We start from the raw sequence: 139,005 nt of genomic DNA, 5'->3' as shown, positions 1-139,005 counted from the left end.
GGTAGGGAGGTACATGATAGTGATAATCCTTGAGACATGTAAAATCGAGTGTGAGATATTTGGATTTATTGTATAGTTAGCACAGTGATGTGGACTGTGATGAGCCTAGAATAAGATTAAGTCCATGAATCAGTCACCACAGGAGATATTTGGCTGGCTAAAAAGGTTTTCAAATTGCACATGAATTCCTTTCAGGGAGCATGTTTTCAAGTGATGCCTTCTTTAATAAGTAGAAGCATTTTCAAAAAGGCCATTATGTGGGATGCCTGGATGGCTCAGTGTGTTGGGTGTCTGCCTTCTGCTCCGGTCATGATCCCAAGGTCTTGGGATTGAGTCCTGGGTCTGGTTCCTTGCTCGGCGGGGAGCCTGCTTCTCCCTCTGCCTGCCACTCCCCCTACTTGTGCTCTCTTTTTCTCTCTCTCTGTGACAAAAAAGAGAGGAAAAAAAGGCCATTATGTTTTGGTAAATTATGAAGATGGAAAGGAGAAAAAAATGACATTTTTAAACAATGCTTCTGTGTTCATATGAGTATAAAAGATTAAGATTATTACCCTCATTTTATAGATGAAGGAACTTGCTCAGAAAAGCAAGCTAACCTCATAGCTTATGAGAGGCAGATCCAGGACTCAAACCTAAGTTTTCCTGGCTATAATCATTTTTCCCCAGTGTTTATTATAAACCTCAAATATGCTGCAAAGTTTAAAACAACTGTACACTAAGCACTCATACCACCCACCTCTTAGATTCTGCATTCTACTATATTGTTTTATCACACATCTTTCCACCTATCCATCCTTCCTCTCATTTTTTTAAAGATTTATTTATTAGAGTGGGGGAGGGGCAGAAGGAAAGGGAGAGAGGGAATCTCAGGCAAACTCCAACACTGAGCACAGAGCCCAACTTGGGCTCAATCTCATGACCTTGAGACTATGACCTGAGCCAAAATCAAGCTGGACGCTTAACCGACTGAGTCCCCCAGACACCCCCTTCCTCTCATTTTTTTAATGCATTTCAAAGTAAATTACAGACATCCATAATCTTTTTTAACAGCTTCATTGAGATGTAATTCATATACCATAGAATCCACCCATTCAGCATATACAGTCAGGGGTGCCTGGGTGGCTCAGTTGTTTGGGTGTCTGCCTTCGGCTTGGGTCATGATCCCAGGGTTCTGGGATCTAGCCCCATGTGGGGCTCCCTGCTTAGTGGGGAGTCTGCTTCTCCCTCTCCCTCTGCCCCTCTCCCTGCTTATGCTCTCTCTGTCTCTCTTTCTAAATAAATAAAATCTTAAAAACAACAACAAAATATACAAATCAGTGATTTTTAGTGTATTCACAGATAATTGCAGCCATCACCATAATCAGTTTTAGGGCATTTTCATTGCCTTCCAATCTTCCCATTTCACCCAGACCCTGACAACCATTAATCTTTGTCTCTATAGATTTGCTTATTTTGGACATTTCATATACATGGCATGGCATCATGTAGTTTGTGGTCCTTTCTGACTGGCATCTTTCACTTAGAATAATGTATTCAAGGTTCATCCATATTGTAGCATGTGTCATTACTTCATTTCTTTTTATTTCCAAATAATACTCCATTGTATGGTTACGCCACATTTTATCTATTCATCAGTTGATGGATGTTTACTTGTTTCCACTTTTTGGCCATTAAGAATAATGTTGTGAATGTTTGTGTACACCTTTTTGTGTGGGAAGAAGTTTTCATTTCTCTTCAGTGTATACCTGGAGTGGAATTTCTGGGTCATACAGTGATTCTCTATTTAACTTTTTGAGGAACTGCCAAACTGTTTTCCAAAGCTGATACACCATTTACATTCCCACCAGCTGTATGAGAGTTCAAATTTATCCACATCCTCCCCAAAGCTTGTTATTATCCTCTTTTTGATTCTAGGTATGTAGAGTTACTACATTCCTCCTCCCATTGACTCCACCTTGACATCAAGCTCCAAACAGTCATGTCACTGTAGTTCAGTCCAGCTCCCTGTGTGGCTATGTAATTTGGATCAACTATAGACTTGACTCAAATTTCTTACTTATAAAAGGGAGTTTAGCTCATCTGGGCTTCTTGAGTAGTTTCAAAGTGGCATCACAGTGTAGAGGTTAAGAACTTGGGTTTAGGGTGCCTGGGTGGCTCAGTTGGTTAAGCGACTGCCTTCGGCTCAGGTCATGATCCTGGAGTCCCAGGATCGAGCCCCACATCGGGCTCCCTGCTCAGCGGGGAGTCTGCTTCTCCCTCTGACCCTCTCCCCTCTCACGTGCTCGCTCGCTCTCTCTCATTCTCTCTCTCAAATAAATAAGATCTTTAAAAAAAAGAAGAACTTGGGTTTAAAGTCAGACAAACATGGATTCGAATCTTTACTCCCTACTTAATTTCTGTGTGCCCTTAGGCAAGTTACTTTACCTCTTTGAGCTTCAGTTTCCTTATCTGTAAAGTGAAGATAATACCTACTACCTTCTTGGAGTTTCAGAAATGAATTTGGATAGGGGCGCCTGAGTGGCGCAGTCAGCTGACTCTTGGTTTTGGCTTAGGTTCTGATCTCAGGGTCCTGGCATCGAGCTCCACATTCAGCACAGACCCTGCTTGAGTTTCTCTCTGCCTCTCCCCCCACCAAATAAATAAATAAATCTTTTAAAAAATTAATTTGGGGGCGCCTGGCTGACTCAGTCCTTGGGCGTCTGCCTTCAGCTCGGGTCGTGATCCCAGCATCCTGGGATCGAGTCCCACATCGGGCTCCCTGCTCGGCGGGGAGCCTGCTTCTCTCTCTCCCAGTCCCCCTGCTTGTGTTCCTGCTCTCGCTGTCTCTCTCTTTCTCTGTCAAATAAATAAATAAATCTTAAAAAAATAAATCTATTAAAAATTAATTTGGATATATAGTAGGCACTAAATAAATGGCAGCAGCTGCTGTTACTTTTTATTCTGTTCTGATGGTATGTGTGAGGCCATGTTTAATATCAAATAAGATTCTCCAACATTCCTGAAAGACTATACAATTATGGAACACATGCCAAAGATGTCACATGGGTCTGTTCTCATCAGCAGACTGATTGTCACCACTGCCATGCTCCCCTCCCTGCCACCCAGTATCAATCCTTAGCTTAGGAGGGTTATTTGCTGCTAGGTCCAGCCCTTCCCTTTAATCTCAAGGGACTGATTGATACTTTGGAACACTCCTTTTACAAAGTCTCTATCCCACCTCTTGGAAGGAGAGAGAATGATGAAATCATCAAACACTAAAAGCACCACAGAATAGTGAGCTAAATAAAACAGGATGAGCCTGAAAAGGCAGTATATCAACATATTCTTATGGCAGTTGGTGGACTTAAAATTTGATAGAAAATCAGTTCTAGAGATGGTGCCTGTTTCTGAGCATATGCCCTGGGCAGCAGCAGATGAAGTGAAAAGAAAGTCACAGAGAATATTGGCCCAAGTTACAGGTAAAGGGTGGAAGCACTTTCTGATCTGTTCCGTCACTTCAGTAACAGAATTTCAGTGTGAAAGAAAGCAATACAGATGCCTATCAAGGATAAAGGAAAACTCAGTAGGATTCAGTAATACAGTGAAAAGGGCCAGACTGTGCCTTTTAAATAAAAACCCTTGTTTCTTAGAATGGAGTGTAGGATATAATTATTTATTATGTAATTATCGAAGGGAGAATATCAGTGATGCTGCAGTATAAGAATTACCTTAACAGAAAACTTCTGTGTATTCCTTAAAAGGTTGTGTACTATATATGGGGTTAAAAACAAGGAAAGGGAGGGGCAACCTGGGTGGCTCAGTCGTTAGGCATCTGCCTTCGGCTTGGGTCATGGTCCCAGGGTCCTGGGATCGAGTCCCGTCCTGCTCGGTGGGAGGCCTGCTTCTCCCTCTCCCACTCCCTCTGCTTGTATTCCCTCTCGTTGTGTCTCTCTCTGTCAAATAAATAAAATCTTAAAAAAAAAAAAAAAAGGAAAGGGAGGGTAGTTTTAAATGTCATTTTTATTTTTTTAATACAAAGTCCTCTGAGGCTTCTATGCTAGTGTTGGGTGTGTGTTTGCCCCAGTAGTGTTCAGTAGCAGTATATTCTCCTGTTGGGCTGAGCCCTCTGACAGAGAGGCTTACATTTTATTCATCAAAAGCTAGAGATGAGTTTATTGTTCCCTTTCCAGTCTGTTTTAATGTATAGTTTTCAACTATCCTCCTACCTACTTAGTTCTTTGTTTGGTTCCTGGAATTCCCACACACAACCTACCCCAATCTATCCTCTTCTCTATATAACCCATATTCCTAAAACGCTGTGTTTATCATGTCACCCTCTCCCCATCAGCAATCTGCTTTGGGCCCGTTTACTATCTGTTCCAGAATCCCAACTCCCATACCTACCTTTTAAGGCCAGTTTTCCATTTTCTCTCCAACATAGATCTATCATTCCAGTTATCCTGTACATTTCTACCTCCTGTCCTTTACCCATGTTCTTTTTCTACCTAAAATCTCTGATCTTGTCCTTTAAACCTGTTTCAATCCTACTGGTCTTTAGGTGCCCAGCCCAGGTTCTACCTTTATGTAGATTAACCTTCTCATAGAAAGCCCTAAGTGCTAGAGATACAAGATGAATTAAATGACCTGCTTCCAGGGAACTTTATCTCCCTCCATTCTTCCTGTTTTTTCTCAGCTATAGCCACACTGGCCTACTTTGTGTCCCTCAAACCTGCCAAGCTAGTTCTCATCTTGAGAACTTTATACTTGCTATTCCTTCTGCTTTAAGAGACTCCTCCCCCCGCATCTTCATAAGCCCATTCATACCATCATTCAAGTTTCACTGTCATTGTTGCAGAGCACTGAACAGGGAAGAGTTCTCTGACTATTCCAGCTTAACCAGCCACCAGGCACTCTGTTATATATATACCCCTGTTGATCTTCTTCATTTTACTTATCCATACCTGCAGTTGTCTTGGTTTCTCTGCCTCCCCCCCCAACACACATACAACTTAGATGTAAACTACTGAGGGCAGGCATTCTGTGTTGCTTAACCACACAGTATTTCCAGTACTTTGAACATACCTGGTACACAGCAGGCTCTTAGTAAATATTTGTTGACTGAGATGTCCTAGACACTGTGCTTGGCCAAGGGGATGATGGGCTCTGAACCATGAACATCCAGGTGAGTGACCTCCAGTATCAGGATAAGCTACTGGTGACTGCTAGAAGGTCAGTTTCCATTTATGTGCTGTTTATCTTGTGATGAGACCTGCTTAATTGTATTCTTGTTTTTGCCTCTGCCCTTTGCTGCTCAGAACAAAGTAAGAACTGCCTCATTTATTATGAGTACACTCCAAGCTGACCAGGGCTGCTGGCATTGCTGCAAGTACTGTGTGATGAGAAGATTGTGGAAAAACCATGTTGCTGCTATGATATGGCCTTGTGACAAGCTTCCATTCCAGGGACTAAGATAGCTGTCCCCACTAGCATGCCCTGTTATCCCAGGCCACTGACTTAATTTCTTTGTGCTTTTGTTTTCTTCCTTTGCAGAATGGGTTTTGGGGATAGATGTGAATAATACCAAGAAAAATACAGAATGCATAAAATTCTAACTTTCCCCCCTCCCCGCCCTTAGATGTGAACGATTAGAAGAACAACTAAATGACCTAACGGAACTCCATCAGAATGAAATCTTAAACTTGAAGCAGGAATTGGCCAGCATGGAAGAGAAAATTGCGTATCAGTCCTATGAACGGGCCCGGGACATCCAGGTTAGCATGAAGGATTGGATTTGTAAAAGCAGAAGACTAACAAAAAGTAGAATGGTGGTCAGCAGGGGCTGGGGGTTGAACGGAACGAGGGGTTCTTTTTTAATGACTATAGAGTTTCAGTTTTACAAGATGAAAAGAGCTATGGAGTTAGATGGTGGCGATGGCTGCACAACATTATGAATGGATTTAATGCCAGTGAGCTGTACGCTTAAAAATGGTTAATTAAGGTGGTAGGTTTTATGTTATGTGTCTTTTACCACAATAAAAACGGAGAAGAAGAAAAAGGAATAAAATACTGATACATGCTATAACATAGATGAATCTGGAAAACATTATGCTCTGAAAAAAAAGCCAGTCACAAAAGGTCACATATTATATGATTCCATTTACATGAAATGTCCAGAACAGGCAAATCTATGGAGATAGAAAGATCAGCAGTTGTCAGGGGCTGCAGGAAGGGGAAATAGGGAGTAATAGCTAAGGCTTAGGGGATTTCTTTTTGGGGTGATGAAAGTGTTCTAGAACTTGATGGTAGTGATGGTTGTACAACATTATGAATTTACTAAATGCCACTGAATTGTACACTTTAAAATGGTTAAAATTTAATGTTGGGTATATTTTACCATAATATTGAAAAGTTTAGAAAAAAAGTTGGGGAAGGTAGAGTATCAAGAGAAGGTTATACCAACTGTAATATACCTAGTCTTCAAATGAGGTACATTTCTTGAAAGGCTGTACCATGTAGGGGTGGTATGCTTGCTTGGGTTCATAGGAAATGTTCTGGGGGTCACAGGTCTCGGTATATAGGAGACCACGTGCATAATTACAGCTGTTGGTTACCGCTTCAGGAGCTGCTCTCACAAGAGGGCCATCTTGTCTGTCTTCTGTAGCAAAGGAGGCATTTGTCCTCGTTGCCAAACCCAAACCTTTTACAGGCACATTGCCAGGCCATTTGTGAGAATAACACATGAGGCAGTTATGTTTAAGGCCCTCTAGTTTATGCTATGAGGAAATAGAATATGTAACTTTTTCTTACTCCAGTTGGGAGGTATTTCTAAGGGAACAGTTGCTGGTTTCACATAAAAGCATCTTGAAATAAGCTGGTCTTAGGGAAGGGAAGTAGTCCAGGAATCTTGTATTACAGCTTAAAGAATCAAGGGAATGTCTGGATCATTTGCCCAGCTACCATCTTCTCCAGACTCTGGAATTCTGTATGTTTTAGTTTTTTTCCCATGATCATTCTGGGCTGGGTAGTATTCACTGTCCATTCATTAGCTTGCTTCAATCTGAAGTTGCCTAGTTTTCATCTCAAATCACAGGAAACCAGGATGCATTGAAACCAAGACCAGAAAAACCTAAGGCTCCCACCACCACTGAACTTTGGAGGATATTCTGTCCTCTGAATGTTGAGGGTAAATTTCATATAAACCCATGGCTTGAAGGGAGTGTATCACTTACAGTGTTTGGTCTAGTGTTTGGGCATAGTGTCCTCCTTACAAAGATCAACCTTAAAAGGGGCGGTGGGGGGAGTGTACTCTTTTTACGAAGACAGATCAGAGAGCCCTTTACACTGTTGTCTGTGATTTACTTGACTTGGAAAACAATGGATAGTGCGTACAAGGATGTCCAGAGGATGTTCACCTCATCACTGTTACATTGGAAAAGTTGGAAATAACCTAAATCTCTCCAGCAGGGAACTAGCTGAATAAACTGTGACATATCTATCCATACTATAAAATGCTACATAGCAATTAAAAAGAATGAGGTAAATCTCTACACATTGACATGGAAAGGATCGATAGGACCTACTGTTGAGTGAAAAAAAATGAGTTATGAATTAGTTCCTATAGTATGATACTATTAAGATAGGAAGTCAAAAAATAATTCCATACATTTCCCTAGGCTTAAATATGCAGGCGTTTAAACATAGGTGAAAGAATGAGAACACGTGTCAGAGTGACAGTATTACTTCAAGGCTAAGACCTGGATTTAAGGAAAATATCAAGGGAGACAATGGATCCTATTTGAAATGTTGAGCAAGTATGTTTGTCCTGTGCAACTTTAATTAGTAATTTTTACATGGGGAAAAAAAATATCCCAGAGGTCTTCTCGTTAAAATGTTCAAGACCACATCCGAGTGTGGCTCCTGCTTCCTGTGAGCCATCGTGGGAGGAATGTGGTGGAGGGCAGTTTAGGTGAGTAATTGCTTGAATAAAGACTTAAACATTTGGCCTCTCTTATTCACGACTAGCATATTTAAAATCATTGGCATAGCTCAAGATGCATCCGGCTCGCCCAAAGTGCATGTCAGCTATTCAGAGTAGTGTGAGCAGAAGCTTAACTGTTCCCTGTTCTGGCCCACAGGAGGCCCTGGAGGCGTGCCAGACCCGCATCTCCAAGATGGAGCTGCAGCAGCAGCAGCAGCAGGTGGTACAGCTGGAAGGGCTGGAGAATGCCACTGCCCGGAACCTTCTGGGCAAACTCATCAACATCCTTCTGGCAGTCATGGCGGTCCTTTTGGTCTTTGTCTCCACGGTAGCCAACTGTGTGGTTCCTCTCATGAAGACTCGCAACAGGACGTTCAGCACTTTATTCCTTGTGGTTTTCATTGCCTTTCTCTGGAAGCACTGGGATGCCCTCTTCAGCTATGTGGAACGGTTCTTTTCCTCCCCCAGATGATGCTGGCACAAGAAGGCAGTGCTCCCCTACCCTCTGGCGAGTGCATGCAGCGAAGAATTAGACAGCAACTTACCTTCTCTGAAGTTTTCTACAACAACAAAAGAGTTGAGTGAATCTGTTTACATTTAGAATAATGTTTTTTTCTTCAAGAGACGCAATTGCAATAGTATTTTTTAGATTTTATCCAAGAAGTTTTTTGGGCAAAAATCTTGGATCATTTTTATGTAGCATGATTTTCCTTGGGATGCAAATCTTAAACAGTCCTTTAATATGAACCAACAATCTGGAGCACACTGAAGGGCATTCTAAATTGTGGCTTGAAGGACTGCACTAAAACCCACTAAAAAGATGCAAAAACCTGATTAGGGAAACCAGTTAAACCTAACACCCTGCCTCGTCTGGGCTCACCACCTCTCCCCCTCCCAGACTAACTTTACTGTGAAATCCTACCACATTCCATGTCTGAATTTTTGGATTCAGGGTGGATTGTCCTTGTCCGTGGAAGAACACATGGATCTCTCCCTGGCTTTCTCACCCAAGTTGGCCACTCATGCTAACCCTGGAAGTATGATCACTTTTGAACCTGGTCCCTTAACCTTTGCTAGGATACAAAAGTGAGAGCATCATGCCCCAAAGGATCACTGCAAAGCCCTACTACAGTATTTTGAAGTAGCCCTCTAAATACTTAATTTTAAGCAAAATCCCTTGGCCGCACTTTTAAGGTTTTTTTAAATATGTGTATAGTCACCAACTTAAAAAAACAAAAAATCCGAACAGCATACTTGAAGAATGTAATACTCAAACTCTCAGTGCTTCCTTATGGTTTCTAATAGGATTTTTTTATTATTGTTATTATTATTATTGGGTTTTTTTGGAAAGGGTTGGGAGGGTCTTTTATTTTTCCTTTGAAATAAAGAAGTGATGTTTTTAAATGAAGAAATGTGTGGATATTTAAGTGTGCTGCTCCCTCTTGTCTTGAAGCAGTTTGAGTAAAGGAAGACTTGCTATAAATGCTTCCTTCTGATGCCCTTGTTTTGAGATGCAGCGTAGACTTCCTCCTCTGGCTGCTGCTTTTTGGTGCCTGCCGCCCCCACCACACCACTTCATGGGCTTGGCTTGGTTGGAGAGGAGAGGGGTGTGCAGGGGGAGGAGGAGGCCGTTTCCACAAACCAGCATGATAGGACAGAGATTTTTTTGCCCCAAGAAAATGTTCACCCAGTGACTTTGGGCTGGGGTGGTCTTTAGGAAAAAATTGAGACTATATTATGAGAGTCATACATAATTCCTTGTGTTTCCTTAATTTATTTTTAACAACCCCTGATTACTGAAACCAAAGTGATGTGGAATCTTCTGTCTGCATTTTGGCCCCGGCATCCTTAATTTCAAAGCTTTATTCTGTCTGCCTGAGAGAATCAACTGAAGATGATTCTCCCTGAAGAACAGAAAAGGATCTGTCAGGTTAGAAGGACCCAAGTTTGGGGTGTAAAATGTTGTCCACTGCCTGTTCATCTAGACTAACTTACTAACATACCTATGCTCAGTGGACTTTTATAGACAGTTTAGAAAAAAATGACTGAGCCGCCTTCCCCATGCTATAACCAGTTCCACCAGGATGGAACTGGGCTTTTAGAGCCTATCTAGAAAGCTTGGTTAATCTTTTCATATTCATAGTATTGAATCACAAATGCTGTTCCTGCTTGGCCTCAGTTCTGTGCAACCAAGTGATGAGCAAGGGGCGTGTAACATGCCCTGAAAAGAGTAGCAAAGCATGCTTTGCCTATTCTTCCCATACCGGGAAATTCTTTTGGAACTAGATTAGCATTGCCTTCTCTGTCTGAGAGGATGGTTTACATGACAGCTCCAGCCTCCTGTGGCTTTGGCAGGCTGGCCTTCTCAGAGTCAGCATGTTGTTTCCATAATCATTTTGATATTTTAACTCAGGTACCCCAATCTTCACTCCATCCTCAGATGATTGTAGTACAACCTGTTAGCTCTGTTGACCTCTTAAAATTAGTGCCCAGAGCAGGGACCACGGGGATGATTTTTCTATTAAAAAATAATTGGAACCAATTCATGTTCAGGCCAAAAACAAATTATTCCCATGCCTATGTATTTTAAATGTTAACTTTGCCTAAAAATATTGCAGTGACTTCAGGCAGGAGTGCCAAAGGACACCATGACTTTGTCAAACTAGCATAGTTTCTCATAACCTTCTGCTCTAGCTTAATCACTCAGAGTAGGGAAGAGAGCCCCACAAAGTTACTAAAAAGAGGCCCTAGCCACCATCCTCCAGTTTTTCTAAGAACCTTTGAGTCCCCTAAACTGTGTAGAGGCTACTAAGTTTTGTGGGCGCTAGAATTCACCGTGATAGATGGATTGAAATTGTTCCCATTTGCCAGGGTCAATTTCTATCAAAGGAAGGTTTCTGCCTCTGGACAGCCCCCTGAGATCCCAGCCAAACAGGCCCGTGCTAACTGTCCACCATCCTCTCTCAAACTGTCTTAGGAAGGAGCTTCAAGCTAGGTTAGTTACAGTAATGGCTTTCTACGTGTCTTGTCCCTTGATTCTTCACCAGGCCCCAACAGTTGTCTGCATTTAATGCTATTTGTAACCATGCATCTGTTTTCATGCCTTCCCCCACTTCCCGCTCCCACACCTGTTGCCTTTGTGTTTCTTTGCATTGTGGCTGTTCCCGGATTCTGGTCTATTCAAAGCTCTTCTATAACCTCACTCTAATGGTTGTTTAACAATTGTTCTGTGAGTGGAAATTTCCCCTTGCTTTAATGCTTCTTCTCTTTTAAAGACTACGTGCATTCCCTTTGAAATGAAGCATTCCTGGATTACTTGTTAGTGCTGGTGCTTGAGGCTGGCTGTGGTAGCCTGGGTGACTCTGTTCATTGTAGAATAACATTTTACCATTTTTATGATTCAATTGAAGGGCACTTCTGTCTGCTCCAATTTCAGTTCCTTGGTATATACTCAGTGCATCCTAGCAAGGAAGGCTTTCTACTCCACTGGCTCCCTAAGAAGCAAAAGTAGGTTAAATTTTACACTTCATTGACTGGGGTCTTCTTTCTCCCTTGTACCCCTGCCACCCAACTGAGGTAAAAATCTGATACCAAGGAAAACACTGGGATCAAGCCTTCCTTGCTAGCCATGCCCTAATAACAAGCATATTTTTATGTGGTCTTCACTGCATTTGGTTTTGTTTCTGACTTCATATTCCTTTGAGGTACAGTCAGATGAAATACTGAATTCCAAGTAAGTTCCAGTGAGGGGCTGCCTTTCAGCTTTGGGAAATACGCATCCAAAACAAAACCAAATATTATAATCAACAAATTGACACAGGCAAAATTATGGTTCCCATCCCCAGATGAAACTGGGGATTTTGAATGTGGCTCTAAGAGTTAACATTTCTGTCTGTGTGTTGTGTATGCTAGGTGATACCCTCAGTAGGACTGACTACTAGATTGTAAGTGTGTTTTATCAAAGTGTGTCAGAATAAAAACTCACTTGCACGAATTGAAAAGTACAGAAATGACACTTGTGAACGTGTGAACGTTAACACTGTAGTTGATAGATCTTAAGCTGCTAACTGTTGAGAGAGAATTACATTTATGTTTTGTCTGGTTGCTGCATATTCTCAGCAGCACTTTTACTGTACATACAAATTGAAATAAAGACCTCAGCTATTAACGAGGTGGTTGGACTCGGGTTTATTTTGCTCTTTATTTTTGCATATTTATTCAGTTTCCATGACAAGTTTGTCAGTCTGAAAACTTTTAATTCATTTGTACATTAGAAACTCTGTGTGTGCATGCGCACGCACACATGGACGCAGTCAATATCTTGAAACCATAACTGATAGCTGGGTGACTGTCACTGTCTCCCAGGATTTTATACCCATCATTTCAGATTGTCACTTTGCCACAATTCCCTTCAACTGGTAGGTAAGACTGCCTTTTAGTTCTTTGGAGGGAGTTTTTTAGAGGTATCCCCCCCAGATTCATCTGATGACCCCAAATGGGTATAATAATCCCTGTCCATTCTTTTTTTATTATTGAAATATAGTTGACCCACAATGTTACATTAGTTTTAGGTATACAACATAAGTGATTTGACAAGTGTATACGTTATGCTGTGCTCACAAGTGTAGCTACCAACTGTCCATACAATACTGTTACAGTCCCTAATCCCCATCTGTTCTTATAAGGCTTTGTTAATAAATGTTATGATGGGTATATAAATACACTTTGTAAAACATTTGACATTTGAAGTTGTATATAAGTGTAAGGGGTTTTTATGTAGCCAAATCTCATCTATAGTTTTGTTATAGGGATAGTAATTTTTTTTAAAGTAATATCTGTGCCCAATATGGGGCTCAAACCCATGACCCTGAGATCAAGAGTCACCTGCTCTACTGACTGAGCCAGGCCTAGGGGTAGTAATTTTTAATATGGTTTCTCCCTGATGATCTCTGGGAAGCCTCTGGAAATGCAGAAGCTCTCATCTTGCCTTTCTTTGAGAGGATACCAAGAGGGACCTGATGACTTGGTTTTTCATAGCCGCAATTTGAATGTCGAGATATTTGGGCCCACACTTCTGGCTTACTAGCTCTACCTCCTACCCCATCTCTACTTAGAGAGATCAGTCCCATCTTGATCCTACCTAGTGGGTGTTGTGAAAATAGAGCCTCTGTGAAAGCCTTTTAAATTGCAGTGAGAATGCCTTAAATTTCTTGAAATGTGGACCAGGCTGCCATGTACTGATGTGCAGGTTGTACATTGCCCAACCCCATAGTAGGCTACAGTGTGAACAGTGTATCAAGTGTTGTGCAATGCATAATGGGTACAAAGAGCAGGCCTGATTATAATAATTATATAATGTATAATAATCTTAAAGCCTGCTTTATTTTCATTCATTAAGAACTTGGGAGAGTGGAAGGGTGGTAACAGATCTGAGAAGCTGTTGTGAAAACAGATTGGGGAGACAGGTGAGGGTATGGCCAACCAGAAAATGTATGTCTCATCTAAAGGATTCAAATGTATTACTTTTAAACACTATGGGCAAAGCTATATCTAGCCAGCTTGTGACCTCAAGTCTAGGTAGTGAAGAGTGGCTAACATCTATTGAGTACTTCTTGAATGCCAGGTATAATGCTTAGTACTTGGCATGCAGTTCTCACTTCTCCCCACAGTCTCACACAGGCAGTGTCCTCATTGTCTAGGTAAGGAAACAGCCCTGGGTTCAGTGGCTTGCCCAAAACTGTACCATTAGGAAATACTAAATGAACGTGTTGGAAAATAGGTCTATGCAACATAGATAACAAAAGATGAGTGTTTACAATGTGTGAGTATAAATTAATGTGAACCTAGAAGAAGACAGGTCAGTAGAGAAGTAGGCAAAGGTTATGAAGAAGTAGTTCACAGAAAAAGAAATGAATGGCCAATAAGCATTCAGAAGAAAATGTTCAGCCTCGTGCATAAATCAGTACGTTAAATGAAAAAAAAAAAACCCAGTTGTGGAATAGTATACTGTCTCCTGTTCATGCGAAAATATTATTGTATTCTATTATTGTATGTAAGCCTCTAGAAATGAAACTGCACATTGAGCTGTCCCCAGGTAGTCACTACAGGGTGTGGGGGCTTTCATGCTTGACTCCTGTAAAATACGAATCTCTCGAATGCAAAATGTATTTGTCTACTTTTTAAAGATATCAAAACTTTTTTTAAAAGAAAATGATAGGTCCATGTGGAGAAATGAAAAGAGTTGATAATGTTTCTAATACCAGATTATAATAGACCATTTTCTGCTTTAGAATTGTCCTAGAAGGAGCTCTAGGGTGCCTGGGTAGCTCAGTCGGTTAAGCAGCTGCCTTCGGCTCAGGTCATGATTGCAGGGTCCTGGGACCGAGCCCCGCATAGGGCTCCTTGTTCACCAAGGAGCCTGCTTCTCCCTCTGCCTGCCACTCCCCCTGTTCATGCTCTCTCTCGCTCTCTCTCTCGCTCTTTCTCTGACAATCTGAAAAAAAAAAAAAGATGACTTACTTCATGTCAGCAGTTACTGAGACTATTAAAAGGTATGGCAGGGGCACCTGGCTGGCTTGGTCGGTAGAGCATGTGACTCCTGATATCGGGGTTGTGATGAGCCCCACATTGGTCTTAGAGATTACTTAAAAAAAACAAAAACGGGTGCCTGAGTGGCTTGGTTAAACGTCTGCCATCAGCTCAGGTAATTATCTCAGGGTCCTGGGATTGAGCCGCATTACCGCATCAGGCTCCCAGTTCAGTAGGGAATCTGTTTCTTCCTCTCCCCTCTGCCCTTCCCCCCTGCTTTTGTGCACTCACTCTCTCTCTCTCTCTCTCTCTCTCGAATAAATAAAATACTTAAAAAAAAAATAAAACAAAAACCATACCTTTAAGAGATGGTTGTGAGGATTAAATGAAATAATTGTAAAGTGTCTTGCCCAGCACCTGACCTCAAGTAAGTGCTCCACAAATGGTCTCAATATTAGTAATTGACCCACGAATTCCTTGAGGACAGGGACCTGTCTCTCTGGATCTCTTCAGAATGTATCCTGTCTCCCATTCTCACCTGACGAGGGGCTCAGTAACCAGACTTTGGGTTGTCCCTGGCCAGCCTTGGCTCTGGAGTTGACTTGGGGAATGGAAAAATCAGTATGTCAAGCAAACGCAAAAAAGAAAACACAGCCATAGGGATCAAAAACTTGCAAATGGATGCACATACAGTTGGCTAATGATTTTACTGGTGACTTCTTAACCAGCACAGTGGCAGGGACATTGTCCTGTTCATGGAATGAACATGTCCTTAGTGTCAGGAATGATGCCTGACACTTAACGGGTGCTCATTAAAAAGTGGAATTTAAAAATCACTATCGAATCCCTATTCTGTGCCAGGCACAGTCCTACTTGTGTTACTTTCTGTTCCTTGCTCTGAAGAGGAGCTGGTATAATTTCCACGTTGCTGACAAAAACAGAAACTCAGATAAGTGTTTGGGTTTTTCCCTATGACCAGGTCATTTCATCAAAGGCAAAGTCAGAATTTGAACTCAGCTGAGTTTGCCTCTAGAGCCTATGCAGTTTCTACTATTCCATTTTGCTGGACAATAAATCAAGATTTGTGAATTTCAGGCTTTGTGTAACCCTGAGAAGGCAAATCACTTACTTTTTCTGGACCCCAGTGCCTTACTATAAAGTTACCTTAGTTCTTTTCCAGCAATAAAATGATATTCTTAACACTTACTGCCCAGCTCATGATCTCCTTAGGAGCATTGGCCCTAACCACTGAAAGGGTTAAATATTGAGACAGGATGAAGTGGAGATTTGCAGCTGAGATCTGGATATGACCATAATAGGATTGTGCATATGGGAGGAGGGGTGGGATCCGGAAGCCAGGGAAGGGGTTTAAAGCAAATGTAACAGGATGTCTGCATGGCGGTGGGCACATGGGCATTCTGTTCTCTTTATGTATGAAATATTTCCTGACCTAAGAGAAAAAATTAAATGTAAAGTATGGTGTTCACATGTATAGCACCTTAATGGGAGCATTAAAAGAATGATAATTGGGCCAATTCTCAGTGTGCTCTTCATGAGATCTGCAAGTTGTGTTCAGCTGGTCAGAATTCTTACAGAGCGCACATCAAGACATCTCTGATACTTCAAAAACCAATGCTCAAAAGAAAAAGTATCAGTTCTATCCCATTTAGTTTTTCATTTACTGTAATGATTAAAGGCTTGTACCTGTAATGGGTTATCTGAGAGAAGTAGTTGCAGGCAGCTTAAAATTTTCTCATGTCCTTTAAAAAATGTATTTTTAAAAAGGATTTATTCATTTAAGAGAGAGAGCAGGTGGGAAGGGGGAGAGGGAGAGAGAGTCTTAAGCAGCCTCTGTGCTGAGCATGGGGCTTGACACGGGGCTTGATCCCATGACCCTGAGACCACAACCTGAGCTGAAACCAAGAGTTGGATGCTTAACCAACTGTACCACCCAAGCACCCCTAAAAAAAAAAAAAAAAAAAAAAAGTATTTTTAACAGTTGATATTTCAAGCACAAAATGTAAGAATTTCAAACATCAAGTAAAGTTTTTGTCCATTTTAAATGCCCTAAAAAATAATGTAGTTAAATTTTTCTTCATTTGAAGACCCCTATGCTTCGCAAAATATTTATACATAAAATTTGAATTTATCAATGAACCCTTTTTCTCAGACAATTAAACTAAAGAATATGTGTAATTTGTGCATGTTAAAACTTGACCTCACAAGTGTTTTAACTCCCTGAAGTGTCGTTCTGCCTGTCCAGGGGGTCCTTGACAACCTCCTTTTGATAGAGACCCTGACTCACACTGCTTTAAGCACTGGAAACTTTTTTTTTCCCATCTTACTCATTTTCAGTAGGTATCTTCCAAAACATATGACACATTTCCTGCTGAAATTCATTAATAGCCAGGATCAGGTTTTTAGCCCAGAGGAGCGCACTTGGATTTTTTCTTTTCAAAGATCCTATTTATTTGTCAGAGAGAAAGAGTGAGCACAAGCAGGGGAAGTGGCAGGCAGAGGGAGAAGCAGGCTCCTCACTGAGCAAGGAGCCCGACGCGGGACTCAATCCCAGCACCCTGGGATCATGACCTGAGCCGAAGGCCGACGCTTAACTGTCTGAGCCACCCAAGTGTCCCCGCATTTGAATCATGATTAGTGTGACACTCTTGCCCCTGCACTAAAGCAACCCAGACTACCTTTCTTTTTTTTTAATAGCAGTAAATTTTTTTTTTAATTTATTGAGAGAGAACTCCCACAACCGTACAATTCACCCTTTCACAGTGTTCTGTTCAGTGGTTCTTAGTATATTCACAGAGCTGCTCATCCAGCATCACTAATTCCAGAACATTTTCATCACCTCCAGAAGGAACCCTGCAGCCCTCAGCTACCACCCTACTCTTCTCCCATTCTTCCCAGCACAGAGCAACCACTAACCTACTTGCTATCTGTAGCTTTGCCTACGCTGAACATTTCATACAAAGGGAATTCTGTAATGTATGGTCCTTTGAGATGCTTCTTTCACTTCAACTGTTTTCAAGTTTCATCCATATGGTAGCATGTTTCAGTACTTTATTCCTTTCATTGCTGAATAATATTGCATCATATGAATTTACCACATTCCTATTCATCATTGGACATTAGAGGTTTTTCTACTTTTTGGCTATTATGAGTAGTGCTGCTGTGAACATTCATGCCCAAGTTTTTTGTTGTTGTGGTTTTTTTTTTTAGATTTTATTTATTTATTTGACAGAGAGAGACAGCGAGAGCAGGAACACAAGCAGGGGGAGTGGGAGAGGGAGAAGCGGGCTCCCCGCTGATGCAGGACTCTTTATCCCAGGACCCTGGGATCATGACCCGAGCCGAAGGCAGACGCCTAACAACTGAGCCACCCAGGCGCCCAAGCCCAAGTTTTTGAACAAACATGTGTTTTCATTTCCCTTGGAGTGGAATTGCTGGGTCATATAGTAACTATGTTTAACCTTTTGAGAAACTATCAGCTTGTTTCCAAAGTGGCTGAATCATTTTACATTCCTACCAGCAAGCTCCACATGCTCGTCAGCACTTGTTATTATCTGACTTCTTAATTATACCCATCCTATGTCTGTAAAGTGGTATCTCATTGTGGTTTTGATTTGCATTTCCTTGATGACTATGTATTTCTATTCTAATGTGTCTTTTCATTAGCTTTCCTATCTATAGCCTCCCAACCCAGGCTGTGGTCATCACATTTCATTATTGCCCAAGTGCTTGCCTTACTTAAAAGGCTTTCATTTCCCCTCTAAAAACTGCTTTTCATCTTCCATGGGGTGGGATCCCATATATCCTGACTTAGAGTTATGTCCAAAATAAGACTTCATGGCTTCTGAATGGGGCCCCTCCAGTAAGTTAGATACGTGTTTGGACGTTGTGATTGCTGACATAGCAGCTTTGAGACTCCTTCTGCTTAAAACCAAGATTTTTATTCTTAAAAAGGAAAAAGAAGGAGAAAGGAAGAAAGGGAGAGAAAGGAAGAAAAGAAAGAAGGCAAGAAGGCAGCTCTGCCTCCCACTAGTTGTGTGACCTAGAACTTGGGGTGTCCCACCTCCTTGGGCCCTGCCTGGTGCCCCTTCACTCTTCGGCACCTTTGCATGAGCTTTTCCCTCTTCTTGCAATGACCCCACTACCACTACCACCACCACCTCACTCGTCTGCCTAGCAAGTTCTTATTCTTTTACTTAACTTTGCTAAAGAATTTTTCAAAGGTAGGCAAAAAACGAATAGTATAATGAACCCAAATCCACAGTTACCAATTTGTAGTCAGTCTTGCTTCATCTGCACTTGCCCTCCACTCCCCACTCCCCTCAAACTGGATCCATTTGAGGTAAATACCAGATAGCAGACAGTATTTGTCTGTTTTGATTTTTTTAAATTTCTGGTCAAATGCTTTTTTTTTATTATTAAAATGACATTCACATAATAAAATTAACCAAAATTTTAAAGTGAACAGTGACATTTAGCACACTTGCAATATTGTGGAACAACTGTCTATCTGGTCTTGAAAAGTTTCACCCCCCCAAAAAGAAACCCCATAGCCATTCAGCAGTTGCTCCCCCTTCCCCCTCCCCCGTCCCCTAATCATCATTTTGGATTCTGTCTCTGTGGATTTACCTATTCAGGATGTTTCATTTAAATGGAATCATCAAAGTGATAATTAAAGGATTGGGGGGGATGAAATGGAATTGTCCCATATGGGACATTTTTGTGTCTGGCTACTTTGACTTTGCATAATGTTTAAAAAGTTCATTCATGTTGTAGCACGTGGCATCACTTCATTCCTTTTTATGTCTGAATAATATTCTGTTGTATGAACAGACCACATTTTGTGGAGCAATTCATCAGTCAGTGGCCACTTGGGTTGTTTCCACCTTTCGGCTGTTCTGAATCAGCTGCTCTAAACGTGTGTACGTGGACTTGTTTGAGTACCTTTTCTCAGTTCTTTGGGGGTGTCAGCTGGGAGTGGAATTGCTGGGTCATATGGTAATTTAGCGTGTCATTTCTGAAGGCTTAAGCCACCACTCCTCTGTGAAGCCTGTCCTGACTTCCCCTCATACACTCAGATGTCCCTGCCTTTTGCTGCTGTCTGGGTTACAGCACCCACCTCCCTGATGGCGTTCATTGGTTTATGTGTGGTTTTACCATATTACATCCCTTCCTCTGGTGACTGAGTCTGCTTTCAGGAAACACTCTCCCCCATTCTCGCTCCCCCTGGTTAAAGTCGAACCAACCCCATATGACCCCTGGCTCAAGGGATGGACAAGTAATCTAATCAGGCCAGTGAGAGTCAGTCCTGAGGCTCTTGTGGGCTGCGCTGGGGAAGAAGGACTCGGCGCCTAGGTTTGCTATCTACAAGAGTCCTGTGTGCCCAGAGCTGTCCCAGCCTCAGCCTGCCCAAGCATGAACTCAAGAGGGAGGGAGGCAAAGCTAAGACATGGAGACAGGAGATAGGTTCCTCGTGAAACCATTCTGACTCCCGGACGCAGCCATGCTTAAAGCCATTTCATCTTCTGAAACTCACGATGGCATGAGCCACTAAATTTCCTTTACTGCTAAAATTCTTTGAGTTGGGTTTTGTTACTTACATCCAGGAGACACATGCAATGGTTGACCCCTAAGGAATTGTCTGCCAATACCCTTATGGAACCACACCTCTCCTAGCTTCAGCCATGCTGTCTGCATGAACGTGACCATTATTCTCAGTCTGGGACTGGCAGGCTTGGGACCCAAGAGAGGCTCAGTCCTAGTTTTTGGGTCATAGGAGCAGGTAAGTGTGAAGTTCATAAGGAAGAGCTGTTGGCAGGGAGACCCCGCGTCAACAAGGAGAGGGGAGACAACACACACCACAGCATCAAGGGCACTGGCCCCAGCTGCTCCCACACTTAGCACACTCTATCCTTGCCATGGATTAACATGTAAGATGTGCCAGCATAATTCAAACTAACCCCCCCCCGCTTTGGGCCTGATCTAACCATCTATTCATGTGTCTCCCATAAACTCCTTAAGACACAAACCACTTCTTATTCACTTCTGTGCCCTTAACACCAGCCCGGCACTCTGACAGGACACCTACATGGACACATAGCTGACTTTGTCCAGTGCTTATCCATTCTAGGAGCTAAGTTATTATGTGAATCATCTTTTTTAATCCTCCCAGTATTCCTATTAGATGCAGGTAGATAGAACCATGTGAAATTTCCAGTACTCAGTAACTGTGTTTGGCTCAACAAAACTCAGCAATTTCATGTGGCCCAATCAATATATATGGTATCTTGCTAATGAAGCCAGGGAGACTTGGGGTCTTGCCCAAGGTAAGCCAGGTAGAAAATGGTGGCACCGATGGGCGAGGTGAGGCCTTGATTTTTTAGATGGCATGAGTGAGTGAGAAGAAGAGAAAGCCACAAAACAGAGCCCCAGTCCCTGCCTGTCTGCCCTCTGCTCAGTGGGCAGCTGAGAGCAGAGGGGGCCAAGGGCCCCAAGGTTCAATGAACATACCAGGGTTGAGCAGAGTTGCTGCAGGTTCACCATGAGGCCCATCACACTACTTTCCACAGGGCTCAGCCCAGACTGGCCACAGCTGGGCGACAAGCACCTCTGTCACCCCTGGGAACCTGGCGTGTGTACCCAGAACAGCAGAGCACACTCGGGCATGGTTCATCCTGCAAAGACTGATGGTCAGCAGAGAGAACAGCAATGGGGCCTCTGGGGAGAAGTCTCTGTGAAGGCACCCAGTGTGGGCAGAGCAGGCAACCTGCCTTCTGCCCAAGTTTGACTCCCTATGACCTCAGGCAAATCGTTCCCCTCTCATTGCCTCTCTAACTCAGCTGGAAAATGGAGGTAATAATACACCAGTCTCATCAGGTTATGAGGGTTTCATGAATGAATCCATCCAAGTCCCTAGAAGAGAATCTGACACATAGTACAGACTCAATGAGTGTGAACTAGGGTTGCTATTATTTGGAAGCCCTGCTCGCATGTGCACCCTTTGCTCCAGCCGTGACAGAATGTTGCCACTTGCTGTCCCCTCCACACCTTTGCATGTGTTATTCTGCTTCTCCATCCTTCTGTCCACTTGGGAAATTTCTATTCTTCCTTCGAAGAGCACCTCTTCTCAGAAGACTTCCTTGACCAGCCCTTTTCCCCCTGCCACGTCCCCCCAGACAGACCAGCAAATTGGTCTGCACTTCCTTTTCTGAGTATCCATGCTAGGACCAGCTAGGCTGGGCCTTTGCAACAACTGCACAGTGAGTGTGGTTTTGAATTTGCACATCTGTCAGCCCCCCACCCCAGACTATGAGGGGAACACAGGGAGGGGCTGGGTTCCTCTCCTCAGGAACCCCACCACCCCTCAATGGGTAGGTGATGGCTGGGGCCCTGGGAGCCTGCGACACATATCCCATGAGGGCACTTTAGGATGCTCCCAGCTTTGGAAAGGGAGGTATCTAGTATGAAATGGTCAGTGATTGAACCAGAAATCTCCCAGTTATGGCACAAGTACCAGAGGAACTTGAGTCTGGAGGGAGGCCGGGATGCCATGGGTTCCCACACTTCAGACCCAGCTCCCTGGTGCCACCCATCAGAGAGCCACAAACTAAGTTACAGGTGGGCCCCCCAAAGGAATTGAGAAACCCCATGTTCCTTCCCACACAATTTTAAATTGACATCTACAATATTTCAAAGTTTAATCAGATGTAAAGAATGTACTTTTCAGGATATTTTAAATATTGACATTGTGTTTCATCACTATTGGTAATACTTCCAGTGAATCCAAAGAGCGTAGTGATTGGATACCCACCAACACCCACATAAAAAAGTACATGAATAAGCTCTTCTTTATTAATACAGTTTTACTTCATTGTTTATTTTATTTATTATTATCTTTTTTAAAGTAATTTCTACACTCAATGTAGGGCTCAAACTCACAACCCCAAGATCAAGAGTGGTGTGTTCTGACTGAGCCAGCCAGGCTTCCCTTACCTCATTATTTTTGAATATGTTGAGTATTAATGAATATTTTGAAACTTGAATTCAATTCCATAGTCCCCACAAAGTTTCAGCCTAGAGTAATATATTCTTATGCCTGGTCACATGCTCCTCCTTCTCTGTAGCAAAAACTATGGATGTAAAGTAAAGTTTCAAAAATTTAAAATTTTCCGTGACTATAAGTCACTTAAGTGTTTAAAAACTGTTATTCCAGAAAGTTCATTCAAACATTCATTACAAATGTTATTAGATGGAGAGGGTGGGGAAATGGAGGCATGTGCAAGAGAAAAAGGGAGCGAAGGAATAAATCCGAACAAAAGAGAAAACAAAAACAAGGGCGCCTGGGTGGCTCGGTTGGGTGACTGCCTTCGGCTCAGGTCATGCTCCTGGAGTCCCTGGATAGAGTCCCGCATCGGGCTTCCTGCTCGGCGGGAAGTCTGCTTCTCCCTCTGACCCTCCCCCGCCCCCATGCTCTCTTTCTCTTCTCTCTCTCTCAAATAAATAAATAAAAATCTCTAAAAACAAAAACAAATGTTATTAGAATGCAACTGATCAAAACAATATAAATATATTACAATATTGATACTTATTAAACAAAATGTTATTTGAATGCATTTTTAATGAGTTGATTAAATTTCCCTAGTTTTGTGTACCAGTGGTTAAATATTCCTTATATCTATGATGAGACAGTGTTCAGCTTCATCTCTTCCTAGTTCTCATTTTTAAAGATAGAAGCACTCAGAGGTCTTGTCACATAAATAGGCAACAGAAAAGAAAGGGATAGTATTGGAGCATTGTAACTCTAAAATTACTTTAACTTCCTTTTGAGTTTTACGCCAAATCCATAGTAATCCATCATCAAGAGGATTGGGCCCTGCAATTTTGTTGCAGGCAAAACATGGGAACTACTGGACTGGCAAAAAGGATTTCTCTCCCAATCTCTGGAACCATTTAGAGCCCTTTTTCTTCTCCAGACCCAGAGCAGGACTTCCAACTGGCCTTTTGTTGGCCTCAGGTTGGGGGCATTTGTTGCCTTTCTTTCCCAAAACAAGAAGCAACTTTTTCAAAAAGTCAATGCCCCATTTGAAGACTGTGGTGGGTGAGGATGAGGGACCCCTTGACCAAGGGCCTGGGGAAACGGGTGGGGCCAAGAAGGATGAAAGAAAGTTTCCATCTCAGGATGCAAGTGCATTCTTTGCCCCCTCCAGCCTCTTGCCCAGAACTTGGCACTGTCAGTGGAGAGGACCTCAGACCTGCCCGGGGTCATTCAGTTAAGAACGGTGATTACTTCAGCCCAGGAAAGCTTAGTGAATAAATTTCAATTAATTAGAATAAAAGCGAACAACTAAATGTGGTCCTGGAGTGAATCCTGGGGTGGGGGGGGGCTTGTTGGGGAAGGGGAGCATGCTATAAGAGACCTACTTGGGACAACTGGCAATATGTGAATAAGGTTTTGCAGGTTAAACAATAGTATTGCATCACGATCAAATCACCTGATCTTGAAAATTCTGCTGCGGTTGTGTAACGGAATGCCCTTGTTCTTTTTTTTTTTAGATTTTCTTTATTTGAGAGAGAGAATGAGATAGCATGAGAGGGGAGAGGGTCAGAGGGAGAAGCAGACTCCCTGCCGAGCAGGGAGCCCGATGTGGGACTCGATGTGGGACTCGATCCCAGGACTCCAGGATCATGACCTGAGCCGAAGGCAGTCGCTTAACCAACTGAGCCACCCAGGCGCCCCGGAATGGCCTTGTTCTTGGTTAAGTACTCACTGAAGGGTTTAGGGTTCAAGGGCGTCACGTCTGCAACTTGCTCTCCGGTGCTTGAAGGGGGTCTTGAATACGCATAGAGTAGGTAAGAATGCTAAAATTTGGTGAATCAGGGTTACAAAGGGGGTCCAAGTATTCTCTATACTATTCTCCACTTCTCTTAACTGCAACGATTTCAAAACAGACGCTGCAAGCCTGGTCTCTGTCGCCCCCTGGTGGTTGGCATGGGGAAGCGCACCCTTCGTGTCGGAAACCTTTAAACTCCCCGCCTTGGGCTGCGGGTGCCAACCTCCCAGGGTCCAGCCACCCGTTCCGCAACAGTCTCCCACCTAGGGTGTCCCCGGCAATGCCGGTTTGATTTCCCTGCTTGCTTAAATCCGTCTGTCTCTGTGAACAGCTACAGGCGTATTTCTGGTGCGAAATAATATGAAGTCACATTAATCTTGGTTTGAAAGAAGTCGGAATTTCAGAGCTTCCAACCCAGATCACATGCTTTCTACAACTTAGGAAACAGGCCCGGAGAGGGAAAGAGAGCGTGACTAGAACCAAAGTCTTCCTGCCTCCTTTTCTCAGCAAGCAGGGGGTCCAAGCCCCACCGTCCACTCAACTAGATTTCACCCTCAAAGCTGGCCACGCCCCTAAAGTCTGGGCTTCCAGGAGGCGCCGTCTGATCTCGCCTTCCACTCCCGAAGTGCCTGGGCCGGCTGGCCTCAAACCCACCCGGCACCTTCTCTCGCCTTACGGCCTTTGCACACACGGCGCTCCGCCCCAACTCCCCGAACTACAGGAGCCCTCCCGCACGAGTCTTCCCAGGTGTGCATTCATCCATTTGTCGTTGGCCTGTTGCCGGGCACCCCTCTTCCCCCACTGGAATGGGGATTCCTGTGGACAGGACCCTGTCCGTCTGGTTTCCCAGTGTGTCCAACCCCCTGGCACTGGGCGGGAACTTTGGCGAGGGCAGGAATGTTTGTCCCTGGTTCCTTTCCCCCCCCACCCCGGCCTTGCCCCCAGGTGACCGTCCGCGGGGGAGTGTCCCTTCCCGGAGCGTCTGTGGTTTCTGAGGAGCTCAAGGCCGGGAAGGGGTAAATGGGTGCAGGCGGGAGGGGGCGCCGCTAGTGGGGGCCCCGCCCTCTGGGGGGGGCAGCGTGCCGCAGGAACTGTGCACCGCGGGAGCCGCGGAGCGAGGGGCGCGGCGGGGCTCGGGACCACTGGCCTGGGTCCCCTCCCAGGCGAGGAGGGCCGGTGCGGGCTGGAGGAGTCCTCGGCGCGCCCCCCAGACACCCCTCCCCCAGCCCGCTTCCTGGCCGCGCCCACCGGCTCGACCCCGGCTCGCGCCGAGGGTCCCACCCCGGGGACAATGGCGGGGGCGGAGCTGGAGCGGACGTGCGGACAATGGACCCCCGCCCACCCTGGCCGGTCCGCGTCCGGCCTTTCTCGGCCTGGGAGGGCGAGCGGGACACGGAGGTGGCGCTGCTTCAAGGCCGCCACACACCCGGGCTCTGTTGGGCCACGAGCCAGAGCCCCCGAGAGCTCCCCCATACACACACCCCGGAACCCTCCCCTTTCCCCCCCGACACACACCCCGGGACCCTCCCCCCCCCCACACACACACCCCGGGACCCTCCCCTTTCCCCCCCGACACACACCCCGGGACCCTCCCCCCCCATACACACACCCCGGGACCCTCCCAGGGCGGCCGTCCCGGAGGCCCGGGGTCCGTCCCCCCACCCCCGACCCAACCCCGCCCCCAGCACTGCCCACCTGGAGGCCTGGGGAGGGCATTGGTGGTTTTCAACACCCCTCCCTTTTTTAAAATTAAGGTAAAATTTACATAGAGGGAAATGGACTGATCTCAAGTGTGAAGTTTGATGAATTTTACACGTGTATATATCCTGTAACCAACTCTCAGAACAGGATAGAACATTCTCAGCTTCCCAGAAAATTCTCGGGTGCCCCTTCCCAGTCCCTGACCCCAAACCCAGCCCCTGGTACTTTTTTTTTTTTTTTTTTTTTTGGTCTCCACAGCTTTGCTTTCTCTAAAATGTCCTATAATTGGAATCATACATTGTGGATACTTGAAACTGACTTTGAGATTCATCCCATGTTTTTGTGTCCATCAATAGGAGGGTTCTTTTTATTCCACTGTATGGCTGTATTTCCACTGGTTTATCTGTCGCTGGTTGTGGGCCATCTGGATTGCTTCCAGTTTAGGGCAACTATTAATAGAGCTGCTATAAACATTTGTGTACGGGTTTTTGTGTGGATGTGTGTTTTCATACTTCAACACCTAGGACTGCTAGCTTGCCTAAGTCTACAAGGACTTTTTAATAAACTACTATGTGGGTTTTTAGAGGGGCTGCCCCATTTCACACACAAACACACTTCAGCCCTGTGGGAGAGTCCCCATCGTTCCACATCCTTGTCATCTCTTGGTGTTGTCAGTTGTAAATTTCAGCCATTCTGGTGGGTGTGGAACTGTCTCAAGAGAGTGTTTATCAACTAAACAAATGAGCAAACACCTAGAGCACCCCTCACCTTTAGCAAGTGAAAGGAAGTTCTAATAGTTTCCCAGCCTTTCCCTGCCTTCCAAATAGCGTTTAGGGGCAGGCGTGGGTCCTGGGGCCAGAGTCAGCCCATATGCAGATCCTGGTGGACTGATCCCTGTCCCCATCAGTCCCTGAACTTCCTGTGCTTGAGTCCTTCCCAGGCTCCCAGCCCTTGGCGAAGGAGCTGGCCCTGAGCTCCCAGGTCAAAAGTGAGGGGGCTGGGGTTCAACCTGAGTCCTACCTGCTTGGCCATCCAGCCTCCCTTCCAGACAAAGAGCCTGTCTTAGTCCACTCAGGCTGCTATAACAGGATACCAGGGGCTGAGTGGCTTGTAAACAACAGACATTTATTTCTCACAGTTCTGGAGGCTGGGAAGTCCAAGAACAAGGCACCAGCAGATTTGGTGTCTGGTGGGAGAGGCTGCTTCCTGGCTCATCCGTGGCTGCTTTCTCAATGTGCCTTCACATGGCGGAAGGGACAAGGGAGTTTTCGGGTGCCTTTTTATAAGGGTACTAATCCTATTCATGAGTGCTCCACCTCCATGACCTAATCACCTCTCAAAGGCCCCATCTCCTACATAACACTGGGAGTTATGATTTGACATATGAATTTGCAGGGGACACATTCAGTCTATAGCCCAGCCTCTGGAAGAATCACTGATGGACAGATGGGGAGAGAGGCGAGTGAACGCAGGTGCTGGGTTTGGAAGCCAAGGGTGTGGGAGGCAGTAGCCGAGGCACCTGGCAGGTAGGTAGGCCTCATGGCTGGACCCCTGAGGGCCACCCCCTGAATCCACCCGGTATCCGGAGGCCCGGCTCTGCCTCTGAAGCTCCTCATGACCTGAGTTTTGGAAGATGGGGCAGTGTTGCTAGGAGAGGCCTGCTTGCCTTCAACAGATCTTTCTGGCACACCTACTGTGTGCGGGGCACCGTCTGGCCCAGGGTACACAAGCCCTGCTGTGGTGAGAGTCACAGTCTAGCAGGAAGGATGGATGACAACCCCAGTGAGCACTCTGGCTGGGGAGGGCCTCTTCGAAGGAGGCTTTTTGAGCAGGGACTCGAGTGATAAGAAGGGGGCAGCCCCAGGGAGGTCTGGAGGAAGGGCGTACGGGCAGAGGGAACAGCAAAGGCTAAGGCCTAGAGGTGGGAACATGCTTAGGGCACACAAGCACCAGTGAGCAGGCCAGTGTTGCTGGAGCAAAGGAGAGAGCAGAAGGGGCTGAAATTCATGAGGCCGAGGGGGTCAGCCGGTGTTTTAGTCCACTCCAGCTGCCCTAACAAAGTACCACGGCTTTAACCACAGACATTACTCTTCTCACAGTTCTGGAGGCCGGAAGTTCAAACACCAGGTGTCAGCACGTTTGGTTTCTTCGGCGGCCTCTCTCCTTGGCCTGCAGATGGACACCTTCTCACTGTGTCCTCACACGGTCTTTCCTGTGTGTTCCTGTCTGTATCCTAATCTCTTCTTCTAAGGACACTAGCCCTGTTCCATTAGGGCCCAACTCTGGTCCTACTCTGAGATATTGGGGGTTAGGACTTCAACATATGAATTTGGGGGGGCATAATTGAGTGCATAACACATGGCTTTTGCTCCCAGAGAAGTGGGGGCCTGGGTGAGCCATGTTGAGCCAGAACAGACAAGATCTGATTTGCATGTCAATAGGATCCCTCTGGTGCCAAGGGGGGGGTGGTGCGAAGACTAGACCCTAGGGGGGAAGGGGGACACCAGTGAGGAAGCTACTGCAGTGGTCCAGGCCGGGCGCTGGTGGCCGGGCTGGGTGGTAGGGCAGGTGGGACGCAGGGGTCAGACATTTGCTGTGTTTCGGAGGTGGAGCCCGCGGGTGTCTTGAAGGATAGATGGGCGGGGGTGGAAGAGGAGTGGAGGGGAACTGGGGTCGGGGCCTTGAGCCCCTGGTGGGGAAGGGGGAGACTCCAGGTCCTTCAGGCATGATTGCTTATCCACTATGTGCCTACTGTGTGCAGCTCAGCCCCCGTGGGTGAGGAAGGCAAAGCCTGGAGGCAAGAACCAGGCCACATGGCTTGCTGACTTGGCCCTTCTCCTCCTCTGGCCCTTCCTCCTTCCTCCTGGCAACACAGCCTGAGCCCCCACTTGGACAAACATCTTGCGGCCATTTCCGCCTCGCCTGCCCGGAGCCCCAGCCTGGCCTGAACAAACACTCGGGACCTGTGCTTCCGGCTTCAGCTCTGGGAAAAGCCCAACCAGGGGCTGTTGAGGTCAACCCTGGAGAGAAGTGGGAAGGAGGAGGCACCCAGCCCCTGCACGGGGGTCTGTCCGGCCTGCCCTGGGGGCCCCCCCCCTGCCTCTTCTGGAGCCACTAGAACAGTGCTTGGGTTGCAGGGTCCCCATCTGTCAAATGGGCCTAAGTACACCCACCTCAGAGGGCTCTAGGGGATGGGAAGCGCTGAGCCCAGCCCCGGGGAGGGTGGCGCTGCCCACAGGGCCATGAGAGGGTAAGGTTCTAGGGGATCCCCGGGGACCGTGGGGCGGGGGAGGGGTCAGATTTCACCTTCCCTCCTGTGGCCTCCCCATTCTTGTTCCCATTTTCTGAAATGCCACATGGTGTGCACCTCTAGGCCTGTTCCTGTCCTTTCAGAGCCTCCTGGAGTCCCTGTCCGAGACTGGGAACCAGGCTGGGGTTGGGGCCGGGGTGGACATTCTTGGCAACGTAAAATATATGACAATGGTTGGCTGTGAGAAGTGAGCTCCCCTTCCCCGGGAGCATGAGCAGAGGCAGCAGGATATGTGGGAGGCGGCCTTGCCACCGTTCCTCCTCAATTGCTTCCAGAGCGCCGTGGACTGTGGCACGAAGTGGACAAGCAAGCAGGTTCTGGGATCAGAAAGACCCAGGTGCAAAGGCCAGCTCTGCAGCATGACCAGTGCCTCAGTTTACTGAATGTGGAGGGGGGCTGCTTGGGGGCCGCTGTGGTCCACGCCCTGAGGGGCACACAGGGACTCCCCACTCCGCGGCCAAGGGGGACGGGGTCTCCTTTCTCCACCTCACGGGGTTGGGGGTGCTCGGGGAGGACCCACCATTCAACAACCCCTAGTTGAAAGCTTTGCCAGATAAGGTCTCCCCAGCTGGGGTTTGATTTTGGTTTTGTTTTTGTTTTTCAGGCAGGATCTGGAAGCGGAAACAATGGAACTAATGTGTTGGTTTTCTTTCTTTCTTTTTTTTTTTTTTCTTCCTTTGGAGCAGTTTCTCCTCATCTGAGAGCTGTGGGATTAGATTCCTACCTCGCCTTCCGGTCTTTGGAGGAGCCACCAGGAGAGGATGGGTGTGGGCGGAGGGGGTCAGAGAGGGGAGGGAGGGAGGAGGTTTGGCAGGGCAAGGAGTAGGGAAAGATGGGGCGTGCTTCCTCCTGCCTCTGGGTCTTGGCCCACTGTCCCTACCTCAATGCCCGTCCAGGTTGGTGGCCCCTATGTTTCCTTGAGATCAGACATCCTCCTCCAGGAAGCCCTCCCTGACCTCCCCAACCAGGGCTAAAGTGGTGTCAGCACCTTCTTGCTGTCATTAACCTAGTTCCCTCTTCCGCTGTAGGCTGCTCATATTGATTTACAGCCCCCTCCTCCACGGGAGACTCTTAGCTCAGCACAGGGCCTAAAGATGGCCCTCAGGGGACACAGGGAAAGGGGGGCCCAGTCCCTACCCTGTGGTCCTCACTGTCTGCTCTGGCATTTTGGTCTGGGAGGGGGAAGGCGGTAGGGGAGAAAGGAGAGGGAGAGTCAGACTCAGATGGGAGGGCCAGGGCCAGGGTGGGGGGCACAGGCACAGAGGGGATGTGGATGGGGACAGTGCGAGGGCTGGACTTTGGGTGTGGAAACTTCGTGCTGTGACTTTGGGCACTGAGCTCTCCTGGAGCCTCAGTTTCCTTCTCTGTAAAATGGGGATAACAGCACCACCTGGTGGAACTAACCTGACCGGTACCAGCCTAAGGCGGTGGGGGCGTGCTGCAGGTGCTTTAACCAGCTTGGCGAGGGCAGGAGCTGGGGTTGGTGCTCAGGTGGTGGGGTCTTTGGTGGGAGGATCTGGGGCCTGAAGGTGAAAGCAGAAAGCCCCAGACAGATAAATCACAGTGGACCACTCAGCTACTAGTGCTAAGAATAACGTGACCACCCCCTCCTGCCTTCTCCCAGCATCCTCCAAGAGAGGGGCAAGGGTCCTGCAAATAGAAGTGAATTACGGGCAGGGGGGGCACTCAAACCTGCTGTAAATCATGCCGGGATGGCAGCATTTACGAGCCTCTTCTCAGGCTCCTCACTTAACCTCTTGGCCTCTCCCCGGTCACGCAGGGGTAGCACTGGGTGGACACGAGGGGGTCCAGAGGGTTGGGGCTCCAGCTTGGGCTTCCTGTGTCTAAGAGCCACTGGTGGCCTTGAGGTCTGGTGAGGAGAGAAGGACTGGAATAGGGGGAGAGGAGGCAGAGGGAGGTAGCTCCTGGAAAAACACCTGCACCTTTCCGGCTGGATCATTGATGGGGGCTTGTCTGTGGACACTAACTCGCAGATGCTGGGCCCCAGCGCGGAGTATCCTGCCCCCCCGCCCTTGTGCATGCACATGGCGCTGTGATCAATGTCTGTCAGACGGCAGCCCACTCTTACACATCGCTCACCGTAGGCCTGGCCCGGCCCCGAGTTAATGCTCCACGACAACCAAGAGAAACTGAGGCACAGATAAGGGCGGTTACTTGCCAGGAAGTTGCAGAGCTGGGGTTCCACCAACGCTGCCTCTCAAAGGGGGTCCTGAGGACCCCCCAAGTGAGTGCAGCCCTGGAAGTTGTATGGGAGGGGAGGGTGTGGGGTGCACAACCCCAGACAGGTGACCATCGGCTCTGCACCTCTGTGTCCCCACTGCAGGATGGAGCTGAGTCTGTCCCTGTGGGTTGTGGGGAGGTGACAGCTCCTGGGCTGGGTTGGGGCCATCTGAGTGCCTCCCTTCACGGCACTCCCACCCCATCATCCTTCCCTTTGCAGGTGCAGCTGTGCTTTGGGCCTGTGATTCCCTGTAAAAATCCACCGGAATCCACATCCCCCTGCTCAGTGGCTTTTGCCCCACGTTTATATTCAACACAAATAAGATACATTCGTTGAGACTTAGAAAATTCAGACACGAAAATCTTCAACCCCCCCCTCCCCCCGCCCTGCCCCTAGCCAGGCACTGGATCCATCCTGCCTGACTCTGCCTCTCCTTGACCCCATGATCTAGGGGTGCACAGCCTCAGGATGCCCATTGGGAGCTCTACTGCTTGTCCAAACCCACGTCCTGGGGCTGGAGCCCAGGCTGTGGAAGCCCTCGGTTCCTTTTCCAGCAGGGGATGCCCAATTCTGCCCACGGGCACTGACAGGGAAGTGAGAATGCAGAGGCAGGGATGGGGGTGACACGGGTCCACTGAGGAAGTGAAAGTGTCCCTGAATCCTCCCATCTCTGACAAGACTGCCCACAGAGGGCCAGTGCCAGTGCCCTTGTCTGGAGCATCCCAGAGTGGTGCCCCCAGCCAAAACCATCCTTGGGGTCCCCGGCTATAACTCAGGGAGGAAGGGGCCCCCTGGCCCCCTGCCCAGGGAGCCCCAGCTCTGGAGGACCTTCCCAGCCTCACACCCCTGACTTTGACGCCGGCCTGGGCAGCCAAACCTCTTGAGTGAGGACCAGGAAATTGAGGCCAGGGGAAGGAGCACCTGACTGGCTCCATTTTTAGGCAGAGACAGAGCCAGGACTAGAACCCTGGTCTGCTCCAGCTTGGGCCTCAGACAGCTGCCCCAGAATTTCTTGATGGCTGCCTCCAGACCGGTTCTGGTGTCTCGAATTCCCTCTGCCCCCTGTATCTCCATGCAAATCTCCGTGGCCACACAGAGCTGGGTTCAAATCTCACGCTGATGTGGCCCTGGCAAGCCCCTGCTTCTATAAAATGGGGCCAGTGAGACCTTGTGCTCAGACAGGGAGTAAGTGCAAGAAGTTCACACCCACCCTGGAGGGACCCAGAATGGGTGTCAGTTGGGTTGGGGGGTTGGGACTCGTGGCCACTCCTGCCCCACTGGTCCACCCCAGGTGTGATGGGACAAAGGGCAGGGCAGCAGCTTCTGTGATGACCTCATCCACTTCCGCTGGGGCCCCACAGTGTTCTGCTGGGGAGAGGTCTTCCCTCCTATCCCCTTCCTCTGGGCTCCTTCCTGCTTCCCTAGGAGCGGCTGGCCCTTCCGTCCAGGCGCTCAGCAATCGCGCCCAAGGTACCCAGTATCCGGCAGGCCCTTCTCAGGCCCTGACTCACTTCCTGTTTCCCGGAGCTGGAAATCAGGCTCCCTCCCCAAGCAGCAGCTCCGAGTTCCCCACCAGCATGTGCCCCCACCCAGGCCTGGGCATCCGCCGCTCATCACCCACGTCTGGGTTCTGCTGGACGCGAAACCAGCCCAAAGGTGCTCCCGTCGCTCATTTAGGGATGTAGCAGCACCCACTTGGAGGGTCTGGCCATGGGGCAGCAGCAGGAGACAGGACAAATGAGGACATGCCCTTGAGACGTCTGCTAACGTTCATCAAATAATCCTGTCACTCGTGTGCCATGAGCTCTGCGCAGCGTCCGACCACCCTCAAGCTGAGTGGGGCGGCGGGAGGGGAACCAACCTGTGGCGGGACCAGCAGAAGCATGTGTGGGCTTGGAGTGAGGCCGGACGGCCACACAGAGACTGTGGACGAGGAAAAGGGCATGACGAGACTTTACCGCAAGAGCTTTCGCAGAATTTCAAGTTAGAGGAAAACAACACGAACAGATTTACAATTTGAAAACATCCCTCAGGCTGCTGTGTGGAGAAGTGATTTGGGGAGAGGAAGAGGAAGGAGTGGGAGGAGGCATCCAGGCAGGAGGAGGTGGGGCTTGGGTGGATGCGGTCGTCTTGCGGGTGGAGGAGACCCGAGCTGATGGAGGGTGATTAGCTGGTGACCTCTGGAGGTGTGGGAAGGGACAGAGCACCCAGCATCTCCTAGGCTCCCCCTTGTGTGCACGGCAGTGGGGGCCTGGGGCTGGGTCCGGCTCCAGGACTTTGGACGAGTCACTTAACTCTGCCATGCCTCATCTCCCCCTTCTGTAAAATGGGTAGAAGAAAGAATGAAAGTGCCTTCCTCTAAGGTGGTAAATACAATCATCCCTGTGATGCTCTTGGAGCAGTGTCTGCTCCCGGGGGAGCCTCAATAAACATTAGCTGCTTTTCTTCCAGAGCTGTTTTTCTACCTCAGGCCTTGTTGGTCTTGACCTTCTGCTGTGTGCCAGGGGCTGTGCAAGGGGTGACAGGACCCCCGTGAGTCCAGGAGGCACGGCCTCACCCCACTTCTGCAGATGGGGAAACAGAGGCTCAGAGAGAGAAGGGCTCTGACCACGGTCCCCCAGTTGAGAAGTGGTGAAGCAGGATGTGAACAGGGATCCCTCTGGCCCTACAGCCTCCCATGCTGTTCTGCTCGGGGACCCAAGTGGCCCTCCCCTGCCCATGGCCCTGAGCTGAGGGAATGGAGGTGAGGCTGGAACCATTGCCCTGTCAATTTTAACCCAGTCAAGTCACATCCTCACTGGAAATCCTTCATTTTAGACACTCAAACTCTCCCTAGGACCAAGCAAGTGGTATTGACCTTCCCTGGCAGGTGCGTGAGTGCAGGTGAGGACATCTGCAACAGGCCAGGGGGTGGGGGGAAGAGAGGGTCAAGGCTGCCCCAAGCTCTATGGAGTGGGCACTGGCCCAGGAACTGATAGAAGAGCATTTGTTCATTTCCTCTCTCATTCATTCACCCATTCATTCATTCTCTCATTCATTCATCCTTGTGAGCCTGCTTTAAGTCTAACATCCTGACAAGTGATGTATGCCCCCAGTAAGATCCCGCTCCTGAGACCCCCCCCAGTTGCTGGGGAACCGAGCAACAGGTACTGTCACTGGTGTGGGGGCTCTGACGGCAGAAGCACAGGTCCCCGCGGGAGTCCAGAGGAGGAGGTTAATGCAACCTGGGAGGTCTGGGAAGGCTGCCTGGAAGAAGCCAGAGCCAAGGCTTGGGGACACCCTGGAGATTTAGACAGGGCGACAGAGCAAGGGGGACTCAGGGGCTGCCGGGCCTTTGGGACTCAGATTCTGACTAAGGGTAAGAGACTCTGGGGGATGGGGAGAAGTATAGACAAAGGATGGTGGCTCATGCTGAGACACGCAGCTGTGGTCAGTGGAGGTTGCACTTGAGTAAGATGAGGAATGGCGTCACCCAAAAGTCCCTAAAGAACCAATTCCAAGTTCCTCAATAGAGGGGACTCTGGCTGGGCTGAGTAATTATTCACAGGCTGGGCTGCCCAAGGTTAAGGGCTGGACTGCCCAAGGCCAGAGGCAGGACCATCCAAGGCCAGAGGCTGGCCACCCATGGTCAGAAGCTAGACCATCCGAGGTCAGAGGCTGGCCAGCCAAGGTCAGCCTGAACTCTACAAAGCACAGACTGGGCTATTGAACGTTGGTCATATAACAATCATGGAGTTTTAGGAGGAAACCCTCCTCTGTCCCTGGGAGCGGCAGGACCAGGGCCTGAGAAGGTCGTGATGGCCTCCAAGGCCCTGAATCCCCACCGGGCGCCATAGATCCTGGTCCCACAGCGACTCCCAGGGACATCCCTCCACATCGGAAATCACACACAAAGGGACAAGTAGACCTTTGCTGTACATTCATCCCCCACATGTTCCTGAATCCCCATTTGTGTACATCCAACCCCAGTGTGCACCCCCGGCACGCAGGAGTGCACGCGCGCACACACACTCCCACCCCTGCTTATGTGCATGTCCCCTCACATCTGTGCACATGTCCCCATCTCCCCAACCACTGGGCATGCACACACAAACCAGGAACCCCCACACAGGGGCGCCTACAGGCTGGTGCGGACTGTGGGGAAGCTCATGAACAGGGCAGCCCCGTGGGGCCCCTGGTGCCTCTCTCCTGGTGGCAGGGAGCTGGGCCAGCGGGCTCGGGCCCCAGCCTCTCGGGCAGCTAGCTGTCTGTGACCCTTCCCCTACAGACCAGCAGCCTGGGGTGGTACGTGCCCAGCTCTGGGAGTGTGCAGACAGGGTAGAGTCTGTGTGCAGGCTGCAGGGCACTGACCGAGGAGTTCCCTGTGACCAAGAGGGGTCCCTCGGACTTACCCCCCCAAAATGAGCTGTGGATCACCCACTCACCAGCTCCTGACTCAGAAAGAGGCACCCCAGGGTGCGAAAGCCCAAGACCCAGGAACTCCCCGGCTGCAGCCTTCCTCTCCTCACCCCCCAACCCCAGCTACCCCAGGCCTAGCAAGCTCACCTCCTACCCAGCCCTCAGGCCATCTTTTCCTTCTCTGCCTCTGTCAGCCCCTGTTCAGGCCCCTGACATCACCTGGCTGGCCGTCTGCAGAAGCCCCATCCCTGGCCTCCCTCAGCCCATTCTGATCCTGCCCCTCTCCCTCTGAAAGGCATTCTTAAACCATCTATGGCTTCCCAGACTTGTGTCGTGGACAGAGGGCTCTCCTAGGGCTTGCCGGCCCTCCAGCCTCAGGTGGAGCCTCCTCCCCCCACCGCCCCGAACCTCTGCTCCAGCCACATGAGCCTGTGGCCTCCACTCTGTTCCTGCAGGCCTCAGGCTGCCGCTCACTTGTAGGTCTCTGCCCTGTCCCCTTGCTGGGAAGGCTCTCTCTTCACGTCCCTCACCCCTCAGCATCCTGCAGATCTCAGCTCTCAAGGGCCTCTGCCTCGGGGAAGCCCTCACTGACCGCCAAGGTGGGCTCATCTGTCTATGAGAAACTCTCCTAGAACCACCTGGTATCACTTCTCCTTAGGACAGGTGGCCCTTTGCGGTGACATAATTATTTGAGTTATTTGATTAAAGATCGGCTCCCCCATGAGGCTGAGCTGAGGATAGGGACCATGCCTGTGGTTCCCCATAACATCCCCAATTCCTGGTAGTAGTAGGTGCTTAGTCAGTAATTGCTGAAGGGAGGGAGAGAGGGAGGGAGAAAGGAAGGAAGGGCTCCGGTCCTGTGCTTTATTCCACCCAGGGCTTTGCCTGGGTGTGCAGGTGGAATGGAGGGGGCAGACCTGCCGTGGGAATCAGGTGTGAGGAGTCACTCTGAGGGCCAGCAGGTCTCCCAGGCCGGAGCGGGCAGAGCAGGATGGCCTGGTCTTGTGAAGGTGGATGGTCTGTGTGGCCACAGGGACAAAATAGGGGTCAGGAGGCAGCTTTGGCAGAGTCTGTCTGGCAATGCCCAGGGAGGGGGTCCTCCAGCAAAAAACAGGACTATTCTGTCTGCTTGGCAGATGTCCTAGGGTGGTGATACAGCCATCCGTCCATCCCAACGTAGTGACCATGTGTCTCACGCTGTAAGATCCAGGGCATCACTCAGTCCACTGGGGAAGAAGATGCCTTCATGCTGTGTGGTAACTGATTCGATAGGAGGAGCTTCTAATATTGCTTGAGGGCTTGTGGAATCTACTCAGAAGGGGCATTTAGAGTAGGCCTTGAGGGATGCCTAGGAGTTCATTAGGGAAGACTTTTCAGAAGAGGTGACCTTTGGGCCGGGTCTTGAGGGAAGCATAAAAGTTCACCAAGAAAACAAGACCGGAAACACATCTCCCCTGGACACTGGTTTCTCTTTACAGACTTGTGTAGGCCATGGGGCCAGTAAGACCTGGGCCCTGCTCATCCATACCAGCCTTTCCCATACACCCTGTGTTACTAAGAATAAGGACTCTGGGGCGCCTGGGTGGGTCAGTTGGTTCGGTGACTGCCTTCGGCTCAGGTCATGATCCCGGAGTCCCGGGATCGAGTCCCGCTTCGGGCTCCCTGCTCAGTGGGGGGTCTGCTTCTCCCTCTGACCCTCCCCCCCTCATGCTCTCTCTCAAATAAATAAATAAATAAAAGCTTAAAAAAAAAAGAATAAGGACTCTGGAATCCAGGCTCCATATACTAGCTGCTGACCTCAGGCAAGTCACTGCATGTCCTGGTGCCTCAGTTTCCCTACCACTAAATGGGTATGATAATGGCAGCTTCTTTGAGGGGCTGTTGGAAGGTTTCAATAAAGGAATAGAGGCAAGGTGCTTAGAACGGGGCCGGTCGGAATCTAGCCATGGAAGTGGCAGGGATTGTTATTTTGTTAACTGCCCTGCACTTGCTCAGTGAGAGGAGAGGTGGGGGGCCTTGGGGGGCGGGTGAGGTGTCTGGAGGAGCACAGATTCCAGGGAGCCACTGAGGGAAGACCCAGCTCCCACCCTGAGCAGCAACCGAGCATCACTGGCCAACTCTGTTGAGGGGGCAGACATATCATCCCGTTTCACAGAAGGGAAAACTGAAGCCCAGAGGAGGGTGTAGTCTGAGAGGGAGCAAAAGGGTCTTGAGATGAGGCCCTGGCTGCAGGTGGGAGGAGGCAGGACAGGGAGAAATCTGACCGAAACCCAAACCAGCTCTGAGTTCCATCCGGCCCTAGGGCAGGGGAAGGGCAGGACTTTCCAAAAATCAGAGCTGGGGGGATTGTGGGAGCAACACCTCCTTACCGTCAATGTCTTTAATAATAAATGTCATTGATTATTTACCAAGGGCCAGGTGCTGGCTACACACTCTCTAGGGATTATCCCATTTGATCCCCACAGCTGGGAGAGGTAAGGGACTCTTCTACCCATTTCACAGGCATGACAACTGAGACCCGGAGAGTTGAAAGCACTCACCCTGGGTCACATAAATAGGAAGCAGAGAGTTGAGATCTGAACCCAGGTCCCAGGACCACAGGGTGACAACTCCATAGCCTTGCCTGGGGATCCCCCTGCATTCTCACTGGGAGAAGAGGGAACAGCCAAACCTGGGTGAAAGTTCCAGCTCTAACCCCTAGCAGCTTGGTGGCCCAGAGTAAGTCACTTCCCCTCTCTGAGCCTCAGTCTCCCCCTCTGTACATGGGCCTCACAGTCTCTGCAGCATGAAGAGAGGAGACAACATTCATGTTGGATACTCAATAATCGTGTGAGTGCTCCATAAACCTGGCTCAGGTGCCACTTCCCCTGGGAAGCCTGCCTTGCTTGCTCCCCCGGGGCCTGGTTGTCCAAATGTCCTCTACGTATCCCCTCAGCCCTGCTGCCGGAGGTCATAGTCACCGCTGTGTCCCCAAGGCACGCAGTAGGTGCTTACTCAACATCTGCTGGAATGAGCATGGTCAGATGGACCTGGGTTCAAATCCAGAGCTATTGCCTTGCTTCTCCAAGCCTCAGTTTACTCATCCATCGGATGGGATCAACAGCACAGGCCCTCGGGGATTTTGCAAGGATTGGCTGGGCAATGTCTAGTGTACGGTAGGTGCCCGGCCCACACGACTCCCCATCCTCCTCAGCTCTGGGCTTCCCCTGCCTCCCTGTGGCTCCTGGCCTCAGGGCCACATTCACGGAGCACCTGCTGTGTGCTCAGGGAATCACCTGCCCCCAGCCGGCCCGCCCCGGGTGGCTGTCCCCTGGAGAGGGCTGGAGCCTGGGAATGTGGGTGGGGCCCCCTGGGGCAGCCTGCCCCTCCCTAGCAGCTGCTGGACAGAGGCCTCAGTGTAGAGCTGCCGGGTCCTTTCACGGGCCCAGACCCATGACTGGACGTCTGAGAATGCCGCCCATTATCCGACTCACAGAGCACAAAGGGGCCACGCGGCGGCTCGGCAGGCCAGGCGCCCGGGATGGGTGCATGGGGGCCCCGGGTCCCCACCCCAGCCTGCCACAGCCGCTCCACAGAGGGCAAGCATGTGCCCGGAGTTGGGAGAGGGCATCTCTCACGCGCAGGAATGAGAACCATTTCCTCCAGCCCCACGGGGAGACAAAGACAGAGAGCAATGGCCAGGGGCTCGTCCTCACAGGCAAGGGCAGGCCACCCCTCCTGAGCCCCTCCCCATCCCATTCCCAGGGTGGCATCCAATGGAGGCAGGAGGGGTACACTCCAGAACTCCAAAGGGGGGTAAACCCCCCTAGTTTTCCATGGCATCTGCACTGGGGAAGCATCCACAGAGCCGCACCAGCAGCACCAACTGTCTATGATTCAAACACATTAGTGTGATGGGTACTGTGTCTCCTGTGAGCGAGGCCACTCTGGGGTCACCCTGGTCCCTCCTGGGCCACTGCAGTAGGACACGGTAGCCATGACAGGAGATCCAGTGTGGAGGGGCAAGGCTGGCTAGAGACGGGGCTGGAGTCACTTTGGGCCACAGATTTGCTGTTTGACCTCAGGCAGGCCTCTAGACCTCTCTGAGCCTTGGCTTCCATGTTAATGAGTAGGGGGAGACCCGGCAGAGGGTTAATTAAACAAGGTGATCTCGCGTGTCTGAGCCCTTAATGGCGCCCGCAAGACACAGCTGCGTGGTAGCTGCTATAGGGATGGTATCATTATCTGGGGCTGGTGGGGCTTTCCTGAGTCGGGTACAGATGATTGGTTCGAGGAGTCTGAGGGGGAGGATCCCATGTTCCAGAGCTGGAAAGGCAACCGATACTTCCTGACATGCTGGACAAAGGACATGCCTATGTTTTTCTATCCTCACAGCAGTCTTGTGAGGTGGATTATATTCACCTTTTCCAGATAAGGAAACTGAGGCTCCAAGAGAGGTGGCACCACCGAGGTCACACGGTGGTTAGGGGCTGAAGTGGGTCTGGACCTCAGGTCTCTCAGCTCCAAGGCAAGGAGTAGAGGGGCCTTGGTGGCCCCTCTACTCCTTGGATCTGGAGGCCAGTAAGCTGTGTAGCTATGGGCAAGTGATGGCGGGGCGCCTGGGGGGCTCAGTCCTTAAGCGTCTGCCTTCGGCTCGGGTCGTGATCCCAGGGTCCTGGGATGGAGCCCCGCATCGGGCTCCCTGCTCCGCGGGAGGCCTGCTTCTCCCTCTCCCACTCCCCCTGCTTGTGTTCCCTCTCTTGCTGTGTCTCTCTGTCAAAGAAATAAATAAAATCTTTAAAAAAAAATAGGCAAGTGATGGTACCTTCCTGACCCTCAGTGTCCCCATCTGTGAAATGGGCATGATAAAACCTACCTCTTCCTTTCAGGGAGAGAGAAGATGGGTAAAGGCCCCTAGAAGCTGCAGTCATAGTTCCTGGCACTATCTAGGCCCATGCTGGGGGTGCTTGCTATCCTAGAGGCTTCTGCTTCCAGCACCTTCCTGCCACCAAAACAGCGTTCGGGGCAGTCAGCGTGTCAGGAGCATTTCCTGCAGGGAAAGCATTCTCTTAGGCCAGGCCCGAGGGACAGAGAGGCAGGAGGCTCCCCTCCCAGCACAGCCCTGGCCCTACTGTTATTTTTTCCAATTGAAGAAGAAAAACATTTCCTCCTCCTCCTCATGGCTCCACTGAGGATGGACAGGGCAGGATGGGGAAGCCCCCGCCTGGGCGGTGGTGGGAGCCCAGACCTGCCATCTGTGGGCCAGCCTGGTCAGCAAGCATGGGGTGTCCAGGCAAGGACCTGCCCCACCTGCCCCACCGTGTCCTCATCTAAAAAAGGTACTGGATGAAATCTGTGTTGCCCATCTTTCTGGTGTGTTGCACCACATGGATTACAACCTACTCCGTATTTGTCTTTAACGCACATCATTTTTAAAAACTTCAATACATGCATTTATCAAGCAAGCTTTTACATCCTGATTGTACTTGGAAACCAGTGTCACTTGCCAAAACCAGAACATAATTGCAAATTAAAGAAAATACGGAGCTGTAAGTAAATTCTAGAATCCTGGTGTCAACAGGACTGAGCTTAAGACCTTTTCTCTATTAAAAATGGACAATGGCGAATGTTAGAGAGGCATTAAAGGCACACTTAGCCCCAAATGGACACCTTCTCCTTGATGTGATTACAAGTCGTGAACAAAAACTGGAAAGGACCCGAGTCATGGTGTGATTCAGGATTAGCTGGTCGTCGGTCTAGAGTTGGTTAGTCGGGGCTAGTTAATTCCGAGTTAGTTAATGCTGGGTGTCACCTAAGCCACCCACCCGGGTTCCATCCATCTCTCCCCTCGGTTTCCTCTAAAATCTCTTCTGGGAGGACATACCTCCCGCATCTTAGCAAGACCAGGGAAGATGTGGGTTCTTTTGCTTGTTCCTTCCTTCCTTCCACCAAGAGTTACCAGCACCTCTTCTCTTCTGCCCAGCCAGAGAGGGGTACAGAGTGGCTGCCGTGTGACCCACGCTGATCTGAAGGAGCTCCCAGCTAATGGGAGAAGGGGAGTAAATCCACTATCTGGAAACAGATCTGGGCTCAAGTTCTCACCTTGCCAATGCCCTCAGTTTCTCCATCTATGAAATGGACTCGATGACCCCGGCCTTGTCCGCTGGTGGTGAGGGTGGCACGAGATCTTGCAGGGTAGTGCTAGGTATAACACTTAGCCCTTGGTGGGCAGTGGCTCCACCAGTTGCCGTGGAACCCAAGGCTGGAAGTGGGGCCCGGTGAGCCACTGCTCAATGCAGGGGGAGAAACTGCCATTTGCCCCATGCCTGACGTGTACCTGGCACTGTACTTGCTGGTAGTTCTGTTGTTTACATCTTACAACCTCCCAGGGGCCTGTGTGCTATTATGATTGTTTTTGTTTGACAGACAAGGAAACTGAGGCTCAGAGAGGCCAAGTGCCTTGCCCTAGTCAACACAGCACTTTGAGAGGACACTTGGACCCCGCCTGGGCCCTCTGCAGTCTAACCTCGCCCTGCATGCCCCCAGCGCTCAGCTTTGCAGGTAGTTTGTGTCCAAAGTGCCAGGAATCATGAGCGCCAGGCTGAGCTGTGACAGCCCTGAGCATTTTCCTCAAGGCTCAGTGGGGGGAGCTGCAGGATGCGGCAAGATGAGCCTGGAGACAGGAAGGAAGCTAGGAGGGGCCGGAGAGGGAGAGGGGGGTGGGAGATAGGGAGGGAGACAGGCAGAGAGACACAGAGAGACAGAGAGATATGCACACAAAGAGACAGAGTGGAAAGAGAGGGGGGGTGGGAAGAGACTGGGGGAGAGAGAGACAAAGAGAGAGAGTAACCGGGAGGAGCAAGAAGACAGACAAAAACAGAGATGGGGTGGGGAAGGCCCTGAGCAAGATAAGAGCAGGAGGGAGGCAGACAGATGGACTGATGGGGAGGGCTCTGTGGGGGGGAGGTGCGCCCAGCACCCTGGTACCCCCAGGGGGTTCCCCAGTCCACTGGCGCAGGTGGAACAGCGGAGCCCTCCCCGTCTAGGGGTGGGGGGCATCCTATTGAGCTGTTCCTGGAGTGGCCTGGAGCCCAGGTGGGGACAGGACACCGGAAACAGAGCCTCCGATTTCCTAGAGCTGAACACTCCCGGCTGTCAAAGCAGGGCTGGAGGGGGCGGCCGAGGGGGCCGGGACCGAGCAGCATGAGGGGCAGCAGGAAGACAAGGGTGCTGGAAGGAGGGAAGTGGAGGACAGCTGTAGGCCTGGCCTCTCCCGCCTACCCTTGGGGGCACAGAGAAACCCTCTTTCCTTCCTGGCCAGGTGGAAACAAAGGAGCTGAGGCCAGACCACCCTGAAAGCAGGGGCCTTGGGGTGCGCTGAGGCCCCTGATGGGAGCCCCCTGATTCTGAGCAGCCAGAGCGGGCGTGGGGCTGGGAGAGATCTGGGTGAGGCTCAGGGCCAACAGACTTTGGCTTTCAAGCCTTGTAGTTCTGCTCCAGGTGAGCTGGGCAGGTTGGGCCAGTCCCTTCACTTCTGGGGCCTCGGATTCCAAATCTGTAAGGTGGGATAATAAGGGCAACAGCCTCAGAAGGCGTCTGTGAGGACTCAGTGTGTCTGTACACGTAAAGTACTTGGCATAGTGCCTGGCAGGGCACTGTTCGGGCACCACCGTGGCCAGAGGCCGTGGATGCTTCTCATAGTGGCTCTGTGACCTCGGAACCATGGCAGCCCGCCTCTGACCTCAGTGCCTACCTGTTCCAGGTGGAAGAAGAAAGGCCCGAGGAAAGGAGAAGCAGGCCTGACTGCCCGCTCACTCGTGGCTGATCTTCCACCAAGTCTGGGAGGATTTTAGGTCCTTCCAAGAGTCCTGAGTAAGGGGCAGTGCCCAGCAAGATGCGTAGGGCCGGGTCTCCACAGAGGCCACGGTGGGCCTCCCGGGGCCACTCCCCTCTCCCGCAGGGCCAAAGCCTCACTCTCAGTGTCACTCTCCCAGCCCAGCCTGCACCACGGCTTGGCACATGCCTGAATAGTTCCTCTCTCCATGTTTCCCTGATGTATATGTCTGACCCTTGAGCTTTTCTCCCTCTGTCCCTGACACTTGTAAACCCTCCTTTATGGGGCTGAGGTTTTGGGGGCAGATCGTGGAGTCTGAGGAGGAGGTGCCCTGTGCCCAACTGGCCCAGCAAAGGCCTGGATGGTGTCGGGTGAAAGCGAGTGTTAGGGGAGAGCCTCTGAATGTGAGATGGGGAAAGCTAGCGAGGGCTGTGGATCAGGAAGGCAGAGACAGAGAGAATGGGGGCAGACAGAGATGGAGGGGAGAGGGACGCGGGAGACGGAGGGAGCCATGGAGAGACGGGGAGCGCCAGGGACACAAAAACAGAAGGGAGAGAGCGGGGAAATGGGTGGTTTCCCATAGAGCGAAAGCAAGTCCGAGAGAGGGAAGAGGAGCCAGAGGCTGAGCAAAAGAGGGAGACAACACGGAGTTGGGGGGCCATGAAGGGTTAGCCAGAGACACGGACACGGAGACACTGAGAGAGACAGAGACCCGGGAGAAAGAGAGGAAGAAAAAAGGATACAAGTCCGAGCCAGACAGGCCAAGCGGCCAAAAGGGAGGAACGAGCGAGAGGAACGAGCAACGGAGGCGGAGGCAGCGCCGGGAAAGGGAGCCTTGGGCCGCGGGCGCCGCGCGGGAGATTCCTGGAGGGCCCAGGGCGGCGGGACCCGTCGACAGCCCTGCGAAGGCCGGACGGCGGGTGGGCCGGGCGGGGCCGGCGGGCTGCCGGGGGAGGAGGCCCGGGGCGCTTGGGGAGGGGGGCCCGGGGCGGGAGGGGGGCCCGGGAGGCGGGGCGCGGCCGGGGCGGGGCGCGAGGGCGTGTCCGCAGCGGAGCCGCCCCCGCCCCCCCCCCGTGTTGCGCGGCTCGGCTGAGCCGGGCCGGGGCGCCGGGGCCGGGGGCCGCTGGCGCGGGCAGGAAGCGCCTCGCGGCCCGGGCCCGCCCCCCGCCTCCTGCCGCCTCCGGGCTCCCGGCTCCCGGCCGCGCCGCGCCCCATGCACTCGCCGCGCCGCGCAACCCGCGCACGCCCGGATGGCTCGTCGCGCCGCGGGCGGCGCACCCCTTAGCGCTCGGGCCGCCGCGGCCAGCCCCCTGCCGCCGCGCCCGCCATTCCGGGCCCCGTCACCGTGCCCGCTGCTGCCGCTGCTGCTGCTCCTGGGGGCGGCGCGGGTCGGCGCCCTGGAGATCCAGCGCCGGTTCCCCTCGCCCACGCCCACCAACAACTTCGCCCTGGACGGCGCGGCGGGGACGGTGTACTTGGCGGCCGTCAACCGCCTCTATCAGCTGTCGGGCGCCAACCTCAGCCTGGAGGCCGAGGCGGCCGTGGGCCCGGTGGCCGACAGCCCGCTGTGTCACGCCCCGCAGCTGCCTCAGGCCTCGTGCGAGCACCCGCGGCGCCTCACCGACAACTACAATAAGATCCTGCAGCTGGACCCCGGCCAGGGCCTGGTGGTCGTGTGCGGGTCCATCTACCAGGGCTTCTGCCAGCTGCGGCGGCGGGGCAACATCTCCGCGGTGGCCGTGCGCTTCCCGCCCGCCGCGCCGCCCGCCGAGCCCGTCACGGTGTTCCCCAGCATGCTCAACGTGGCGGCCAACCACCCGAACGCGTCCACCGTGGGGCTGGTGCTGCCGCCGGCCGCCGGCACGGGGGGCAGCCGCCTCCTGGTGGGCGCCACGTACACCGGCTACGGCAGCGCCTTCTTCCCGCGCAACCGCAGCCTGGAGGACCACCGCTTCGAGAACACGCCCGAGATCGCCATCCGCTCCCTGGATGCGCGCGGCGACCTGGCCAAACTCTTCACCTTCGACCTCAACCCCTCCGACGACAACATTCTCAAGATCAAGCAGGGCGCCAAGGAGCAGCACAAGCTGGGCTTCGTGCGCGCCTTCCTGCACCCGCCCGACCCACCGCCGGGCGCCCCGTCCTACGCGTACCTGGCGCTCAACAGCGAGGCGCGCGCGGGCGACAAGGAGAGCCAGGCGCGGAGCCTGCTGGCGCGCATCTGCCTGCCCCGCGGCGCCGGCGGCGACGCCAAGAAGCTCACCGAGTCCTACATCCAGCTGGGCTTGCAGTGCGCGGGCGGCGCGGGCCGCGGCGACCTCTACAGCCGCCTGGTGTCCGTCTTCCCCGCGCGCGAGCTGCTCTTCGCGGTCTTCGAGCGGCCGCAGGGGTCCCCCGCGGCCCGCGCGACTCCGGCCGCGCTGTGCGCCTTCCGCTTCGCCGACGTGCAAGCCGCCATCCGCGCCGCGCGCAACGCCTGCTTTGTGGAGCCCGCACCGGACGTGGTGGCGGTGCTCGACAGCGTGGTGCAGGGCACCGGGCCGGCCTGCGAGCGCAAGCGCAACATCCAGGTACGCCGAGGGAGCCGGACACCCGCCCAGGGCGGGGGCAGGAGGGAGAGCGTGCAGGTGACCGGGCGGGTTGTGCGCTGAGCGGGACACAGGTGTGAATGTGTGGGACCCAGATGCGCGTGTGGAGACCCAGGAACGTACTCTGGGCCACAGGTGCATTTGCCGGGACCCAGGTGTCAGCCACGGTGGGGGCACTGGTGCAAATACGGTATAGGTGTGCGCCTGCAGGCACTCAGGGGAGTGCTGGGTTCCAGGTGAGCATGACTAGGTGTGCGGGAGGGGTCGAGGTTGCAGATGTGCGCTGGAGAGAGCCAAAGGCGCATCTATAGCCCAGGTGTGCGGGTGGTGGTCCTAGGTGTGTGCTGAGTGCCGAGCAAGCGAGTGCATGTCTGCCCAAAGGTGGGTCCCGCGCTGGCTGGGTGAGCCTATCAGGGCTGCCCTGGGAGTTGGCCGATGTGTGCTTGGGTGTGGCTGGCTTGCAGGGAGGCATGCAGGTGTGCACCAGGGCCCTGCAGATGTGTGTGAGGGGCAGCAAGGAGGGAGTGACAGGGGCATATGCACCAGATTTGTGTGTCGCTCAGCTGGTCATGCAGGAGTGTAGGGCAGGTAGAAGTGTCCCAGAGGGACATGGGCAGCAGGATGGGCCTGGGTGTGCAGTGGGATGTGTGTGGCAGGGAACACAGATGTTTGGGAACCAGCAGGTACTCTGGGGAGACCACTGGTTGGCAAACAGGTGTGTTCCTGAGGCCAACTTTTATTCACTCATTCAACATATATATATATACTGGGCACTTAGCAAGTACCAGTCATGGGGGCTGTGGGCTAGCCGACCACATTTGTGGAATGCCCACTAAGTGCCTCATATGCCATAACTGGCTTGGTTCTCACAGCAGCCCTCTGAGGTAGGCTCTACTCTCATCTCCATTTTACAGATGAAGAATAAGGAACAGAGAGGTTAAATAATTTGCTCAAGATCACACAGCTGGGAACCAGCAGAGACAGGGTTTGAATCCAGGCTGTCTGGCCTCATCTGTGTTTTTAACACCACTAATCCTTTGCTGCCTAATGGACACGGAGCTCAGAGTGTGTGTGTGTGTGTGTGTGCGTGTGCGCGTGTGCGCGCCAGTGTGTTGGAGGAGTGTCAGGTGGCTGGTGTGGGGAAGTGCCGGAGCCAGGGGAGTAGAGGGAGGTGAACAGCACTGTGTGCAGCCCTAGGGTATGCAGGGGGCGCAGGAGAGGGCCAGGGGCTCAGGTGGGAGTGAGGAGGGGCCAGGTGTGGCAGCAAACCGGCTGGGTGGGAATGGGGCCCAGGCCGCTGGGGCTGGGTTAGACCGAGGTGGGGGATCACTGTGGTGTGTTGACCTTGTGGGGGACATGACACGGGTGTAGAAGGGAACTTTGTGCAGGTCTCCTCAAGAAAGCTCACTAGAAAGGGGTCACTTCTTCAGGGGGCTTTGAGGGGTGGGACCCTGTGCCCTTTCCACACTCTGCATCCTCGTGTGAGGTGGGGGAGTCCATTTCAACACCTAGGAAGCCTCAGTTTCTCCCTCAGCCAGATGCTGAACTCAGCCTTTTCCTGGTGAGCCCTCCTTGGGGCCAGGCCCCCCATGGCCCTGCCCCGTCCCTTCTCCATGGTCTTCAGGCTGCAGGCAAGAATCTCATGAGATTAATAATTCCCCTGTGGGTGTGCCCAACACTGGGGCTTTGAGAAAACACGGATTCCTTCTCCTGCTTTCGGGCTCCCACGGCTGCCCACCACCAGCTGGCTGGCCGCCCTGAAAATAAAGGTCACGGTGGGTGAGTGGGGCAGACTGCCACCCACAGGGGCCGGCCAGGTCAGGGCTGGCTGCCTAGCCCTGTGATTGGGACATCTACCATTCCCCTCCGCAGAGCCACATCCTCCAAAGGGGTGTGTTTGAGGGTACAAGCTTTGTTTGGGGGTCTCAGGGCCAGAGGAGGTGAGTGGGAAGTCAATCCCTGTTCTACAGGGGGAAGACCCTCCTGTAGTGGCCCAGGCTGAGGTCAGGCCAGCGCCTGGGCCTTCCTTCAGCCTTTCCAGGGCCTGTGTGTCCATCCAGGCCCTTGGTGTGGGTTGATCCATGGGATTCCTCAGGCCGCCACTGCAGTAACCCCCTCCCCCTCTGGCAGGAACCGGCCTGGTTCCCACGGCCCCCAGCCTGGCCTGGTGCAGTGACTCACTCTGCTGAAGGGGGTTGGGGCTTCCTTCTCCTTAGAGGGGCAGGGCCTCTCCAGGGACACAGCCCCAGGGACAGAGTGGCCATTGGCCTTCTCCCTACCCCAAGGTGGGGTTGATTTCTGGCCCTCCTCAGCGACTCTCCCTGTGTCCTCCACACCCCTCTCCCCTTCCCCTTGCCTAGTTGTGGGCACGGGACAGTGCTCCTGGGCCATATCTCCCAAATGTGTCCACGGCCCCAGGTCTGGGCCTCTAGCTAGCGTAGCCCTGGGTCGGGGTGGGGCGGGGCATGGTTATTCCAGCTCCAGGCTGTTGCCAGCTCCCCAGTGAAAGGCCAAGGACTTGGACTTTGTACCCTAGATTCAAATCTTCCTCTCACTTCCCAGCTGTGTGACCTTGGCAAGTGACTTAACCTATTTGAGCCTCAGTTTTCTCCTCCGTAAAGTGGGGACACTAAAAACAAACCCCTAAGGATTGCTTCAAGGACTAAATGAATGAGTTAATGTGAAGCACGTGGTGCCTGGAACATAGTAGCAGCTGGTAGCTGCCTGCTGTTCTTGCCAATACCCCAAGGGCCTTATTAACATCGCTCTGGGCTCAGCCCGGGACAGCGCTGACCCCTTTTGGCTTCTACAGCAGTAAATACCCCACCATTTCCCACCTCTAGCCTAGATGAAGGCCTCAGTAGACATTTCCTAAGCCCCTGCTGTGTTCCCCAGCCTGGCACTGTGTGCTGGAGACCAGTGGTGACTCAGTTTCTGCTCTTGTGGCCCGTGCAGGTGAGCAGAGGACAGAGGTGTGGCCAGGCACTTAGAGCCCAGGGGGCCAGGGGGCGGGTGATAAGAGAACATGGACAGAGGGAGCCCCAGGAGGGGACATCATAGCTTCTAGGGGAGGTGCTATCAACGTGGAGGTGGTTGGATGAGCAAGGGTTAGCCACATGAAGCTGGCACAGGAAGACAAAAGGGTCCCAGCAGAGGGAACAGCTTGTGTGAAGGCCTGGAGGTAGGAAACAGCAAGGTGGGCCAGAGCAACTGAAGGTGGTCCCTGCAGTGGGGGGTTGGGGGGGATGTGAGAGAGGGGCTGGGGGAAGGGGGCAGGGCCTGCGGGTGTAGGGAGGCTGCATCGTGGAGTTGGGACTGTATCCTGGGGATGTGGGAGCCATGAAGGGTCTTAGCTAGAGGAGTAATGTGATCTGAATGAGCACCTCACTTTCCTCTTCTGTAGAATGGGAGCAATAAGAAGGTACACACCTCGGGCGCCTGTGGCTCAGTTGGTTAAGCGACTGCCTTCGGCTCAGGCCATGATCTTGGAGTCCTGCATCGGGCTCCCTGCTCGGCAGGGAGTCTGCTTCTCCCTCTGACCCTCCCCCATCTCATGCTCTCTCTCTCTCTCAAATAAATAAATAAAATCATTAAAAAAAAAAAGAAGGTACTTACCTCACAGGACTGTTGTGGGAATTAAAGGCGATAACACCTGTAAAGTTCTTAGTAGAGTGCCTGGTACACATGTTTGCAATTATAGTTGACTCTTGAACAACTCAGGGGTTAGGGGTGCCTACCCCCTTGCACAGTCAAAAATCTGCATATAACTTCTGACTCCCCCACAACATAACTACTAATAATAGCCTCCTGTTGACTGGGAGGCTTCCCAGTAACATAAACAGTGATTGACGTATATTTTGTATGTTATGTGTGTTGTACACTGTAACCTTATGAGAAAGAGAGCTAGAGAAAAGGAAATGTTATGAAGAAAATCGGAACAAAGGAAAAATACATACAGTGCTGTCCTGTAAAAAATCCACATATAAGTGGGCCCACACAGTTCAAACCCACATTGTTCAAAGGGTCAACTGTACTCTGATTATTTTTAATATAATTATTTTAGGAAGTCCCTAGGTGGCTAGTGAGAGGGAAGATGAGATGCAGGAAGAGTAGTTGGAGGGTTGGTGCTATCTTCCAGGCAAGAGATTCACTCACTTACTTGCAAATATTTCTTGAGCACCTACTGTGTGCCAAGCCCTGTGGTGGGCCCTGGGCGCGGTGGTGGAGGTGGCAGGTCCGGCCTTGTTCCCGGGGGCTGTGTAGGGCCTGGTCTGAGGGCATAGAGGGAAGCAGTGGGTTCCGGCCAGATTGAGGTGCCAGGATGTAGCCCCAGAGGTGGGGTTGGACGGGGGGAGCAGGAAGCTGCCCAGTCTGGTCCAGCATCGGGATGGAAGTTGGTGCTGTCAGAGTAGGGCATGTGGTGGGGTGCCTCTGGGGGAGAGGATGGATTTGGTCTGGGGGTGTTGGAGGAGTTCCAGGCACCTGGAATCCCTTTCTCTCCCAGAGCCGTCTGGCCTGACTTCTCTAGCAGCAGGTGGTCTCAGTAGGGCTGGACCTGGGGGCAGGACCCTGCCCTTCCATCTGTTCTCTAGGGACATCTGACCCTCAAGTGAGGTGGCCAAGGTGGCCCTCTGGAAGCCCAGCCTCCTACTCTTGCTTGGGGAGTCTTTTGACCCCATAGGTCCAGCCCCTTGGTCAGAGTGATCTCAGACATTCCAGCTTCTCACCTGGAGGACTCTGTCCTCTGCCACCCACCTTTATGACAATGAAGCCTTAGCCTCTGCTGCCACCTTCCATCCAGGAATCTGCTGGGGAAGGGAGAAGCTGCAAGGTCAGAAGCAGGGAAACTTGTCCACCCTGCCAGGCTTTGGAGGGCCCCAACTTTGTCCCTGATTATTTTTGGCATATGTGGGGCCGTTGCATGATTTTGAGAAAGAAAGTGAGTGCGAAAATTATCCTCCATTGTGTGTAGCTTGGATCCCTTTCCTCAATTTATGTTTGAGGTGAAAGCCAGTTGGGAAGTTGCTGTGTGCTGTCGATGAGGGAAACTGAGGCACAGGCTTATCCAGCAAAGCGAGGGCAGGCCAAGTCTAATTCCCTGCCTGGAATCTTTCCTCTCAACCTTTCAGTGACTGTGATTTTTTTTTTTTTTTTAAGTCAAAAGGAAAACCAACAGGGAAATGCCAATGCTGCATTTTCAAGGTGTCTTTTTATAGTAAAGGTGGAAAAAAAACCCTCAGGCTGTTTTAAACTGGCATGCGGTGGGTGGGTGCTCATCTTTAAGAAGGCGTTTTCTGAACCAATTTAGGGGCTGAAATGCTGGGTGGAGGTGGAGGGAGACAGAGCTTCCAAGATGGGCTTTACATTTGGAGTTGGGCTGGGGGCTGGGAGTGAGCTTCCTGTGGCCAAGGGTAAAAGCAGACACTTGGTGGGACTCAGGGGGTTCCAGCGGCATTGGCCAGGATGACCTTCTAGCCTAGAGAGACAGACCTTGGGCCAGGCGACAGTTAATATCCCAGCCCACCCTGGGAATGTCACCAGTCCTGACTCGCAGGTACGAGACGTTGAGTCCCATTCTCCTGCCCGTTTGCTGTGTGACCCAGGGTGAGTCATTTACCCTCTCTGGGCCTCATACTTCCTCATTGTGAAAGGGTACAATGTCTACCCCTGAGGACGTGGGCAGATTAAAATCTCGCATGCGGTACCCAGGAAATGGCAGGTGGAGGTATTAATAACGGGAGGGAAAGCTACATCTGAGAAAAATGAGCTTAGCATGTGTCAAAGGGCCAGCAGAGCAGGGAGCGCACAGAGGAGGGGGGTCAGGCCCTTGGAGGAGATGGAATCACACCAGGTCCTAAAGGTGACTTGGCTGGGCAAGACAGAGGGGTGAGGCGGGGGTGTGTCCAGGGCCGCTCCACTGAGTGAGCTCAGAGGCAGGAAGACAGAGGCTGACAAAGAGAGAGTGGGCATGTTTTCACTGCCGTTGATGGGGCAGGCACCTGGGCATCTGGTGGGCCTGAGGGGTGTGCGGAGGGTAGGTGCCCTGTCAGCTCTCTGGGGCTGGATAATAAACATTGCTGAGCTCCCAGTTCTGAGCGGGGTCACCATGTTGGCCCTTCACGAGCACCAGTGTGTTTGACCTCATAGCCCCCCACCATGAGGCAGGAAGGTCTGTTATCCCCAGCTTACAGATAGGGAAACTGAGGCCCAGAGTCACAGGGCTGGTTCACAGGAAGGGGGATCCGCAGACTGGCTAGCTGGCACCAGAGTCCATGGTGGGCAATGGCTAGTATTAGCTGTGAGCTCTCGGCTGGGAGTTCTGCTTACCCTGCCCCATGGAGACTTGGGCAGGGCCCTTTGTACAAAACCCTCTTCTGTGACAGCACCACAGGCCCCCGATGGCAGCTGGGAGCTGATGGGGCAGTGACTCAGTTCCAGAGTAGGGGGAGGCTGGCCGGGGCGTCTGTCAAGGCTGGGGCTGGCCAGGCCTTTTGAGGAAGTGGGGAAGGCAGGGAAGTACTAGTTGCATTCATGTCTAAAAATGTGATCCTCTGGATTCTGGAAGGAGTGAGCCTCCTGGCCCTTTGAGTGTGCAAGTGAAGGATGTGGTCAGTTTGTACGATGACTTGACAAATCTCTTTCAACACTGACCCCAGCCCTGGACCAGTGCTGGGTGGGTACTGGGGCTGGGAGGCTGCCTCCCCTCCAGGGCAGTACGGCGCCATCCAGGGTTTGCTAGGAGAGGGGATGGAAGATCTGTCCGGCCCTAACCATACCCACAGTTAGGACCAGCCACACCCAGGCAGGCCCAGAGGGTGCATGAGTGCTGGACCCTGGCACCAACTCCCTGGATTCAAATCCTAGCACTGTGCCTTCCTAGCTGTGGCCTCAGGCAAGTCACTTACCTTCTCTGGTCCTCCTTTTCCCCATCTGAAAAATGGATTCAGCATTGGGAAGAACAGGGCAGCCTGGTGTTCAGCAGAGGCTGTGTGCATCAGCATCAGCCCCTGCAAAAACACTACGAGAGTCAGATTTGCTGGCCCATGGCTGCTGCTTCTCCTGGACCTGAAGGCCCGGTTCTGTGCTCGGGTTGCTGGAGGGAGAACAGACGTGGTGTGTATGGAAGAGGAGCATGAGGGCCTGAGCCCCAGGCCTTGTGGGGGCCCGCGCCCTTCCCGGACTTCAGTTTCCCGATCTGAGTCGGGCTGTGGGGTGGCAAGGAGGCGCCTGCTGTCCTGGAACGGCTTCTCTCAGCGCCAGTGGGACCGCTGGTAATGCTGTTGTTGCTCGGGGGTTTGCGTCAGGCACATTGCAAAGCTCTTTATTTAGAGTCTTTTAATCGCCCCGGAAATGGAATGAGATGAGTGTTATCCCTAACCTACAAAAAGGGGAAACCGAGGCCCAGAGAGGTTAGGTCACACAGCGGGTAAAGGGTGGAGCCGGTGTCTAGCTGCAGAGCCTGTGCTCGTTCCCTTTACTCCCTGGTTCCTCCCGAAACATCGACTAAAGGGGTGCGATCCAGAGGGGCCCTCAAGGTCACAATGGGAAGAGGTGAAAGGGTCCATCCTAAAGGTGAGGAAACAGACACCCCACGCCGCTCTGGCCTTGCTGGGGCTGCTGTGAGGAGGAGTGAGGGCTTCCCAGTGAGCCCCCATGCCCAGCATGGTCCCAGGCTTGGGGCTTCTGTCGCCTAGGACTGCAGGTGCCTCTGCCTTCACCCACCAGAGCCCAGCACCTCCTAGGCAGCATCCCCTGCCTGTCCTTGCTCTGGTGGAGGGTTCTCTAGAATGTGGCAATAGAGGAGGGGCCCAGCTTTGTTACATGGCAGCCCCCAAAAAGGAATGAGTCAGGCTCTGCCCCTACCCTCCAGGGGCTCCCAGACAGTCAGGGAGGAGATCATGACAGAACATATGCCACAACCAGGGCTGCACACTGCCCAGCCTCTTCTGAGGGAGTCCAGGAAGGCTTCCTGGAGGAGGGGGATGTTGGAGCTGGACTTGGGCAGATGGGGCTGGGGAAGGCATTCCGGGCAGAGGCGAAGGCCCAGAGATGTGGTAGAACGTGGCTTGGGTAGCAGGCAGAGATGAAGCTGAGAGTGTGTGGGGCCTGGGGTGCAGGCCAAGGATTTGGATGCTGTCCTGTGGGCTGTGGGGAGCCAGCAAGGCTTCTGGCGAAGAGTGAGACGTAGTCGATCTGGTTCTAGAAGGGACTGCATAGCTGCTGGCCCCTCATCCGCCCTGCTAGGTGCTGGCAGAAGCAGGAGGCGAGTTCCTCCCAGAGCCCCCACTGTGGCTGGACCAGGTGACTCCCGTGGGCCTCTCCAGCTCTGACAACGGTGTGGGGATTGCCATGGAAACCAGCCGGTGCCTTGCGGGGACGGGCCTGGAAAGTCTCCTGGCGCCAGCCACGTGCATTTGGATCTTGGCTACTCCCGGAGTGTGGCCATTCTCTTCTTTTCAAAGCCCGTGTTTGGTCCAGAGCCGAACCCAACAGGCTGCCTGGATGGGCCCCTGCACCACCCACTCTCCCGCTGACACTCGATGCCACCGAGATCTGAGATCCGCTGGGCCCGCAGGGCTGGCCCCTCCCCGTCCGCCATCCTTTACCCTGAAACACGATAAATCACACGCTAGAGGAGGGAGGAAGCTCGGAGCTCCATTATGAGGCCCAGCGAGGCCCCAGTGGGGCGTTAATCATGTAGTGCTTTCTGCTCTGATCGGTAAATAATGGGGGGGCAGTGGGCAGAGGCCTTGAAGTGGAGGCCAGGCCCGGGAAAGGAGCTAAATGGGTATCTGCGGTCACCTCCACCCCCATGCCCCTCTCAGGGCCCGTCCAACATCTGTATTTGAAGTGAACGAGCCCTCCAGAAGCGGCCATCTCCTTGATGGGCCTCAGTTTCCCTAGTTTGCCACCCAGGGCCTTTCCAGCTCCAGGCAGCCAGGCCCCCAGCAGCTGTTGGCCCTGCCCAGCAGAGCACTGGGGGGACAGGCTGTGGTTAAGGGCAAGGACTCCGGAGCCAGCCTGCCTAGGTTTCAGGCTCGCATCTGGCCATTCTGGCTGTGTGACCCTGGACAAGTCGCTGCTCTGTGCCTCAGTTTCCCTTGCTGTAAAGTAGCACCGACTTATTAGGGTTAAATTGAGGCTATACAGGCCGGGGCACAAAGCCAACTTACTATTGTGTTGTTGCTACTACTGTATTGTTACTATTTTAAAAGCTGTCCCTTCCCGACTTGGGGGTGATCTCTGAACTGAGATGTGGGCAGCTGGAGAGAGGGACCCCTGTGTCACCTCCGTGTCCCCAGTACATGGAACCCAGCCCAGAGATGTTTGCTGGGGCCTCCAAGCCAGCCCTGTCTCCTCTGCTGTGCCCACAGTCAGTTATATGATGACTCTGGGAGGGAGGCCAGCACTCAGTGGACAGGGAGGAGGGTGTGAGTTCCAGTCCCTAGGGCTCCTTGGCCCCAGGAGGAGGAAGGCCAAATGTGCCCAAGAGAGGCAGCTGCGGCTCTCAGCTTCTCCTGGCCCACATCCCCTCTAGGGGAAGAGGCTGGGACAGAAACTGTTCCAGGGAAAGGAGGGGCTGGAGCCGCAGTGCTCTGCTGCCCCGCCCCCCATTAGAGCTGGTGGGGCAGAGAGTGACTACCCCAGGCAGGGAAGAGTTGCTGGCTGCCCATCCCACACTGGGCTCCTCTGGGACCCCAGGGGGAAGGGCTGGAAATGGGGCCAGGCTGGGCCAGAATGAGAAACAGCTTTAAGAAGGGGGAGCTGGGTGTCTGGGGGGGGGGGGGCATGTCCAGCTAACAAAACAATGGCTGCTTGAGTCAGCAGCTGCGGTAGGAGTTCCCAGGCAGGCCTGAGCAGAGGGGGCTTCGGCCGGGCTCCCAACACGCGTGTCGTGGGTGAGGGTGGATGTGGTGGAGTGGCTCATCCTGGGCGGCTCCTGTGTGACCTGCCCAGCTAATGGGGAACGTTGACTGAGAATCTGCAGGGGTCAGTACCGAGGGCTGCTGTGAGCTGAGCCCTTTCCGGCAGCCCTCGATGGAGAGTGCAGTTATTGTCCCCATTTTACAGATGCGGAGACTGAGGCTCAGACAGGAAGCAGCATCCCATGGTGAGTAATGAGCCACGAGACTTGCTATGTCAGGAGCCTCAGTTTCTCTGTCTGTAACATGGGGACACAACAAGCGTGTGGCTGTGAAGTAGCTCTGCTCAGGGCCTACACATAGCACGTCTTCAGTCCAGCCGGACCTCTGACCTCAGCCTGGGGAATGTCCTTCCAGAGTGCAGCCAGCTTGGTGGCTGGGCCTGGGGTGCCAGTTGTGGCTAGACAGACATATCGTGCTCAGGATGGCCTGGCTGTCTGGTTCACACAACCCTTCTAGACGGTGCTCAGCTGGACTGGATGAATGCTGCCCGGTGCTGCCTTCCCACCCAACTCTGGGGCTGGGTGACCCACCTTGCGCAGAGAGGGGATCAGGGAAACAGAGGCAGGCCTCTCTGAAACGCTGGAAGGGTCTACCCCAGCTGCCCTGTCCATTGCTACTTCTCGGGGCTCCCCCCGCCCCCACTGCCTGATTCAGGCAGCCTGGGGTCAGGTAGGGGATTATGGCGCTGTATGGCCTGAGGAAGCCTCTGCCCCTCTCTGTACCTTGGTTTCACCTGGGCTCAGAGCCAGGCCTCTTGGCTGTTGTTCTGTGGCCCAGTTGCATGCTCTGTCCCCGCCTACCCCTCCAGGAAGTAAATGTCTTGATCACCCACTGGGAGGTGCTGGTATTTCCTTCCCAGGCAGCGGTCGGCTTCCTCCACGGTGTGGGGGCCTTTGCCGCTTGCCCCTTAGAGCCAGGTCCATCCTGTTTCCTCCCTGGGCTGGCGCACAGTAGGCCCACGGCTCTTTCCATGACTCAGTTTACTGTCAGTGGAGGTGTCCACTCAGGGGAGCCATAGCCCATTAGCTGCGGTTTCTGAGAAGCTGCACCGGCTAACGTGGGAGGGAGGAGTTTGGGTTTGGAGTCACAGGCTGACTGACCTGACCTGACTGAATACCCGCGTGGTCAGCCACGAGGGTGACCTCGAGAATGCTTCCCCCTTTAACGTCAGGGCTTCTGAAGAAGGGTGGGGGAAGGACTGCTCACCTGGGCTTTGTGTGAGGCAACATTCCTGCAGAGTTTAGTGGTTCTTTTGTCTAGGCCTCCTGCAGACTGCCTGTCAGACCCCCGTGACCACCCTACCTGATGCTTGCTTGTTCCCTCTCCTCTAGTCCTTGTCTCTGGGGCATTCTCCTGAGGGAGAATTCCTTGTCCTTGGCTGTCCAAGCTGCGGGAAGAGTTGGCAGGGGAGGGCGTTGAGGGGAGCCCCAGAGGGGGCAGGCCAGGTAGAGCAGGACCTTGAGGGCCCAGGAGCAAAGTTTGGGTTTATGGAGGGCACTAGGGATCCACTGATGGCTGTTGAGCTGCAGAGGGGACACAGACTGGTTTGTGGTTGCTTTTTTTTTTTTAATAAACTTTTTATTTTGGAATACTTTTAGATTTACAGGAAAGTTAGGATGATAGTACAGATAGTTCCTGCATAGCCTTCCCTCCATTTTCCCCATTGCTAAGGTTTTACGTTCCCATGGTACATTTGTCAAAACTAAGAAACCAACATTAGTACTTTGCTCTCAACTGAACTCCAGACTTTACTCCACGAGTGTTCCTTTTCTTTTCCAGGATCCCATGTTGTACTTAGTGCCTTACACTTTTTTTTTTTAAGATTTTATTTATTTATTTGACAGAGAGAGACACAGCGAGAGAGGGAACACAAGCAGGGGGAGTGGGAGAGGGAGAAGCGGGCTTCCCGCCGAGCAGGGAGCCCGATGCGGGGCTCGATCCCAGGATTCCGGGATCATGACCTTAGCCGAAGGCAGACCCTTAACGGCTGAGCCACCCAGGCACCAACCAGTGCCTTACAGTTTTAAAAAGCTCCCTTTGGCCACTGTGGAGGGAGAGGAGGGGGCTTGGTCGAGTCCCAGCCCAGGTGTATTTTTTAACACCCAAAAGGGATGGTGTGTGCTTCCAGCTCCTCACGGTGAAATTTCACTTTCCTGGGATCTTGGTTCGATAACAGTCAAACACTTGAGGTGGGAAAGTGCCCTCAATTCCCAAGCACAAAGCCCCAACAGCTGGTGTCTTCTATCCCTGGGACAGAACTCCTGGGCCTTGCAGCCCGCCACCTGGCCTACCATTGCTGCCTCACCCTCCTCAGAGTGCCACCTGCAGTGGGGCTGAGGTTTGATGGGGTCTGCAGGCAGGATGCAGAGGCCTGAGAAATTGGGCTCTTGAAGCTCTTGCTCCAGCCGGCTTCCTGGGGAGAGAAAGTCAACACAATTACAGTTGGTAGTGAAATCAATATGTCAAGAGTTTTAATGGGAAAGTGGGCAGAGCTGAGCTTTGGCCCCAGGAGGCAGCTAGCTGAAGAGAGAGGGTGTGTCCTGCTCTCAGAAAAAAAGCTGAGACCCGCAGCAGCTATTGCTCATCCCATTTCAGAGAGGGATACACTGAGGTTCTTAGAGGAACCAAAAGTAGCAGCCCGGTGCTGCCTGGACCTGAACGCCTGACTCCCCTATGTTGCCACACACATAGTAGGCATACAGTTGGCCCATATGTTGCTCTAGTTCTCCAGCACCCAGCATGGCAGTATTGTTCTCAATCGCTGTTTGGAAAAGAAGCAGCTGAATATAGTCAATCACACTTTAGTCAAAATTAGTCTCCTTTCTTTAGTAAACAATCTTCCTAGAGCACAGTCTCCACCCTGGAGAAGCTCATGTTTATGCTACCATGATCAATGAAAGTGGTAACCAGCACAGTGCCGTCCAGAAGAGGGGAGATTTTTTTCTGAGTCACATCTTGAAAGCTGGTGAAAAACTTGCTGCCTGGACATGTTTGGCAAAGGGACTAGCATGAGTCAAGACAAGGGAGACTGATGGGCCAGGGGAAGTATGAGGGCTCAGAGGTGTGGGAAGGGCATTGGCTGCTAAGGGAGTAACGGTTATGAAGGATCAGGAGCCCGGGTGGGAAGGTGTGGCCACACTGGAGGAATTGCAGAGGTTGGTGTGGTCGGAGCAGAGGGTTAGACAGAGGAAAAAAGCGAGACTTGAAGCCTGAGCAGCTGGAACCAGACCACAAAGGCCTTGAATGCCAGGCCTGATCCTGAGGGGAGCTGGGAGCTGGAGATGGGTTTGACGCCAGGGAGGAGTTAACTAGTTTTGTGCTTAGAAAGGTGGCTTTACTGGATTGGAGGGGGCTGCTGGGAGAGGTCAGCCCTCCCCTGCCTCCAGGGGAATTTGTGTTTTGAAAGACCTACGGAAAGTGAGACTTGAAGGAAGGCCGGTGCTAAGGGAGGAATTTCAGGCAGCGTCCGCCGGTCAGGGTGGTATTTTGGGCCCCTGGAGCTAATTGCCCCTGGAGACCAAGTTTGGTGGAGGCCACACTTGGGAGGGCTGCTGTGTCCCCAAGGGCACTGTCCCCCTTTCCCAGGCCTGCAGCCCCCTCCCCCAGCAGGGGAGGCATTTCCCGCCTGCTCCGTGGACATGGGTCTCAGCTTCCACTTTTGAGCCAGTTCGAAGCCTTGTGATTTCCCCTGGCAGTCCGGAGTCAGCTTCCCCTCAGAGCACAGATCATCCAGAGCAGCTGACGGGGGGTTACTTCTCCTTTAAAATTTTTTTTTAGATTTTATTTTTAGGATAAGAGAAAAAAAAAGTTGGAGGAAAGGCTCTTTAGAAAATTCCTTCGGTACAGAATTAATGGCTTGTGAACGTCAGGGCGGGCAGGCGAGAGCTGGATTTCTGGCATGTTCCTGCCTCATTCTCTCTGCCGTGCCCGGCTCACAAATCACCCTCATCTGGGTGCCTCGTCCGGCTTTTCCTGGCTGGCTGGGGTCCCCCATTGTGGGGCCCAGGACAGAAAACCCTAAGGGTGTCATCCGGGGCCTCCTAGGTCTTCCCTTCCCCCCCCCCCCCCCCCCCCCCCCCCAGAGCTCAGGGAGGAAAATCATGTCCTCCAGGCAAGGGTTTACAATTTTAATTTTAAAACAGCTTATTATTTCATGACGCAAGTAATCCATATTCAGTGAAGAGAAGTTATGTAACCCCTAGGAGAAGCTTCCCTCATGGCAGGCCTCAGGCCCAAGTGCCCGCTCTCCTGCCTACTTGCTGACAGAGCCCCCCTCACCTCTTCCCTGCAGCTGCAGGATGGCTGAGGGGTGGGCCCAGGACCAGGAGAGGCCGCTGGGGGAAATGGTCCAGCATCCCCTTTCCACAGCTGTCCCCCACCTCGGGCACACACAGAATGAAGTCAGGCAGGGTAGGTCTGAAGCTGCAGAACAAGAGGGAGCCAATTATGTGACAGTCTGGGGAATGACACTCTGGGCAGAGGGAACAGCATGAGCAAAGGCCCTGAGGTAAGACCCAGTGTTTGAGGAACAGAAACAAGCCTCCTGTGGCTGGAGTGGAGGAGTATGGGTGAGGAGGGTATGGGATGGGTTTAGAAGGGCTGGGGCCCCTGATGGGAGGATTTAGGATTCAGTGTTTATCCTGAGTGTTGTGTAAACCATCAGAGGGTATCAAGCTGGGGAGGCCTCTTTGCATTTTTAAAGGGCTCACTTGGCAGCTGTGTTCAAGGGGACATGTCGAGGTCAGAGCAGGCCCAGAAATGAGGGGCTGGGAGAGCCTCCCGGGTGAGAGGCTGCCTTAAGGGCTCCCGGGCAGTCCAGCTGGAAAGCTTTAGAGGTAGGCACGATTTGTCCCAAATTCCAGTTTATAATATTTGAGTGACAGTCCTATCTGAAATGGCAGCAGCATCAGCTAACACTTCTGGAGCATTTAGGCATAGTGCAGGCGCTTCCCGACGAATGATCTCATCCCACTTCTTGTGAGGGGAGTGCGAGAGAGATGCACCTACTTAATAGTTAAAGAAACGGAGGCTCAGAAAAGCGAGGTCACTTGCCTGGTCACCCCCGGCCATCCTGTGGAAGACCACCTACTCTCGGGTTCTGGCCCAGGGGCGGCCTCAGCCCCAGCCCACCTCTGGGCTCGGGGCCTGGACCCCCAGGGACGCTCTGGGATACAGGTCTCACCTAGAAGCCTGTGGGGCCTGAAACTGTGTTTATTCGCCCAAGGACAGGTGGACCTGATATTTATTGTTTGTTTTTGAAAACTAGCTGGGCTTTTGAGCAAACCGCATACAGGCACATCATCAGTGGCTTAGGCTTGCAAAAAGCACAAATGAGAAATTAAAAAAAGAAAGAAAGAAAGAAGGAAGGAAGGAAGGAAGAAAGGAAAGGAAGAAAGAAAGAGAGAGGGGGAGGGAGGGAGGGAGGAAGGAAGGAAGGAAGAAATAAGAAAACAACAAAAAGACTCTCTAAGTCTGCTCCCTAAAGCTGGTCCTGATGCTACATTCTAGTGACCTTCTGAGTCCCTGCTCAGCTTCCGCTGCCCATGTTCCAGCGTCCAGGTGGCTGAGGGGGGCTCAAGTCTGCTGCTGGTTTCAGTCATAGAGGCATGACACTGCAACTGGTGATCTAAAGCAGGCTCTGTCCCCTCTGAACCTCAGTCTCCCCATCTGTGACATGGGACCTCATAGGGTGGCCAGGATAGAGGGAGTTGATGCCCAGGTCTGGTACAGTGTCAGTTCTCAGTAAACGCAGCCTGTTATTTTTTTTTTAAGATTTTATTTATTTATTTATTTATTTGAGAAATAGAGAGAGAGAACACAGAGAGGGAGAGGGAGAAGCAGACTCCCTGAGGAGCAGGGAGCCTGACGCGGGACTCGATCCCAGGACCCTGAGATCATGACCTGAGCTGAAGGCAGCTTCACCGACTGAGCCACCCAGGCGCCCCAAACACAGCCTATTATGTTCACCATCATGACTATTACCTTATTGTGGATGCACCAGCTCTCCCAAAACGGCCCTATGACGTCCTGTGACTTTCCCCAGCCGGGTATCTTTGTGTCTCGATCCATACGGATTTATGGTGTCACTCAGTGTGGGGGCGGCTCTCCTGGACGATGCGCCATTATCTTCCTGCTCAATCCTGCAGGACCCTAAGGTTGTGTCCCCCTGTCCACTCTTCTAAACCATCCTTGTGTCTGTGTCCTTGTGGATTTGCACGATTATCTTCCCAAAGGTGCTTCCTGGAGGCCTGTTTGGTATTTTTGTGCAAATAGCAGAAGGAACCTTCAGAAGGACCAACAAGACCCAGGGAGGGGGTGGGAACAAGTCCAGGGAATGGCTGGGGGCTGGGGTCACTAGCTCCATTTGTCTCACTCCGACGTGTGCTGGGACTGATTCGCCGCTTGGAGTGGCGCTGGGCTGATGTGGATGGCAGGACTGTGCACTTGGACACGCCTTGCCTTGGTTTGCCCATCTGTAATGTGGGCAGATGAGGGGGATGCATGGTTGTGGGAGAAAGGGAGGGCCTCGGTGTGGGGAGGCCTCAGTCTGGGGTCTGGTGAGCTGCTGGGAATTTGGATGGTGGTGCTGGGGTCAGAGCAGCGGCCCTAGGAGTAGGAAACCCCCTGGTTGCTGTGGAGACCCAGCCAGGGCAGGAGGGACACCTCTTGGGTAGCAGCAGGTAAGCTGAAGGGGAGGATGGCCTCGGGAGGTCTGGTGTGGGCTTTTCTGCTCTGCCGGCTGTGGCCAGCTACGAGGGCCAGCTCCAAGTCCGTGAGGGTGTGTGGCCCTCACCCTGTCCTTACCTCACTGGCCTCCTGACCTTGTCCCTCTGCCAGCTCTTCTTGCCTCCATCACAGAACTTTTCCTGTATGGTCCCTACCTACCTGAAACGTCGTCCCCTTGAGGCAGCTCTGTGACGAATGCTGAGGTCAGGGGTCAGTCTACGGTCAGGGATAGGGTCCTGCTTGTGTTTGGGCCTTAGCCTGGACCTGGGCATGTAAAGCCGCAGCTGGACTTTAAAGCTCTGATGCTGAGGTCTGACATACACTGTGGGCAGGGAGCCAAAGAAGGTTCTAGAGCCAAGGTCTGACATCCTGCTTCTTTTGCAGCTGCAGCCAGAGCAACTGGACTGTGGGGCTGCCCACCTGCAGCACCCTCTGTCCATCCTGCAGCCCCTGAAGGCCACGCCTGTGTTCCGAGCCCCGGGCCTCTCCTCTGTGGCCGTGGCCATGGTCAGCAACTACACCGTGGTCTTCTTGGGCACAGTCAGTGGGCGGCTGCTCAAGGTAGGGCTGGGGGTGTCAGGGCTGGGGAGGCTGAGGGGGTGGAGGAGGTGAGGGGAGGCTGAGTCTGAGGAGGCTGTACATGTGGCCTCTGCAGGCCCGGTATTAGCCCTTGTTCTCTCCGGTTTGCCCTCATACTGTACGGTTTACAAAGCATCTTTCACATCCATTTCTTCTACTCTTGCTCATAACAAGAAGTGCCGTGTCCTGCAGAGGAGGGAAACCAGGCCTGAGAGAGGCCCTTCTCTTGGGTCTCTGGGACTCGGGCTTCGAAGCAGAGGGATCTCTATTTAGGTCTCTGGACTCTGCCACTGCAAGCTACTTGACCTTGGACAGTGCATTTTCTCTCTCTGGGCCTCAGTTTCCCCATCTGTGCAGGGTTGTAAGCCCTGCCTCTTGAGACAGTTGTTGGGCTTTGACAGGGGAAGACCACGGCCTGGCAAGTGGGGGGCTCTCGTTGCCATTTCCTCCCCCTACCCTGCTGGCCTCCCTCTGAAGATTCCCCCTCCCTCACCCACCCCAACCAAGATGACTGGTTTCTGGAGGTAATGATTCCTGGAGCTGGTAAAGGTGAAAGGACTCTTACCACCTTGGGGTAGGAAGGACTTTCCAGGGCCTGGACCAGCTTCCTCCCAGCCACCTCCCATCCCCTGCCTGTCAGGAAAGTCAGCTGCCTGGCACAGCTCCAGTGTATACCAGGCCCTGGCCTAATTGACTCAGATCTGATAACTCAATTCCCTCAGCTGCCCAGGCGGACGCCACGGGCTGGTTGGGTGGGTGGCGGGCTGGGGATCAGTGCCCTGGCTGCCTGGCCCCGGGACCCTAGCTGGTGGGGGAGGTGCCAGGTGTGGGAGCAGGATGGGGGCGGGGGGCACCCTTCTCAGCCTTTGAAGCCCCAGTGAGGGTCCTTAGGACAATGGGACTCATGTTTTGGGGTCAGATTCTTGGATTTAGATCCTGGCTCTGCTGGCCCCAGCTGTGTGACCTAGGGGTGGTTGCTTCTCACCCTGAGCCTCAGTTTCCTCATCTGTCATGGGGGAAATGAGCTGGACCATCCCAGACTGTGGTCAGAGTCTACTGTCCCCTGTGAGGGAGGCAGCGCCAGGATTCCTATTTCACAGATGAGAACACTAAGCTGCCGAGAGGGGAGGTGACTGCCCCAGAGTCACACGGTGAGAGCTGGGGTTGAATTCAAGGCCAGCTGACCAGGAGCCCACATGACCCCTCAACCCAGACCTCTGGACCCACCACCCTGCACTGTGCATTGTCTTCTCCCACCAGCCCTTCGCTGCTCAGGGCTTAGATTACAGCACGAGGCCCGGGCTCTCGAGCACAGTAGATGCTCAATAGATGTTTGAAGGAGTGGAAATTAGCTGAGTATCTGCTGGGTGCCTGAGGGGAAGGCTGGAGACTGAGTGGGGGCCAGGCTGCCTGGGCAGACTCCACCAAGAGGCCACCTGGGATGGACGATATCTCAGGGGCTGCAACAGAGCCTGTGGGAGGCTGGGAAGAGAGTAATTTCAATTTGGTGTGTGGAGAGCATTTGAGAAGCTCTTCTAGAGGAGGTACCGGGAGGGCAGATCTTCGCTGAAGGGAGAGGAAGAGAAACACTCCGGCAGGGAACACAGTGCGCACGAAGGCCTAGAGGCTAGAATGCCGGAGTTGGGTTGAGTGGGTGGAAATGAGCCTGGAGGAGTAAGTTGGGGTCTGTTGTTGGGGCCTCGAATGCCAGAACAAGTTTATTCCATAAGCAGGAGGGAGCTACCAAACGTTTGGAGCCCACAGAGGAGGGCTAGGCAGTAGGAGGCCCCTGGCAGCTGGCCCAGGGAGGCATCTAGACTGCTGGTCCCAACTCAGGGCCTGGCGGGGCCTCCAACAAGGCAGCATGCTAGAAATGTGAGGGGCCAGCCAAAAAAGAACAAAGTTTGGTGGAGCTCTGGTGGGCCTTGTCTGTTCTTAGGAGGACATGCAGAGGGGCTTTCAGAGCTAGAGGAGCTTCTAGGCGTCAGGTAGTCCTGGTCTTCCACCTGCCGGGGCCCTGGGCCCCACCCCCTCCCCTCATCCTTGGACTGTGGGGTCAGACAGGCCTGGGCTTGCACTGTGACCCTGAAGTGTCTTCATTTTATGACTCACCAAGCCTGTAGCCTCTTTGGGCCTCAGTCTCCTCATCTGTGAAATGGGCACAAGAGAGGAGGAATGAGAAGCGTGGCCCCATCAGCACTTTGCAGGCATCTTCTCCACGTGTGCTCACCACAGTCCTGACGGGCGGGAGCCTTCGTGAGTCCCATTGGGTCAGGAAGCTGAGGCTCTGGCGGGGGGAGAGTGACAACTTGTACGTTTGTACAGCTTGTAAATGTCAAAGCCAGAATTCAAACCCACGTCCCTGCTCTCAGGCATGATGCCAGACAGCCTCCCAGAGAATCTTTTGTAAACTGTAAAGTCTGTTATGTATTCACACAGTGGGATGTGTTGGGGAAGATCAGTCAGGGAAGGAGTTCCTGGTGGGGGGACCCAGCAGAGGCACAAGTGTAGAGGCTGGACCCACTGCCCTCCCTTACATGTCCGTGATTTCCCACTAGTCCTGGAAGGCCGGAAAGAGAATGAGGCTGAGACCCCAAGCCTGGGTCGGGTCCCCACCTGCAGGAGCGTATCCCCTGCTGTGGGCACCATCCTGGCGCACCATCACCCTGATGCCCCCACCCCCACCCCCCACAGATCAATCTGAATGAGAGCATGCAGGTGGTGAGCAGGCGGGTGGTGACGGTGGCCTACGGGGAGCCTGTGCACCATGTCATGCAGTTTGACCCAGCAGACGCTGGTTACCTTTATCTGATGACGTCCCACCAGGTAAGGCCAGAGCCCCAGCCTGACAGGGCCCCCAGACATGCGAGCTTTCTTCCTCTTTTCCTCCCCACAGGAGCACCTTCCTTCCCCATCCCCTTTGTCGGCTAGCCCTTCCTCTCCCAGAGCAGACATCACCTCTGCAGGGGAAGCCCTGTTTCCCCACGTGCCCCCTGTTATAGCCTCGAGCCTCAGTTTCCCCAGCGTCTCAGGGCCCTGGCCATGGCTGATTCCCCATGGAGCTGGGCCCTCACCTCTGCCTCTAGATGGCCCGGGTGAAAGTCGCTGCCTGTGCCGTGCACACCACCTGCGGGGACTGTGTGGGGGCCGCCGACGCCTACTGCGGCTGGTGTGCCCTGGAGACACGGTGAGGCTCCCTGGGGCAGAGGCTGGGCACCCCGCGGCGGGGGAGGGGGGTGGGAGGGGAGCCCACTGGAGGCCTGACCAGCGCCCTGCCGCTCCAGGTGCACCCTGCAGCAGGACTGTGCCAACTCTGACCAGCGGCATTTCTGGACCAGTGCCAGCGAGGGCCCCAGCCGCTGTCCTGCCATGACGGTCCTGCCTGCAGAGATCGACGTGCACCAGGAGTACCCAGTGAGTCACGGGGGAGCCAGCGCTCAGCTCGGGGGTGACACGGGGTGGGAAGCCACCCTTCATCTGGCCCCCAAGCCCTGAGAGGTAGAGACTCCTGCACATGGTGTCCCAGGGACCCAGAGGCGAATAATGAGAATGCCTGGGCTTTGCTGAGCTCTCACTGGGTGCTCAGCACTCACTCTGCCTGAGACGGTCACCTCTCTTAGGCCTCACACAACTCTGTGAAGTGGATGCTCTTAACATCCCCATTTTACAGATGAGGAACTTGAAGCACAGAGAGGCAAAGTGACTTGCTCAGGGTCATACAGCTAGGGATTAGGGGAGCTGGGATTTGAACTCAAGTGGGCAGGCCTTAGAGTCTCAGGAGGGGGGGCGCAAGTGGGAGGGTAGAAGGAGAGTGAGTCCCCAGCCCCCACCTCTTCCTGTCCCCAGTACAGGGAGGGGGCAGAGGGGCCACCAAGTGCCAGGCCACTATTTCTTGTTCTCATATGAATCTGCAGTGTGGAGGCCTGGAGCTGCCACAGCCCCCTCCCCACCCATAGCGGGTGGTATGGGGACACGGGCTGAGGGACAGACAGGCCTGGGTCCCCCCCAGCCCTGCCCTCAGTGACTTCTCTGAGGCTGGGTATCCTCATCCATCAACAGGGGGAGATGGTGGTTCTAAAGGGCCAGATGGGGCCTGGGGCTCCTCTGCACCCTTCTCCCCATTATCATATATCACAGAGTCCTTCACATGCTTTATCTCATCAGGCAGACTGGGCATAGGTTTGTCCATCTATCCATTCATTCCATTCATGTATTCATTCATCATGTGTATTCTTGAGCACCTACTATGTGTTAAGTGCAGTTCTGGACTCTGGGGACACAGCATTGAACAAGACAGACAAAGCCTTGGCCCTTGAACAGCTGCTTGTGGGGGCTGAGGGAATAGGCAAGGTAGGCTGTCGAGACGGGGTTGGGGGGCGCGGGAAGTATGATTGTGAAAAGGGAAGCAGAAGAGAGAGGGGTGGGGAATGGGAGCGGGGCGGGGGAATCACTGACATTTTAGACCAGGTCGGAGCTGGCTTTGTGCTGCAAATGGTGCCTTTGAGCAACGCTATGAAGTAGGTGAGTCAGCTGGGTCTCTGGGAAGAGCATTTTGGGCAAAGGGAATTGCCCTGCGGTGAGAATAGATTGGTAGATTTGAGAGACTCTCAGGGGAGGGGGTCAGAGAAGTCACCGGGACCAGATCATGTAAAGCCTCCTCTACTGCTGTCAGGTGGTCCATTTCTTTGTGCAGCTGGGGAAACTGAGGCCTAGAGAGCCCCAGGTAGGATATGGCCCCCTGGCCTGGAGTCCTGGACACCAGTCCCCCCCTTCTCCCAGGGTTGCTAGGGTGCGGGTGGGGCCGTGAGGGGAAAGGCCTGCTCCCCACTCCCCCAGCTGAGGAGCCCTGGCCCCCAGGGCATGATCCTGCAGATCTCTGGCAGCCTGCCCAGCCTCAGTGGCCTGGAGATGACCTGTGACTATGGGAACAACATCCGCACCGTGGCCCGGGTCCCAGGCCCGGCCTTTGGCCACCAAATCGCCTACTGCAACCTCCTGCCGAGGGACCGCTTCCCGCCGTTCCCGCCCCACCAGGGTAAGTGCCTCACTCACTGGGCATCCCACATGGAGGAATGTCAGGCACGGGGGTCCTGCTTTCACAGCCTCCGAGTGGAGATCCCCGACCCCTTTGTCCTTCTCTCCCTGGTTCCCTGGGTCCATTCTAGATCACGTGATTGTTGCGATGTCTGTGAGGGTCAACGGGCGGAATATCGTCAGAGCCAATTTCACCATCTACAATTGCAGCCGCATTGGACAAGTGTATCCGCACACGGCGTGAGTGGGTCAGGGCGCTTGCCTCCAGGTGGTGGGTCGGGGCGGGGGGTGCGGGGAAGGGTCTCTGCTCCCAGGAAGGCCCTTGGAAGACAAATGGTGGTGTCCTAGAGGCAGATAGGACCCTAGCTTGTTCGCTTGCCAGCTCGTTTACTGTGCTGCAAACCCTCACCGGGCTTCTGGGAGCCCTCAGGCTGCAGGGGCAGAGAGAAGTGCTTTCATCACACTTAATTTCGTCTCCTAAAGGTCCTGCTTGTCTCTTTCTTCCTTGCATGCCTCTTGCAGGGAGCTCACTATCTTACAGAGTGCCCAAGCCCCTGATGATGCAGAGGACCTTTTCCCCCTGCGTTGGGATCTGCCTCTTGGGTCCCAGTTCCTGGGGGCACGGGGGGAAGTGAGGGTGGGGAGCCGAGTGTCTGAGGGGCCCCTTGTCTTCCAGCTGCACCAGCTGCCTGTCGGCACAGTGGCCTTGTTTCTGGTGCACCCAGCAGCATGCCTGTGTCTCCAACCAGTCACGGTGTGAGGCCTCCCCCAATCCCGCGGTAAGTTAGGCCTGGGGGGATGCCCTCTGCCTCTTTCATTACCATTTTTTTTAATATGTTGAGAACATTTCCACGTCATTAAATTTTCTTCTTGGCACCAGATCTAACAGCTGCGCTGGGCTCATCACATAACGGCACATTTAACCAATCCCCTATTGTTGGATATACTGATCACTTCCCATTTCTTTCTTGTGTTCTGATATAGCCAGGGCATGGTGTGTGTCCTTGATTATTCCCTGGAGACCAGTTCTAGAAATGGCACTTTGGGGGTAGAAACGTGGCCATATTTTTACACCTTTAACTCAACTGCCTCCAAAAAGCCTGAGCCAGTTTAAACTCCCACCTGCAGTAGGAGAGCCCCTTTCTGCACATTTTGCTGATAACAGCTAGTTTTTGTTTTTGTTTCTTTTTTAAGATTTTATTTATTTGAGAGGAGAGAGAGAGTGAGAAAGAGCATGAGTGGGGGGGTGGGGGGCAGAGGGAGAGGGACAAGCAGACTCCTTGCTCAGCGGGGAGCCTGACATGGGGCTCGATCCCAGGACCCTAAGATCATGACCTGAGCTGAAGGCAGAGGCTTAACTGACCGAGCCACCCAGGCGCCCCGATACTGGCTAGTTTTAAATCTTAGCTGTAACATTTTCAACAACCATGTGGGATCAGGGCATTTGTCCCTGAGGCCAGGAAGTACCAGGCTGGGACCTTGGATCCAAGCCCCTCTGGCTTGGGCCCATGTTCTCCTGCCTTCCCCAGATCAGGAACTGGGCTGAAAGGCCCTCACCTTGGTCTCCCCATGGGTGCTGGGGCCCCCTGGGCAGGTGACTCCTTGGGCAGAGAAGGTGAGCTGGCCTCAGGAACCACATGCGTCCCGGGCCTATTGCTTCCGCTGGTCCCTTGAGCTCTACAGCCAGGATCCAGGCCCTTCTGGGTGCTCTGGAATGGCTGGATCGAATCAATTACACCGGGGTGGGCGTGGTGGGGGGAGTTGGGGGACAGGGGAAATACAAACGAAAATGCCACATACCTTGTGGTTGGTTGGTTTCTGCGGTGTGTTCCCTGGTAGGGTGGCCTTCTGTCTTTGCCCAAAAAACTTCTAAGGTCACCCCAGCCTCGGTCCAGTGATGACCAAAAGGGATTCCTGAGGCTTTGGCTGGGGCCGTCATGCTCAGCCAGGTGGTATGGCTAGATTGGGGCAGGGGTGGGGTGGGGCCAGGGTTTTGAGACCACAGCTCATCCCCTCCTAGACCTCTGTCTTGTGTTAGAGCTGTGAGGGGTCAGGATAAGGCACTGAGTCACTGCCTGAGGCTCCTCTCTCCAGGAAGGGGATGTTCCTGCCCATTTTCCAGATGGTACAACTGAGGTAACCAATACTGTTCTGGGGGCCCTGGTTCCTAATGGGAGGAGGTCACCCTGGGCATGTGTTCCAGGGAAGCAGCCCCAGTCCCCAGAGCATCTGAAGTCCCAGCCTCTTGGCTCTGGGCTCAGAGAATCTCCTCAGGAATCCTCCAAGCAGGTGTAGAGATAAGTGTGCAGGTGCTAAGAGAGGGGCTCCATGGCCCACACCTGGAATCCTCTGGTCTCTGCACCTCCTGCCTGAGCCTCAGAACTGCTTTGAAGAGTCATCCAGGAGCTAAACTCAAAGGACCGACACAGTAACATGGGGCTTCTGGCCCTGGGGGAGAGGCCCAGGGGAGTCTGTGTGGCCAAACCGTAGGGGAGGCCCCCAGGCCTCTGCATTGGACGCCAGGTTTCCAGTCTGGGCCAGCTAGGACTCCTGTTCTCATTTGGGATCCACATCTTCCAGCCCCAAGCCCAGGGCTTGGTACATAGTAGGGACTCAGGGAATGTGAACGCAAAGCATTTGTGTTGGCAGCCTGAGTCCTGTGCTCTAATCTACAGGGATGATGGGGTGAGGAGGACCCAGCCTCAACACGGTTCATTCAGCATTGATTGGGCATCCTTTGTATGCCTGAGTCTGCACGAGGCACTGGGAAAGAACCCAGTTAGGCATAGTTCTGCCCTCCCCATCATGAGTCAAGAGCCCAAAGTGTGAGTTGTGGCTGTGTGATCCTGGGCAAGCTACCAAACCTCTCTGTGCCTGTTTCCGCATTGCCTATTTTACTTACTATAAAATTATCCGTTTTACTACTTCAAAATGGCCTTCCTTCGCTGTGCAGGGAAACTGGAACTGCACCTATGAGGCACTAGCTCCATGCGTGGCCCATAGTAGGTACTCACTAAAAGGCCACTGTGCTCCTCAGGAGCTGGTGGCCGCTTTGCTGGGTGGGCCAGGGAACCCTTCTCTGGGAAGGGGACCTTTGTGCAGGGTCCTGACAGATGCATAGGAGCTCACCAGTCTGGAGGTGTTTCTGTGGCAGCATCTCATAAACCGTCCCCCCCGGGTCTGCAGCTCTAGGGGCCAGGAGCTAGGGTGGGGAGCACAGAGAGGGCCTGTCTTAGAGGATTACTGTAATCTAGCAAGAGAAGAGGCAGCCCCCTCCCCAGGCCTGCAGAAGGCTCTGACTGATACTTAAGTTGGCACTTAATTGCATCTCAGTTAGCCATGCGGGCGCCGTGCTCCTGGTCAGGTGGTGGGTCAGGGAGGTTTGCACAACTGCCTGCGCCCCTTGAGCGCTGGGAGGAGAGAGTAGGGCTTGGGCTAGGCCGGGGAGGTGTCCCAGGGGAGGTGCTGGGGGCTGAGTCTCCTGTTACTTTCCCATTCCCTTGTGGGCCCCAGAAGGGGAAAGTGGAGGAGGGGAGAGGAGATGGGAGGGCAGGCCCCCTCGAAGGCGTGGATGCATCTGTGAAACTGAACTTCATTAGGAGCCAGTGGGGTGAGTGGTTTGGTAGGAACAGGGAACAGCTTAGGGGGCTGTTACGGTACAGAAAGGTAGGAAGGGACCCGGTGTGGTGGTTTCAGGGTCCCTGGGCCAGCCATGTATTGGGACATCAGTTCTTGACCCTTGAACATGGGAGAGACTGCGAGAGAGTCTGTGAGTCCCAGTGTGGGGACAGGTGAGGCCCTCTGTGAACCAGCACACGCTGGGCTCCCATCGGGGTTGATGGTGGCTCCTGGCACTGCTGACCCCAGCATCTGTCCTCATTCCTGGTGTCCCATTCTCAGCTCTGCTGCAGTGTGGGCAATTGGCCGGGGTTTCCTGAACCTGCAGGCTGTGCCCTGTGTGGCACTCCAGCAAAGGGGAGAAACCACTCAGCCTCTTTCTGAGGTGTCCATGGCTTGGCTTGGGATGGGACAGGGAGGCCCCTGTCCTTTGGTTGCATGTGGGGAAACCCTCGTTCAAACTGGACTTGCCCCAACAGAATTAATTGACTTGTGAGTATGAAGTCTGGGGGGTGCGTCACCTTCAGGTACAGCTGGATCCAGGGGTTCCCGCCATGTTTTCGGGACTCCCCACCCCTCTGGGTGGGCTTCATGCTCATGTGGCCCTCTCCTCTTGGTAACCTCAGCCGCTCCAGGCAGGCTCCTGATTTCCTGGCAGCCCCAGAAAACAAAAAGAGCTTCTCTCTCTTATTGGTTCTACAGAAGTCCCATAGCTGACTTTCACTGGCTGAACTAGGGTCACTTATGCTCCCTGAACCAATTGCTGAGGCCAGGGCAGGCCTGGGACACCCGCCTATCCCTGGGGCTAGGGAGTAGAGTCTGTCTTCCCAAACCACAAGCCTGTGGGGAAGTTCCCCAAAGGCCAAGCCAGACTTGGAGGCAGATGGTGGGGGCTGGAGGCTAGCAGCAGACGTTCCAGCTGGCCCCATGGAGGGTTAGCCAACTCTGGGGGGAGGTACCAAAGGAGAGCAAAGGGGTGCCAGGACCCTTAGCCTTGGTCCCACTCCATAGAATGGGTACAGGCCTCCAAGTGGCCATGGGATCATAGATAGGGATCAAGGAGAATGGGGGGCCCTCAAGGGTGGTCCCATGTCATTCCCTCTGGGGGGCCTCCTGTAGAAGCTCCCCCTGCTCCGACCTCACCCCCTAGCCCCTCCTGTCTGCCGCCGACCCACTGGTGGGGTGGAGCTGGGAGGACAGAGCACAGAGCCCCCGGCCAGTCGCAAGGCAGAACTGGCAGGAGCCATGAAGACTGATTGCAAACACGTGGGTTCCATTCTCTGAAATTCCATGGGGTTGACACACGAGACTGCGCCAGACAGCAGCTCAGAGGGACAGGGATTTGTGTGTGCTCACACTGAGCTGGACACGAGCTCCTCCCTCCCAGCCCCGCGGAACTGTCAGCTCAGGAGGCCTCGTCCGGGCCTGGCTGTGCTGTTGTTTCAGCCAAGGCCTCTGCGGCCCGCACCAGGCGCTGCTCCCGGGGAGACGGGCCAGTCTGGGCGAGGTTTCTGGCCTGGTGGTCAGCAAACAGTCGGGACAACTCGGAGGCCTCTGGTGCTGCCCATTCCATCTTGGGCAAACTGCTCTGCTTCTCTGTTCCCCGATTTCCTAGTCTGTAAAATGGGCGTGATGATTGTACGTACCTCACAGGGCTGTTGGGGAGTTGGGATGTGGTGAATTAATACGGTACAGAGTGCTCAGAACTGTTGAGGAACACAGTGAGGGCTGTGTGAGCTAGTGGCTACCACTGGTATGGGCATGGTGATCATTCATTGGCATCCCCTCAAGGTCCAGTGTTATGCTGGGTCTCTGAGGTACCCCTTGAGGAGCTCCCTGTCTGATTAACAGTAATGAGAAAAGACCCCAGGGAGGCCTCCAAATTCTATGCCCAGAGGCCGTTGCCCTGGTTGTGTGACCTCAAGGTGGACACACAGGGATCATTGTGTTTCCAAATCTGTCCCCAGCCAGACGAGGGCAGAGCGGGAAGCCCTCTGGGCTGGAGGGTGGTCAGGCCTTGGTATGGTGTGACTGCTGCAGGGTCCCCAGTCTCCCTCTCTCTCAGGCTCTCGGCGGTCAGCCTCGGAGTGTGAGGAGGCAGGACATGGCCCACTGGGGCCCTCAGGTCAGAAGAACCTAGTGCAGGGTGGGGGCTTCAGACGTAAAGCTCAGAGAGGTCGCTAAGACGGCAGGGTGGGCATTAGCCCTGCCCCCTGGTCTCTGCCCCTCGCCCTAGGCCTCAGGTTTAGGCCTGTTTCTGGCCTGGGAGGCAGACAACAGGAGTTCAGAGACCAGCTCTGCCCTCTGACCTCAGGTATATCACCACCTGCCCTCCCTCACTTCCTTCCTTTTTTGAAGTAGCCCCTGCTCCATCAGGCCTCAGTGGCTGTACCTCCAACATGGGAATGCTGATGCCCAGGCCAGCCCCGGGACTTTCTGGGGGCTGGCGCCTCTGCCCGGAGGCTGTGACTCTCGCCTGCAGAAGTGGGGAAGGGTGTGGAGCCCAGTGGCACCAAGGTCCTCAGAGCCCGTTTCCCATGGGCCATCCAGAAGTCTGGAGTTTCTTTTTTCTGAATCATTTAACATGTGTCAGTCTGGAAGCCGAGTCTCAGAGAGTGGGCGCAGCCCCGCATTTTATAGTTGGGAAAGATGAGGCCCAGAGATGGGGAGGGGGGCCAGCCCCGGAGCAGCCACGGGGGTACTGGTTCCGTCACTGGGCTACTTATTTCATCACTCTGTGCCTCAGTTTTCTCGCCTGTAAAATGGGACCAATAAAGCCTCCTGCCCAGAGGCTTGTCTTGAGGGTCAAATGAGATGGTGTGTGGGAGGGGAGGTAGGCTGGGGTGGCCGTGGGTCCTGTCCTTCTGAAATGCTCCCGCATCACCATCACCTCCTTGTGTTTTGACTGCAGAGCCCGCAGGACTGCCTTCAGATTTTGCCCTCACCCCTGGCACCCATGCCCACAGGCAGCTCACAGAGCATCCCGGTGCATCTGGCCAACGCTGCCTTCCAGGTAGGTGGGGGCCGGGCCCGGGCAGGGCAGGAGGCTGGGGAGAACGCCGTCCCGGATGGGGACCCACGCTTGGGGCCCGGGTCCCACACTTGGTTTTGTGACTCTGAGTTTCCAGGTTCTGTTTGAGAAAGCCCCAGTGTGGTTGCAGGGGGTTGGAGGAAAAGAGAAGTGGGTGGTGAGGGCCCAGCCCGAGGGACAGCAGGTTGCTAACAGCTCCTGAGGGGAACTCTGGTCAGGACCCACTGTGTATGGCAGTGCTTTGGCCGGGACCCCCAGACCCCCCTCCCCTCCGCAGCTCTCCTGACAGAGCTGGGCTGCAGGCCGCGGGTGGACCTGGTCTGCGTCCCGCCCGCCCCGCCCCGGGGCTGAACTGTGATTCTGGACACTCCTTCAGTTCATGGCTGACCTGTCTTACCTGAAGAAGGGCCCTGTGCTGCCCCATGCCCCATTGTCCGGATGGGGAAAAGGAGACCCAGAAAGGGGAAGTAGGTGTACATGACGTAGGGCTGGACTTGCACCCTAGCCCTGGACTCCTAAGACAGTGCTCCTCCCTGCAATCTGCCTTCACCTCCCCACCCCCGCATGGGGAGGAGGAGCGGCAGCTCCTTTCTGGGTACCTCCTGGAAGAGTGTCTTGGGTGGGAAGTGTTGACAAGTTCTGGAAGTGTGCCAGCCATCCCCCTCCCCCCTCCCCACCTCCTGGGGAGTCACCATCTGTTGCTTCCAAGGGGGAGCGGAGGCCTGTGCTAGCTGTCACACGTGGGGAGCCACGTGCCGGGCACCTGGGGTGTGTTGGGCAGCCTTGTGGCTGGGGCTGGAGCTCTGTGAGGGGCAGGGGCCCGCACCCTCTGACTGCACCCTGCCGCCGTTGGGACAGAGCCTCCGGAGCATGACGGCGCCTAGGCTGGCGTGGATGGAGGTGCTGCCCCCTGGGGCTGTGGGAGCCTGGCAGGGGGAGGCCCAGGGTTTGGGTTTGGGTGCTGGCTGCTGCTTCCCAGGGGGATATGTGTCTGCCCTCAGTGTGCCTGAGCGATCTCGGCCCTCCTGGCCCTGGGCCTGCTTCTAGAACACGAAGGGCGGGGCGGGGGGGGGGGTGCGGGCAGAGCCCCCTGCCTGGGCTCTGCAGTAGCCGTGTTTGCTGGGCCTAACCCCCTGGGGAGCCCCAAGATAGCTTGGGCCTGCTGTCCCGAGTGGCTGAGGCCTGAGCCTCGGAGACTCAAGAGGACAGACTCCCCCCTCCTGGCTCAGCATGGGCAAATGAGCTCAACAGCCACCTTCCTGTGTTAGCTTCAGAGGGAATGGGGAGACGGGGCAGGCCAGGGGGGGAGGGGGGTGCTGACCTGTGTTCTCCTCAGGGTGTTACATCTGCTAACAACAGGGACATAAACAGGAAGTCCTGCCACGAGGCTGGCCTAACACACATGGAACCTCAATTTGTTCAGTCAGCAAATATTTATTGATACTGTTCCCCAGAGGCCTCTGCTGGGCAAGATGAGGCTGGGGAGTCGGGCCCTGTTTATTTAGTCAACAAACATGTATCGAGCACCTCCTGCATACTAACAGCCAGCATATATTAGTTACCCACAGCGTGCAACCTGCTAAAGATACATGATCTCCCGTTTCCCCAGCACCCCTACAGAGTAGGGACGCCTGTTTCTCCTGCTCAGTTGAGGAGGCCAAGGCTCAGAGAGGAGAGCCGCTAGCACACGGTTGCACAACTAGGAAGTAGCAGAGCTTGGGATTCAAACCGATGGAGCCTGAGGTGGTTCACTGCCACCCACTGCCCTTGGAGGTGTCCCAGGGGCTGAGACCCAACCCCAACCCTTCCCAGGGGGTGGGGAGACCAGTGTAAATAGGGCCTGGGCTGGGGGATAAGGGTGGGCCTCAACATACAGGGTGGGGGCAGGCTTTAGGAACTTTCCAGAGGCCCTAACATGCACCCAACCCCCTGCTAAATGAGTGAATGATCAAATGAGGGGTGCCCACCTGATTTAAGGGGAGGGTCTGGGAAGTCTTTGGAACATGGGGCATTTGAACTGGATTCTGAAGGCTGTGTTGAGTTTTGCTGGATGGTTAAAGTGGAGACAAGTTGTTTGGGTAGGAGGAATGGATGGGGCAAAGGCCCGGGGGCAGGGCAGCCCGTGCCATGTCAAAGAATGTCCTGCTATGGCTTGGGCATCAGTCTGCGGGACAGAGGTCGGGGGGTTGTAAGGTTCAAAGAACAGGTGGAGTCTCACTGGGATGAATCTTGAATGCCAGACATGCTAAAGAGTCGGGACTTTATGAGCTGAATAAAAAGCCATTGGTTTAGGCCACTGGGGGATGTTGGTGAGGCTTTTAGTAGCATGGAGAGCACAAGGCCAAAGTTCTAGGTGTTCCTGTACTCCTCGTCTCCCTCAAACATTGGACATGAAGGCCAGGAAGGACATTTGGCGGGGGGGGGGGGGGGGGGGGGGGGGGGGGGCGCGGTAGGGGCCTGGGAGTAGGAAGGACTCAGCCCACTCCTCAGGGCAGTAGGCCATGATGTGCTGCTGATGGAGCTAGAGGGTAATGAGTGCTGATCCGACTTTCCTTAGCGCCCCCATGTCTCCCAGGGTGCAGCCCTAGAGTGTAGCTTTGGGCCAGAGGAGATCTTTGAAGCCATATGGGTGAATGAATCCACCGTACGCTGCAACCAAGTGGTGGTGAGTGGTGTGGCTCCAGTGTGGGGGGTGGGGGTGGGGGTGGGGGACAGCCTGCACAAGTCCAGATGCTGTACTCCTTCTTTCTCACCTTATTCCCTTCCTCCTTCTGATCCCCCCTATCCTCAACAGCCCTGCCCTCTCCTCTCTCCAGGACATCCATCCCCTCCCCCAGCAGAGACCCAGACCCATGCTCCCCATGCTCTTTCTTGTCCTTTTGCAGCTGCACACGACCCAGAAGAGCCAGGTGTTTCCACTCAGCCTCCAACTAAAGGGGCAGCCAGCCCGATTCTTGGACAGCCCTGACCCCATGACAGGTGGGGGCCCCCATCTACCCCATATGGCCACAGGGGACTCAGCCTTGATGGGTGGGGCTCTACCTTGGGAGACTCAGCCAGTGCTCACTGCACAGTTACAGATGTTCCATCCTGTTGTTCTCTAACACACAGGTTCTCAGATCCGAGCCTTGCCATTCTGTACTTGGTCACTTGCTTGGTACTTGTTTATTCACTGAGCAGCTACTCTGGGGCAGACTTCTCTATGCGAACGGCTGTGCAGCTGCAGGCCCTTGCTTAGCCTTCCCTTTCTGAGCCTCATCATCCCCAGGTGACATGAGGCACAGGCCCTTTCATGGAAGGCTTGATGAGGACTTGCTGAGATGATGCACACAAATCTTACAGCTGTGTCTGGGATGTAGTTAACACCCTCAAATGGTAGCTGGGGTCCTTACTGTTCCTGCGTGTATTGAATCAGTTCCCCAAGAGCCTGTCCATGGGGAGCCTCGGATATCCCTGGTGGACATGGGGGCCCCCCACATCCTCACCATGAAGGCCCCAGAGAGACCACAGAACCAGCCTGCATACCCAAGGCCCTGAAGAACCCTCTGTGCACTCCCTTTGGGCCACTCCGAGGGTCTGAGACCCTGGCACCTGCAGAGCCCACATTGCTCAGTGGTTCCCCAGCATCCCGGAGCCCCACTGGGGAGTAAACAGACCCACTCAGGTCTGGGTGTGAATCCTGGCCTGCCACTCACAGGCTGTGGGACCTCCCCTCTGAGCCTCAGTCTCTTACTTGTCCAATGGGGTTAGTAAAGCGCGCCCCCTGATTGAATCATGGTGAGGACGGATGATTTTAATGGGGCTGTGACTGTGCTGTGCTGAGCGCCAGCCCTGGAGGGCTTGGAGAATCAGGACTCACCTCTTGAGGGGGATGCCACCGTGAGAGGGAGGGTGCCGAGGGCACCTCGGTCATGGGGGGCTGCTGACTCATGCTGCCTCCATGTCTCTCCCAGTGGAGGTCTATAACTGTGCCATGGGCAGCCCCGACTGTTCTCAGTGCCTGGGTCGGGAGGACCTGGGACACCTGTGCGTGTGGAGTGACGGCTGCCGCCTGCGGGGGCCCCTGCAGCCCCTGCCTGGCACCTGCCCCGCCCCCGAGATCCGCGCGGTAAGCACCCCACCATGGAGGCCCGTCATACCCACGTGCCTACCTGTGCAACACACACAGCAGCCCGCACGGGCCCTCAGACCCGTGGCCCCTGTGCTTCACACGACCGAGCGTGTGCATGCAGGGCGACCTTTTGAGCACCTGCTGGGGGCCAGGCCCCCTCCGCGCCAGAGACACAGCCGTGAACACAACACATAGCACCCTCAACATGGAGCTAATGAGGTCGTGGGGGAGGAGGGTGGGCAGTAATAAGTAAGGAAATAAACAATTTACATAGAGAAGATAAGCGCTATAGAGAAAAACAGAGTAAAGGGGGAAGGCTGGAGTGGGAGAGATGCTGGGGCTCCGGGGCTAGTTTTTATAGTGAGGTCAGGGAAACCTTGCTGATACGGTGGTAACTGAGGTCAGCAGTAACCACCAAGCCTCAGATTTAAGGAAGAGAGTCTTAGGGAGGGATTGCTGTTGGCTTAGCCTGGGTTACGTGCCCCTCCCTGGCCCAGTTAGCTCTGGCCGGGATGCAGGATCATGTGGTCAGACGTGGCCACAGGGAGCAGACCTCACTGTCCCCAGGAGATCCCACCCACCCAAGTTTCATTGATTTTGTGCATGCACACTCACATCCCCACACCCATGTGGGCTCAGTAACCCACATGCACAGCCTCACTGGCAGCCCCAGGGACCTGTCAAGTGAGCAGTGGTCCAACCTTCTCAGAGCCAGAACCTTCTCCTGAGTAGCAGGTGGACGTGGTCCTGCCTCCTCCTGGGTGTGTACGGGACGGGGGGAAAGCTGCTGAAGTCCCAGCCTCAGAACTTCATTCATCCTCTGTCACCTGGCAGATCGAGCCCCTGAGTGGCCCCTTGGACGGCGGGACCCTGCTGACCATCCGAGGCAGGAACCTAGGCCGGCGGCTTAGCGACGTGGCCCATGGCGTGTGGATTGGCAGCGTGGCCTGTGAGCCCCTGGCTGACAGATACACGGTGTCAGAGCAGTGAGTAGTGCGCAGGGCCCAGGGTGGTTCTGAACGACCTCTGGCGACCCGCCCCCAACAGTGCCAGCCACAGTTCTGCCCTCTCCCCTCGGCCATCCTACCCTCCTTGGCAGCCTGCTGCTCCCCAGAATTGGCCCACTGCCAGGTCTCCTGGACCTTGTCAAGCCATTGCCCCCTTCCCTGCGCATCCTGCCCTTTTCTGCTCTGGCCACCCGTCTTTACCCTTCAAGTTCCATTTCAGTGTCTCCTGCTCCGGGAAGCCCTCCCATGTGCCCCTAGACCACTGCACTTCCACAGAAGCCTTGCACTGATAAAAAATAAAACAAAACGACAAAAACCTTGCAGTTAACAAAGCATGGGGCTGCCTGTGTGGTACAAAGGTCTGGGCCTACAGCTGTGGGGCCTGGCCCAGAGAGGCTCTAGAAAAGCAGGGAGTGAGCTGGATTTCCTTCTGGGAGGGCTGTAAGGCCAGCTTGCAGAAAGGCCATCAGTCTACCCCCTAGCCAACGTTCTCATGGTTGGAGAACGTTCAGGTCCAAAGAGATGGTCTTATCCAGCCCCTTTTTCATATAGTTGCAGAACTGTGGGAAAGTCCTGGGGAAGAGCCTGGCATCAGCGTGGCTGTTTTCTAACTGATAGGGAATGGTTTCAGTATTTTGATGTGGGTGATGCTGTTGGGTGTCCTGCCTCAGGGCCGCCCCAGCTGTGAGTGGGCGGGGCGGGTAGCTGAGCGCAGGCGTGGGGAGCTCACACACCCGCAGGGTGTACTGGGGGGGCATTATTCAAGGGAAAACACCCAGCCCCTGAGATCGTCGGGCTGCTCTGCTGACGAGAGCTGCTTCCCCCCAGGATTGTGTGTGCCACAGGGCCAGCGCCAGGGGCGTTCTCGGATGTGGTGACGGTGAACGCCTCTAAGGAGGGCAAGTCACGGGAGCGCTTCTCCTATGTGGTAAGGGAGGCCGCGCCCACCTTCCTGCCCACCCCACCAGGCACACACCTAGGGGATAGCCTGAAGCCTGACCACCTGTCTTCCTCCCCACAGCTGCCCCTGGTCCAATTCCTGGAGCCGGACAAGGGCCCCAAGGCCGGGGGCACCAGGATCACAATCCACGGGAGTGACCTCCATGTGGGCTCCGAGCTCCAAGTCCTGGTGAACGACACAGAGCCCTGCACAGAGCTCGTGTAAGCCCCGGGGCCTGGGCCACCCTTTCCAGCCCAGGGCAACTGGACAGCTGGGGGCTAGAGGGGTGGAGGGACATCCTTGCACCAAGCATTACTCGGGTCTTCACTGGCTGTGCCTTCTTGGCCAAGCCCCTCTCCCTCTCTGAGCCTCAGCTTCCTCATCTGGTAAGAACAGTAGTTACGAGTAGTACTCTGTGCTGGTATACAGCAGGAGCTTCATAAGTGGCAGCTGCAGTGAAAATGGTAATGATTGTGCACATTCCGAGATCCTCCGGCTGGCCCAGAGGTGTGTCTGCTGGCAGGGGTGGGGTCCACAACCTCTTGGTGAAATGCCTCCGTCTTAATTATTCACTCACTGTGTACCAGGCCCCAAGGATGGGCATTGCTGCGGAAACCAAGAAGAGCCCAGCACAGTCTCAGCCCTCAGGGGAAAGCAGACACTCCCACAGGAAATAGAAACATCTGAGATTGGGGGAAAAGTCCATGCTTTCAGAGCCACTCCTCAGCAGTGGCCGTTGAGAGAGGAGCTCTGGGAAGGCTTCCTGGATGATGTGGGATGGGGCAGAAAACTGGGAAGTAGGGGCAGGGTCCGAGGAGAAGGGAGGGTGTCGAAGGTGGGGAGGAGGCCTGAGCAAAGGTGTGGCGGCGGGAATATGGAAACAACAGGTTTCTGTGCAAGTGGCCAGAAGCCCAGGTTGGGGCCCGTCGAGGAGGCCTGGAAGCCAGGCCAAGTGCACGGGCTTGCGCTCTGGGCGATGGGGCAGGCAGGGGCAACCAGGGGGAGATGGGGGCCGTGCTGACAATGCCACCGCCCTTCCGCAGACGCACGGACACCAGCATCGCCTGCACGGTGCCTGAGGGCGCCCTGCCGGCCCCCGTGTCTGTGTGCGTGCGCTTCGAGCGCCGGGGCTGCGTGCGTGGCAACCTCACCTTCCAGTACATGCAGAACCCGGTCATCACGGCCATCAGTCCCCGCCGCAGCCCCGTCAGGTGAGACCCCACACCCTGCCCCCCAGGCTGAGCTGGCTCTCCGGGGATGCAGGTGGGCTGACGCAGCTTGCCGTCTCCTGCAGTGGCGGCAGGACCATCACGGTGGCTGGCGAGCGTTTCCACATGGTGCAGAATGTGTCCATGGCCGTGCACCACATCGGCCGGGAGCCCACGGTGAGGGGGCAAGGGGCCAAGGCGGGTGGGGAGCAGCCCGTGCCCCTGACTGACCAGGCCTCACTCTGCTGCATCTCCCCTATCTCTGCCTCTCTCTCTCTCTCTCTCTCTCTCTCTGTCTCCTGAAACCTCAATCATCTCTTCCCCATTTCTCCATGTATGTCTGCCCATCCCTAACCTTGGCCCTGGCCCTCCCCTACTAGCTCTGCAAGGTTCTCAACTCCACCCTCATCACCTGCCCATCCCCGGGGGCTCTGAGCAATGCATCGGCATTGGTGGACTTCTTCATCAATGGGCGGGCCTACGCTGATGAGGTGGCGGTGGCCGAGGAGCTGCTGGACCCCGAGGAGGCGCGGCGGGGCGGCAGGTTCCGCCTGGACTACCTCCCTGACCCACAGTTCTCCACGGCCAAGAGGGAGAAGTGGATCAAGCACCACCCCGGGGAGCCGCTCACTCTGGTCATCCATGTGAGTGCCAGCAGGTGCCGGGGCGGGGGCGTGAGTGGGGCCGGGCTCAGCCGTGGACCCTGGCGAGCACCCCCACTCTGCTCCCGCAGAAGGAGCAGGACAGCCTGGGGCTCCAGAGCCATGAGTACCGGATCAAGATAGGCCAAGTGGCCTGTGACATCCAGATTGTCTCGGACAGAGTCATCCACTGCTCAGTCAATGAGTCCCTGGGCACAGCCGAGGGGCAGTTGCCCATCACGGTGAGTGAACAGGGCGCCCCAGGTGGAGGCGGCCCTGGCCCCCAGCCCTGTCCCATCTGCTTGAGTGTCTACCCCTCCCCCGAATGTCAGAGCTAAGCATTTTGGTGCTCAGTGGATGAGGCAAGGGGAGCAAAGCAGAGCTTTACGTCCCCACTTGACAGATGAGGCTCAAGAACTTAGTGACCTGCTTCAGGTCAGTGATCGGCCCAGATAGGCCTGATGGGGCTGGACTTTCAGAGGCTGTAAGAAGTTGCCCCCGCTCCACTTGATGCTCCCCCCAGGGGCTGGGCTGCCAGTCACCACGCAGAGTCACAGAGGGGAGGGAAACCGGAGGAGGGCAGAGAGGGCCCAGAAGTGGGAACTTTTCTATGCTGTACCTGCTCGCATGCCTCCTGGGGTGGGGAGCTCCCTCCCTCCCAGGCAGCTCATGCTGCCCAGGACGGCTCTGACCAGGAGAACTCCCTTTCACCCACACCCCGGTCCCAGTTATGCCCTCTGAGTCCTCAGACTCTGCCTGCTCCCCGGCTCCTTGAACAGCCCTCCAGGTACTTGGCGACAGCAGCTAGGCCCTCTGGCTCCTCCACGGCTCCTCCCAGGCTGTCATAGTAAACACCGTCCCTGTACTGAGTGTCCCCTCTCGGGCCGGGCTTGCCCAGCATCCTCTCATTTAGCCCTCATGGCATCCCCAGGAGGTGGGCATGGTTATCTGTGTTATGGATGTGGCATCTGAGGTTCAAAGAGGTTAGGGGGCTTGCCCAGGACCCCACAGCCAGTGAGGAGAGGAGCCAAGGCACAAGGCCAGGGAAGCTACAGCCCCCTCCGCCCACCTCCACACAGATCCAGGTAGGGAACTTCAACCAGACCATCGCCACGCTGCAGCTGGGGGGCAGTGAGACGGCCATCATTGTGTCCATCGTCATCTGCAGTGTACTGCTTCTGCTCTCTGTGGTTGGTAAGGAGCCCCTCCCTCCTGACGCCTGGGAGGGCAGACCTGCCCCGCCTTGTCCCAGCCCCTCTGCAGATCGGCAGATAGGAGAAAAGGCATGATGGGCTGGGGACACAAGCTTGAGCAAAGGCCTGGGGATGGGTCACTCACTGACAGGTGTGCCCTGGCTCCGGCTCACGGGGGCGGAGGGGGATAGAGGCTGGGGCACGCCCTGTGTCCAGGCTGCGGGCCCTGGGTGCCTGGGAGAGGAACTTGGAACCTTGTCCTCTAGGCAATAAGGAGCTACTGAGGGAACTTAAAAGAGGGTTGTTCAGGGAAGATTAACCTACATGTTTGGTAGGCTACCCCACTCTTAAAATAGTGGTTATGAAAGTGATACGGTTGATTCTTGAACAACGTGGCGGTTAGGGGCGCTGACCCCTGCACAGTCAGAAGTCCATGGATAAGTTTTGATTCCCCCAAAACTTAAGTACTGATAACTAAACACTCAACACATATTTTGTATGTTATATGTATTACATACTGCATTCTTACAATAAAGTAAGCTAGAGAAAAGAAAGTGTCATCAAAGAAATCATGAGGAAGAGGGGCTCCTGGGTGGCTCAGTCATTAAGTGTCTGCCTTCAGCTCAAGTCATGGTCTCGGGGTCCTGGGATCGAGCCCCGCATCGGGCTCCCTGCTCAGTGGGGAGTCTGCTTCTCCCGCTGCCTGCTGCTCCCCCTGCTTGTGCTCTCTCTCCCTCTCTCAAATAAATAAATTAAAATAATCTTAAAAAAAAATCAGAAGGAAGAAAAAATACATTTACAGTTCTTACTGTTCTTACAGTTCTTACAGTTCTTACTTATTTTTAAAAATCTGCATCCAAATGGACCCACACAGTTTAAACCCAGTTGTTCAAGGGTCAGCTGTGTGTGTGTGTGTATGTGTATGAGATTTCCCCCTTCCCCATCCCAGAAAGGAATTATGATGTAATACTGGTTTGTAATCTTTTTTTTTTTTTTTTTTTTTTTTAATTTTGTTTATTTATTTGAGAGAGAGAGAATGAGAGATAGAGAGCACGAGAGGGAAGAGGGTCAGAGGGAGAAGCAGACTCCCCACTGAGCGGGGAGCCCGATGCAGGACTCGATCCCGGGACTCCAGGATCATGACCTGAGCCGAAGGCAGTCGCTTAACCAACTGAGCCACCCAGGCGCCCTGTAATCTTTTTTTAAAATATATTTTTATTTTATTTTATTTTATTATGTTATGTTAATCACCATACATTACATCATTAGTTGTTGATGTATTGTTCCATGATTCATTGTTTGCATATAACACCCAGTGCTCCATGCAGTACGTGCCCTCCTTAATACCCATCACCGGGCTAACCCATCCCCCCACCCCCCTCCCCTCCAGAACCCTCAGTTTGTTTCTCAGAGTCCATCGTCTCTCATGGTTCGTCTCCCACTCCGATTTCCCCCCCTCCATTTTTCCCTTCTTTCTCCTAATGTCCTCCATACTATTCCTTGTGTTCCACAAATAAATGAAACCATATGATAATTGTCTTTCTCTGCTTGACTTATTTCACTTAGCATGATCTCCTCCAGTCCCATCCATGTTGATGTAAAAGTTGGGTATTCATCCTTTGTGATGGCTGAGTAATATTCCATTGTATATATGGACCACATCTTCTTTATCCATTCGTCTGTTGAAGGGCATCTCAGCTTTTTTCTGCAGTTTGGCTATTGCAGATATTGCTGCTATGAACATTGGGGTGCATATGGCCCTTCTTTTCACTACCTCTGTGTCTTTGGGGTAAATACCCAGTAGTGCAATTGCTGGGTCATAGGGTAGCTCTATTTTTAATTTTTTGAGGAACCTCTACACCGTTTTCCAAAGTGCCTGTACCAACTTGCATTCCCACTGACAGTATAAGAGGGTTCCCCTGCTGGGTAATCTTTTAAATGTTTCATAATTTTTTGACCTTTTAAATGTTTCACAAGTTAATACCTGGTCATTATGGAAATGATTGAAACTGATAAAAAACAGAAAGAGAACAAAAATCACCCATAATTCTCTCACCCAGGGAAAGTCACTGTTTACCCCTATTTTTTTATTGAATTATAATTGACATACAGTATTATATTAGTTTCAGGTACACAGCATAGTGATTCAGTATTTTTATACAGTTACCTCTGTCACCTTACAAAGATAATACAATGTTATTGACTATATTCCCTATGTTGTACATTAGGTCCCCGAGGCTTATTTATTTTATAAGTGGAAGTTTATACCTCTCAATCCCCTTTACCTATTTCATCCAATCCCCCACAGTCCCCCTCTGTCAACCACCAGATTGTTCTGGTGAACAAATGTATCTATCTATATAATCTAGAACAGATTGTATCTATGAGTCTGTTTCTGTTTTGTTTTTTTAGATTTCACATGTAAGTGAAATCACATAGCATTTGTCTTTCTCTGTCTGAATTCATAGCATAATACCCTCTAGGTCCTTCCACATTGTCACAAATGGCCAAATTTCATTCTTTTTCAAGGCTGAGTAACATTTCATTGTATCTATATACCGCATCTTCTTTATCCATTCATCTATCCATGGACACTTGGGCTGCTTACTTGTCTTGGCTGTTGTAAATAATGCTGCACTGAACATATGGATGCATGTATCTTTTTGAGTGAGTTATTTCTTTTTCTTCAATTAAGTACCCAGGAGTGGAATTGCTGGGTCCTAGGACAGTTGCATTTTTAATCTTTGAGGAACCTCCATACTGTTTTCCACAGTATGATGGCTACATTGATTTACGTGCCCACCAACAGTTTACCAGGGTTCCTTTTTCTCCACAGCCTCAGCAACACTTGTTATTTCTTGTCATTTTGATACCAGCCATTCTGACAGGTGTGAAGTGATATCCCATTGTGGTTGTGATTTGCATTTCCCTGATGATTAGTGATGATGAGCATCTTTTCATGTGTCTGTTGTCCATCTGCATGTCTTCTTTGGAAAAATGTCTATTTAGGTCCTCTGCCCATTTGTTAATCAGATTGTTTTTTAGTTGTATGAGTCTTTATATATTTTGGATATCAACGTTTTATTGGATATTTTGTTTGCCAGTATTGTCTTCCATTTATTTAGTAGGTTGCCTTTTTGTATCGTGGATGGTTTCCTTTGCCATCCAAAAGCTTTTTAGTTTGATGTAGTCCCATTTGTTTATTTTTGCTTCTGCTGCCCTTGCCTGAGGAGACAGATCCAAAAAAATACTGCTAAGACCGATGTCCAAGAGCTTACTGCCCATGTTTTCTTCTAAAAGTTTTATGGTTTCAAGCCTCCCATTTAAGTCTTTAATTCATTTTGACTTTATTTTTGTATATGGTGTAAGAAAGTTAGTCTAATTTCATTCTTTTGCATGTGGCTGTCCAGATTTCCCAACACCATTTATTGAAGAAACTGTCTTTTCCCCCTTGTGTATTCTTGCTTCCTTTGTTGAAGATTAATTGGCCATGTAAGTATGAGTTTATTTATAGACTCTATTCTAGTCCATTGATCTCTGTGCCTGGTTTTAGGCCAGTACCATACTGTTTTGATTATAATAGCTCTGTGATGTAGTTTGAAATCTGGGAACATGATACCTCCTGCTTTGTTCTTCTTTCTCAAGATTGCTTTGGCTATTTGGGGTCTTTTGTGGTTCCATTTACATTTTAGGATTACTTATTCTAGTTCTGTGAAAAATACCACTGGTATTTTGATAGAGATTGCATTGAATCTGCAGATTGCTTTGGGTGCTTGCTTCAGCAGCACATATATATAGATTGCTTTGGGCAGTAGGGGATTTTAACAATAATTCTTCCAATGTATGAGCAGGGTATAACTTCCCATTTTTTTTTTCATCTTTTTCTCATCAATGAGTTTTTCTCATCAATGTCTTTTAGTTTTCAGAGTACACTTTTTTACCTCCTTGATTAAATTTATTCCTAGGTATTTCATTCTTTTTGATGCAATTGTAAATGATATTGTTTTATTTCCCTTTCTGAATAGTACTTTATTAGTGTATAGAAACAATAGATTTCTTTTTATTAATGTTGTACCCTGCGACTTGACTGAAATTGTTTAGTAGTTTTAATAGTTTTTTGGTGGAGTCTTTAGGGTTTTCTGCATATATTATATCACCTGCAAACAGTGACAGTTTTACTTCTCCTTTTCCAATTTGGATGCCTTTTATTTCTTTTTCTTGCCTAATTGCTGTGGCTACGACTTCTAAATGCTATGTTGATCAAGATTGGTGAGAATGGGCATCCTTCCTGATCTTAGAGGAAACACTTTCAGTTTTACATCATTGAGTTTGATATTAGCTGTGATCCATCCTATATGGCCTTTATTGTGTTGAGGTATATTCCCTCTATATACCTACTTTGTTGAGAGTTTTTATCATAAATAGATGTTGAATTTTGTCAAATTCTTTTTCTGCATCTATTTAGATGATCATATGATTTTTAGCCTTCATTTTTATGTTAATGTGGTGTATCACATTGTGTGATTTGTGGATGTTAAACCACCCTGTTGTCCCTGTGATGAATCCTACTTGGTCATGGTGTATGATCCTCCTAATGTATTGTTGAATTCGGTTTGGTAATTTTTTTTGCAGATTTTTGCACCTTTGTTCATCAGTGATATTGGCCTGTAGTTCTCTCTCTTTTTTTTTTTTTTTTGTAGTGTCTCTGTCTGGTTTTGGTATGAGAGTAATGCTGGCTTCATAAATGAGTTTGGAAATGTTCCTTCCTCTTTAATTTTTGGAATTATGTCAAGAGGATAGGTATTAACTCTTCTTTCTTTCTTTTTTTTAATTTTATTTATTTGACAGGGAGAGAGAGACACAACGAGAGAGGGAACACAAGCAGGGGGAGAGGCAGAAGGAGAAGCAGGCCTCGCGCTGAGCAGGGAGCCTGATCTGGGGCTCAATCCCAGGACCCTGGGACCATGACCTGAGCCAAAGGCAGTTGCTTAATGAATGAGCCACCCAGGGGCCCCTTAACTCTTCTTTAAATGTTTGATAGAATTCACCAGTGAAGCCATTTGGACCTGGACTTTTGTTTTCGGGGAGTTTTTTGATTACTGATTTATTTTCATTACTAGCAATCAGTATATTCAGATTTCCTATTCCATGATTCAGTCTTAAAGATTGTATATTTCTAGGAATTTGCCCGTTTTTTCCAAATTGTCTAATTTGTTGGTATATGACTGTATAGTATTCTTATCTTTTGTATTTCTGTGGTATCAGTCATAATTTCTCTATTTTCATTTCTGATTTAATTTAGTCCTCTTTTTTTGTCTTGATGAGTCTGGCTAAAGGTTTGTCGATTTTGTTTCTTTTCAAAGAACCAGCTCTTGGTTTCATTGATCTTTTCTATTATTTTTTAGTCTATTTTGTTTATTTCTGCTCTGATCTTTATTTCCTTCCTTCTCCTAACTTTGAGTTTTGTTCTTCTTTTTCTACTTCCTTTAAAGTTATATCATTTGAGACTTTTCTTGTTTCCTGAGGTATCACTGTGAACTTCCCTCTTAGAATGGTTTTTGCTGTGTCCCAAAGATTTTGGACTGTTGTTTTTTTTTTTTTCATTTGTCTCTACATATTTTTTTATTTCCTCTTTGACTTGTTTACACATTGGTTGTTCAGTAGCATGTTGTTTAGCCTCTACATGTTTGTGCCTTTCCCCATTTTCTTCTTGTAATTAATTTCTAGTTTCATACTGTTGTGGTCAGAAAAAATGTTTGATATTTCTTCAGTTTTCTTAAATTTATTGAGGCTTGTTTTGTGGCCTAATGTGTGACCTATCCTGGAGAATGTTGCCTGTGCACTTGAAAAGAATGTATATTTTGCTGTTTTTGGTTGGAGTGTTCTGTATGTATCTGTTAAATTCATCTGGTCCAATGTGTCATTTAAGTATGATGTTTCCTTATTGATTTTCTGTCTGGGTGATCTATCCATTGATGTAAGTGGGGTGTTAAAGTCCCCTACTCTTATTGTGTTGCTGTCTATTTCTCCCTTAGGCCTGTTAATATTTGCCTTGTATGTTAGGTATGTTCAGTGCATTGATCTTTACAAATGTTACAATTCTCTTATCAGATTGACCCCTTTATCATTATGTAGTGTTCTTCTTTGTCTTTTATTACAGTCTTTATTTTAAAGTCTATTTTGTCTGATGTAAGTATTGCTACTCCAGCTTTTTTTTATTTCCATTTATATGAAACATGTTTTTCTACCCCCTTACTTTCAGTCTGTGTGTGTCCTTAGATCTGAAGTGAGTCTCTTGTAGGCAGCCTATAGATGGGTTTTGTTTTGTTTTTTTTTTAATCCACTCATCCACCCTATGTCTTTTGATTAGAGAAATCAGTCCATTTATATTTAAAGTAATTATTGAGGGTGCCTGGGTGGCTCAGTTGGTTGGGCGACTGCCTTTGGCTCAGGTCATGATCCTGGAGTCCCGGGATCGAGTCCTGCATCGGGCTCCCTGCTCAGCAGGGAGTCTGCTTCTCCCTCTGACCCTCCCCCATCTCATGTGCTTGCTCGCTCTCTCATTCTCTCTCTCAAATAAATAAATAAAATCTTAAAAGAATAAAATAAAGTAATTATTGATAGGTATGTACCTACTGTCTTTACATTAATTGTTTTCTGGCTGTTATTGTAGTTTCTCTCTGTTCCTTTCTTCTTCTTCTCTCTCTCTTCCCTGTGGTTTGATAGTTTTCTTTAGTGGTATGTTTAGATTTTTTTTTTTCTTTTGTGTATTTTATATGTTTTTTCTTTGTGGTTTACTGTGAGGTTCACATATAATATCTTACGTATATAATAGTCTCTTTTAAGCTGATAGTAAGTTAATTTTGAACACATTCCAGAGCTTTATGTTTTTACTCCCCCATTTTATATATATGTATAAATAAAATATATATACATATTTTAAGATTTATTTATTTATTTTAGAGAGAGAAAGAGAGCAGGAGTGGTAGAGGGAAGAGAGGATCTCAAGTAGATTCCTCAATGAGCATGGAGCCTGATATGGGGCTCGATCTCATGACCCTGAGATCATGACCTGAGCCGAAACCAAGAGTCGGACGCTTAAACCAAGACCCAGGCACATCCCCCCAGCATTTTATATTTTTGATGATCACAGTTTACATGTTGATTTTATGTATCTTAACTAATTATCATATTTTAATTAATTTTACTACTTTTGTCTTACCCTTTATACTTGCTTTATAAGTATTTGACCCACTATCTTTATTTTATAATGTTTACCACTATCTTAAAACACACATACTTCTTTTTATAAGAATGGGACGTCAGAATTATTTTCCTGGGTGTCCCCCAACCCTTTCCCCGGTAGGAGGGGAGGACTGCAGGCTGAGGGCACCCGTCCACCTTCCCACACCCCGCCCAGAGGAGGTGGAGAGGAAGCCAGCAGGACCTGTCCCTCCAGGCCCGGGCCCTGTGCACTGCCATGTGTCAGCCGTTGTTTTCCGAAGGGCTTTCCAGGCCTGACCTGTCTCTTTGCTGCCCGCAGCCCTGTTCGTCTTCTGCACTAAGAGCCGCCGTGCGGAGCGCTACTGGCAGAAGACTCTGCTGCAGATGGAGGAGATGGAATCTCAGATCCGAGAGGAAATCCGGAAAGGTAGCAGGGTGCGGCCCAGGCGGGGCTGTGGACCTTGGCTTTGCCAACTGGGCAATGGGTTCGAGAGCTACTCCCAGCTCCCTGCCAATCCACCAGGCTTTGCCGAGCTGCAGACGGACATGACTGATCTGACCAAGGAGCTGAACCGCAGCCAGGGCATCCCCTTCCTGGAGTATAAGCACTTTGTGACCCGCACCTTCTTCCCTAAGGTCAGCCAGCACCCTTGCCAGCCACCTCAGGGGCTCCTCGATCTCTTTCTGAGCCATGCCAACCTAGAGGGCATTTTTAAGCAGATGGGAAAACATGGTGCCATGTGGTCCCCTTGAGCAGTGCATAACCCGCATGCATGCTCACGGCAGCCTTGGCCACCTGCCCTCACCTGCCAAGGGAGGGGGCCCAGTTTTTCCCCTCACTTTTCTTCTCTACTCGTTTGATGTTTGATTGTCCATACAGAAGCCAGCTACTAGCCCCACTCTCCTTTCACTGAGGGGGCGAGCAGGGGTGGCCCAGGCTCCCCTAGGTCCCCGGTGCCCCACCTACCTCTCTCAGCACTGGGTCCCTTCCCAGCCAGGCTTTTGGTCTCTAGAATCCCTTCTCCTGCCCTCTGGACTCTGCCTCAAGCCTCCCACCCCTCTTTGTGTTCCAGGGGCTACCTCCCTATCCCCGCCTTCCCTGCCTGGCCAGAGCATTTATGCTGGTGGCCAGTGACCTGCCTCTTGCCCTGTCCACACTGCTCACCACGCAGCAGCCCTAACAAGGCCATACCACGGTCCTTGCGGGCCTCTCTGCTCTTTCTTCCACTCCGTGTACTCGGCTGCTTTTGCTTTCTCTTAAGCCTCATGCTCTCTTGCATTGCACACCTTGTATCATGAGGTTCTGCTCCTTCCTTTTCCCCCACGAAGCCCCTTGGGCCAGCCCTCCCTGCTTCTCTGGACCCCTAAGGCCCCTGGGCATGGCCTGCTGCCCCTTCTTCCTTTACAAGGTAACCCTTTACATTTGTTGAGCGGCCCTTGCATGCCAGTCACGGGAGACTGCAGCCCTGCTGAGATGCTGGGGGGTGGTCTACCCCAACAGTGCTCCTCCCTCTATGAAGAACGTTATGTACTGCCCTCCCAGACCCTCAATGCCCAGGGCAGCTCCACGGTGCAGGAGACCCACCCACTGCTGGGAGAGTGGAAGGTGAGTACCCCATGCACATGCGTGCATATACACACAGGGCTGCCTCAGAACCACCCCACCCCTCTCTGGGCCTCACTTTCCTGTTCATCTGATCCATTGATCCTAATCACGGGGAGTTGGGAGGAATCAGTCACTGGAAGACACTGAGTCCTCCATCCCAGGAGGCATTCAAGGTGTAACAGCATTCAGGGTGTTAGAAATGCTGACCCCAAGCCAGGTGGCGAGCGGAGAGGATTGGTCCTTTCTGGACATCCCACTCCACCTGCTGCCTAGAGAATGGAAAGCAAGAGGGTCCTAGGCACAGGGACTCTGGGTTACCTCCAGGCACCCTTGACCTTCTCTGAGCCCTCCTTTTCAACTCAACTGAGCCATTATTCCCAATCATGGGGAGTTAAGAGACATCTGCCATGAAAAGGTGGTGAGCTTCCCATCCCAGGAGGCATTCAAAGAGCCATTCAGGGCATTATAAGTGCTGACTCCGAGGCCAGGCAGAGACGCCAGACCCCTGTGGACAGCACCGACTGCTTCCGCAGATCCCAGAGAGCTGCCGGCCCAACATGGAAGAGGGGATCAGCCTGTTCTCCTCGTTGCTCAACAACAAGCACTTCCTCATTGTCTTCGTGCATGCGCTGGAGCAGCAGAAAGACTTTGCAGTGCGTGACAGGTCAGGCTGCGAGGCTCTGGGAGAGGGACAGGGGCCCGCTGGAGGCCACACAGCCTGTCCTGGCTTGGCCTGGCCAGACCCCAGCCCGGGGCAGTTTGCAAATCGCCTTGCCTGCTGGGCAGTAGGCATCCACCCAGCACCGGGCCCCCACATGCCTCCCTTTCCTGGGCCTGGATTCCCAAGATAGGAGCCCACAGGCACGGTGGTTGCTGTGGCCGTTAGCGAAGGTGGCCCTTTCTCCACGTGGGTTTGAGCTGTATTCACCCACAGAGGCATACCTGGGGCCGCCAGGTCCACGGGGCAGCGCCGGAGCCCCACACCACACATGCCTCGGATCCCGGGGCCTCAAGGCGCGGCTGGTGCTGATGCCCCGCACCCCCGTGCAGGTGCAGCCTGGCCTCCCTGCTGACCATCGCGCTCCACGGCAAGCTGGAGTACTACACGGGTATCATGAAGGAGTTGCTGGTGGACCTCATCGATGCCTCGGCCGCCAAGAACCCGAAGCTCATGCTGCGGCGCACGGAGTCCGTGGTTGAGAAGATGCTCACCAATTGGATGTCCATCTGCATGTACAGCTGTCTGCGGGTGAGGCGGGGCCGAGCCCGCCCCCCTGCCAAGCCTTCCCTAGGACGAGCGTCACGTATCTGACTTGGTTTCCTCCTCATGCCAGCTCTATCAGGAGGGGTCCTCACGCCCTTTGTGCAGATGAGGAAAGGGGCTCAGGGAGCAGGGACAGGGCTCTAGGGTCCATTATACAGCTCAGGGAAGGAAGGCCTGGCTTCCCGGCAGGGGCTCAGAGCACGCTCCAGGGGCTTTGTTCCAGATAGTTTTCATAGTCATCAACACCCCCTCCCCTTGTGTGCCTTTGGGCCTGGCTCTGGGTTCAGATGATAAATCAGGCCCAGTCCTAGCCCTTAAGACTCCCCCAGGCTTAGAGGAGACAGATGCAGAAATAACAATTAAAATACAGAGCAGTGGGTGCCTGGGTGGCTCAGTTGGTTGGGCAGCTGCCCTCGGCTCAGGTCATGATCCTGGAGTCCTGGGATCGAGTCCCGCATCGGGCTCCCTGCTCGGCGGGGAGTCTGCTTCTCCCTCTGACCCTCCCCCGTCTCATGTGCTCTCTCTCTCTCTCATTCTGTCTCTCAAATAAATAAAATCTTTAAAAAAAAATAAATAAATAAAATACAGAGCAGTAAAGGCCACAGAGTGGCACTCAAGTGCTGAGGCCTTGGACCCAGCTGGAGGGTTCAAGGTGGCTTCCTGGAGGAGGCCCTAAGCTCAGGTCTGAGGGCCTAGTGGGAGGGCAGGGGTATGAGGCCCAGCCTGGCCCAAGATGCTCTCCACTCACCAGCCTGGGAGTTGAGACCACATCCTGTGTTCTGGTTCCACCTAAACTCACCCTGGGTGGCTTAGCAGAGTCACGGATCCAGGGTTCAAGTCTAGCTCTGCTACTTCCCCCCCTGGGTGACCCTGGGCAGGTTGATTGTCCTCTCTGAGCCTCAGCAGTGAGGATGATATCCCATACTGGGAAGAGTTGCTGGGATGACCAAATGAATGTGCCTGCCCATAGCCAGTGGTTTTCTGCCTCAGAGTCCACGGAGACACTGAGGGTGGAGAACAGGAGGCGGGGGGAGATGGGGAGAATGGCACTAGGATTCCAAAGTGGGGGTGTTACCCAGGCAGCCATGGAGGTGTTGGTACAGTGGGGTGGGGAGGGCGTTCCAGACGGGGGCCACAGCATGGCCAAAGGCTTAGGGGGCTGGAATACGGAGGGTGGGCAGCGAGGCAGTGGGGGCTGGGCTGGGCAGGCTGGGCCTCAGCCCCTGACAGCCCGTGCCCACCCCAGGAAACAGTTGGGGAGCCATTCTTCCTGCTCCTGTGCGCCATCAAGCAGCAGATCAACAAGGGCTCCATTGACGCCATCACAGGCAAGGCCCGCTACACGCTCAACGAGGAGTGGCTACTGCGGGAGAACATTGAGGCCAAGCCCCGGGTGAGTCGGGCAGCTGGGCGGCCAGGTGGGAACCATCTCCCAGGCTGGCTGGGAGGGGGGTCCTCATGCCCGGAGCACCCTGACCCTAATCATGACCCAGCCGCCCTGGGCAGGTTGTTGCCCTGCCTGGGGCCCAGGGTAGTGATGGGAGGAGCTTGCTGACTGTCTCCTCCTCTCTCGTGCAGAACCTGAATGTGTCCTTCCAGGGCTGCGGCATGGACTCGCTGAGTGTGCGGGCCATGGATACGGACACGCTGACACAGGTGAAAGAGAAGATTCTGGAAGCCTTCTGCAAGAATGTGCCCTACTCTCAGTGGCCACGTGCGGAGGACGTTGACCTCGGTGGGCAGGGGCGGGGTGCCGGGCCTCAGCATTGGGCTACTCCAGTGGGAACTGTCCCCTGCCTTGGTTGCATACTCCTTTCACTCAGGAAATGTACATTCATTGTGTCCCTGGGGACATGGAGATGATTAGACAAGGTGCCCATCGCGAAGGAGCTCCTATTCTGGCAGGGAGATGGGTACTGCAGTGTGAGCAAGCTGCAGACAACAGCAAAAAGGATTCAGGAAAAGCTTGCTCAAGGAGGGGCAATTGGAATGGGTTTTGAAGGATGCATAGGTGTTCTGGTTGGGCCCAAAAGCTGCCATTTGTTCTGTGATCACAGGCCCTGTTCCAAGCGCGAGGTTGTGATAATAAATGGGCGCAGTGACTATTCAGAGCAGGGAGCTCACTGGGTCTGGCCTGTAGGGGCCGGGATAGGCTATGAGATGAGGTTGGGTAGGCACTCAGTCACCCAGAGCCTGGAAGGGCAGAGTCAGTACCTAGGGATCACATACTTTCCATGACTCCCACTGTCCTTTGCACAGATGGTACCTTTTCTTATTTCATCAGCAATGGTAAAGTAACAGCCTCGAGGACGAGGGCATTGCCAGACCTCCTGCTCTGGGCCCACCACCACCCTCTCCTCTGGATCTTTTTTCTCCTCCTCATTTTACGCACGGAAAAATACAGGCTCAGAGAGAGGCATGGCTTGCCCTACGTTCCACAGAGAGAGCCAGAGACCTCTCCCCGTGTGGGCCAGGCTGGTGCTGCCCCCTCCAGCCAGCTCCCTGTCCCTGACACCCTGTTCCCTGCCCCCCAGAGTGGTTCGCCTCGAGCACACAGAGCTATATCCTCCGGGACCTGGATGACACCTCAGTGGTGGAAGATGGCCGCAAGAAGCTCAACACACTGGCCCACTACAAGGTGGGGTCCCCAGCCCTACCCATCCCCCACTTGAACCTTCCCTAACCTCTGACCTCTGACCTTGGCCTCTCCCCTCCTGTCAGATCCCTGAAGGTGCCTCCCTGGCCATGAGCCTCACAGACAAGAAGGACAACACACTGGGCCGAGGTAGCACCGGTGGACGCGGGGAGGGGGTCAGGCCAGGCTTTGGCCCCTTCTGAGCAGCCCTAGTAGGGAAACTGAGGCTTTAAGAGGCAGGGCTGGGCTGGGCTATGGTCTCCTTGGTTGGGGCAAGGGCCAGGCCAGGCCCCTCTGCCCCAGTACTGCTTGGGCAGGGCCTGCTGCCAGGCCTCCTCAGGCTGGGAGCCTGCGGGCAGCCAGAGGCCCCAGGAGGGCGGGATGTGGTTTCAAGAGGTCTGGGAAGCTGCCAGGCTGGAGGGGGGAGACTGGCATGGCCATCTGGGCTTTGGGCTGTGTCCCTGCCTCAATCCCACCCCCCATCCGCACCCTCAGGCTCCCAGGCCTAGCTGCCCAGCTGCCAGGCATGGGGTCCTAGGCTCCTTTTGTCACAGGGTCCCCTGCTAAGGTCAGGAGCAGGATCTTGGGTGTCTCCCTGCCGTTTACGAGGTCTGGGCTGGCAGGAGCCCTGGGCGGGGCAGCGGAGAGGGTGAGGGCAGCCATCCCGTCCCCCTGGGGGGGTCTCCCCCATGTCCCTCTGTTTCTCCTTGTGTACATCTCTCTCTCATGGCCTTTTTTTCTCAGTCTCATTCCCTATGTGTCTCTCTGGATCTCTCTCTCCCCTCTTCCTCTATTTGCATTTTTCTGTCTCTCTCCCTCTCACTTTCTCCAGGTATTGCTTTGGATCTCTCGCTCTCTGCCGCTCTCCCTTTTTCTGTCTCCATTTCAGTTTCTCTCTCCCCCCCTCCTCTCTCTTGTTTATTTATTGTGTTTTCCCTCTCACAGTGAAAGACTTGGACACAGAGAAGTATTTCCATCTGGTAAGTGCCCGGCCTCTGGCCCTGGGGGTGCCCGCCCTCGCTGGGTGTGGACTTGGCTTCCTGCCACCCTGGGGCTCTGGGGAGAGTACTCCCAGGCCCTGGGAAAGGCCAGGGATTGGGGAGCAGGGATGGGTCCCTCCTCCCTTATGTGCCACGAAGCGTCTGTGGAGCCAGGTACCTGTGGGTCGCAGGATAGGACCTCCCACAGGACGGCCCAGGATGGTGCCGGGCGCTGGACTGACCACTGCCCTGGCCTCCCAGGTGTTGCCCACGGACGAGCTGGCAGAGCCCAAGAAGTCCCACCGGCAGAGCCACCGCAAGAAGGTGCTACCGGAGATCTACCTGACTCGCCTCCTGTCCACCAAGGTGGGCCTGGCCTCTTCTCCCCATCAACTGCGCCCATGCCAGGGTGTGCGGGGGGAGCTCTTCTCCTGTGGGGCTGGATGAGCTCCCCCTGCAGGAGGCTCAGGGCTTTGTGTTGCTCCTGAGGAGGGGTTTGCTCACAGCCGTGAAAGGTGCCTGACAGACAACTTCTGTATTAGCCAACGTGATAGGGCAGCAGAGGCCCAGAGGGGGTCGGTGCTGTCCCCGAGGTCACACAGCTCAGGTGGCAGAGTCATCACCCCGGCCCTCGGTGTCTGGGATCAGTCCTTACAGTGCCCCTGGGAGGAGGATTCCACTAACCCATTTCATACACAAGAAAACCAGGGCCCGGAGAGGTTAGGTGACCAGCCTGATGTACATGGCTTTCCCATTCACTCTGGGCTCCCTGGGGCTACCAGAGGTGCCTATGCACCCTCCCCAAGTGGTCCTGGGCTGACGGCAGCCACCCCACTCCTCTGCAGGGCACACTGCAGAAGTTTCTGGATGACCTGTTCAAGGCCATCCTGAGCATCCGTGAGGACAAACCCCCACTGGCTGTCAAGTACTTCTTTGACTTCCTGGAGGAGCAGGCTGAGAAGAGGGGGATCTCTGATCCTGACACTCTGCACATCTGGAAGACCAACAGGTTGGTGGGCCAAGGGTGTGGGCAGGCAGGGAGGGATGCGTAGCTTCATTGTTCCCATGTGGGCGGCACTCATGCAGGGGTTCAGAGCCTGGTCTCTCAGCCCACCTGCCCGGATTCAGTCCCTGTTTTGCTACTTCCTAGCTGTGTGACCGTGGGTAAGTGACTTCACCTCACTCTGCTTTAGTCTTCCCAGCTGTAAAACCAGGGGATAAAAAGGAATCCACCTTAATTGTAAGAATTAACCAAAAGCAAGCATGATAGAAGTTTTGCCCTTAGCATCATCTCTCTCCTCCACTCCTTTTGGGTGGGTACCATCAGCTCCATTTTATAGATGAGAACAATGAGGCTCACAGAGAAGTGCCTGCCCAAGGTCAGGCGGCCCTCGCTGGGGCAGAACCAGGCTCAAAGCCATGTGATCTGACTCCCATACCCAGTCCGTAGCCTTCCTTTAAGGCATGTCTTTCTTAGCTTTCTGGGTCACAGAACCCCACAACTTGTTGAGAACTTCAGCCTGAACCTCAGGAGATGTGACACAGCCTAGAAGTTTCCGTGCCGTTGCAGGGGCTTCTCAGAGCTCTGGTGGCGGGGGGTCGTCCATGCACTTTAGGCTGCTGAGTCACTGTGTGGCCCTGGGGTGGGGGTATTACCAATCCTCTCTGGCCTCCTGAGGCCAAGGCCAAGAATCCAGACCCCGCCCTCCCCCAGCCCTTTCTGGCTGCTCCGCGGCCCCGGCTAATGGTGGAGTTCCTGCTGCTGGGCAAGGGCTGGAAGGAGGAGCCATGTGCTGCCAGGCAGGGCGGGGTTCGGGGGGGTTCTTCTAATGAGAACCAGGACCGGGCTTGAGGCTCCCCTGTGAGAACAGCAGGATCTGTGGGGGCTGGGGGCAGGCGTGAAGGTAGCCGGGCCCTGCAACGCCTACCCCGGCATCCTGCCCCGCAGCATGCAGCAACCTCGGCTCTTGGCCCCTCTGCCGCCCCAGCCGGCAGGGATGGCCGTCCACCCCCTTTGTGGATGAGCACACTGAGGTTCTGTCTTGGGGGGAAGCCTCTCTGGCCTGGGGGAGTAAAGCCAGCCTGGCCTCGGCACCTGGCTGCCTCCCTCCTGCAGCCCCCCCTCAGCGACCCCTCCCTTTGCTGCCCGACCCTCCAGGTGGGCTCACAGTACCTCCATCACCCCCATTCCCACAGCCTTCCTCTCCGGTTCTGGGTGAACATCCTGAAAAACCCCCAGTTTGTCTTCGACATCGACAAGACGGACCACATCGATGCCTGCCTCTCTGTCATTGCTCAGGCTTTCATTGATGCCTGCTCCATCTCGGACCTGCAGCTGGGCAAGGTCTGACGCTCTGGGGCCGGCTGCCCACGGGCTGGGCGGGAAGAGGGGGCTCAAGGCTCTTTCTGGTAGGGGACCCCAAGGAGCTCAGGTTTGGGGGGCATGGGATGAACAGGGACCTTCCAACTGGGGCATCTAGATGCCCAGAACCTGGCCCCGGTGGTCAGAAACTCTGCACCCACCTCAGTTGTGCTCAGCACCACCTTCCAACATTTAGGCCCTACAGCCAGGCCCCGGGAAGCCAGTAGCAAGGTGGGAAACCGGTGTGGTCAGGTGCAACATCATGAGAGTCAGCCAGGCTCCCAGCAGCAGGTCTGCTGGTCAAGAGCCCTCCAAGTGGGCACTGAGTGAAGGAGTGGGCAGGGGGGGAACAGGCGACCGAGACCCCTGAGCTGCACACAGGAGGGACATCCCTGAGACCTCTGTCTGTGGGGAGAGGACCTGGCTGGCTTTAGAGCGGGGAAGAGGAGGGAGAATAGTCTTCTAGGCAGAGGGAAGTACCTGGCCAAGGGCAGGAAGGCATGAGAGCGTGGATGCTGTGAACATTAGTGAGATGGTCTAATGCAGGATGGCGGGTGCACGGCCCTGCCGTCAGCCCCGGACTTTCAGAGGCCATGAGAGAGAGAATGCCATCACTTCTCACATACGGCCTCCGCAGGCAGGATGCCTGTGACAAAGCCCTGCGAGCATCCTTGGCACGTTTTGCTTTCGGGCGTTGGAAACATACAGTGGGAAATATTCCACTGAGCCAGCGATCAGGCTTCCAGCAACCTTAGCCACCAAGACCCACAACCCTAAGCAAGGATCTTAAATTGAAACACCCTGGAGGCAACAAAGAGCTGGCCCACAGCCCGTGCACCTTTCCCCCTAAAGGAAGCAGGTCCTCCTTCAGCTCATCCCCTGACAGTGCCCTAGAAAATAGGGCGGGGGTTCCATGCCAAAGGGCAGCACAGGGAGGGGTGAAGAGCCCCTGCCTGGTCCAAAGCCGGCTGTGACGGGGCCAGTTGTCTGGCAGTGGGGACCTGCGCTGGTCCAGAAACAGACAGGTTTGGTCTCCAGCCGCCGCCTTAACCCCGCCACTCCTCTCTGCCCAGGATTCGCCAACCAACAAGCTCCTGTACGCCAAGGAGATCCCTGAGTACCGGAAGATCGTGCAGCGCTACTACAAGCAGATCCACGACATGACGCCGCTCAGCGAGCAGGAGATGAATGCGCACCTGGCCGAGGAGTCGCGGGTGCGGCCGGCTCCAGAGGCGTCTTGTGGGCACAGGGGTGGGAGCTGACTTCCCGGGAGGGGCTGTGGGAAGCTGGGGGTTTGTGTGTAGCCACCACCACCCACCCCCGCCAGGCTGGGCTGGAAGGGTGGGGTAACCCCCCCTCCCGCCTTCTCCCTCGTAGAAATATCAGAACGAGTTCAACACCAATGTGGCCATGGCTGAGATTTATAAGTACGCCAAGAGGTATCGTACACAGGTGGGTACCCTGATGTGAGGCACCCACCCTGAGGCCCGCGGTGCCCCCCCCCCCCCCAGCCCTGTCCCCCTCCTCTCTGCTCAGGAAAGCCCCAGGAGAGGCTCAGGCTCACGTAGTCACACCTCGGAACATTTGCGCATTCGGGACCCGGTGCCAGCCGTAGACATCCAGGCAGTGTTGTCTCCCTGCCCCTTCTGCGGTGGGGGCCTCTGGGGCTAGGGCCTCGGGCTGTGACCCAGCAGCCCCTTGTTCCCCCCTCAGATCATGACTGCGCTGGAGGCAAACCCCACTGCCCGGAGGACCCAGCTGCAACACAAGTTTGAGCAGGTGGTGGCTCTGATGGAGGACAACATCTATGAGTGCTACAGCGAGGCCTGAGCCTGGGGGAGATGCACCGCCCTCGACTTCACTTTGTGCCCCGTGCCTCGGACTCCGGCCGGGAAAGGACTGAGCAGGGTTGGCTTCGGGGGGCGGTGGGGGCGGAATGGAGGGGCTTCTCTGAGCCAGGCAGAGGAGTCCCCCAGCCCCGGGCCCCTCTGTCCCCTCCCACCTGTCCCCAGATCTGATCTCTGGGTTGGGGACTTGAAAGCCACAGCCAGCCCCTGGTAAGGCTCCCGCCACCCCCCGAGCACAGCCTGGACGGAGCCCCCAGCTCTGCCACCACCACTGCTGCTGAGAGCCCTGCCCCACAGGGCCCAGCGCCCTCCAACAGAGACGAGCCCCCAGCCCACAGGCCACAGCCAGAAACACTACCTCATCCAATGTGGCAGAGGGGAGGCCTCCTTGAACCAGCCCTCGAGTGGTTTCTGCTTCAACCACCAAAATGTTCTCTCCGGTTTTGGTCACCCAGAGGGGACTGTGGCGACATAGTTTCAAGCGGCGTCAGATGCTGGTCACTGGAGCAGCTGCCGGTGGAGCAGACAGCGCCCACTGCCCGTGGGCAGGCTCTGTGGGCTCTCCCACAAGCGGGGGGTGGGGGTGGGCAGAGGACCAGGGCACAGGTGCTGAGCGCTGCTGGGCTGGAGGGACCAGGGGCTAAGTCGTACCAAGGCTGTAGCTGGGCTACTTGATCTTGCTGGAAGTGTTTCTAAAGATAGCACCACTTTTTTTTTTTTTTTAAAGCTTTTATATATTAAAAAACTTATCACGCGCCAACTGTGAATAGCTGCCGCTTGTGCAGAGGACCCGGGGAGGGGTCCCCAGGGGCTCCCATCACAACACTGGAAAGGACTGTTCCAGAGGACAGGCAGACCTGGCAGAGACCACCCCCCCCCAACCCCAAGGCCCTGAAAAAAAAAAATCACCCATTCGGTTCCTGTCAGAAGCCACCCTCCGTGGCTGAGCCGGCTCCCCGCCCCCCCGCCCCCCCGCCCTGCCCTGCCCGCAGCAGACCCAGCCAGCACTGGGACTGGCTCCGAGCCCGTGGGGGCTGGGCTGGAGGGGGTGGCTGGGAAGCTCTGGAACCTTCTTTGTAATAAAAGCCTGATGGGAAAAGCTGCTGTGGGCTCCAGCCTTTATCCTGAGATGGCCACGGAGGGAAACGTGTGCTCATAGTAGAAAGGAGACGGGCAGCCAGGTGTAGAGCCCGGCCTCGGCCATGCTCCTGTGTGCGGTTTAGGGAGGCAGCGGCACAGTTCAGTGGGACAAGGTCTGCTGGCCCACAGCGGACCTCCCTGGGCTTAGAGGGCACCCATGGGACCTCCAGGAAGATGTCATTGCGGCTATGTGCCACCTACCCCTAGGCAGGCCCTGCTCCTATTACCTTTATAACAGGCCTGTGAGGAATGGAACATTATACCCATTTTACAGATGTAGAAGCGGACCCTCAGCACGGTGGAAGAATCCCCACAGGTCACAGAGCCAGGCAGCAGCAAAGTGAGGACCCAAGCCACGTTGCGTGGGCCCCTCATTCCTCCATTTTGTGCTTCCTCCAGGCAGTCTCCACAGTGGGCCCCAAAGGTGTGGGGAGGTCAAGGTGACAACCTAGGAAGAGAACTGATGTTTACACATGCCCCCTGACTTTCTCATCAGTCTTGAAAACCCCATTTTTTCACGTGAGGAAATACGCAGTTTCCCCAAGGCCAGTGTAACCCTAGACTGTTCCCAGCTGGGCAGTCCACTCCTCAGGATGGTTAACCTTAGTTGGGGTCAGCATCACCGCAGAACCCCCAGCCCAGCCAGTGGGCTCTGGGCCTGAGCTGGGGGTGAGGTTCATCACCGTCCCCCAAAGAAAAGGTCATTAGAGAACTGGCTCCAAATTAGAAGCAACTCAATCATTTTTCCATCATAATGGGAAAAAATGAAGCACCCATTTATCAAGAATACAAACTAGGACAGAAAAATTCATACAATTTAAAACAAAATCCCACAAATACCAGTTCTAGAATTAATGAGAACAGAGAAGTGAGAAAAGAAAAATAAACAATTTTTGGCTTTAAAAATAGCCTTTTCCTGTAGGGGCTCCTGGGTGGAGACAGATTCTTTATCTTTTCAAATTTTCTATTCTGAGCACTGATTCCTTTTCATTAAGCAGCAGATTTTCTAATTTAAGTTATTGACACATTTGATAGGGATTTTTTTTTTTTGGTGTGATTTTAGAATAAATACATGTTTCCTGCAGAAATGTCAGGAAATCAAAGCCACCCTAACCCACCCATGGTTCGTGTCCCAGAGAATGCTGGTCCAGATCGTGTACCCGCCTGGGTCGGGGGCTGAGTAAATCTGGGACCCGGGTGTACGCACCATTCTGTAACCTGTGTTTTCCCCAGGCAACAATACGTCAGTGACATCTTTCTGTGGCATTAAATATTCTGCAGCCTGTTGTGATGCCTGCTGAACACGCAGTTCCTTCTTGAGGTTTAGAAACACATTGGCACATGGCGGAAAACTCTAGTTTCTGGGGTCATTTCTCAACACAGAAGGTGGGAGACCTCTGTGAGTCACCCACAGTTCTTATCTGGGGCCCTGAAGACTGCCTTGCAGCGACAGGTGTCCCCTCACTGTCTGAAGGTCATGGGAGGTCATGGACACTTCGGTGCAGTGTCCTTGAGCGGGGAGGAGACTCGGCCGTGTCTCATGGGTGCTGGATGCTGTCCGGCCTCTGCTAGGCCAGGGGTACTCACCTGCTCCTAGCTTGTGGAGGTGCGAGGCCCAGGGATGCCATCCCAGAGCCTGGCCTGGCGCCTCCCACAACCCCCTGCCCAACCATGAAAGGAGTAGAGGCACAACCAGACCCTCTCCACGGAAAGTGCCAGCCCAGCCCCTCCCGTCTGCTCACAGTACCCTTGGGGGCCTGCTGCCAGCCACATCACAGACACCCCAAGGAAGATGGCAGCCCAGCTAGAAGCAGCCTCATGCGGGATTCGAGGAAGTGCGGGCAGGGCTGAAGGAGCAGGGGCAGGAAGGAACTGTCTGATGCTCCCTGCTGGCCTGTGTCGGTTTCCCTTTGTGCCCCTTCTGCCCCCTTTCCCAAGTCTCGTCCAGTTTCCCTCCACCTCCCTTCTAGTTCACCCTGTCCTCCACCCCTCCCTGGCTCAGCTGTCACCCCTCAACGAGACTGCCTTTCAGCAGCCTCCTGCCCGGGCTGAGTCCTCACCCCAGGAAATTGTCAGCGTGGAGTCACCAGGCTGTGTCCACCCCAAACTATAGACTCATCCTTGACCCCTTTCTTCCACCCAATACTTCAACAAATCCCATGCACCCTGCTTAAACTTCTCTCCAGAACCGACCGCTTGTGAGCCCTCCCTCCACACACGGCTCTCCTCACCTGGACCACAGCAGGTTCTCCTCGCAGCCCATGCCCCCTGCAGTCACTCTGCTGCTCACTGTCCTCTAACAGCCCCTCCCCACCATTACAGTGAAACCCCAAGTTCTTCCCCCGGCTTACAAGGCCCTTCCCGATCTGCCCTGGCCTACCCCATGGTCCTTGCTCTAGGTTATCTACTGCTGCGTAACAAACCACCCCAATCCTCAAGGGATTAAAACAATAACATTCATTTATAGGACCCCCTGCCCATGGGGGATACGTTCCAAGACCCCCAGTGGAAGCCTGAAACTGCAAACAGTAAGAACCCTATATATACTATGTCTTTTCTTAGACAGACATACCCACGATAAAGTTTAATTTATAAATTAGGCAGAGTAAGAGATCAACAAGTAGTAATAAAATCGAGCAACTGTAACACTATATTATAATCAGAATTATGTGACTGTGGTCTCTCTCTCTCAGAATAACTTATTGTATGGTACTCACCCTTCCTGGAATGTGAGCTGATAAAAGGTCCATGTGAGGAAGGGCAGCGAGGGGTAGGACAGAGGCACTGTGACGTAGTGTTAGGCTACTATCGACCTTCGGATGATCCATCAGAAGGTCGGTCACCTGCTTCTGGAGCATGGCTGTCCACAGGTAACTGAAACCACGCAAAGTGAAACCGCGGAAAGCGGGGGGGCACTATTGTATGGTCCTTGCGCATCTGCCACTGGGACAGGGTTCAGCAGGGAAGGCTCGTCCCTGTTCCACGTGGTGTCAGCCGAGGCAGCTCAACTACAGCTAGAAGTTCCAATTCCAAGGTGGCGCACTCCTCTGGCTGGCAAACTGGTCAGGGATGGCAGCTGGGGCTGACAATCGGGGTGCCTCTGTTTCTTTCCACCAGCTGCTTGGGCTTTCCCACAGCATATGGTGGTGGGGTTCTAAGAGCAAGTGTCAAAGCAAAAACAAAAACAAACAGGACACACAGGGAGTAGAAGCAGCCAGGCTCCCTAAGGTCTGGGCCCAGAAACTGTCATAATGTCCTTCCCACTGTATTCTACTATTCAAGCAATCACAGAGCCCAGAGGTAAGGGGCGGGGACATAGACTCCACCTCCCCATGGGAAGAGGGTCACAGATGTTTTTAAAGCAACCCTGAACCTCATCTCCCATTACTGTCCCTCCTCATGGAACTCCCGAAGGCTCTTAGAGCCTGTCAAGTATGTTTCCACCACAGGGCCTTTGCACTTTCTCCTCCTTCTGTTGATTAGAGCAGGGCCCCGCTCAGGAACTTGTTGAATGGTCCTCTCCTTGGCCAGAGGACTCTTTCTTAAACACACACTAACCATATCTAGTCTCTCCCCTGCCTATAGCCCTTCCTGCCTAGCCCTCACTGTCTACCTTCACTTGTCCACCACATCCCCCACCCTCCTCCCTACCCCATGCTCCTCTCAGAGCCACAAACCCCCTCCTTCCACCACACTGTCCAGCCCCACCTCACATGCTGGGCCCTCTGCCTGCAGTGCCCTTCCCCGCCTAAGCTGTCTTCTGCTCATCCTTTAGAACCAAAAGCCACCTCCTCCAGGAAGCAGTCCCAGATCTCAGGCTGGGTTTAACACCCCTCCTGTGCCTCCACAGACCCCTACATGTCTTGGACCCCTGAACCAGCCCTTTACACTGTAGAACCTGTCTCCCGCAGGGAGGGAACCCCTATCTGGGCATGAGCCGTAGATGGCCAAAATCCTTGGACCTCAGCCTCCACCGACACCGATTTGTGAGGGGAAAAAAGCCTTTATTGATAAATAGATTACAATGAAATAAATAGAGTGACGGTATGTTGGGGAATAAAAACTCGGGCAGGATCTCCGTGTCTCTACCCCAGCTCTAGCTTTCAGCCTCTGCCTTCCTACTGGCCAGTTTGGACGATGAGGCCTTGGTGGGCAAGTTCAGCCTCCTTGGGCCCTTGGGGGCCTCTGTCTTCCTGGCCAGGGGTTCAGGCACCATCTTAGACCCACCAGCCCTGGGAAGAGCAGCGGCCTTGGCTTTGGGCCCCGCCTTGGCTGCATGAGCAACGACCTCTTTAGGGACGTGATTTTCCTTCTTTTTGGCTGGAGAAGCAGTACCCTTCTTGGCCTATACGAAAGCAAACCAGGAGCCAGAGGACAGCGTGAGGCAGGGTTAGACACACAGCTTGGAGCCCACAAGAATAGGGCTGAAATCCCAGTGGGCTCCAAGGGAGGGGGGGTTCTGGGTGCCTTTGGACAAGGGACCCCACCTCTCTAAGCCTGGGTCTGACATGTGAAATGGGGGTGAGGATCCTCAGAGCACTGGAGGGCCAGACAGAAGTGAAATGTGCTTTGTACAAAAGCAAATTACCCCCTTCTCCATGGACCCTCCCAGGGGCTGGGTGTGGGGAGCCCGAGCTCTAGCCTGCTCAGCGTGGAGATCCAGACCAGGGAAGTCACAGGACCTACCTTGGGGACCGTGGGTTTTGCACTCCGACTCCCAGCTTTTGTCTTCCTGTGGGCCTCACCACCTGTCAGAGGGTGGGGGAGAGCATGTGGGAAGGACCCCTTTCGGGAGGAGCTTCTGGTGGGCAGGAAGGTTCAGGGGCCCCAGTCCTCACTCTGCCGCTTACAGGCTATGTGACCTGGGGCAAGTCGGTTGGCCACTCTGAGCCTGGGTGCCCTTGTCTGCCAACTGGGGATAACAGCATCTCTCTCATGGGATGGTTGGGGGATTAAATGGATGGTGGAAGACCATCTCTCACCCTGAGCAAGGCACCAGGCAGAGCCCCCCTTGCTCCGTGTTCACCCACACCAAAGACCCCCCACTGGTTTATTAGTCTCTAGTCTTTCGGCCATCTTCCACACGGCAGCCATGATACATTTAAAAAAAAAAAATACCTTGTACCCTAGCTGTTCCCTGTTCAAAGTCCTTCCATGGCTCTTCATTGTCTTCCAGATCGAGGCCAGACTCCCAGCTGCCCTTCACAGGCTCCCCCCTTCTACTTCCCATACTGCACACAGAACTATTTGCACTTCCTCAAAACCTTTACCTTCTTCGTGCCTCTGACCTTTGCATACGCTGTTGTCCTCCCTGGGACACCTCCTCCAGGAAGCTTCCCCTGACTCCTCTCGGATGAGTCAGGCTCCTCTTCTCCCTGCGTCTCCCCTTTCCTAAACCTATCCCCTACCCCCACCCCCCAGCTACCATGAGTTCTCCCACTCTCCAGCTCGAGCCAAGGACTCAGGCACATTCACTAGAGAAGGAAGCTCCTCCCCAGAACAGGCCTCTCCTGCCTCTCACCTCATATCCAGTGGCTGCCACAAATCCCTATCCCTCCCTCTCGCCCCACTCACACACCTACCCTGGCTCTTCCTTCTGCCTTTGACCTTTGACTTCCCACTGGGCCCGGTGGCACTGGGAGGGGCCCGTGTGGCCTTGTCTGGCTGTTGGGAGGCCTTTCTGGCCTCACTCGCTCTTGCCTCTTGGTCTTTGGTCGGGCCGCCTTTCTTGGGAGCCTTCTCCTTGGCTGCACCTGGTTTGGGAGGAGCCGTCCTCACCTCTCGCAGCTTCCTGGGTCCCCTTTTCACCTCGCCTGGGTTGGGAGGGTCCTTCTTTGCCTCCCTCGGTTTCTTGGGGCCCTTCCCCTTGGCCTCACTGGGTTTCCTGGGGGCTGTCACGATGGGCATCTTCTTGGGTTGGACTTTCCTCTTATGCTTGGGAACCAACTGGTGGAGGAGAGAATGGGGTGGAATTGAGAGCAGAAGTTCTCAGGGTCTCATACCCCTACACGAAGCTCAGAGAGGAAAGCCTTGTTCCAAAAGAGGGGGCGAAGAAGGTGGTCAGGGGCGTGGGGAGCAGATGCATGAGCACCTCCTAAAGGCCTGATGCCAAAGACACATTCTATCCCCGTATTGCTCTTTGAGGGAGGGGTGTTGCCATTGAGGAGCTAGGGGACCTGAGTCTCCTAGACATGCCAGAGGTTCTCTTACCTCCTGCGCAGGTGGCTGTCAGGAGGTCACAGGCACCCCCCCTCCTGCCCCCCAAGTCCGGAAGTCTCAAAGCCAGGCTCCTGGGAGTAAAGTGCACCACACACACTGAGTCCTGACCCCAGTCCTCTGAGATGCTAGTCTACAAATCTCCTTTGACCTCCCGCTCCACACACCTTCGCATGCACTCGGACTCCCCCTCCTCCTCCCACCTAGGCCCCACCCCCCCACGTCATGCCTCACACCCCCTATGCCTCCCCAAGTCTCCCTTTTCCCCTTTTGCCTCTTGGGTGGACCTTCCAAGTCACAGCTTCCTGTGCAACTCAGCCAAGACTATCTCTTCTCCCACTGGCCTGTCTTCCCATCTTTACAGCGGGGACATCAGGAAATGGGTGAGAGGCAGGGGGATGTGAGGGCCCTTGGCAAACAGGTAGTCTCGTCCTAGAGCCTGCCTCTAATGATGTTGCTCCCCCTGTCCCCAAAATCTCATGGCTCCCCGTTACCGTCAAGACCAGAAACAACCGCCCTCCTAGCACACACACATTTCTAACTCCATGACACTCCAGGCTCCCTTCCCCGCCTCCCATCCCCTCAGCCCACTTTCCTGACAGGCTCTCAGGTCCTGCAGCCTAACCCAGCCATGCACACCCTCAGTGCCCCCCACCTTGCTCTCCTTCGCCCCACCCTATGCACCTGGACTTGCCATAGCTTGTGTCCAATCTCTGACCGTTGCCTGGGAATTCTACGAGGAGCTTGTTGTCCTCAGCCACCTGGTTACCACAGGGACTGGAACACGGTACATTGAGAAAGTTCCAGTGTTCTGTGGTTACGGTCAGAGCAACTGCCACGTGCTGGGGCCCAGCAATGACCAGAAAGACCCCATGTCCGGGTCCCTGAGATTTCCCTGGTGGCAGCTGACAGTCACAATGCTGGCGTTGGATTTTGTGCCAAATCTGCCCTCAGCTCTAGGTGTCCCTGGATGGCTCCCCTCCAGGACCCTCCCCTTTGAAAGATGAGGATGGGGGGGGGTGGCTCAGGGAGGTGCCAGCCCTGGTCTGGAGACCTGGGGTTTGTAGCCAGAGAGCGTGGGCAGCAAACCCAGCTGTGACCTTCTAGACCCCATGGTTGGGTGTGCCTTGTCCATGACGGGAGAATTCCAGGCAGGTGCTGTGGGCACTAAGGACTCAGAGTGAACACAGCAGAGATAGTCCCTGGTCACTGGACACCCGTGACAGGGATGAAGGCAGACACAGCCGGGGAACTGGGGCCCTGCAGGCTCTCAAAGGAGGCACCCCACTACCCTTCCTGGAGGAGAAGATATCTCTGAGAAGGCAGAAGGAAGAAGACAGGGAACAGCCTCCCCGAGGTGGGGGGCAGGGAGGAGGAGCTGGGGCTGAAGCTCAAAGTCTGGGGCCCAGACCCTCCCACCCTGTGGCCTCCCCCAGTCCCACCCTCCAGCCCAAGCAGGCTCACTTTGAAGCTGCCAGTGGCCCCCCTGGCCTTGGAGTTGGTGGGCCGGACAAGCAGGCCGCGGTGCATGCCCGTGGCCAGGGCCTGCTTCAGCAGGTACTTGAGCCGGAGGACATCCACTGTAGGGTACTTCTGCAGGATATAAACCTTGATGGCCGCCACGGAGGTGCCCCGGCGCCGCTCCCCCGCCTGCAGCGCCTCCAGGACCATGCGCAGCATGGGAGGGTGGCGGCGCGGCCCTCGGGCGGTGCTGCAGCTCGGGCCTGCGGGGGGTGGGGGGAGAGGTGGGGAGACAGTGGGGCGTCACCTGGCGCCCAGACCACCCTCGGCCTGATCGACCACAAACCTGCCTGGCAGACCATGCGCCAGGCACCAGCCAGGGCCCACGGTGGGTGGGCCAGGCGCCTGGGGGATCAGACACAACCCAGTTTGGTAGCACCGCCCGCCGGCTGGCCCGTAACCACCCCAACGGGAGGGCAGGGCAGGTGGCTTGTCTGGCCACTGTCTCCCAGTGACCCGCGCAGAGCTGGGTCCACGCCGGGCGCTCCATAGAGCTTCCCTGAAAGAATTAAATAGTCCTTTTAGAAAACTAGGGACTTGGCGAGAGGGCCACAGGGAGGAAATCAGCAAAATCCAGCCTGTGAGGAGCTCTCCAGGACACACAGCCCAGCTTCTACAAATAAACAAGGAGGGGGAAAAAAAAAGTGGGAAGGGGCCCTAGGGATGAAAGAGCCTGCGGAGCCCGTTCAACCACATGCAACGTGGGATCCTTTGCTCAAACTAAGAATGGGGACTTAAATGAGCCAACTTGGGAGGGGGGGAAGGCAACCAGATAAATGTGAACATTGGAAATATTTGGGGATATTAAGGATGATTTTTTGGGGGTTTGCTGGTGGTATTGCAGTTATAGTCTAAGAGGCTCTTTTCTTTTAAAGGTAAATACTGAGGGCAACATAAGCAAAAATAAACTATTGGGATCACATCAAACTAAAAAGCTTTGCACAGTGAAGGAAATCATCACAAAATGAAAAGGCAACCCTACTGAGTGGGAGAAGATACTTGCAAATGATATACCCCATAAGGGGTTAATATCCAAAGTATATAAAGAACTCCTACAACTCAATAACAAAAAAACCAATCTGATTAAAAAATGGGCAGAGAATTTGAATAGACATTTCTCCAATGACATATAGATGGCCAACAGGCACATGAAAAGATGCTCAACATCACTAATCAGCAAGGAAATGCAAATCACAATACAACAAGACAGCACCTCACAATTGTCAGAATGGCTAACATTAAAAAGACAAGAAATAGGGGCACCTGCGTGGCTCAGTTAAGGTATTGATCTCAGGGCTGTGAGTTCAAGCCCTGTGTTTGGCTCCATGCTGGGTGTGGAGCCTACTTAAAAAAAAGGGGGGGGGGAGTGGAGGGGTGCACCTGGGTGGCTCAGTTGGTTAAGCGTCTGCCTTCGGCTCAGGTCATGACCCCGGGGTCCTGGGATCGAGCCCCACATCAGGCTCCCCCTGCTCTACAGGGAACCTGCTTCTCCCTCTCCCTCTGCCTGCCATTCCCCCTGCTTGTGCTCTGTCAAATAAATAAATAAAATCTTAAAAAAAAAAAAAAGACAATAACAAGTGTTGGTGAGGCTGTGGAGAAAAGGGAACCCTTGTGTACTATTGGTGAGAATGTAAATTGATACAACCACTCTGGAAAACAGTATGGCGTTTCCTCAAAATTGAAACATAGAACTACCCTACCGTCTCGCAATTCCACTTCTGCATATTTATCTGAAGAAAACAAAAGCACTAGTTCAAAAAGATATATGCACCCCTCTGTTCATTGCAGCATTTGCATTAGTCAAGATATGGAAGCAACTCATGTCCATGAATAGATGAATGGATAAAGAAGACACGGTGTGTGGACCCATTGGAATATTATTCAACCCTAATCTTGTCATTTGCAACAACATGGGATAGACCTACGAGGTATTATGTTAAGTGAAATAAGTCAGATAGAAAGATAGTTTGATTTCACTTACAGAGAGGGTAACTAAACTTAATCATGGTAAGCATTTCATAAGGTATACAAATAATGAAGCACTATGTTATATACCTAAAACTAATATATATCAATTAAAAATAGTTTTAAAAAATAAAGATGGGGCGCCTGGGTGGCTCAGAGTGTTAAACATCTGACTCTTGATTTCAGCTCAGGTCATGATCTCAGGGTCATGAGATCAAGCCCTGCGTCGGGCTCTGCACTGAGCTCAGAGCCTGCTTATGATTCTCTCTCCCCCTCTCCCTCTGCCCCCCACCCCTCCACCACCATCCCGACCTGCTCCTCTCTCTCAAAATTAAAAAATAATAAAATTAAATTAAAAAACAAAGATAAATGCTAGACTACTTATAGGTGAAATGATAAGCCTGGCATTTGCCCTGAAATAACACAGTAGGTGAAATAAGAGTAGCCAGGAGCTGATAAGTGTTGAAGCTGTACGAAGGGTGCACAGGAAGGGAGTGGGGGTTGGTTTGCATTGTCTATTGTTGCATGCATTTGGAAGTTTTCATACATAAGTTACAAAAGAATCCCACTCCTAGGTTTGGATACTCAAGAGAAATGAAAACACAAGTTCAAATGAAGATTTGTACTCAAATGTTCATAGCAGCATTATTTATAATAGCCAAAATAGAAACCCAAATGTCCATAAACTAATGAATTGGATAAACAGAACATGACATTAACCATAAAATGGAATATCATCCAGCAAAAAGAAGGAATGAAGTCCTTCCTTGAAAACACGCTGGGTGCAAGAAGACAGTCACGAAAAGTCCCATATTATAGGATGCCATTTATATTGAAATGTCCTGAATGGGATAATCATAGACAGAAAGTAGATTAGTGGTTGCCAGGGGCTGGGGATCGTGGGTGAGGAGGGGCAGTGACTGTAAGGGGTACAGGTTTTCTTTAAAAGGGGATGAAAATATTCTAAAGTTGCCTGTGGAAATGGATACACAGCTGTGAATATACTAACAGCCACTGTACCCTTTAAATGGGTGAATTGTATGGTACGTGAATTACTGAGATACCTCAATTACTGAGATACTGTTAAGTTGCAAAAGAAAATAGGATCAAGGGGAGAAAAGCTTTCAGTCACTATAAGGTGCATACAAGTGGTTTAAATATGAAACCTGATTTAAATGTGGTGATTAAAAATGTTGGCTTCTGGGGCGCCTGGGTGGCCCAGTCGTTAAGCGTCTGCCTTCGGCTCAGGTCATGATCCCAGGGTCCTGGGATCGAGCCCCGCATCGAGCTCCCTGCTCCGCGGGAAGCCTGCTTCTCCCTCTCCCACTCCCCCCGCTTGTGTTCCCTCTCTCGCTCTCTCTCTCTGTCAAATAAATAAATAAAATCTTTTTTAAAAAAAATGTTGGCTTCTGATCAGTTTGCAAAAATTAAAGACTTTTAAAAAGGAATTGATTGGCTAATATATATATATTTAAAAAAAAAACACATTTTAAAGTAGAAAAAAAAGTAAAAAAACATTGTAGAGAACTAATCCAATTCATCTACTGCTGCCTCTTGGCCAGGAAGAGCCCAGTGTCTGCGAATATTCATTTTGCGCCAAAGCTTGTGAATGAGTGGAATCCCTGGTCAGCCACACCCAGGACCTCGGGAGTTTCACTTTCCTCTCTGGGCCTTAGTCTTCCCATCTGTACAGTGGGGATGGGGTCTTTAACACCTCCCAGCTGGGGTGTCCTCCGGCCTGGCCTGCAGTGACAGTTCTAACCCTTCCCCTGCCTCCCGAGAGCCAGGCCCTGTTCCAGGGAGCTACCCCAAGTCTCTTCCCTCCCCAGTCCCTACAGCTGAATTCAGTTCCTCATTCTGCGTTATTCAATGCCTGCTATATCCAGGGATGACCAGACAGAACACACAGCTCCCCCAAACTTGTCCTCCATCCTCTCTCTCCCAGGAATGGCACCTACCATACTTAGCTGGACACCCAAGCAAGCAAGAAACTGGAGGACATTCTGGACCTCCCATCCCCACCCCTTCTTCATGGACTTCTCCCCCCTCCATCCCGAGGACCCCAGCCTTCTCCCCACTGTACCTCCCCTCTCTCCCCTCCCCACTGCTGTCAGTGTAAAGGGCCCAAGGCCTTGGCTGAAGCCTTGGAGGCTCAGTGTGGCAGGTCCTGCCCCTTCCCTCCTCCTGCCCCGCCACTCTGCCCCTGGCCAGAGGAGGGCCTGGGACTCCCTGGAAGCTTCCCCTAACCCCCTCACCTCTGGGCCTCTGCCCATGCTCTTACCTTGCCTGGGTGGCCTTTGTCCCCCGTGCTCACTCAGGTAGCCCTCACTCATCCCTCAAGGCCCACACAGCACCACGATTTGGACACCTGCCCTGACTTCTCAAGCCAGGGTGAGCATCTCTGCCCCAGGCTCCAAAGCACCTGGAACCCACCCTCCAACTTTTCCTCTGAAGGAACCTTTACTCACACTCAGAACACTTGCCCCGCCTCACCCTCTTTCTCCTGGGTGAGGCTTAACCCGCCTTCAGGGGTCACCGCTTTCAGAAAGCCTTCCTTGACCTCCCAGAGTAGGTTAGTGACTCCTATGGGCTCCTACAGCCCTCTGCATTCCCGACGTCAAAGCACAGGCCACATTATGAAATGGCATCTATTAATGAGGCAGTCTTCCCCCTCAGACTGGGAGCTCCTGGAGGGAATGAACCAATCTATATCCAGAGAAACCCTGAGGCATTGTTTGTTGATTGCAAATTGGGAAGCCGCCCTCAACCCAAGGCCCAGCCTTGCAGCAAACGCTTGCTCTCCGCTCCCGCTCCTCCAGCTAGCCGCCCCGCAGCTGCCGGGTGTCCACCAGCCCTCCCCCGACAGGAAATGGGCTCCAGCTGGGGAGGCCTTCTTCCCTCTTCCCCCTGAGCTGGGCCAGCCTCAGCCCCCAGGCAGGACCCGGCCCCTGCTACCTTGGGCATCAGCTCTTCTGCCAAATGAGCATGTGAACTGCACAACCTCTAGAATGGGTGCTGGGGCCAGGCTGGGAGAGGAGGCTGGGTGGCACCAGGAGGGTCCAGGACACCCAGGGAACGGGCTCGCAAGGAGCTGCCTCCCCTTACCTACCTGGCTGTTCAGACTCAGACACCCCAGTCGACCCCACTGTGGAGGGCAAGGAGGTTGAGGACGTTGAAGAGGTTGAGATATCACTGGAGGCAATGCTCCCAGGAGCCATTGCAGACGCAGACGCAGACGCAGATCGTCAGACCCCCCTCCCAAGGCGTGAGACTTCCAGGCCAGGCTCGTTCCTCTTATATATCAGGAGCCCAGGCCCACCGCTCCAATTAGCCCCTGATTGGGCTGGGAGGCTCTGGGCTGCTGATTGGGGCAGGAGGGCTGGGATGGGGCACTGCAACCCTGCCTTGTGTGCTGACGCCCCAGCTTGGCCACCCACTCCTATGTGACCTTGGGTGAGTCAATTGACTTCTCTGGGTCTCAGGCTCATGGCAAAATGATGGGCCCTGAGATGATGGTCCCTCCTGCGCCCTCTGCCCCCACAGGGCCTGGAGATGCTGATGGGGAACTGGGCACACCTGGAGTGTGGAAGTGTTCACTGAGGCCTCCAGTCCCTACTTGCCCCATGCCACTCCTGTTTCCAGGCCACTGCCGACCTTGGTTTCTCAAGAAGTGGCAGTTGAAGCCCGGCTGGTGGGGTTTGCCTGGAGCAGACACCCCCAGATCAACCTGTGGCCTCCTTTTTTTCTGTTTTATATGAAAGAATTTTTAAGGGATGAATGAAAAATTTTTATTTATTATTATTATTTTTTTAAGATTTTATTTATTTGAGAGAGAGAAGGCAATGGGGGGGCAGAGGGAGAGGGAGAAGCAGACTCCCCACTGAGCAGGGAGCCCAACATGGGGCTCAATCCCAGGACCCTGAGATCATGACCTGAGCTGAAGTCAGGTGCTTAACAACTGAGTCACCCAGTCACCCTGAATGAGCAATTTTCAAATAAAATTGTCTAGCAAAAGTGTCCATAAACTGGTAAAAAAGGACAGAGAATATGAATAGGCAATTCACCAGAAAGCCTGATAAACACAAGAAAATATTATTGGCTTCCTTGGCATTCGGGAAAATTCACACAGAAACAGTGATAAGATACTATTTTCCCGTCAAACTGACTAAAATTGAAGGCAGTGTAGGCATGGATGCAGGGAGCCGGGCCCTCAGTGCCTCCACCTACGGTGTAAATTGGGGTGCAGCCTGGTTTGGAAATGTATTCCCTTGAACTCAGCGACTCCACTTCTGTATCCTAGAAGAGCTTTAGTCAGAAAAGAAACAACTGATGCATTATCTGGAAAAGAAAAAAAAAAAAAAAGAGAGAGAACTAACTTCCAGAGGAATCCCTCGAGGCTTGGCTGAACTAGTCCCCAAGTACCGAATACCGTGCAGTCATTTGAAACGAGGCAGTGAATTAATACAAGCATGAGGTGTTTTTCCACACCTGCTGGAATGACCGGTCTTTAGATATCTATCAATGCTGGGTGGCCAGCACGTCAAGAAATACATAGCTGCTGGGAGGGAAAGCTCGAAGCCACTCTAGAAGGCAGTGCAGTGACATCTAATACAACGAAAGCTAGATTCATGCCACATCCCACCCGTGGCACTCCAGGGATAAGTCTGAGAGGAACTCTTACATTGAGAGATAAGGATGCTCACTGCCATCGCAGCAAAAATTCAAGACAAACGAAATACCCGCCAGGAGAAAAATGAACAAATAAACCGTGGTCTATTCACCCAGTAGAGTAGTATACAGCAGTGAAAATGAGTGAATCAGAGGGTGCCTGGCTGGTTCGGTCAGGGGAGCATGCGGCTCTTGATCTTGGGGTCATGAGTTAGAGCCCCATGTTGGGTGCGGAGCCTACTTTAAATAAATAAATAAATAAATAAATTTTAAAAAATGAAAATGAATGAACTGGAATGTGTCTGTGGAATATGCTCTCCTCTCCTGCGAAGAAAGAAAGTGTGTGTGAGTGTATGAGCACGTGTGTGGGCGTGTGTTTGTGTGTGTGTAAGTATAGGCACAGAAGAAGGTCTGAAAGGATTCACACCAAGGTAACAGCAGTGGTTACCTCTAAGGAGGGTGTAGAATTTGGAGGGGACAGGTTTAAAACAGAATTGCATTCTTCTTCTTGTAGTTTCTTTATTGTTGGGATTTTCCAGGGGACTCTCCATGACCAGACATCTGGATTGAGGGAGGCGGAGGCCATCAAAGTGTTCTAAAGTGAAATTAGATATCACTCTCCAGCCTAGCACCCTTCATAGCTCCCCACTGCCCATAAGTGGAAGCTTGACCTCTTGAGTCTGGCTTATGGAGCCCCTTTCCCCCTGGAACCCCGCAGTCCAACTGCTGTGATTCTTGGAATGGGCTAGATGTTAAGAGCTGGCCTTTTTCCTTTGTGTTTCTTTTGTGTGTGTGTTCAATGGATGCGGAAATGGCCCCAGTTTCTCACCCCTGCCCGTATCCATGTGCATTTGCATGTAACTCTGCAGCCCCTCTCACACTCCTTAAATCTGAGCTGGCCTTGTGACTTGCTTTGACCAACAGAATATGGTGGAAGTGATAGCGTGCCAGTCCCAACCCCATGAGAACAAGCCCTGGCTAGCCTGCTGGATGCTCAGAGGCCCGTGGCTTAGTCACCCCCGTCACCCAGCCCACAGCTGGCCCACCAGCCAAACCTCCAGTTGACCACAGAGTCACGAGCAACAATACTGGGTGTGTTGTTTTAAGCCATGAGGCTTGGGGGTTGTTTGTCATGCAGCATAAGCTAACTGACACAGTCTGCCCAGAAGGCCTTTCTTCACCCCCACCTACCTTCTCTGGATTGTTTCCCATTCATCCTTTTGGCCTCAGTGAGCTTGGAAAAGCCCTCCCTGACCCCTGAGGAGGTTAGGATCCCCTCCTCTGGTTCCAACAGCCCCTGGGACCTCCAGCACCCTGAGGTACAACTCCCCCACGCTAGCCCCTGAGCTCTGGAGGGCACGGGGGGGGGTTGGGCACGCCTGTGTCTGTCTCGTTCCTGGTGGTATCTCAGGTGCCTAGCACAGCACCTGGCACACAGTAGGTGCTCAGCACCCACTGCTGTGGAACCCCAGTGCCAGAGCCCAGCCTGGCTGAGTGGAGGGAGGCCTGAGGACCATCTGCAGGAACCACGTTAGAGCAGGAGGAGAGATGAGGCAAAGAGGCACATGGTGCTGGCACAAACAGGGGCAGCAATTTTGATCACATTGTGGGCAATTTCCAAGAATTGAGAAATAGAGAAAGACTCAGAGATACAAACATTCCCACAAGCTTCAGATGAAACCCTGCTCCCGGGCTGTGCCAGGATAGAGTTTTGCATTTGGAGGGAAGAAGTTCTAAAATGCGCTGCAGATCTAAAAATTCTTCTAGAGGATTGCCTTTTTACAGGAAAATGATAACTGTGAGGCTCAGACTGCTAGAGAGAGGAAGGGCTGCTCTGTGTACTTATGTGACTCCTACTGAGGCCGCTATGGGATTTAAGTCCTGCTGACAACTGTTTTACCATCTTCGAACACTGAGTGGGGGCCTCCTACATGTGAACTCTCTCATAGTTCTTTTTTAAAGATTTTATTTATTTATTTGACAGAGAGACACAGCGAGAGAGGGAACACAAGCAGGGGGAGTGGGAGAGGGAGAAGCAGGCTTCCCGCGGAGCAGGGAGCCCGATGCGGGGCTCGATCTCAGGACCCTGGGATCATGACCTGAGCCAAAGGCAGATGCTTAACGACTGAGCCACCCAGGCGCCCCTCTCTCATAGTTCTGAAGATTACAGTTCTAGACATTTAGAAGCAAAAATAGAGTGTCTGTTTTGTGTAACTCTAATCCCTGTAGCATCGGGGCATTTGTGACTTTAGTCAATAAATGCATAGAGGGTAGGGTAGAAATAGTAATAGCTATCATGTTCTATGTCCATGTACATTTTTATATTCACTGTTTTATTTATACATGAAGAAGTTAAAGTTCAGAGAGGACCTGCACTAGATCTTCCTGAGTCCAGACCCTGGGCTGGAACCTGGAAGTCCTCTGTGTTAGTGAAGAAACCAGCTATAACTCCAAAATAACAGTAGTTTAAACAAAAAACCGTGAAATCATTCTCTTATGAGACTCTTCAAGAGTAAGTTGTGCAGGGCTGGAAGGCAGCATGGGAGACCCAGCCAGGCTCCTTCTTGCTTGCTGCCCTGCTGTTCTCTGACCACAGATACCCCATCATGATACAAGATAGCTCTGGTTGCAGCTCCGGTCGTCATGACCACATTCCAGCCATCAGACAGGAAACAAGAGAAGGGGAGGATGCCTCTGTTCTCTGAAATGTGCAACCCAGAACTGCACATACCATTTCCGGTAATACTCCATTGGCCAGACCTTAATGTCATGCACCACAGGTGCAAGGGAAGCTGGGAGATGCTGTCCTGTGCTGGGTGGCTAGGTGCCCAGCTAGAACTTGGAGTGGTATTACTAAAAGAAAGAAAGGGAATGAGTATCGGGCGCAGTTAGCACTTGCTTCCACCTTTCCTGAGGCCCCTCCATTATTTTAATCTCTTGACCACCACTCCAGGGGCTCAATCTCCCACCACACCAGGGGCTGCCCCTTTGAACTTGGTTCACATCTCTGGGAAGGAAATCGCATTTATCGAGTGTCTACCGTGCACTGCGGTTTTTATAACAATAATCTCATTAGTCTGTACCGATAATTCTACCAACTGAGATGAGTCTCCTCTTTAAAGCTGAGGAGCCTGAGACCTAGTGAGGTCCAGGGACATTGTCTGAGACCGCATGGCTGGGGAGGGCACCCACTGTCTCTCTGGGGGCACCCTGGGGTGTCAGGAGTGCATGTCTCTACTGGGGGGCATGGTGTAGGCTGCCATCAGGCTTTGCCAACTTGGTGGTGGTGCCGGGGTGGGAGAGTTGGTTCACGCTCTCTCCTTCCAGAGGCAAGATCGGGGGTGAGAGCGCTCTGTGTCCTTGAGGATGGCCAGGTCACAGCCCAGAGACTAGCTCCCTCCAATCCATCTCTGAGTCCCCAGAATATCCTGGCCCAGGGTCAGCTCCCTTAGACCGGGTTGAGTGAAGATACAATCATAAACAACAGGGGTTCCGTAAACCTGTTTGCTACCTCGAGCCTGGAAATGAAGTGGGTAACACCCTCAACCCAACCTAAGTCAGCAGCTGTTTGCCTTTATATATGGCAAGTGCCCCTAAGTGGCTGTCAAATCAATGATAAATTAGAGAGGGAAAAGAGGAGTTCCTCTCTACTAGGAAAAAACAGAGACTTTTCTGGTTTGAGAGTCAATCTTTTTCTCTGGATGTGGGGCTGAAACAAGCATACCACTCCTCAGGATAAGTGGACAGAGGTAGGGCAGTGAGGAAACAGGGCTGCCTGCAAGGCAGGGCAGCCGAAATGCCACTGTCCCTCCCACTGCCCAGCACATTTGAAATGGAGCGTGAGACCCGGGGGACCAGCCATGGAAATCTCTCTCGTGTCCATGGTGTGGGAGAGAGGCCTGCTGTAGCCGGACATCACCCACTTAAATGGAGGCCAACCCCTCTGGGCCACTGTTAGTTCTGCCCACCCTGTCTCTGGCCCTTCTCCACCTGTTAACGATACCCTCCAAGCACCCTTTGGGCTCCTTCCCGTCCCCACCCTCACTCAGATCATTTGGTTTATGTAGGGCTGCTGGGGGTGATCAAGTGACTCAGGCCTGGCCAATCAGTGGATGAATCCCCATTCTAGCCTGGTTTTGGGTTTAGGGGTGGTCAGGTGACCCTGGCCTGGCTAGTGAGATCCCTACCCAGGACCTTTGCTGGAACTGTCAGGAAAAAGCAGCTCCCTTTCTGCAGGGCTTGCTGAGCCTGGGACTGCTGGTAGGCGTTTGTGCCCCTCTTGGGAACAGTGAGCCTGTGCATGGAGCCAACACAGAGAAAAGTGTAGCCAGAAAAGGAGACACAGAAGTCAGATAACATCTGAGGAGCAGCATCCAGCTGTGCCTAAAGCCCTGGGCTTTTTGTTTATGGGAGCCAATAATTTCTTCCTCTGGCTTCAGCCCTATTGAGTTAGATTCCTTGGGACTTGCAGCTGAAGAAATCCTGTCTGACATCACTTAGGGCAGCAGAATAAAGAGAGGCCACAGTAGAGATCCCAGCTATTACCTGCTCTAGCCCCACCATGGCACTGAGGACCTTCCATCTCAGGCTCCAGCCACCCTTTCCCACCTTGGAGGTTGAGGGTAACTCTTGGGACTATATCTCCATCCTTGTTCCCCTTGTAGATGCTGTTCTTGGTAAGGCCAGCTCTGAACTGAGGCCCAGTAATGTCAAAAGTCTCCCACGGGCTGCAGTGCGCCAGGAAGTAGGGTGGCCACAGGAAGTTTGCAGTCCTCTTAAGCTCAGTTTAAGATTCCCTTTTGCAGATAAGGAGACGCAGAGAGATGACAAAACTTGCTTGCAGTTTCACAGGCCACGTGGGTCTCTGTGACTCCAAAGTTGGGGCTTTTCTCATTCCTAGGCCTGTTCCCTCTACCCCGCACCCTGAGGGGGCTCTGCTGGTTGCCCAAACCCGGCATCCTGGGGGTCAGGGATCAGGTGGAATCTGCCTAATTTCAATCCACTCTGCAGATAAAGAGCTTGAGAGCAACAAAAACCACCACCATTAACACCGAGTATAGGAGCTGAGCTTTTAATGCCCCAAATTGCCTAGTGTCCAGGCAGAGCTGGGGACAGCCCGAGCTCCTGGCTTTGGTTATGTGGAGGAGGGGCAGCTGTGGGGGCAGCTCATTTCTGATGCCCAGAGTTCCGGCCAGCTTTGCAGCAAAGACTCTCCAGAATGGAGAATGGACTGGAGCTACTGAAGACAGGCTCACCCAGCAAGGGAGCTAGAATCTGAGACCTGTGAACATCCCCAGGGAAGGTGGGCCCATCTGAATTTCCAACTTTTTGTTTCTAAGCTCTTTGAGACAAGGGTGACTCAGCTCTTCATTAAATGTGGGCAGGTGAATATGGCTTCTAGAAGCTCCAAGCTGGCCCTGAGGTGCTGTGGCGTAGTTGCTGGGCAAGAGAGCAGGTGGTTTGTAGAAGCTGAAAGAAAGTCCCATCTCTCCCTAGGCTGTATTGGGAAGAGGAAGCACCAGGCTCGGGGCTCCATGCCAGAGGTGAGACCCTGGACCTTGGCCCCAGACTCCACAGTCCCCTGACGCTTTTTCAGTCCTGATGACTGCATTCTGCGTTCCCTTGACTGTCCCTCCCTGCAACCCAGCTGTCAGCTCTGGTCTGGCCTTGACTCCTGGCTAATTTTAAAAAAACCTGCTGAGGCTGGATGCTTAGGACTCTGCCCAATCTCAAAATGGTCACTATCAAGAGGAGATGATCATATTAATTAATTAATTATATTAATGGATATTATTCATAATGCTAACTACAATCTGTACAGCTCTTTACCATTTACAAAGTGCTTACATTCTCTCTCACACACACAGGCACACGCACACACAAAATCCTATTTGATCTTCACAGCAGCCATGTGTTGGCAGGGCCAGGGATTTGGGATTTCCATTTTATGGGGAAAGAAAGTGAGGCCCAGGGAGGGAAACCACTGCTCAAGGTCATCAGCTGAGGGTGAGCTGCTACTGCTAAGGAGGTTTCGAGAGGATAGATATGCTCTCCCAGCTCATTCATTCCTTCACTCATTCCTCCATTCGTTCCTTCCTTCATCCATCTAGCATTTATTAAGCACCTACTGTGTGCCCCACTCTGTGCTAGACACTTATCCCTAAGCTGGGACACTTCTCCAGAGAGCAAGAGTTCTTGTGTTCCTGAGAGATGAGTTGGGGGGAGGAGGGGCAGAGATCCCACTGGACCCTGGGAACTCAGGACTCCTGATGAGGCATCCTGGCTGGGTGGGGAGCCTCATCATTCTCTCAATAATTCTTTTTTTTTTTTCTTTCTTTTTTTAAATTCAGGGAGCCTGCACAACCTGGTTCCGACAGGCCTGGCTCCTGTGGGGCAGCTGTGGCTGGGGGAAGGTGTGGGGAAGGGGAGACTCCTACAGTTGGCCGTAGAGTCCTTGGCAGGGCTTAGGCTGGTGCCACCTGGCTGGTCTCCGTCTTGGAGGCACTGACAGAGGCCTCGTCATCACCCAGTGGGTTCTTGCCACAGCAGAGGGTAGTGATCATGCAGTTCCGGAACTGGAAGGCAAGGGACATGAGTCAGGGTCAAGGTCCACCGAAAGTGTGTGTAGCGGACTGTGGTGGTTGACGAGATTTGCCTCCAACCCTTTCCCTGTTTCTGGCCCTCACAGACTCCATGCCCCTCTCAAATCTGGCTCCCTGGAAGGAACTTAGGAAGCACATGTGGTCCCACCCCAGAGATGCCAGGGACCAAACCAACCCAAGGGGGCTTTGCTACTCACAACATTCTATGATGCCCTCTGTGTGCCAAGGGCTATCTGTAAGTTATCTTAGTTAGCCCTAGAGTTTAGGAGTTTGCCCTCTCTAGGAATGAAGACACTGAGGGCCAGAGAGGGGAAGTGACTTGCCTAAGGGTCACACAGCTAGAAAATAAGAGCTGAGATTTGAAACTGATATGCCTAACTCCAGAGACCACCTTTTCCCCACTGGATCATGGATTCTGCAGAGAAGTCACTGGTCGATGTTAAAGAACTGCTTTCTCCCTTCATCCCTCAGCATAAGGTTTAGCTCCTTGTTCAGCTTTGTGGAGACTGGCACCATCCCATTCCTAGGCTTGGGACTTAGACTATTTGGCTTTTAAAGTGGGCCTCCAGAACCATCTGGACTGGCACTTCTCTTGCATCAGAGACACCCAGAGGGCTTGTTAGAAATGCAGGTTCCCGGGCCCACCCCGAGCTTCTGATTCAGCAGGACTCTGCATTTCTCCCCGAGGACTCTGATGTCCTGGGGGATACCAGGCTCCCTGCCTGGTTTTGCAGGTGGAATGACTGAGCCCAGTCCAGGACATGGCTTGTCCTCTGCAGGCAATGCCAGCAGCCTGGGGCCCCTGGACCCTCCTGCCCCGCCATCAGGCACCTGCTTGTTCATCATGATATAGATGACGGGATTGTAGATGGAGGAGGACTTGGCGAAGAACGCCGGGATGGTCATGAAGATGGGGCCAAAGTTGGAGCCCTGGTGGGTGAAGATGTAGAATGCGACACTGGCGTAGGGCACCCAACAGATCAGGAAAGCGATGACCATGATGATGACCATGCGTGTGACCTCCTTCTCAGCCTTCTGGGTGGTGGCCGATTCCTGCTGCTGGGCTGCCGCCTGCAAGGACACAGGGCCTGCTATCCAGACTCCCTTGGAACAGGGGCCGGGCTCAACCCAACCGACGCTTGTGTCCCCGGCACCCAGCATGGGACCATACCTCCTTGACGGTGAAGACGAGCTGCCCATAGCAGAAGAATATGACAATCATGGGGATGGTGAAGTGGACCACGAACATGTAGATGACAAAGGACTCGTTGTTGACCTCTGGCTTGAGCGTGTAGTAGTCGATCCCACACGAGCACTGCATGCCCTCTGGGATGTACCTGCACACCAGAGGGGGGTGGGGCAGGAGAGGGCATAAAGGAGACCCATGTGTGAGGGACTACAGCCGGTCAGGGCCCTGGCTCGGCCAACGCACCTGCTGTGTGGCTGGTCTTGCTCTGGGCCTTGCTTTCCCTCTCTGTGAAATGGGCATGATAAAATATCTGCTTGGCTGCCTGACCATGAGGATCAAATCAACTGAGCTGAGGGATTCAAATGCCCCTGCGGCAAGCAGTGTGGTTTGGCTGTATGGTAGCCGTGGTATCATGAGATGGCCTAGTCTCTCACCTAGCAGAGCCCGCACACCGCTGACCTGTGCTGTGTTTCCTCACACACCTGCTGCTGCCCGTGGCTGGAGGCCGGGCCCCAGGCTGTGCGGGGCAGAGGTTGGTGAGGAAAAGGGGAAAGCTCCCACACTCTGTACAAACAGGGTCTTGCTAACAGCGTAAGAGTATCTTCTAGGCCAAAGATGGGCACACAGGGTAACTAAGGGATCTTTGCATGTTTTCTAGAAAGAAGTCCCAGGGCCATGTGGTCAGGATGTTTCAGTGATTTCAGAGGATGGTGGCAATGGGGTGGCTGTTGGCTGTGCCTGGGGGGATGGGACTGGGCAGGACTGGAGAAGACCGGGAAAGAGGCTGGAGGGGATGGGCTCAGACTCGACAAGGAACAAAGAATTGACCCCAGGAGGCTGAGAGAGGAGGGACAGGAAGAGAGATCAGGAGTTTCCCGGAAGCAGAGGACATGAGGCCTCCAGGGACCCACAGGGTCACCAGCCCCGTTTCCCACACCGCGGTCCTCCCATCTCCCATTTGAGCCCCATTTGGAGATGATGGACTAGAGGCTGTAGAGGACCCAGTTCCCAGGGGCTACCATGTGACATGGTAGTGCAGGTGACACCTGCACTGGACAGGCTTGGCCCCCCAGGTCCTGGGGCCCAAGGTCAGAGGGAACTGCCTATGGGGCAAAGAGGATTGGAATCTGGCCCCGGCTTAGTTGAGGATTAGGGGCACAGCCAAGGTGAAGGGTTGGGGTGTCTTGGATTCTCCTTGACATGGGGGCTCAGGAGGTGGGACCAGCCCCCATAGCAACATTAGGGTCTGATTCTCTCTTTCCCTGCCCTAAACCTCTCCCTTGGGAGAGCTGCCAGGGTGGGCATTTGGGGTAGGAGGCATATACCCTTGGCGCCCAGAATAGCATCAGGTTTGAGTCCTGGCTGGGGGATCCTACAAAGACCCCCCCCGGAGACCATTCTCGTCTGCTCAGTGTCATTACCTGGACCAGCCAACGAGGGGGGGTGCAGCACAGGCCATTGCCATGACCCAGGTGAAGGCGACGCCCATGATGGCATGGTTCTCCCCGAAGCGGAAGTTGCTCATGGGCTTACACACCACCACGTACCGCTCAATGGCCAGGACCACCAAAGACCACAGGGCAATTTCACCTGCAAGGCAGTCAGGGATCAGTCAACACACCACCCGCCTGGACCCTGCTGTCTGTCCAAGCAGGGAGCACTCCTCCTGGATGGGAGAGGGCAGCCAGGAAGGCAAGCTAGGGCAGGGCTGGAGCCAGGACCGGGGATGGGCTCTGGGGCAGAAGGACCCGTATGCTGAAGGAGAGTGAGCAGGGCATCCCCCAGGAAGAGGAGTTAGTTCAGTTAGAGCTCTGGGTTTGTGAGGGATGGAAAATCGGATTCCAGGGTCACCGTTAGACTGGGAGCCCCGTAGGGAGTTTTTACAGAAGAACTTGTGCTTCGTGGGGTGACAGGCAGCGTGCATGTTGGAGTTGGAAGTCCTTCCCTCCCTCTTGTGCCATGGCCTCTCCCCACTGGGGGATGAAATAACCTGGGCCTCTGGGTCTCCCGCCTTGGAGCCAGGAACCCTGGGAATGATTTGCCCAGAGGAAGGAGCAGGAAAGAATGGGGGCATTCAGACATCACCCCCAGAAACTCAGTAGGGAGGTTGGCCATAGAATTTATCAACCAAACCAGGATGTTTCTGAGAGAAAGCGAACACGACTAATTATTACTCCAGAATAATAATTGTAAACTGGCCCCAGCCCTGCAGAGACATGCCCGAACGCGGCACCCATGTCACCCCTGCCTTCTAGCCTGAGACTTCCCAGCCCACCTCCAAACTTTCTGTGTGGGGAAGCTCTTCCCCTTTGAAGAAACCCCTTCCACAGAAAGGCATTAAACTGTGTGGTGATCTGTAGCTTTGACGGGTGCTTTCGAATAGTTTCTGGGACAGGAAAGCCAATCGGGTTGCTGCAGAGATCCCGTATAGCAGCTGAGGGAAGTGAGGCCCGGGGAAGGGAAGAGACCGAGGCCTGGGTCTTCTGGCTCAGATCCAGGAATGGCCCCCCTCCTCTGGGACACACAACCTCTCGGGCAAGCGGGAGACAGCCGGGGTGGCTGCCACGAGGACTGCTCTGCCTCCTTGGTTTCTCTTTCCTTCACGTGGTCCAGGATGCTGTCTCAGCCCCATTCCCAGGGAATCTCCAGCCATCGCTGGGTGTTTGTCACCTTCGAGGACCACACAACACCCAGCTGCAGGTCACAAGGCAGGGGTGAAACAGGGGTACCACATACAGACGGACCCTTCTCTGCAGGGTCAGAGAGATGCCAGTGGGGAAAGACTGAGCCCATTGCCCAGCACAGGCAGAATCTGGTGGCTGGAGGACTGATCATCTGTGTCCCACCCTGGGCTGAGAGCCCTGAGCACAGGGATCTGTCTTGTCCACCTCTCTCCCCAGTGCCTGGCATGGGTCTGACCTAGCACAGCTGCTCCAAGCGAAACAGAACAAGGCTTGAGGGGCTACAGTGATGTGAGCTGGAAACCCAGCTCTATCTCCACCAATGTGACCCCAGCAAGGCCCTTGACATCTCTTGTGCTCAGTTTCCCTGATGTGAAGCAAGACAGTGGCACCGCTCTACATGGGATCGACAGCGTCCAATGGCTACCCTCAATAAACAGCCTAGCATAGCATCACTAACGGTGTTTGTTGATCAAGTGGACAATGCTGACGAACGTAGAGGGGAGAAGGCCTCTTAGCCACTATCCCTGGATATGCGGCTGTCTCCAGATCCCTCCACTCCCCCTGGCTCCTGTATCCCTCGCCCCACCACCCCTACCCCGGCTCATACCGCCCAGCGTGGCAAAGAAGCCCTCCAGATTGCATCCTGTGACCCCAAAGACAAAGTATCCATGCAGCGAGGTGTAGAGGGTGGTGGTGAAGCCCCCGAAGACCATGAAGAGGTTGGCCACGGCCAGGTTGAGCAGGATGTAGTTGAGCGGCGTGCGTAGCTTCTTGTGCTGGACGGTGACGTAGAGCGTGAGGAAGTTGATGGGGAAGCCGAGCACGATCAGCAGGAACATGTAGGCGGCCAGCATGGAGAACTGCCATGGCTCAGCCAGGTAGTACTGTGGGAACTCGAAGGGGCTGCGCACCACCCCCGTCTTGTTGGAGAAGGGCACGTAGAAGTTCAGGCCCTCCGTCCCGTTCATGGCTGCGGTCCTGGTGGCTGCCCCGTGGGCGGCTCAGACCAGAGTGCTGCGGAGGCCTGAGCTCAGCCACCTAGGGCTCCGGCTGGACTACTCCGGGCTCTGACCCCCCCCAGGCCCTTATAAAGTGACCTCCCCTGCCTAAGCTCCTGGCTGAATCAGCACCTGGGAGATTGGGGGCGTTATTAATCATATTAATCCCCACTACTGCAACAGGGGGCCTAATTGGCTTCCACGAGGGGCCAAGGTGACTCTAGACAGAAGCCTGGGGCCAGAGAGGGAAGGGGCGGGGGACCCTGGGAAAGGGCAGGAGGCCCGCCTCCAACTCTTCTGGTCCCGAGATCTCTGCCCGTATCAATCTGGTGGCCGTGGCCTGGCATTGGGACCGCTGGCTCCATGCCATGTCTCCCTCACTTCATGTGAGCTGACTTTGCCTCCCCCTGGACCACGAGCTCCCCAAGGGTAGAGGCTCTGGTTATTCTGTTAGTCTTTCAACCCCTCACTCAGTCCCTTACCTATTTCTTCCCCAGCCGTCACCTTCTGGCTCACCCACGGCCAGGCCCTGACCCCAGCCCATCTCACCAGATTATGAGCTCCTTAAGGGCGGGGGGCCGCGTCCTGCCTGCTCTGGCATTCTCCATGCCGGACATACAACCCGGCATAGCCCAAGAGCTCAGTAGGTATTCGAGTTGGAATTCCCTCACTCTCTCGTTCATTAAACATTGTGTGCAGACCACTGAGGATACAAATATCCAGAAAGGAGGGGGTGAAGGGGTAGGGAGGACTCTGATGAGGGAAGAACAGTTCCAGGGAGGGGAGACTCCCTTTAAAGGGGAGGTGTCTGTGGAGGGGAAGTTTGGGTCTTTGAGGAAGGGGAGTATTTCGCTAGGTTGCTGGGTAGGAAAGACAGTCGAGACTGAAGACAAGGGCTGGCAGACGCCTGAGGCCACACCTGGGCTGTGGGGCCAGCTCTGGTGCGTCTCGGTGCCAAGCTGAAGAGCCTGGGCAGCGGGCAGTGGCTTGGGTAGGTCTCAGGGGCAGAAACAGGGTTCAAATGTCCCCACAGATGTACTGGAGGAAGTGAGGCTAGAAAAGGGGACCAGGGAGAGGGTGACTGGAGCAGGGAGGGAACAGAGGCTCTCAAGGCTGCTGAAGTGAGCCCTTGCATCCAGGAGGTGGCTATGTGCCAGGTGCGGTGCTGGGCACCAGACTGCTGCCGTGAGAAAGGCCTCCTGGGGACTCCAGTTCAAAGGCAAGGCCGAGCCTGGAAATTGAACTGGTTGGACACTGCGGCACACAGGGCACATCCAGGGACGTCTGGTCAGACTGGGCTGGGTCAGTGGGCCTTGGAAGACCATGTGACAGGTAGCCCCATGAGGGCAGGTTCTGGGGGCAAATGGAGGCTTGACATGGACAGGCTCCCCCCATCAGTGAAGGGAGCACAACGATGCTTCTGAGGAATGTCTGGGGCAGATGGGAGTGCCCGGCACAAGGGTGCTTGATGACCACCCTCCTGCCACAAATACGTATGGAACACCTACTGTGTTCCACACACGGTGCTCGGTTCTAACAAACACAGTGGAGATGGATGATGCCCGCAGGAAGTATCGTTCTGTGGGGTTGGCAGGGCTTACAAACAAACAGGTATTGAAACCACTGGAATAGGAAAAGTTCAGATTGTGACCCACTCCAACATCCTGTCATTTGGAGCAGCCCGGGAAGGTGAAGTTTGAACTGTGAACTTGGTGATGGAAGGATCCAGCGGGGAAGTGTCCCAGTCTCCAAGACTTCCTTCCTGTGTACTCCCTTTCGTGTAGCCTCTTCCTACCTGAAATTCCCAGACCTGTTCACTCAGAAAAGTACCCCCTTCCCTCCAGCCCGCCTGGGGCTCCAGACCCCCCCTGTCCCAGGTGGTGCTGGGGCTTGCATATGGGGGGCTGATGAAATGTGTGCTGGTGGAATGAATGAGCGCAGGGGAAGGCAACGGCCGGCGGGTATGGTGTGACCTCTGGCAGTTTAAGGGACCTGGCTCAGGGATTAGGCCCAATGCTAACGAGGTCAAGGTGGAGGGTTTGATTCTGACTGCGGCCCCGGTAGCCAGATGGAGGGAGGAGCCCTGGTTCCCTGGGCTAAGACCAGCCACACACAGCCCTGTGTTGGCGGGGGTAAGCCCCCAATCCTAGACCTCAAAGCCTTGCCTTCACCTCCTCCTAACGCTTAGGACAGCCTGGAAGTTTTTAATTTATGTTCTGTTCCCATGTTTTTTGTCCATTTCACAGGCTGTAATGTGAGCAGGCGGGGGTGGAGGGGGCCTGCCCAGCTCTCAACAGCGTTCCCGGAGCCAAGCATGTGCTCAGCATGTAGCAGAACGCTGTAAATCATTTCCCCATGCACGGGAAAGAGTTGGGATTTCTGTCTGTTTCCTCAGAGTCTGGCACATAGTAGGTGCTTAGTATTTGTGGATCAAGTGAATAGATCTAGGTTATCTCAGTCAGTGCTTCCCTTTCTATGTCTCAGAGTTTAATGACCCTCCCTCACAGAACCAGGGCCATGGGGAATCAAAGGCCTCACAGAGTAACATTTCCCTGTATTCTGTGAGGCACGACAAAGAATCTTTTTTTAAACTAAAAATGCTCTTTGTTCAGAGCAACAGGCTCACAGTAAGCAGGAAGTCATTAGAAGTCACCTACTCTGACCCTCCCTGCTACATTTCACAGGTGGAGAGACTGAGGCCCAGGGTGGGCAGTGAGTCAGTAGCCCAGGTCACGTGACAAATCTGGGCTATCACCTGCCTGGCCTTGCCTCCCTCCCCCTCCCTCCCCGACACCAAAGACAGCTCTCAGGAAAGATCTGCTGCCATTCACACCATGGTATAAATGACCAAAAAAGGGTTGTGCTGGGCTGACGGGAAAGCCACTAGCCTGGGTCACACAGGCCTGGGGCACCAGTGGTGGCCCAGAGGGTAGGGGTGGCACTGGACTCTAGCCTAGGGAGTCCCACTTCCCCTCTCCGGCCTCAGTTTGTTGGAACTAGGAAACTTTGGGGGATCCACCCCCATCTGCTGGGTAAACATGACCTGCTTTTCCACCAAGGCCCAGTCACAGACCTTCCAATCTCACAGTTTAGGTGTCATGGTCCCCCTCCATTGGGCATGGTCCCTTTACACTTACCCTTACAACTGGACTAAGACTCTGTAAGCACATAGCCTGGGCGTAGCCCAGCCCCCCCCCTTCCCTGTGCCTCAGTTTTCTACTCTGTTGCTTATAAGTGATCCATGACTGCTGCTGACAGTGTTAGCCTCTTGGAGCCTAACTCAGCTTTCGAAGGTCTGGTCTCAGTTTACAAAGCACTCCTTGGAGAGGCCCCCAAGTCTACAAAGCAGGGCCCCCACTCCATCACATTGGTTTTCTACTCAGTATGTACCACTATCAGCAACGGTCTTATTTTCCTCCTTACTGACTCACTACCCACCCCTCTCCGGAGTGCAGGGCTGGCCTTGCCTGGACTTTGTTGCATCTGAGCTGGCAGCTTGGAGTAGCAACTCAATAAATAGTTGTCAAATGAATGAACAACTCCTGGCCCCTCGTGAGGAGGTCTCACTCCCTACCCACTGAGCACTGAGGAAATGGCTTCCTCAGCAGAGCCGGAAGTGAACCGGCTGTCTAACTCCCCAGCCTGAGCTTTCTTCTGCCATGCTAGGTGCTCCAGAGAGGGCCTGGGAGCACGCCAAGGGACAAGTCCCAGTGTGGGTGACTTTCTGAGTCACTGGCCCCTCAGTCAGGCTTGGGGATGATGTGTGGAGGTGGGGAGCTGGGGGTGGCTGTCTCTGAAGATGGTGGCACCTACCTCCAGGCCTCCCTGAGCCCGGCCCCCTTGGAGCCCAGGTGCAGGGCTCTGACTTGGCCATGGAGGATTAGGGGCTTAGCAGGTAGCACACAAATAGCTCTTAAGCCCCTGCATAGAGGTGCTGCTGGTTCAGCAGCTTCCCCCTCCTTTTCCCTGCCTCCTCTCCCTGGCTTAGCCCCCCCTGGCTGCGTCACCATGAGGTGAGTGAGGCCTCAGACTGAGCTGAGGATGTCAAAGGGAAGAAAGGAAGGAGACAGACGGACTCTTCTCCCCTTCCTTCCTCTTCTTCTCCAGTCCCACTTCCTCCCTCCTCCCTCCCCCCACTTCCCTCTTATCCCAACATTTGCCAAACACTGTCTATGTGCCAGGCTCGGGGCTAGGTGCTGGGGACACTCAGATGAATCCTATGCACTCCTTGCCCTCAAGGAGCTCCCAGTTTCAGGGGCCAGCTGACAAGGAGAAAACTAATAACCATGGGAGGCAAGGCTCTGCTCCAAGGCCCAGTGCTGTGGGATCCCAGAGGAGCAAGGTGTGGACCGGGAGGGAGGTGGGAGGCCTAGGCAGGGAGACAATTGGGCCAAGGCACAGGGAGCAAAGGGCCACCTGGCCCTGGAGCCTAGGGTGGAGTGGGGCCAGGGAGGGCAGGCCTAGGAGTCTGGATGCTAGCGGGCTATCAATGGGGAGGGTTATAAGCAGGGGAGGGGTATGATCAGATTCCCATTCTAGGAAGGTGTTCTGGAGTCTGGGTGGAGTATTGGGATAAGCACTTGAGCCAGGTTGAAAGCCCTGCCCAGTGCAGGCCTCCCAGAGGCCCTGAGGCTGGCACAAATGGAAGGTCACCTGGTATCTGCCATAGCAGATGGGCTATCTCTGTACCCGTGCGAGAGCCATGAGGGGCTCCCAGCTTCAGGAGCCTCACTGGGGGTGCATGGCGGACACCCAGCTGATAGAGGCCAGGCTAGAGCCAGGCCCACCTAAGGCCTGGCCTGGGGCTCTGTCTGGGACACACGATCCCCCTCTTCCTATTTCCTCCTTCCAGGGACATGGGTAGTGTTGGGGACTTGGGGGATCAAGTCGCAACCTGAACAACCAAGCTGTGCAGCCTCCAGCAGCCAAGTGTCTCTCCAGGCCTCAGTGTCCTCTTAGTGAAACGGGTATCTCAACCTCTCCACAGTGCATTCCTTGTAGCATGTGAAGGGTCGTCAGGCTCATCAGATGGAGACTGAGGCTCGAGCCTCAAGGTCAGAGCTGGAGTACGCCCTTTTGCACACATGAGGAAGATGAGCCTTGGAGAGAGAACAGGCCTGATCAAGACGCCGTCTAGTCTGGGACAGGGGAGACGCAGAACAGAATGCTTAGGTGTAAAGGTTGTGCCTGGGTATGAATCCTATCTTGGCTCAGTAAGTATTTGTTGAATGGAAGGAGAGAATGTTGCTGAGCCTCAGTTTCATCATCTGCATAATGGGCACCCTTGGAGGCTGCCGAGGATTAAATAAGATGACACATGGAAGGTGCTTAGCACGGTGTCTGGTACTCAGTGAGCATTTGATTTAAAGGCAGCTACAGTGATTGTTTCTCAGACTCAGACCTCCAGAGCTCAGCTTCCCCATGGCAGCAGAACTTGTCATGGTACACCCTGGTTTTTGTATTATTCGGCTGAGAGGATGCATGCTGGAGTCTCGGGCTGGGCCCCATCCCCCTGCCTCTAGCCATGGACCATCTGATCTGTCACTGTGATTGACGCCTGTTGGGTGGCTGGGGCTGTTTTCTCTCTCTCCCCTCTTTTTCCCAGCCATATGCAAATGATTTTAGTTCAAGTAATGTGCTAATGGAAATCCTAACACATTAATAAATGTTTAGCAAGAGAGAGAGCATGCATGATCGTAAGTAATTAGACACTCAACGGAGGAGTTCTGTTGGCACAACTGTCTGGCTCCCTTTCTTTATTTTCCTCCATCATCTCCAAAGAGAAATGCAGAGGGAGGCAGGGGGAAAAGGGTAGGGCAGGGGGCCAGCTTCAGCACTCACCGCTGGGTGGCCTCTGTAGCCGCTCCCTTCTCTAGGCCTCAGTCTTCATCCCTGCAATGGGCACATTTGTCCCGCTCTGCCCACTTCACAGATGAGCTGAAAAGTATCAATACCTAATCACCAGGGTGGGTTTCTTATCCGACAGCCAAGTTCTCTTTCCCCTGCTGTCAGGACTTTGCATAAAGCTCTGGATCATTGACACCCCCGGGGCAGGCAGAGTGGAGGGCAAAGGGAGCAGGGGCCTTAGGGCAGGCCAGATCAGGGGCTTCCACCCAGGGCTGGATGAGCCCTTGGGCCCCAGTACCTCCACCCAACCCCATGGCTGCAGAATGGAAATCCTAACACTTCCATCACAAGGCTGGTGTGAGAATTGAGATAATGTATGAAACTCGGCTGGTACAGAGAAAGTCCCCAATAAATGTCAGCTCTCCCTCCGCAGCCTCCCATGTTCTACCCACCCTTGCCCTTGAGCTGCTGAATCGGACACTGTTGATGCTCAGGGGCGGGGACCTTAGCAGAACCTCAAACAGACCCATTGGCTTCAGAAGCTGGAGGGAAGGGGAAAGCCTCGGTGAGGCTGGGGCTAGGGGAATGGGGAGAAGGAGGGGAGCCTGGCCCTAGCCAGGAAGCAGAGGGTGGACTCCAGAACCTCTAAGGAGAGGCCCCCTTGTTATCTTCTTTGGAGCCAGGAACCTTATTTTCTGGTCAAGACGGAGCCCCGCTAAACCAAAATAAATAAATACCCGTTCCCCTACCCATTCCCATATTGCCATTTCGATTAGATTACATTTTAAGAGCAGGCAAACGTAATGTTCCTCTCAGATCAAATTAGAAACAGGTGCACTTTTGCATAAGGAAATTAAGTTGCAGACAATATGAAGATTTGCTAAAATGCAGACACTGATGAAAATAAGTAGCCCTTTTATTTGTAATTATTGAGGCAATCTGTTCGCAAAGTGTACATGTTAATGGTCTGACAGATCTGTGGACTCCAGCAGGCTGCCGCAAACAACTCAGAGCCTCTCTGAAAGTAACAGATTTTTTTTCTTAGAAAATATATGTACATTCTCTTCCCCATCTCCTGGTGCTATTTACAAGGCACGAAATGCCATAAATAGGAATTCCGTGGTTACACTAGGCCCCTCCCTAAAATACACACTTGATCTGGGCAGAAGACACATTCTGACAGTTTAACTCTTTCTTCCTTTGACAGCCCAGCCAAGTGTGAGGTGGCCCCAGTGGGAGCGGTGGTTCTGAGGGGACCAGTCACGGGCTGGGGTCGTCCATGCGCCTCCGACAGTAGGGGCAGCAGGTGTGCTGAAGCACCAGCAGCTCGTAGTCTTCCGAGTGAAACATCTGAGGAGAAACAGTCATGACCCGGGGCCACGCCCCAAGCCTGGCAGGGATTGCCGCCCTTCCAAGGGGAGGAGGCTTGGCAGTGAGTCAGGGCCAGAAACACCAGACCCAGAACACCTTTGTCTGAAGACTGAAAGGGAGGGGGAGAAGGGTCTGGGGTCTGAGGCCCCTTTTTTCTAAATGGATTTCAAAGGTGCATCACACTTGCCTGGCCCTCCCAGATTAGGGGCAGGTACAGAGGGCACAGGGTCAGGGGCAAGCCCGCTCCAGACAGCATTGGGAACATAAGTGAGAGGAGGGAGGGCCTAACGATGGCCGAGTCTCTTCCCAACTCAGAGCCTTGGCCTTGGGATCCCTTATGCTCCTCCCAGATGCCAGGCATCCCCAAGAGGACACTTGGGAAATGGACAAGCAGCAGAAAGAAGAAACTGGTGACCACGCATGAGCTGTAGGCACGGTACCTGGAAGCAGGAGGGGCACATGGTGATGGAGGCATCAGGCAGGAGCGAGCGGAAGTACTGCCACTGCAGGGGCGGGGGCCAGCGCTTGATGAGCACGTCCCGTCGGCTCATGGAGCGCAGCACTGAGCGGCTCACCACCACGGGCACAAACTCGGAGCCGCCTTGCTGCAGGATGGGCAGGTGGGAAGCAGGGGACAGTGGTGCTCTCACTCAGCCAGGGTGATGTGTTTATCTGGGTCATGATCCCAGAATCTTTGGGGCAACCAGGGAGGACCCCAGAGACTCCCTCTGCTTTAACCTTCACAGAGCCCTGCCAGGTCATGTAGCTCCTGCTAGCCATCTCTAGTGATGGAGTACCCACCACCTTGACTCCACCGCAGCGTGGACAGGGAACAAGTCCGTTTCATGCCAAGGAGTTTGTATAGAAGGGACTTCCAACCCCCCTCCCAACAGGCCTCCCGTGCCTCCACAGCCCATCACTCAGAGAGGCACCCTCACCTCAAAGCTCAGCTTTGCCGTGAATGGGTCATCTCCCATGGAGTCCGTGGTCTCATCCAGCCTCAGAGTCTGGGAATCTGGAAGGGTCTGGTCAAGGACAGAACCTGAGGCTGAGTGGGAAATAGGCCCCACCCTCCACCCAAAGCAAGATTCACAGGAGCTCTCTGTGGGCCTAGTGTGTTTCCCCATGACTCTGTCTGTAGAACAGGTTTCTAGATGGAGGAATGAAGGGAATGCAGGCCAGGGAGGAGACAGCCCTGGTCACACAGAGGCTGGGACCAGGCCCCAGTGCACAGGAGGGAAAGGGGCTCTGATGGGACCTTTGCTGCCCCACATAGACCATGCCAGGGCCCACGTAGGCCTGACCAGAAGCACCAAGTGAGCGGAGGCTGTAGGCCTGCTGTGGGTGGGAGTAGAAATAATGGGCCAGCCAAAAAACATGGCCAGCAACCTTGGCAATTCCTGGAGAAACGCTTAGTAATTGCCAGGTTGTCTGTAGGCACTTGAGATGGACTCGCAGGTCCTATTTCATGGAGAAGGGGGTGAGAGCTCCTGCAAATCCTAAGGCCAGCCAGACCAGGCTGAAGGTGCCTAAGGAGCTGCCTCCTCTGCCAGGCAGTGGCAGAAGAGCTGATGTGAGGCCAGGGTGGGTGGGGCTCCTACAAGGAAGGGCCCCAGGGGAATGGAGGCTGCTGGTGCCCAATCAGGTACGAGATGTGGTCCCACCAGGGAGCAACAACCCGCCAAAGCATCTGATTTCTGTCTCCCATCTTCAGCAAACAACTCCCTGGCTTTTCCTTTCTCCTCTGTTCCTCAAAATGTAAAATGTGGCCCACGGACCAGTGGCATTGGCATTACCTGGAAGCTTATGGAAAGTCAGGCTCTCAGTCCACCCAGACCTGCTGATCCAGCTGCTGTGTGCTAGCAAGGTCCGCAGGTGCTGAGTGTTCACAGTCACATGTAGAGGCCCCCCTCCTGTGTCCAGCTGGGACAGCGAACATGAGGGATGAGCTGAGGTGTGGCCTTTGACCCAAGCTGTCCCAGCGAGGATGTGCCCTGGGGTTTTTGCTGTCATGCTGGGAGGAGTGTCAGCCCTTTCCATGGATTTTAAGGCTGATAGGATGCAGGGTTGGTACTGCTGGTGGGATGGGGTGGGTGCTGCCAAAGAAGGAAGCCACTCAAGGGACAGCAGAGCCAACAGGATAGGAGACAGCCTCCCACCAGTGCCGAATGAGCACCTGGATCCAGCTGAGTGGGTATGAGCCCCTGGATCCAGCTAGGCTTTTTTACACCCTTTTGTTTGCTCAGCTTGATTGCGGTTTCTGTCTCTTGTAGATAAATGTGACCTGACTAGAAAAGTTGATACAGACATCATATGCTGTGTTGGTTGCTCATCAGCTGTGTGTGGCCAGAAGCACAGACGGTACCTTTTAGGAGCCAGGTGGGTGGGAGGCCTCCCCGGAAATGAAGCAAAGGTGAATACCAAGGCATCATCTCCTCTTCCACATGCCTCTTCTGGGCCTGTGGTCATGTACTGTCCCCTCTGGTA

The 139,005-nt window shown here is 53.3% G+C and overlaps 5 protein-coding genes across 23 annotated transcripts in view; 2 read left to right on the top strand and 3 right to left on the bottom strand.

Moving 5' to 3' along the window:
• TMCC1 (transmembrane and coiled-coil domain family 1) overlaps positions 1 to 12,143 on the top strand; it is a 251,589-nt gene extending 239,446 nt beyond the window's left edge. For all 9 annotated transcript variants that reach the window (XM_025884743.2, XM_073901690.1, XM_025884741.2 and 6 more), the window contains 2 exons: positions 5,615 to 5,750; positions 8,115 to 12,143. In XM_025884743.2, the coding sequence (XP_025740528.1) occupies positions 5,615 to 5,750; positions 8,115 to 8,429 (451 nt within the window). In that variant the 3' untranslated portion in view covers positions 8,430 to 12,143. The remainder of the gene's footprint in view (positions 1 to 5,614; positions 5,751 to 8,114) is intronic.
• A 32,880-nt stretch (positions 12,144 to 45,023) lies between these two features.
• Positions 45,024 to 103,418, top strand: PLXND1 (plexin D1). Of its 5 annotated transcripts, none has more exons than XM_025885203.2 (36): positions 45,024 to 46,367; positions 63,422 to 63,598; positions 66,311 to 66,442; positions 66,703 to 66,803; positions 66,901 to 67,030; positions 68,474 to 68,651; positions 68,782 to 68,890; positions 69,327 to 69,429; positions 75,180 to 75,281; positions 77,875 to 77,964; positions 78,185 to 78,278; positions 79,253 to 79,407; positions 80,245 to 80,396; positions 81,246 to 81,345; positions 81,439 to 81,578; positions 82,401 to 82,568; positions 82,652 to 82,742; positions 82,946 to 83,209; positions 83,299 to 83,448; positions 84,286 to 84,400; positions 91,943 to 92,050; positions 92,147 to 92,259; positions 93,125 to 93,229; positions 93,763 to 93,893; positions 94,280 to 94,478; positions 95,740 to 95,886; positions 96,072 to 96,228; positions 97,028 to 97,131; positions 97,215 to 97,278; positions 98,074 to 98,108; positions 98,370 to 98,474; positions 98,954 to 99,117; positions 100,305 to 100,452; positions 101,544 to 101,684; positions 101,848 to 101,922; positions 102,184 to 103,418. In XM_025885203.2, the coding sequence occupies exons 1-36, from the start codon at positions 45,048 to 45,050 to the stop codon at positions 102,298 to 102,300; spliced, it is 5,784 nt and encodes a 1,927-aa protein (XP_025740988.1). In that variant the 5' UTR covers positions 45,024 to 45,047; the 3' UTR covers positions 102,301 to 103,418. The 5 variants fall into 5 exon arrangements, 4 of the variants coding, with proteins under 4 accessions (XP_025740988.1, XP_073757787.1, XP_073757786.1 ...); XM_073901686.1 differs by having other exon boundaries at positions 77,857 to 77,964; positions 93,167 to 93,229; XM_073901685.1 differs by having other exon boundaries at positions 77,857 to 77,964.
• A 4,036-nt stretch (positions 103,419 to 107,454) lies between these two features.
• On the bottom strand, positions 107,455 to 116,377 carry H1-8 (H1.8 linker histone). 2 transcript variants are annotated; one of them, XM_025885756.2, is made up of 5 exons: positions 116,269 to 116,377; positions 111,138 to 111,397; positions 109,040 to 109,403; positions 108,144 to 108,205; positions 107,455 to 107,802 (listed from the first exon to the last, which is right to left on the bottom strand). In XM_025885756.2, exons 1-5 carry the CDS (start codon positions 116,375 to 116,377, stop codon positions 107,554 to 107,556), a joined length of 1,044 nt encoding a protein of 347 aa, XP_025741541.1. In that variant the 3' UTR covers positions 107,455 to 107,553. The 2 variants fall into 2 exon arrangements, with proteins under 2 accessions (XP_025741541.1, XP_073757789.1); XM_073901688.1 differs by lacking the exons at positions 111,138 to 111,397; positions 116,269 to 116,377 and adding an exon at positions 110,358 to 110,401.
• Positions 116,378 to 124,291: 7,914 nt separating this feature from the next.
• On the bottom strand, positions 124,292 to 129,270 carry RHO (rhodopsin). Its single transcript, XM_025885151.2, has 5 exons — positions 128,910 to 129,270; positions 127,040 to 127,208; positions 125,601 to 125,766; positions 125,261 to 125,500; positions 124,292 to 124,402 (listed from the first exon to the last, which is right to left on the bottom strand). Exons 1-5 carry the CDS (start codon positions 129,268 to 129,270, stop codon positions 124,292 to 124,294), a joined length of 1,047 nt encoding a protein of 348 aa, XP_025740936.1.
• A 6,775-nt stretch (positions 129,271 to 136,045) lies between these two features.
• IFT122 (intraflagellar transport 122) overlaps positions 136,046 to 139,005 on the bottom strand; it is a 68,893-nt gene continuing 65,933 nt past the window's right edge. For 2 of the 6 annotated variants that reach the window (XM_073901682.1, XM_025885393.2), the window contains 3 exons: positions 137,457 to 137,543; positions 136,959 to 137,123; positions 136,046 to 136,497 (listed from right to left, as the gene is read on the bottom strand). In XM_073901682.1, coding sequence (XP_073757783.1) covers positions 136,408 to 136,497; positions 136,959 to 137,123; positions 137,457 to 137,543 — 342 coding nt within the window. In that variant the 3' untranslated portion in view covers positions 136,046 to 136,407. Of the gene's footprint in view, positions 136,498 to 136,958; positions 137,124 to 137,456; positions 137,544 to 138,314; positions 138,615 to 139,005 lie in introns of those variants that run through there. The other 4 variants (XM_025885392.2, XM_025885394.2, XR_012380965.1 and 1 more) reach the window with 3 other exon arrangements.

Source organism: Callorhinus ursinus, unplaced genomic scaffold (assembly GCF_003265705.2).
Source record: "Callorhinus ursinus isolate GAN/ISIS: 27379988/994484 unplaced genomic scaffold, GSC_fseal_2.0 scaffold15, whole genome shotgun sequence".
Taxonomy (NCBI): Eukaryota; Metazoa; Chordata; class Mammalia; order Carnivora; family Otariidae; genus Callorhinus; species Callorhinus ursinus.
This window is presented reverse-complemented; position numbering and strand designations above follow the sequence as displayed.

Bases quoted from the DNA above. Each gene is read 5' to 3' on its own strand.
- PLXND1 (XM_073901685.1), top strand. From the start codon at position 45,048: ATGGCTCGTCGCGCCGCGGGCGGCGCACCCCTTAGCGCTCGGGCCGCC. The intron at 63,599-66,310 runs GTAGGGCTGGGG...CACCCCCCACAG, and splicing joins TCAGTGGGCGGCTGCTCAAG to ATCAATCTGAATGAGAGCAT. The intron at 93,230-93,762 runs GTGAGTACCCCA...CTGCTTCCGCAG, and splicing joins CACTGCTGGGAGAGTGGAAG to ATCCCAGAGAGCTGCCGGCC.
- H1-8 (XM_025885756.2), bottom strand. From the start codon at position 116,377: ATGGCTCCTGGGAGCATTGCCTCCAGTGATATCTCAACCTCTTCAACG. The intron at 111,398-116,268 runs GTAGGTAAGGGG...CACCCCCCGCAG, and splicing joins GTCTGAGTCTGAACAGCCAG to GCCCGAGCTGCAGCACCGCC. The intron at 107,803-108,143 runs GTAGGTCCTGTG...GCTTTCGTATAG, and splicing joins CAAAACCCACGGTCCCCAAG to GCCAAGAAGGGTACTGCTTC.
- RHO (XM_025885151.2), bottom strand. From the start codon at position 129,270: ATGAACGGGACGGAGGGCCTGAACTTCTACGTGCCCTTCTCCAACAAG. The intron at 127,209-128,909 runs GTATGAGCCGGG...ACTGCCTTGCAG, and splicing joins CTTCTTTGCCACGCTGGGCG to GTGAAATTGCCCTGTGGTCT. The intron at 124,403-125,260 runs GTGCCTGATGGC...CTTGCCTTCCAG, and splicing joins ATATCATGATGAACAAGCAG to TTCCGGAACTGCATGATCAC.